The sequence below is a fragment of the Cavia porcellus genome, unplaced genomic scaffold (assembly GCF_034190915.1).
Source record: "Cavia porcellus strain 051 isolate PalLab524CR breed Dunkin Hartley unplaced genomic scaffold, mCavPor4.1 scaffold_28, whole genome shotgun sequence".
Taxonomy (NCBI): domain Eukaryota; kingdom Metazoa; phylum Chordata; class Mammalia; order Rodentia; family Caviidae; genus Cavia; species Cavia porcellus.
Genome location: NW_026947511.1, coordinates 28,259,895 through 28,402,439, shown reverse-complemented (window position 1 = coordinate 28,402,439; position 142,545 = coordinate 28,259,895). Strand labels below are relative to the sequence as shown.

The 142,545-nt window shown below is 49.1% G+C and overlaps 1 protein-coding gene across 1 annotated transcript; it reads right to left on the bottom strand.

Moving 5' to 3' along the window:
* Positions 1-43,607: 43,607 nt before the first annotated feature.
* On the bottom strand, positions 43,608-118,102 carry LOC100720893 (collagen alpha-1(XIII) chain). The gene is made up of 38 exons (XM_063239620.1): positions 118,082-118,102; positions 115,241-115,276; positions 112,041-112,067; positions 110,036-110,086; positions 103,581-103,616; positions 102,595-102,621; positions 101,498-101,524; positions 98,213-98,239; positions 98,091-98,117; positions 97,463-97,489; positions 94,379-94,444; positions 90,909-91,025; positions 88,800-88,826; positions 88,009-88,044; positions 79,041-79,085; positions 78,187-78,219; positions 77,460-77,486; positions 73,889-73,942; positions 73,142-73,228; positions 71,691-71,744; positions 70,539-70,583; positions 70,134-70,202; positions 69,056-69,079; positions 67,855-67,917; positions 66,869-66,913; positions 66,448-66,591; positions 65,829-65,927; positions 64,615-64,659; positions 62,301-62,342; positions 61,472-61,498; positions 60,613-60,693; positions 57,769-57,804; positions 55,730-55,783; positions 54,702-54,755; positions 53,640-53,675; positions 47,891-47,968; positions 45,556-45,594; positions 43,608-43,926 (listed from the first exon to the last, which is right to left on the bottom strand). The coding sequence occupies exons 2-38, from the start codon at positions 115,253-115,255 to the stop codon at positions 43,924-43,926; spliced, it is 1,794 nt and encodes a 597-aa protein (XP_063095690.1). The 5' UTR covers positions 115,256-115,276; positions 118,082-118,102; the 3' UTR covers positions 43,608-43,923.
* Positions 118,103-142,545: the final 24,443 nt, after the last annotated feature.

The following is a 142,545-nucleotide window of genomic DNA, read 5'->3' as shown; positions in this document are numbered from 1 at the left end:
AGGAATTTTAAATCTAATGTAGTACAATGTAGCTATATTTAGTTGCATGTGATTTTAATGTCATATCCAAGAAATCATTTGCAAACCTATCCATTCTTTTAATTTACATGTGTCTTTGCATTAAAGTAGATTTCTTACACATAACGTGTAGTTTAATCAGTCTTGTTTTTCAGCCACTCTCACAATCTCTGTTGTTAATTGGTATATTTAAACCATTGATATTTAATGTGGTTATTGATGTGCAGTGGTCCTCCCTTTACTCATGAAAGACATATTCCAAGACCTTCACTGAGCATCTGACAATAAGATAGCACCAAACCCTATGTGTATGTTTTTCCTAACATACATAACTATGATAAAATTTTATATATATTTTATTTTTAAAAAATTTATTTTAAAGGGCATGGAACAAAACAATAAAATGGAACCAAACAAACAATCAAATGAAATCAAACAAAACAGTAAGAACAATATTGGGTTTCAAAAGCAAGACAGAAGGAAATCTCCCATAGTTGCTACATTGCATCCTCTAAATAGAGGGTAACAAAGTCAATCAAACAATACAAGCTTTAAGTTTTTGTTTTTACTTTAGTTGCTATCATCTCAGCTTGTGTTCCTCTGAATCAGCTGGTTCCTTATGGTGGCTGGTGGTGGTGGTGGTTCTTCTTGTCTCCCAGCCTGTGTGCTGGCTGTCTCATGGGCGAGGATTGGCTTCTCGGTTCTTCTCCCAGTCCATGACTTGATAACATTATATTTATAAATTAAGCACAATAAGAGATTAACAATAATTATAAAATACAGCATTATAATGTGCTTTAATAAAAGTTATGTGAATGTACTCTCTTTTCCTTCTCTGCTGTCCTGTCTCAAACTTCTTGTGGTAATGAGAGATGATGGAGTGCCTGTGTGATTAGGTGACGTGAGGTAAGTGATGTGAGCATTGTGACATAGTGTTGGACTAGTACCCATGTTCATTCCTGAATACAGGCACTACACTATTGTCATAGTCAATCAGACAATCAAGACAAGTGCCTAGTAGGCAGGTAGTATAAATAATAGCAAAGATACAGAAAACAAAGTGATGATTCATGTCCTAGACAGAATGGAGAGAGAGTTCAAAATTTCATCATACTTCTCAGAGCAATGCACAATTTAAAACTTGGAAATTCTTTTATTTCACTAATATTTTGGGATCATTGTTGACCCTGGGTGACTGAATCCATAGAAAGTGAAATGTTTCTAAGGGAAGATGCTGTTTGGACTAATGCCCACTTTGTTTGTTAATGTGTGCACTATTTGTTGTCTTTGTTCTTTGTTCCTATTTTTTGTTTATTTACTTATTTATTTTTTGGTACTGGGTGCTGAACTCAGGACCTTGTACTTGCCAACAGATGCTTATGCTACTGAGCTATATCCCTGGCCCCCTTCCCCTTTTTTTTTTATTTTAAAAAGAAGAAAAACAAAGAAAATAAAACAGAATAAAACCAATTAAAACAATGAGGGCAGGGTGTTGGCTCAGTGGCATAAGCGCCTGCCTGGAAGGTGCGAGGTCTTGAGTTTGATTCTCAGGACCAAAAAAACAAACCAAAACAAAACAGTGAAAGTGATACAGGACTTCAAAACAAGATAATAGGAAATCAACAATGCCTATCATAATGCCTCTTGCTACCTTCAAAATAGCTGCCCATACCATAAGACATAATAAAACTAAATAACACAGAACAGAATAAAATCAAACAAAACAAAATAATGAAAGTAATACAGGACTTTAAGACAAGAAAATAGGAAAGCAGCAATGGCTACTATAATTTATTCTTATTTTTGTTATTTACTCCTGTTATAAATAGGGTTTGCAAGGGAATAGATTTAATACAGGACACAAACTGTATAGGATTATTTTTATAATATTCACCCAAAAAAATTAAATTCAGAGGAGTGCAAAAGATCTGTCCATGCACTAGAGACCCAAAGAATGCAGCACCTCATTCCCATGACAGTGTCCTGTTCAAGTCCAGCTGAAGACCTAGAGCCCGTGGCAATGTCTTCCAGAGTCCAGCTGGAGACCTAGAAACCATGACGATGTCTCATCTAAGTGTGTATCATGGACCTTCACTGGGAAGGCCCAAAGGTCAGCGGTGGAAACTAGGAAGTCTGTGCTTGCAGAGCGAAGGCTCTGTGCCAGCAGGCTGAGGGATCTGCACTAGCGCCAGGAAACATGCTCAAAGGAAGGACCAGAGCTCCCCCAAAGAGAACCTCGGCCATCCTCAGTGACAATGAGGACCCAAGGTCCTCTAACAGTGAGAACAGCTGAATGCTTCTCCAGGAGAATCAACAGCACACCATCTTCCCCTTCAGTTCTCCTCTTATGTTGTTGGCAACAATCCTCAGATTGGCTTTTCACACCCAGAATCACGCTGCTTCAGTTGAGTGTTACAAGTTGACCCTTAGTTAATCCACCACAACACTTTTCTTCCCTGTGTAGTTTGAATTGAAATTTTATATGATTCCGTTTTCTATGCTTTCTTAGCACTTTTGGATATTTATCTATTTTTCAGTAGTTGGGGTTGAGTCCAGATCTTTTTCACTGAGCTACATTCCAATCTCCTTTTTATTTATCTTGATTCAGAGTCTCACTAAGTTGCTAAATTGCCTAACCTGGGTTCGAACTTTTGATTCTCCCTACAGTTTGTAATATATATTTAGACCCAAATCATGTTCACTTACAAATAAGTCTATAATACTTCATGGATACTGCAAGTGTTTCATAGCTACTGCATATTCCTATTTTTCGTTCTTTTGTATCATTGCTGTCATTCACTTACAGAGATGCTATAATTATCAAATACATTGTTAATATTATACTAAATAAATACTATGTGCTATCAAATACATTGTTACTATTATTATATTAAACAAATAGTATCTGTTGTGTCAATTAAGAATAAAAAAGTTTTTATTTTATATTTACCTATTTATTCCCTGATGTTCTTTTTATTTTTTTCATATAGATTGTTAAAGGTTCGGAGGGCAGAGAGACCACCTGAGAAAGCTCTGTATAAGTGACCATGGCTGTTTATTCACTCTTGTGGAAGTCGGTGGAATTAGAGAACAGAATCAGCAGGAAGAGCTGGTAGAACCAAGGATTTAAAGGGGCAGAAGAGGGGTTTGTTGTCCTGAGGAATCTGGGGTGGAGACAGGATGTTGTGCTTCTCTGACTGGGCAGGCGGGGAGATGTGAGTGTGTTCATGTCCCTCAGGCTGGGTGGTGCAGATACATGGCTTTGTTCTTCTGTGGTTTCCCACCATGTTTGCTGGCAATGGCCTCACCTTTTGGGTGTGACATTTCTGTCTCTGTTGTAAAAGAGTAGGGGAGGTAGGCACTGTTTCTCATGGCTTCTTGGTGTAGGACATGTCAGTGGCATAGACACCCTAATCAGGAGAGTTCTTGGGCAGGAGGGTATGTGAGGTTCATCAGGACACAGACCTGGGGAGCGACTGGAATGGCTGTGTAAGTGGCTGAAGATATGGAGATATAAAGCCAGTAATTTTGGCTAAGGATGAATTGGACCAGTGTATCAGGGAGTGAGTTAACTGCAGGGTCCCTGTAGAGATGGTCAGAGACCATCAGGAGGAGTGCTGGGGACATAATCATGGGGCGTGGCAAAAGGCGCTGGAGGGATAGCGGGGCAAGAGGTGCAGAGAGGCGGATAATTTAACCCCATCTGGGGAGACATCACAGTGTCCTGAACAAGGAGATCTTTAATCTACTAAGGAAGGTGGGGGCCTGAGCGTGAAACCAGGGAAGATCAAGGTGGACTGAATGAAAGTGAGCCAAGTGGCAGGATAGGCAGGGGCAGGGCATTCATGTATCTCCTGGAATTTGGGTCAGCCTGGGGGAAGCAGGAGAGATTACTTGTGAGTTTCATAATGAGGAGTCAGGTGAGCTATCAGCAGGACACAGCTTCCCGTGGGAGTGATGTACCCTCTGGGGAGAGTCTCACAGGTGGACTATCCAGGGTGCTGTAGATGACCAGAAGGGTCCTGTCTAATTGGGCTGTAGCAACAAGGTGTATAATTTTTTTAGTAAAACTCATCTGTTAGTCAGACTGTCTTTATAAGGCAGGTGTCAGGAGAGGGTTAGCAGTGTTTTTGTTTTTTGTACCAGAGATCAACTCGTGGCCTTGTGCTTGCCCAGCAGGTACTTACACCCCTGAGCTAAATCTCCAGCCCCTATATCTCTTGCTGGGCCTTTGCAGAACTGTGAGATACTCTATGATAGGGCTGGCCTCTGAGCTAAGGTTTGGCCTGAGCAGAAAGGCGTGGCCAATATAAAAGCTAAAATGAAGTGCATCTCAAAGGTTCCTGAGGGGTGGCTTGGATACAAAGAAGAGCGAGTGGGAGCAGGGAAACCCAGTCTTTATGTAGCTGAAGCATGAGCTTAGTGAGGTGGGCCTTGCAGAGGGTTTATCTCTCTCTACCTTTTTGGATGATTGAGGTCAATAGGGGTGGAGAGGAGAGGAAGGGAGAACTGAAGAAGTAAGGTTTCCCATGGACAGCAGAGAGAGCTTATCATCACATCGTGTGTGTTAAAATGAGAGTGGTGTCTTAGTTACTTTTTACTCGTTGCTGAGACAAAACACCTGAAGCCCAAAGTTGGGAAAGGAAAGGTTTATTTCTTACAGTTTTTGGAGGTTTCAGTCCACACTCAGTTGGCTCCAAGGCAGGCGGGCATGGCTGGGCCGCAGTTCATGGTGGCTGCAAACAGCAGGCAGGAACCAGCAAAGAGCAAGACACACCTTTTTCCTGCCATTACATCACATCCTGGCTCCACCCCTTTGTGGGTGGAGCACTGACACCATCAATCCAAGCACTAGACAATGAACCAATCACAAATACACAATGCAAAAAAAAAAAAAAAATACACAATGCAAACTCATGAGGCCTGGGGGCCACAGACATAAACCATGACAAGTGGCAATGATGTCCACTTCGAGATACTCTTCATTTGGGCTTTTATATGGCCACACTTTTCCGCTCAGGCCAAACCTTAGCTCAGAGGCCAGCCCCATCATAGACTTCATCACAGTTCTGCAAAGGCCCAGACTGACCTGTCCAACAGACCTCTCCAGTTGGGACTCGGGACCGTAATGGAGTGTGGGTGAGTGGCCAAGGCAGGCATCCCTGCAAATACCAAGGGAAGACAGTTCTACCCAGAGGGTGTTTCTGTGACCAGCGCTGGGTTTAAATGGCATGGAAAGTAAGGCAACCCTGTCTCTGTCCTAGTGGGCAGACGGGTGGGCAGGCGGGAGAGGGGAGGGAGAATGTACGCGAGGTGGGCGGAAGACATGAGATCCTGAGGACGATGGAGTAGGTAGAGAGTGAGTGGGGGCATTTCTAGAGTTTGCACATTTCTGTGGGTAACAAGGCCTCTTTTAAGGTCTGAAAAGACAAGTAAGGAAAGGTCTTTTGATCTAAGGGCTCTAGGGTCTCCCTTTATGAGTCTGTAGAAGGGTTTAGTGAGGGTCCAAAGGTGGAAATATCCTATTCTACAGAGAAAGGAGAGAAGTTATTATTTGGTGGTGGGGTTGGAATCTGGGAGAAAGGTGCGTGTGGTCTGGAGGTGAGGTGAGGCTATGTATGTGGAGAATTATATTCAGATAGGTGATGGATGGGGAAGAAATTGAGCTTTAGAGGGAGCTGTACGGTATCTCTTTGAGTCTAGATGTTGTAATAAGTTCTCTTTATGGGATGATTTGTATGAAGGGCTGCAGAGGAGGACGTATCTACATACAGTATGAATTGAAAGAAAGAGGGGTGAAAGGAAAGCAAATCAAGGGCAAGAACCTGACCAAAGTAGTTGGGACCGCCCCAGAAATCCTGTAGTGAAACAGTCCAGGTCAGCCATTGGGACTGCTGAGGGTCAGGGTCTGTCCAGGTCAAGGCAGAAGAGGCTGTGAGGCGGGGTGCAGAGGAACAGGGGAAAAGGAATCTTTTGCATCTAAGACAAAGTAATGAGCTACAGATGGAGGGATGGAAGATAAAAGTGCGTAGGGTTAGGCCTCACGGTGTGCATAGGAAGGGCGATCTGGTTGAGTGTGGAGATCTTGTACCAGCCTGTAAGAACCATCTGCTCTTGTACCATGAGAATGGGAGTGTTCTAAGGAGAGTTGACAGAAATTAAGAGGCTGGGTTGTAATCCCCATGAGGCCAGGTCAGAGATGGAGAACTGTCATTGGGCAGGTTAGAGATGGTTAAGCTTGAAAGGGATTTTAAGTAGTTGTTTGAATGAAGCCAAGGATGGGGAGGAGGTGTCCCAGCCTCTGGGGTTGAGATGAGGGAAAGAGGACACGAGGGGAGGCGGGGAAGGAGTCGTCATGGAGGCTCTAAGTGTTGGTTATCTTCCGGGGATGGTACAAATTGCTAACAACTTGGTTAAGATGTCTCCTCCAAGAAACTGGAAGAGTACAGGTGGAGATGACAAAAAAGGAGTGTACAATAAGGTATTAACCCAATTAGCATCAGATTGGAGGAGGTAAGGGACTGGAGATTTTACCATCAATTGCCACAACAGTAATAGGGATCAAGGAACTTGGTCCTTGGAAGGAAGGCACAGTTGAGTGGCAAGCACTTGGATTGATTAAAAAATAGGATGGACTTACCCTCTGCTGTAAGAGTTCTCCAGAGTTCAGTGTCTGAGATGTTCCAGGGGCCTCCGAAGCCTTTGGGCAGCTTCAGTCTTCAGTAACTAAGCTGAGAAGATCTGGGAAGGAGCTGGTTGAAGGCCCCTGGGGACGTCTAGCATAAATTATAATTGATTTGAGATGTAATAGTCATGTTTAATAAAGGAAGCATTGGTGACAAGCTAATAAACAAGAGACATAAGCCATTGTTTTTAATTTTTTGGAGGATGGAAAAACATCAAAGAGCAAGTTGGAAGTGGGCCACTCTTCACCTTGTAAAAGAAATCATGTCTGGAGACAGACAGACGCAAACAATGGCTTAGAGGAGGTTGGTCCTGGGTCCTAGTGCAAAGAAGCCCAGACATCTGTGTTATCTATCTAATCATCTAGGCAACCCCCTCTAGCAGCCAGACAGGCTACATTTTGTTTAAAGTCCAATCTGAGATTTCTGAGTTTCCAAGCATGGTGACGAATACCTGTAATTCTAGCACTCAGGAGGCTGAGGCAGGCGGATCTTTGTGAGGTTGGGGTCATCGTGGGCTATGTAGTGAGACCTTATCTAAAGAAAAAAACTAAATAAAGTTTTCTTGTCTTTGAAGCTCACAGGTTGAATTTATACTCTTTGCCTAGCGACCACGATTTATAAGTCAATAAAGGCACACCCATCAGTTTTTACATGCTCATATAAAGGCTGAAATGATGGAAGAAGCCCCATGATTTATTAATAGGTATGTATAATTTAAAATATAAATTAGTTTTAATAAGAGGACCAATTTTACACCATTTTTCTAAATTTATCCTGTAGTTAGTATCAAAGTCCACCAGATGATTTTTTTTTTTGTACTGGGAATCGAACTCAGGACCTTGCTCTTGCCAGGCTGGTGCTTATGTCACTGAGTTATATCCCTGGCCTTCAGATGATGTTTATTGTTATTATTTTTGGTACTGGGAATCAAACTCAGGACCTTGTACTTGCCAGGCAGGCGCTTATACCACTGAGCTTTATCCCTTCAGATATTTTTTGAGTCGAAATGCAGCACATATACAACAGGAATATATGACCTTCCTGCAAAACTGAAATGTTTAGGTCACCCTTTAGGGTGTATATAGGCCTTGTCCTTTTGTTGTTATCTTGAGGCCTGGCCTCTCAGTGATGTGTCTTTGGCCATACTTGTGGTATGTTTTTACCTTTTGTTTTGATTTTCTGGAGGGCTCAGTCCTACCTGACTGCCTATAATGTTTTTACCTAACCTAGCTGTAATATCCCCCCTTCTGAAGAAGTACCTCAAACTTCCATGACGGGTGGGGTGGGGTGACGTTCCAGTACTTCAGAGTGAAGGGGGTCGTCACTGTGATTGGTCTCTGGAGGCTCTATCTAAAGGCCCTCAGTAGATGTCAAGTGCTCTTGTCTTGAGTAGGCATAGAGCTTTACATCTGGAGGATAGGGCCAAAGAAACAGTTAAGTAAGCATAGGCCAGACAATAAAATCAGCAAGGCTATTACAAATATAACCAAAAGTATTTTTATCAGCAGGAACCAGTATAGTTGCCCACAAAGAGGGTAAGGAGAATGTCCAGGGAGTTTTAGAATCCGACATGGTATTTACCTGTCATTTAATATCTTGAGTAGTCAGTAAGATATTAACAAAAGTATCGGGAATGTACTCACAACATTTAGCCTTTATAATCGTACAAGTATCTCCTTGTACTACTGTCGGAATATCTAAGGGCATCTGGTTTTAGAGGATGACTTGTCTCATTAATTTTATGCATTTTTTATTGAGAGACCAGTTGAGATGTCGCACTCTGCAATGAATAACTGTTATTTTGGAGGGCACACAGACAGATGGCAAAAGTTTATTTCTCTCTCTGTCTCTGTCTCTCTCTCTCTTTTTCTCTTTTTGAGACAGAGTCTTACTATGTAGTTCAGGCCCGCCTTGAACTCATAGCCCAGGCTGGCTTCAAACTCATAGTGATCCTCCTGCCTCAGCCTCCAGAGAGCTGGGATTACAGGTGTGCACTAGCACACATGGCTATTTATCTCTTTTGATCATAATTTTCTACTCAGTGTTTAAGATCACGTTACAACGAGTCTTGCTGGACTATGTTGCTTTCCGTGAAAGCATGGTAAATTTTTCTCTCATGCCAACCCTCTGTTGGCACTCTGTACGTTTGTTGATCTCTGTCTTCTGGGATCTAGCAATCTCCTGGCTCAGGAGATGGGGTGACCTCCCAGAACTGCAGGATCCTACGGAAAAAGTTTTTCTCATGACTTGGGTTTATGCTGACCTTGGAGGGCTGGGGCTAAAATATTGGCTGTTTTTAGCCCAGTTATTTCAGTAGCTCTGGTCTCTAAAGTTTAATTGTTGAACTCCCAGAAGAGGAGATTAGTTATATTAGTGTTAGTTAGAATATGTAAAGTGTGAGGTTTGTTTTGATAGCTGTTGTCCCCTATTAAAGGCAACCGGTTGTTGTAATCTTTGTTATTTTAACCTCCTGGAAGGAAGGGTGGTTTCTAACCAAGAGGTTTAAAGTTAACTTTTGGTAAATTGAAGAGTAACTGGAGTTTTAAGAGAAAGCACTCAGATCCTGCTGACCTGGGAGAGGAACACGGACTTGTGCTTTTGTTACTTTGTGCAGACAGTGGAGAGGGTTAGAGGTCAAAGCAGTAAGACAACGCTGTAATCTGGACAGAGGGTGTGGCAGAGTGGTGTTGTGGAGGTTGGGAGTGTATATGGTGGAGGAGAGAGAAGCATGTAGCCCTGGCAGCCCTGGCACTATGGGCTCCTGTGCTCCTTCAGAAGGCAGCCCCGGGTGCGCTTGGGTAGGGTGCAGACCAGCGTGCTCACTGAGCCAGGCAGCTGAAGTGCGGTAGCATGGCATGGGCCAGCTGGGAGGACCACAGCAGAGGTGGTGGGGGCGTGGCAATGGGCGTGGCCTGTCATACCGTGGTCTGGCCGCACAGGGTGAGGTGAGGAGGGCTCAGGCCCGTATTTTCTTTACCTGGGCTGAGCTCTGGTGTGCTTGTGCAGATGGCGGGCATTCAGGCATAGTGGGCAGCTTCCAGACGGGCTCTGGGTTCAGGTGCTATGGTCCCATTGTGTGCATTGAGTGTTTGATGGATCTTGGCATCTACCGTGGCGCCATGTGTTCTGCTGTACCTCCGGGGATGTCAGGGCAGCAAGCAGGCTCAGGCAGGGTGGGCCAGGCATGCCTGGTGTAGGTGCTTGGCACTGGGGCTGTGCAGCCTGAGCCCCCAGGACTGGCACATGGGTGGGGGAACTGGCTCTCAGTGGCCCACAGCTGGTCCCAGGGATGTGCCTCGAGACAAATGGCATGGCAAGGAGGAGGATGTTGGAGACAGAGGGAAGAGTCTACCAGCATGGTGAGGGAAGAGGAGAAGTCTTACCTGATCTGAAGCTGTTGGGGAGTGTCTGGGGTGCAGTCTGAGAAGTCAAAGTCACACCGTGGCCTTATTAAGACACTAGGGGCTTGAGAGAGGCTCTAAAACCCTCTAATGAACGGTAACTTATCCTGGGTTTCAGGGCCATATACGTTAAACTGTGGAGAAGAAAGAAACCACCTGAGAATGCTCTGTATAAACAACTGCGGCTGTTTATTCGCTCCTGGGGGGCAGTGGGCTGAGTCTGGAGAGCAGGGTCAGCAGGAAGTGCAGAACAAAGCACTTAAAGGGGAAGCGGGGAGTTGGCTGCTAGGAATAGGGAGGTTGTGCTTCTCCAAACAGGTGGGGCAGATGCCAGTGTGGTCCCATCTCTGGGGGTGGGTGATGCAGATGGACGTGGTTTTATTTTTCTGTGGTTTCCTCCCATGCCTGCTGGCAATGGCCTCATTTGTTGGGCATGCCATAGACCCCAAATTTAAACCTATATAACTTCCTTCTCTCAGAAGGACTTCTCTTAACGTTTCTTGCAAGGCAGATTTGCTGACAACACGTCCCTTTAAGTTTTGTTTGTCTGAGAAAATATTTTTACTTCATTTTAGAAGATACTTCAAGCTAATTCAAGGTCATTGTTTTTCTTTCAATTATACTTTAAGTATTTTATTGTATTCTTTTTCTCTTTGTACTTTTTTTTGAGAAGCAGGACATATAGTAATTCTTATGTTTTATAAGTAGGGTGCTTTTGCTTGTCTTGATTCTTTCTGTAATTTGAATATGATGCGTTGTTTTGGGGGTGTAGCTTTTGGAGAGGAGGGTCATTTATTCTATTTGATATTCTCTGAACTCCCTTGAGCTGTGGGGTGGTGTCAGACATAAATTAGGAGGAAACCTTCAGTTATTATTGCTTCAAATGTTTCTTCTGTGTCATGGTTTTCTCTCCTCTGGTGTCCTATTCCACATGAATATTGTACCTTTTGTAGTTGCCTCATAGTTCTGGTACATTCTGTTCCATTTCTCCAGTCTTTTATCTCTTCATTTTTCAGACTTGAACATTTTTGTTGATTTACCAATAAGCTCAGGGATTGTTTCTTATTGGCCGCGTGCAGTTTACTAATAATCTCACCTGGGAAGGGAGTCTTCACTTCTCTTATGTTGTTTTTGATCCCTGGCAAGTTTGTTATATTGTAACAGAAAATGCCCCCTCCCGGCCCCCTCCCTACTTCAGGTTTTAGGTTGCCCATGTAACAGTTTCTGTTCTAGTTCTGGTTGATTCTGTCTCCTAGAAATGGCTGCTCACCATGATGCATATTGTAAGAACCAATCCCCAACTGACAAACCATTCTGCCTCTGCCTCTCCTGCTTGTTTATCTCATATAAGCCTAGACCACCAGCGATCAGGGCCTGATATTCTGGGAATGAGCCTGATCAGTGTCCATTGATATAAATTAAATCTGCCTCCAAATCCTGAGTGTTGTTTCAGAGTTTCTGCTTGCTGATACATTATATTGCCCATCTGCTCTTTTTTTTATTTTAAAGAGGAAAAATTTAAAAATAACAATGAAACAGAGTTTTAAAACAGGTTAGTAGGACAGTTACAATAATTAATACAAGTGGTGGTGTAGGTCTCGGAAGGCTGAGGCAGAAGGCTTGTTGCAAGTTCAAGACCAACCTGGGCTACAAAGTGAGCTCAAAGTTAGTCTAAACTGCATAGTGAGACCCTGTCTCAAAAAGACAAAAAAAAAAAAAATACATTGCATATTGTTGTCTTCATAGTAGTTATTCAGATTGCAAGATATAGGTATGCTATCTTACCCAAAGCATATTAGCACAAGCCTTTCTTTTCAATGAATAAGAGAAATTAGCTGTATAACTGTTAACTACCCTGTGTACACATATATTTTTTCTTTTCCCCTTTCTTCCTTTACCCATCTGTTCCTGCATGTTGCCCATTTTTGCTGTTAGTGCCTTTAGCAGATGAAGGTACAGTTATTTTAAATTTATGGCTTGAAAAGTCAAACGTTTCCAACATGTAACTTTATTTCTGATTTTTACTCTGAGTCCTCAAACTGTTTTTCCCTCCTCCACATAGTATGCCTTGCAGTGTTTCTGTTGGAAGCCAATCCTGAGGTACTTACTGGGTGAAACGGGCTGTGGCAGGCAGGTCTTTACTGATGGATTTTAAGGGGCTGGGGGAGACCTGTAATCAGGTCTCTGTGTTTTGGTGATTCTGGGCCCTTTTTCTTTTCCTTTCTTTCTTTCTTTTTTTAAAGAGAATAAAACCAAACAAAAATAAAGCAGAATAAAGCTGATCAAAACAAAATGGTGAAAGTGATACAGGACTTCAAAATAAGATAATAAGAAATCAACCATTGCTACCACAATGCCTCTTGTTATCTTCAAAATTAGTGCTCATACCATCAGACATAATAAAATCAAACAAAACAGAACAGAACAAAACTAAAACAAAACATCGAATAAAACTAAACACTCAAATGGAGTAAAACAGTGAGAACAATATTGGATTTCAAAAGCAAGACAGAAGAAATTTCCCCATATTGCATATTGTTATCCTCTAAATGGATGCTCAGATGATTGACTTTAGGACTGCAAAGTCAGTCAAACAATATGAGCATTAAGTTGTTTTTGTACCTCAGCTGCTGTCAGCTCAGTCTGTGTTCTTCTGAATCAGCTGGTTGTTTAAGGCCTTGGGGGTGTGGGCTTGGCTCTTTTGTCTCCCAGCCCACAGTTGCCTCATGGGAAGGGCGCATCCTGTTTCTCCTCTTTCTGGGCTTTTGGACTGTATGTTACCCCTGTGCTTTTTAGCTTTACCTCTGTAGGTGGGACATGATGGTTAGAAGGGGCTAGATTTGTTAGGCTCCACTTAAACCTCAGTCTATTAGGCTCTGGTAAGGTAGTGTTATTTGAGGGCAGACCTTATTATGATCAGAATGTTCTGGAATATTTCAAATTTATAGCATTGTTTTCCTTTTCCTTTATCATTAATGTTTTTTTCCTTCCTCTACTGAAAGGCTGAGGGGAGTTTTTTCCTTGTCTTTATTTCGATGACTGGAGGTAAACATTACAAAAGTGTGGGCACCCTTCCTAAAAGCCGGCCCTCCTGGAACTGTAACTCTCAGATCTGACCATGCTGGGCCTCCAGTAACACGTCCATGACAGCACACCTTTTCCCACTGTGGTGCGGGGTCCCGTAGATCCTGTCCATTGGTTTGTGTTCTGGTGAGCTGTGATTCCTTGCATGCTCTTTTTGGTGGTTTTATTCTGTGACTTTAACTATCTGACAAATCTTCAAAAAGTCTTGATTTTCTGTTTGTTTAGTTTCTTACTTGTTGGGACAAAATGATGACTTCCAGTCTCATTATGAACCAGGCGGGACAGTTTTCTATTTCAAAATCTTTCGTTTTTCTCTGCATCGTGATTACTTGCTCACGTGTACCTTTTAGTTTGATGTTTATTCCTGAACTGATTTTCCTTTTTCTCTTATTGATTTTTTACAAAATTATCGCCTCATCTTTCTTCTTTTTAAAGCTTTTTTTGTTTATATCTTTTCTTAAACAGGAAATACCGTGATCCTGAGGGCAGGTTCACTGGAAGGGTACATCTTGAGTTTTTAATGGCAGGCATCTCTGTTCTGTGAAATTCTGAAAGGAGGGAAAGAAGTTTTTCTTTTCACAGCAGTGGATGCCTGTATTAAGTGCGAGGAGGTTGTTTCTAAAGCAATGGAGAGCAGTCTGCATGGCTTAGCATATCCAGGTTCTCCAGGGATGGTGACAAGGACAGAGAGCCTGAGATGGGGGCAGGCTGGGGACCACAGAGCATTCACCAGAGGGATGGTGACAAAACACCTTCCCAGAAAAAGAAAAAGCAGCTGAGGGACAATTGGCAGATGCAACCTGGTGAGCTCTGTCAAGAGTCCCACTCTTCAAGAGGGGCTGAAAAATAAAAACTGAAGAAGAAAAAAGTGTCAAACTTGTAAGACAAGCTCTGGAGGTGGAAGCAAGAATTGCTCAAAGCAAGAGATTCAGCGCTAACCATCTTTCAACCCAACCACATCTTGTTGGATGGCACAGGGAACGGCACAGCACAATGACAGTGTTTGTTAGGATGCTATGGCCCCACATCCTTGAAATAATTCATGCCACAGCAAGAAGCCACTGCAGAGGTCCTTCTTCCCCATGCTCTACCCTAGACACAGAGCTCAGAGCCCTCAGTGTAGGAGGCTGTCACACACCAGTAGTGACACAGAGGGTACAGTCTGTGCAGGGTGGTCCTGCCCCTGCTTGATGCACATTCTCTGAGCTAGCAGCTCCTCCAGCTGGGGGCTAGTTAATGACCTTCAAGATCACTGGGTCTAGGGGAACTGCCCCCTTCCCTTTCCTTGGAGGACAGAGTCTGCGGTGATTTCCTTCTGCCACTTGTTTAAAAACAAGTGGTTTGGGGCTGGGGATTTAGCTCAGCGGCAATAAGCGCCTGCCTTGCAAGCAGGCAGTCATGAGTTTGATCCCTGGTACCGATAAAAATGAAAAAGACAAAAAAAAAAGTGGTTTTAGTGCTATGTTGGGTGAGTTTTGACAGTGTATGTACACTCACTGGGTTTGAGGTAATTATTGTCTGTAGTTTAAAACAATTAGAAGCTAGACAAGGTGGCATATACCTGTAACCCAGTCCCTGGGAGTTTGAGGCAGGAATATCAAGGCTATATAATAAGACTGTCTCACACACATAAAAATTTTATAACTGGGAAAATCCACTAATCAAAGTCACCATTTTAACCATTTGAAATTGTATGATTCATTGTTTTTCGTATATCAACACATTAGTGGAATTATCACAACTATTGAATATCAGAGCATTTCTATCATCGCTAACAGAAAGCCTGAATTCCAGAAGTCGCTTTCTACTGTTGCCCCACTAATCTGCGTTCTGTCTCTGTGGTTTGTCTGTCCTGGATATTTCAAATAGAACCACAAGATATGTGGCCTTCTGTGACTGGCTTCTTTCAGGCTTTTCAAAGCTTGTCTGTGTAACAGTATGAATCAGCATTTCATTCCTTTATTTGGCTAAGTCACATTCCATGGCATGAATGTGCCACTTTTCATGGACCCATTCCTTAGCTGATGGATGTGTTTTCTCCCATACTTTTTGGCTATTACAAATAATGCTACTATGAATACGTGTGTACAAAATTTTGCATGAATATATGATTTGTGATTAAAAAATAATGTTTAAATATATAGTAAAATATGTTTTGCCATTAAATACTTCCCCAAAGTCCTCCCTTCTCTTTGAGTACACTTTTCCCATTGTTCTTCACACTTTCTGAAGCAATTTGGGAAATTCTTCATCATGCCTTTAGTTGCGTGTTATGGCTGCTTTGATATCCCGATTTGATTAATTCTTCCTGGTCATTTTGACTTTGGGGAAGAGTCAGAAGTTTCATGGCACCAAACCTGTGATGTTTCTACGAGCCGGCCTTATTTACTATATTTTTGACCATGTCTTGTAAAGACCCTCACAAAGGGGCATTCCTGAACTGCCTCACCAAGTGGCAAGAATGGTGGGACAAGTGAGTTAGGAGGGAGGGAATTAATGGCAATGTGCCTTTTACTGTAATAATTTTTAAAAATTTAAACATTTACTGAATCTTTTGATCACCCATTGTAGGTTCTCATTTTTCTTGGATATATGTCAAGACTGGAACAGAAAGGTGTATGATAATTTCATATTTCTCCTTTGGAGAAACTGTCAGACTCTTTCCTAAAGTAGTTGTGATTCCACTTAGCCATGGATGAGTTTCAACTTCTCATCTGTCCAGATTTATAATTAGCCACCTGTTTGATTGTAGTTGTCTAGAAATAGGAAGTAGAATCTTGTGGTTTTCTTTTGTCTTTCTCCCTGATAGCTAATGTTGTAGAGCATCTTTTCATTTGTTTATTGGCATTTTAATATTTGATTTTGAATAATGTCTATTAAGATCCTTTGCCTACTTTTTAGCTGGATTATTTTCTTTTTCTTTATTGAGTTGTAAGAGTTCTTTGCATATTCTAGATGACAACTCTTCATTAGATGCAGAATTTGTAAATATTGTCTCCTCTCTGCCTTGTTTTTCACTTTCTTGATGATCTCCTTTGAAGTATACACTGTAGTATTCTTTGAAATACAAAAGTTTTATATTTTGATAAAATCAAATTTGCCTTTCTTTTCTTGCCTGTGTTTTGATGTTATATCTAAGAATCTACGAGCCTTTTTCCTAGATGAAGGTCATGCATACTCTTTTCTATATTTTCTCCTAAGATTTTATAATTTTATCTCTACATTTACTTTTAAAGTCCACTCAACAGTAACCGGAGTGTATTGTGATGGTGAGAGAGAAATCCAAATTTATTATTTGCATGTGGGTATCCAGTTTTTATAACACCATTTTTCAGAGACAATTCTTTTCCAACTATCTTGATACCTTTGTCTAAAATCAATTGTGAGAGGTTTTATTTATGGCTATTCAATTCTTTTTCATTGATTTTCTTTCCCATTCATTTATAAGCCTATTAATATGTCAGTACCACACTGTCTTGGTTACTGTAATGAGTTTTGAAATTGCTCTTCTGTTAAAAAGATTCTTGTGGCTATCCTGGCTCCCTGAATTTACATGTGAATTGTTAGCATGAGCTGTCGATTTCTGCAAAAAAAAAAAAAAAAAAAAGAAAAAAGAAAACCATTGAAATTTTGATAGGAAGTGCATTGAATAATAGGAGTATTGTGTTGGTCAGGTTTCTATTACTGTAACAAAGTACTCAAGTTGATCAACTCATGATCATGATCAAGAGAAAAGGTATACTTTGGCTCAAGGTTTTAGAGGTTCCTGTCCATAATGAGTCGGCCTGTTGCTTTGGGTTTGTGGTATGGGAGCACATAAGGGCAGCACATATGGCAAAGCAAAGTCTATTTGCTTTATGGCCAGAACATAAATGACAGAGGAAAGACAGAAGACTGATGTCCTACGGTCCTCTGAGAAAGCATGTCTCCAATGACCTAACACCTAGCACACCCCACTTCTTAAAGCTTTCTACCACCACTGAAAATTGTTTATAAAGGCTGAGTGTTATCTTGAGAATATTTCTGCATAGAAATAACACTCACACTCTGAGAGAATGATAAACAAATGAAGGGAACTGGCAAATGACCAGTCAGATCACAAAACTGTGACTTTTAAGCAGTGAGGGTTTATTTATTTTTTTTTAAAAAGATATATCAGGCAACATGGTGCTGCTTATTTTGGTAGCTTTTAAATTGGAGGAGACGCAGTAGATGTTATATGCATAAATGTTAGCAAAACATTTCAAACAATGTTTGAAAATTTTCCGGGTGAAATTTAAAGATGGCTTGGAATTAAAAGCAGTCACATGGCTTGCAATCTGCTTTAAAGACTGTATGTAAACTGCAAATGGCATTGTTTAGGAGTTGGCAGAGAAGTGGAAGAGAGGTTGTGGAGTTGGAAAATTATTGCTGGGATCTATAATTCTTAAAAAATATTTAGAAAGTGCAAGAGTTTATGCGCAATATACTTGTGGGGGGAAGAAGTAATTTCTGTCCCTTGGAGACCAGGAAGTGCTGAGAAAGCCAGCACCTCCACAAAGTGGCAGGGAGGGCAGTGCTGGGTGGAAAGGAACACTTCATCTTCAGCTGTGGCAACCAGCGGGGTCCCGAGAGGTTCCGTGGGAATTACCACTCTGTGGTGGTGGACAGTTTTCTGCCCTGAGTGTTGTAGGGATTCAGAAAGGTATCCTATGAAAGAAGATTTTCTGTGTTCCAAATCCTCATGGTTTACTTTATGTAAGTTATTTCATTCATTTCCTTGAATAACTTTTGGTATTGTCTGGCTGTTGTATTGATGCTATTTTCAATGATTAAAAACAACACAATTTTGCTGTTCGGGAATGGACTGCATTACGATTGTCAATTCCCTTCAGACATGGGAATGTTTGACAGACTTCCTCTGGGAATGCAATTATCTGGTTAATTTGAGTATATAAAAGGAAAGAGATTACAAAGCATTTTCAGATCTCATGCCTCTAAATTTGATTCCAAGAAAATGCCCACCTAATTCCACATTTCTAATAGAAAAGAGATGTTGTGAGATTATACATATGCATTTGTATTATATATACAATTGAAAAATATTTCAAAGTTGTACAAAGACAATTTCCAGAACCACTGATCAGAACTTTGCTGTCTTTGTGGTAACAGACAATACCTCTCCACTCCTGGAACTCTGTTTCCCATTTATTTTCTGCCTGTTCCTTCCCACGGCCCTTTGATGTTTCATATCTATCCTGAGAACAAATATTCAAGGAAATATTAACAAACAAAACAAAACAAAATAAAAGCCCATCCATAACCCTATCATTCTGCCTCAGAAACATTTGTGAGTTACACTTTCTTTGAGTTACATGTTAATTTTGTTCATGCATAAATAGAGCCTACAATTTTGTTTCCTGGTTTTTAATTTCAGGATTAATTAATACTGTCAATAATATTTCTTCACACAGCTACAAAGTCTTTTATCATTCCAATCTGAAAAGGGGAAATAGCAACTTTCCTTAATTATCTCGTGGAGACCATTTTAAAACATGGTCAAAGAGTCCTTATCCCTTTCCCAGAAGATGCTTAGGACCTTGGGCTTCTGTTCAGAAGAGCTCAGCTATTTTTCAGGATGTAACTTAGGAATATACTAAGTGCTCAGTTTGCATACTGTTCAGCCCAGAGACAAGTAGAAAAAAGTTTTCATTCCAGAAGTGAATCGACCCTGTTACAGAAAATTTAAAGGAGAAAGGAGAAGGAGGAGGAAGAGGAGGAGGGGGGAAGGGGGAGGAGGGGGAGGAGGAGGAGGGGGAGGAGGGGGAGGAGGGGGAAGAGGAGGGGGAGGAGAGAAAGAGGGAGAAAAAGCAGGGAGAAGGGGGGAAAATTAGCTTTAATTCCACCATTGAATTATTTTCCTCCACTTTTTAAAATCAGGACGTCACCTTACCCCAACTGCCAATTCTCTGCTTTTTTTCTTTTGTGTAAAAACCCTGAAGAATAATGACTACATTCTTACAGTAAATTATTAAAATAATTGTTAAGCAGTCAGAGGAAACAGTAAAGTTCTCCTTCCTACTAGCACGTTCATCCCCCTCCTTTAGAAGTAAATTACTGTTAACTATTTTATGAATATAATTATAATTTCATCCCTAGGTGTCTGCATACATATAAGTACACATAAAATTATTTCCTGACATTCTATGAACTAGAGAATGTGTATGTCATTTTATAGTGCATCTTCTCAGTTTAAAATATATCTTAGAGCTAGTTTCATTTGTAGCTAGTTAGTATGATACAGAAGAGATTATGTCCGAATTTGAAAATGTTTTCATGATGAAATTTAAGATCATTCCTCCATAACAAATATGCTTCTGTGAATACTATTTTTTTTTTTTTTTTTTTTGGTTCTGGGCATTGAACTCACGACTTTGTTCTTGCCAGACAGGCACTTATGCCACTGAGCTAAACCCCCGGCCCTCCTGTGAATACTATTGTGTATTTTGTTTTAGAACAAGTGAAAGAATTCCTGTATGTAAGTCTCTTTGAGTAGAATTCCAAAGTCACATAGTAGATATATAAAGTTTGAGAGATGTCACACTGGTTGAATTTATACCTTTTTTGATGGTATATTAGGTGTCTGTTTCCTTTATGTTTATTGATTTTTATATGATAAAGGTATTGATATTATGATAGCTAGTTTTAAAAAATAATTTTAATTTTATTTATATTTGCACTATGGAGATACCTCTAACTGTCCTCTAGTAACCCTCTTCTTCCTTTTAGTAGTTGAAGACTACATTTCCCAGCTGCCTTCATAATTTGGTTTGGTCATGTGACTTAGCTCAGGTCAATAAGATGCAAGCAAAAGCAGTATGTGGATTTGCTTTCTCTTCCTTTTCTTCTCTTTCCAACATTTGGAAACACTTAGTCCGAACGTTTTTAAAGATAATGTTGTAAGAATGTCAGAGCTGCCTTCTCCCAGCCCAAATGGCTACCACACTTCATAGAGCAGAATCCATTCTTAACATGAGAAAGAGATATATTTTTACTGAATCTGTGACTTTTGAGATCTTTCTTATAACATCATGATCGCCTAAGTAATACCCTGCATTGTTTCAAATGTATTAGGCATTCCCAGCACTTCAGAGATTGAGGCGGGGGTCACTCCATGTTTGAGGCCAGCCTGAGCTATATAGTGAGTTCAGGGCCAGCCTGATTTACATAATGAAACCCTGTCTCAAAAAAAAAAAAACATCTGAATTTGAATTTTTAAATTTCTTCCTTCACAGGTATGAATTCATCCTTGGGTATAAAAGGCTTATGATTATTATTATAAAAGGCTTTTGATTTATTCTCAGTTTTCCCATGTTCTTTTATTTTATGAATTTTTATTGTGAACAGTATTTAGCTGGAGGTATTTAGTACACTCACTGTTTTTTAGTGATTACCTAGATATTTGAGCCTATTTTTACCTTTTAATTTTGCATTGTAAAATTTTTATGCGTTTTTCCTTTTTTTCATGATTTTTATTAGATAAAGTTTTCCTTTGCCCTTCTAATTCTATGGAAATTTTAAATTTTATTCCTTGTTTTTCAGGAGAATACTATTAAATTATTTATTCATTTGTTGTTGAGATATAATTCACATACCATAAAATACATCCTTTTAAAAATCTAAACTCAGTGAATACTTGTGTATCAAGAAATTTGTGCAACTATTACTACTGAATAATTCCAGAATATTTTCATCTACTCTCAAAGAAATCCATGCTACATGCCCTACACCGAAGATACGTTGCTTCTAAGACCCCCTCATCTGTCTTGTAGGTGCTTGACTTTTCCTCTTCTGGATAGTTCACATAAATGAGGCCATACAATATGTGACCTTTTGCATCTCACTTCTTTCCTTTGGTATAATGTTTCCAAGATTCATCCTCATTGCATCATGGGTCAGGACTTTATTCCTTTTTTTTTTTTTGCTAATATTTCATGTTATGGATATCCTGCATTGTGTGTATCCATTCATTGCTTGGTAGTCATTTGGGGCTGTTTAAACATTTTGACTTGTGAATAGTGATGCTGTACATGTTTTTATGTGAACATGTGTTTTCAATTCTGTTGAGTTTGTACCTAGGAGTGGAATTTCTGGGTAATATGGTAACTGTATACTCAACTTTTTGCAGAATTGCCAAGCTGTTTCCCAAAGTGGCCATATGACTGTACATCCCTATCAGCTGTGTGTCAGGCTCTAGATTTTCCATATTCTTGTTTTTCTATCTTTTTAGAAATCTTGTTTTCCCATATTTTTTACTACAGCCATCCTAGTGAGTGTGGAGACATATTTTATAGTAGTTTTGATTTTCATTTCCATAATGACTAATGACGTTGAGCATTTATGAGTTTTTATGTGCTTTTTTGTCCATTTGTATATCATCTCTGGAGAAATGTGGATTAAAATTCTTTACCAATTTTAAATTCAATTATTTGTCTTTTTAGATATAGATACAAGTTCCTATTAGATGCACGATTTTCAGATATTTCTTCTATTTTGTTGGTTGCCTCTTGCCCTTCTTGATAATGTCCTTTGAAACACAAAAGTTTTAAAATTTTGGTGGAGTCCAGTATATCTATTTTTCTTTTGTTTCTTGTGCTTATGGTGTCATATTGAAAAAGTCCTTATCTAACCAGAGACCGTAAAGATATATATTTGTATTTTCTTCTAGGAGATTTATAGTTTTACTTTTTATATTTGAGTCTATTTTGAGTTTTTTGATATATTGTCAGAAGTAAGAGTTTGAATGCATTCTTTTTTTTGGTACTGGGAATCGAATTCACAACTGTGTGCTTGCAAGGCAGGTGCTTATGCTGCTGAGCTAAGTCCCCAGCCCCTTGAGTGTATTCTTTTCAGATGGATATCTACCATTACAATATTATGTTTTGAAAAGCTTATTCTTTCCTCATTGAATTGTGTTGTTATCCTTCTTAAAAATCACTTGTTAAATGAAGTCTTGCTTGGATACTTAATTCTATTACACTGACCCACATATTTACCTGTCTGCCAGTACAGTTTTGGAGTAAAGTTGAAACTGGGGAGCTGAGTCTTCAGCTGTGTTCTTCTTTTCCAAGATTGTTTTGGCTATTCTGTGCTTTTTCCCATTTTCATATGAATTTTAAGATCAACTTATTAATTTCTCTATTAAAAAACCAGTTGGAATTTTGATAAGGATCTTACTGAATATGTAAATTAGATTGAGAGATATTGCCATCATAAAAAATTAAATCTTCTATTCTATGGACATGGGATGTTTTCTATTTATTTAGTTCTTTCATTTCTTTCAATGCTTTATAGTTTTCAGTATACAAGTCTTGTTTTTTTTTATCAAATTTATTCCTAATTATCTTATTCTTTTAATATTGATATAACTATTTGCATATATTGAATCATAATTTTATTGGCAATTTAGCATAAAAATATTTTATTTTTAAATTTCTAAACTTTGAAAACAAGGTGGCTGAGGTTAAATAATGTATTTCTGTGATAATATCATATCTGGTCATTGTATAATCTTTTTTTGGTATATTGCTGGATGCAAATATGTCAATTTTGTATGTATATTCATAAGTGATGTTGCTCTGCTTTCTTTTGCAGTGATATCTTTGGTTTTAGTATCATACTTGTATTGAACTCATAGAATGAGCTAAGAAGTTTTTATTATTCTATTTTTTGGAATAATTTTTAAAGTGTTGGTATTGCGAATTCTTTAAATGTTTGGCAAAGTTTTCAGTGAAGTTATCAGATTCTGAAATTTCTTGTGAGAAGTTTTAAAAATTACCTGTGTAATCGCTAATAATAGGTCTATTCAAATTTTCTGTTTTCTCTTGGGTCAGCTTTTACAGCCACATCTCTAGATTTGCATTTAACTCAGGTTGTCTAATTTGTGGGCATATAGTAATTCACAACATTTCCTTATAACCTTTTTTATTTATATACAGTTGGTGACAATGTCTCTTTCACGCTGTTTTTTTAGGAATTTGTATCTACCTGTTCTCCTATTAGTCTAGCTAAAGAGGTATGAATTTTGTAGATTTGAGAATAACTCACTTTAGTTTTCAATGTGTTTTCTTTATTGTTTTTCTGTCCTCTATTTCATTAATTTCTTTTTCCTCTTTTGGGCTATATGTTGTGATACATAACAATTGTATTCATCCTGTGGAATTGGTACATATACATATTGCATTTTAATCATTTTTACTTCCCCTGCCCCTCCTGGCCTACCCTTTCCTTCCATTCCTCGATTTCCTTTCTTTCTCCACAAGGTCTGTGACCCTGTTTCCCATCACCTCTCTTTCATTTTGCTCTGTGCATTATTTATTGTTACGGTTTGTATCTGGATAACTCCCAAAGCCTCATGTGGTCATGGTGGGGGGAGGATTTTGGAAGACAGCTTGTTAAACATGGACCTTTTGTTTTCATGCCCTCACACTAGGAAACAGTTTAGCATTTTCATCTGAACTCAGCAGGGGCCAGAGTTCTCATTATAAATATCCTCAGCCTGTGTAAGGAGAGGGCTCAGAGCTAGAGTCAGTGCTACACCCATCCCAGGGCAGGTAGCCTGCATACAATATAAGAGAGGAGAAGAGACTTGCTCCCCACCTTTTTTGGTCTTGCTGCTTTTTCTGTCTTTTGCTCCCATGAGTGGTTGCCCCTCAGCCATGCCGCCCTGCCTTACAGCCAACTGGTTACAGACTGGAGCCTCTACAACTGTGAGCTAAGTAAACCGTTCCTCCTTTAACTTTGGGTTTTGTCTTTAATTTTGTGAGAAATTAACTAAATGAGAAAATTAACTAAAATATTTGTATTTTGGGTTTCTCATATAAGAGAAACTATATGATGTTTAACTTTCTGTGTCTATTTATTTTAGTATTTTCTCAAGGTACATCTATTTTTCTAAAAATGACTCAAATTTATATATTTATTGTTGAGTAGTGAATATATACCTATACCTGTGTCTATATCTATACCTACATCTTTATCCATTTATCTGTTGCTAGACATATAAGATGCTTCCAAGATTTAACTATTATTTATGTTGCTATAAACATGGGTATGCATGTATCACTGTAATATAATGTCTTTAATTCTTTTGGGGAGACATCCAGAAGAGATATAGCTGAGTCAAATGGAATTTTTAGTTTTAGTGTGTTCAAAAAACTGATTTCCATAGTGCTTACACTAGATTACATTGTCACCAATAATATAGAAGAGTTCCTTTCCTCAACAACCTTTGTTGTTTTTGAGTCCTTAATGATAGCCAATTTTATTGAGTAAGATAGCATCTCTGTTTTGTTTGGTTTGCATTTCTCTAATGGTCAAAGATGCCAAATATTTTTTTCATGTATTTATTGGCTATTTATATTTCTTTGTGAAGTGTCTATTCAATTCAATTGTCCATTTTTTGATTGGGTCTTTTATTTGGGGAAGTCTAATCTTGAATTCTTTGTATATTCTAGATAGTAGTTCTCTGTCCAAGGAGCAGCTGGCAGAATTTTCCCTCCCGTTCTGTAGGTTGTTTCTTTACTCTGTTGTTTGTTTCTTTTGCTGTGCAGAGGCTTTTAACTTTGATATGATCTCATTTTCTGATTCTTGGTATTATTTCTAGTGCAATTAAGGTTCTGTTCAGAAAGTCTTTATGACTGTGTCTTATAGAATTTCAGCTATTTATCTTCCAGCAGATTTGGTGTTTCAGTTTTTGTATCTAGGTCTTTGATCTATGTTGACTTAATATTAATACAAGATAAGAGATATAGGTCTATAATCACTCTACATGTGAAATACCAGTTTTGTCAGCACCGTTTGTTAATGAGGTTATCTTTTCTCAGACCAGTGGATATTCCTGGTCTCTTTGTCAAAAATCAGATGATCAGAGGCCAGGGATATAGATCAGCTACACAGCATCTGCTGGGCAAGCACAAAGTCCTGGGTTTGATTCCTGGTTAAAAAAATCAGGTGACTGAAAGTGCCTGGGATTATTTCTATATCATTTTTATTCTGTTGATCAACATGTGTGTATTTCTGTGTATGTTACTTTTCATATATTTGTGAAATTTCCAGTTTCCTTCTGTTACTGCTTTCTAATTTAATTTCACTGTATTCAGGGAACATAATTGTGTGTCTTCTGTTGTTGTTTTGAGACAGTGCCTCACAATGTAGTTCAGACTGGCTCAGAAGTCGCGGTGATCCTCCTGCTTTAGCCTCCCAGTTGCTGGGATAACAGGTGTGTGCCACTATGCCTGGCCTGTATAATTTTTATCTTTTAAAATTTATTGATACTTGTTTTGTGGCCTAGGATAAGTTCTACTCTTAAGATGTTTCATACCTATGAAAAGAATGTGCATTTTGTTGCTGTTGTATAGAGCATCCCCTGCATCCTTCAAGTCAGGTTAGTTAACAGTGTTGCTCAGGTCTTCTATTTTGTTTTTGCCCTCCTACTTTGTTGTTTTATGCATTATTTAAAGTTGAGTATTGAAGCCTCCAACTATTATTTTTTAGTCCGTTTCATCCTCCTCTTCTGTCATGTTTTACTTTGTGTATTTAGGGACTTGTTGTTAGGGGCTTATATGTTTATAATTGTTATATCTTCTTGATGGGTTCTTTTATCATTATGAAGTATTTTTTTTTGCCTCTGAGGATGATTTTTGTCAGTCAATCTCATTACTCAGCTTCTATCATTTTATTTTAGTTCCTTAAGATCATAGGTACAATGGGATGGTATATGCAAGCAATAAATATGCTGATTTTCCAAAATCTTAGTATTTAATTGCTTTTAATTTTATTTCCAGGGAAACAACTTAATGCACTCTTTTATAGATAACATTTGTAGCAGATTTTGTATGCTTAGGGCCATGACCAGTGTGGTAGATTAACTAATGATCAACTTATAACACTCAGTTGAAATGAATCAGCTTGGTTCTGAGTATGGAAGGCTGACCTGAGGATTGTAGCCGACAGCATAAAGGCAGAATAGCAGGTGAAGATGGTGAGCTGTTCATTGTCCTGGAGAAGCTTGTCACATTGGTTTTCCTGATATGAACTCAATTGTTCTCATCATTGGAGGAGCTTGAGTCCTCACTGTCACTGAGGATGACTTAGGTTCTTTTGGGGAAGCTCTGGTCCATGCCTTGAGCATTGTTTTCTGGCTCCCATGCAGATCCCTCAGCCTGTTGGTACAGATCCTTCATCCCACTGGTGCAGACTTTCTAGATTCTGCCACTTACCTTTGGGCTTACTCAGTGCAGATCCTTGATACAGACTTACATGAGACCACTGACTGGACTCATGGAGGGCATTTTCACGGGCTCTGTGTCTTTAGCTAGACTCATGCAGGACATTGCTGTGGGATCTATGCTCTCCACTGAATTGTATCAGTCTCACATGCATGGACAGATTACTTGTGCTCATCTGTATTTAACTTTTTGGGTGAATATCATAAAATAATCCTGTAAATTATGTGTCTTGTAGTAAATCTATTCCCTTGTAAACTCTGACTACAATAACGAGCAAAACAACCTGAGTTGAAGTAAAGCACAAGAGGAAATGATACTGTGAAGAGCAGAGTAAATGTGAGCTAGGGGTTAGAACTGAAATAGGGGTGCATAGCTGAAGATGAGACAAGAGGGAAGGCAACTCCAGGAGAAGAAGAAAGAGGATGAGGAGGAGGAGGAGGAAGAGGAACGGGGTGGGGGAGGAGGAGGAAGACTAGGGAGGAGAAAGAGGAGGAGGAGGAGTTTCCAAATTCAAGGTGAAAGGTGACCAGACACCTTCTTTCTATAATGACAGGTTTTTGGAAGCTTGACCTGGAGTGAGCTCCACCTGGATTCTGCTTTCCTCATTGCCACCACCACTCTACCCTCCAGGGGCTGCCAGGCTGAGCTCAGGAGCAGCATGGAAATAGGGCAGGTTAAAATACAGACCACTCTGTTCTTAACGAGTTCCAGCCAGTTTTCCCAACTACTTCCTGGATTGCCATACGTTTTTCATTAATTTCTAGAGTTCTGCAAAACTTGATTCTGACAGCTTGTTATTGTTCTGGTTAATTTCATGGAGGAGAAGATGTTCAGAACGCCCTGCTGCACTGTCCTGGGTGATGTCACCCTGATACCTTTGTTTTTATCTATAAAAAAGTGCATTAAGTTGTTTCCCTGGAAATAAAATTAAAAGCAATTAAATACTAAGATTTTGGAAAATCAGCATATTTATTGCTTGCATGTACCATCCCATTGTACCTATGATCTTGAGGAACTAAAATAAAATGATAGAAATCATATCCACAGTCAATTGGTATTTTATCTTTCCCCTTATTCAGATTAAGGAATAATGTGGACACAATTTTGCTTTCTCCTTTTCCAAGCCTCTGCCACTCAGTCTGTGAGGCTATTGGATGTTTTGTTTGTTCCAGATTCTATCAATAAAAATAACATACTTGTTTAAGCTTAACTTTACAGTTTATTCATATATATATATATATATATATATATATATTCCTTGTGTCAGTGTCTTCCTGTTTGGCAAAGTACATTTTCTGGTACTAATTTCAGAGACAATTTATGGTCTAAGACAGTGACGGCAAACCTTTTAGAAATGAATATACAAACTGCAATCCAAAATCTACTTATTTATTGCAAAATGCCAACACTGCAATTAAACCTGAAAACTGACATTTTAGTTTAGAAAAAACAACCCATACATTGACATTTTTTGTTTTAGAAGAAAAACAAGTAACACATGTGTCATAAGTTTGTTCTCACTGGTCTAAGAAATATTCTGAGCCCTATGATGTGAACATATATTTGTTTTGCTTTGATAACAGCTTGATAGGATATAGAATTTAGATTCAAAATTATTTTACTTCAGAAGTTTGAAATTATTTTTGCATTGTCTTTTAAATATATTTCTTGAAATAATGTCAAACACAGGAAAGAGCTACAACAGTACAAAGAACTTATATCCCTCACCCAGGCTTACACTGTTTATTTCCCAATTTTAAATAATTATTTTATTTTTTCTTTATATTGGTTTTTGAATCACTTGAAAGCAAGTGGTAGGCATCCTGCCCCTTTAATTCTAAATGCTTAAGTGTGTATTTGCTAAGGGCAAAACTATAATAATCTCTGGCCATATTCAAATCCTGACAATTGCTGTACAATGATCTTTATAGCATTTTATTTTTCTGCTCAGGATCCAATTAGTTTTCATGTTTCTTTGATCTTTTTGTAAATTTGGATCATTTCTCAGTCTTTCTTTGTCTTTTATGACATGGATGTTTTTGAGGAGTACAGGCCAGTTTTTTTTGTCAAGCGTCTGAACTGTTGTGGTTTTAACTCAGCATCATCCATCCTCACTCTTCAAAAGCCAGAAAGGTAAAACAATCTACTTTGGAAATCTCCAGCCCCTGAATTCTTCAAGTCCTGCTTAAGCTCAGAATCCCTGGAGATGCCCTTTAACAACTCCTTTTAGGAGTGTATGGCTGTCTGCGGTGAGAAACCAGCCAAGAAAGAGAACTCAGCATGGTAGGAGCTATCCAAGCCAACCTCTCCTTTATTCCCACACTACAAATCTTACGTTTGGAACATCGTACGCTGCCTTTTTTCAGCCACACTTACAGCTGTCAACAGCAACTATAGTCACTTAATATTGAAAATGCCAACAACCACAATATATCTGCAACCATCAGTACGGAACATGATGGCATCAGAAGAGATTTAAGAGTCCATTGTCTTTACCTTTATGAAGAAGTGGAGGCCTTGGGAGACGAGGGGCTGATGAAGGCCACATAACTTGTTAGTGTCACAGCCACATCTTGAATTAATATTCTGATTTATTATTTAAACTTGCAATGATCCATCACTGTTAGGGAAACTGTTGGTTAGCTACGGCAAGAGTACAATGGCCACCTTAATTAATACTGGAAAGGGAGCGGAGACAGTTCATCTCCAGTACCAAGATGCTGTGATTCTTCCAGCCCAATTAAAAACCCCAGGTGGATGATGATATGCATGAAGTAGCATTGGATGGGGATCTGTGAGGTCACCAAAGAGACTGCCATCCATTATTCTAAGAGCAACTTAACTGTCAGCACATTGAATTAGGGGCCAGTAGCAAAGAGGCTGTTCCTAGTTAACAGCCACCAATGTGAAGGGTTAGGGGTCTTTAACTCAGGGGAAAGACTCCAGCCATATAAACTTAGAGATTTATTGCTCAGCCAGAGATGAGTGCTACGGGATGGAGGGTCACATCCTTCCCGACATCTGCTCCTGATCAGCTCTGCAGAGCTGGTTATTTATGTCAAGAGTTCTTAACCCCCTCAGCTATGTGGGAATGGGGAGTAGGGGAGACAGGGAACAGAGGGAGGGCAGAGGCTGGAAGAATTAGAGGTTAGAAGGTTAACACTCATTCAGGCTTCATCAATATCTGCCCAAGTTCTTCTCCCCCTCCCCCCGATTGTGCATTTACCAGCAGGGATAATGAGTGGAAGATGATGATGTTTTAATGTCTGTTTGGGTCTGGACATTAAATAGAGCAGAGTTGTGCTTTACAATTGTAGAAAAAAACCCTTTGTGTTTCTACAGCAAACTTCATGTAGTATATTCCCTCATTATAGACCTGTTCTTTGTCTCGGAGCTTTGCAGAATTTTGTAATTTGTAGATAACTGATAGATAAGCAAATTCCGGCTTGTCTGATAGTGATAATTGACTTTGTTCCCATTCATCTCAACATCCTTTCACTCCACAGAGATTTCTGATTATTTGACTTCTGGACCAGTGAAAACATCTATCTGCTTTCCTCATTATGCGAGTCAGATAAAATCTTTAACATGTGTCCATTTTGATGCCTGTAAGAGAGAATGGTTTCACCTCTTTGTGAATGCTATCAATTTAACACTAAATTCTTCCATAGTGCAATTGCTTGTGGAAAGCTTCAGCCCCTCGTTTTCCCCTTCTTTCCAGGATTTGGTAGTCTGGATTGGTTCTCTGGAGACTTTTAAACTAGAACTTTTAAATGTCAGTCATTTAAATCAAAACACAGCTGGATTTTTTGTTTTGTTTTGTACTGGGAATTGAACCTAGGGCCTTTGCACTGAGCTGTATCCAGGCTGTTTCTCTCCATCTGTCTGTCTGTCTGTTTCACTAAGTTGCCCAGAGAGGACTTGCTAGTGATCCTCTTGCCTCAGCCTCCCACAGTTCTGGGATTATAGGCATGCACCATCATGGCTGGCGAGCTAGAACCTTCTTGTTTTGAATGCTCTTTTCTGAATTAATGGTTTAACTAATTGAAAATAACAGAATTGTGTCCTAAGGTACCTACTTGCTTTACCAATTTGCATCAAGGATCTGATGGAAGCTTACAACTGGCAGAGGGAGTAGAAAAGTCTGGAAAGAGAAACCGAGGAAGGCACTTTTCCGTACTTCACTGGATTTTCAGAGCAAGAGTGTCTCCAGGTCACATTTAATGCCACAACTTGGCCTTGACCTCACCTCTGCTGGGTCCAGTTTGCAGTTTCATCCTGCTTCTTAAAGGAGGAAGAGAGGAAATGATTTTTCTTTTAAAAGTCCCTTTCCCAACTCAGACCCTCAGCCTATAATGCACTGACTCTGTCTCTGATGGCCTAAGAAGATGGTAGCCCATTGGTAATCGAAAGTGGGATGGAGCAAGTTCTCTTCCACCTGACTTCCACATTGCTCTGCCTGAGCTGCTCCGGGATGGGGCAGGATCTCCACACCAGTGAAGGGCCTAGACAGTCGCTTTGTCTTTAGCTCAGGAGCTGGAGGCAACATAATGTTGTGTGACCTTGGGTGAGTCCTATACATTCCCAATCTCTCCTCGCAAGACAAGGGGGGCACACATGATCTAGAAGGCTTCTCTATTCCAGCCCGGTAGGCATCTGATGTCAAGAATCTTGGTCCTTTGAAGTGGAAGGCCACTTACAATCATCGTGGCTCTCTTTTGAATTGTGTTGGTCTTTCACAAAGGACAGGAAGACCGTCTCAGTTTGTTACAGTTAAGAATGGGATTTCTTCGGATCTGAACTGTAGTTTGCCTGGGATATTCCTCAAGAGCCCTGTTTCCTGTGGGTAAGCTGTCAATTCCGGGTTATTCGGTTCTAATTCTGCTTGTTAAAAGCCTTCTTCATGGAATGTTAGACACTGATGAAGACATTTTGGTCAAACCAAGAACACATTCAAATCTTAAATATTTTGTTACAAATTTTAAAACTTAATTCTTTTAAAAGATTTTAAAGCTCATAAAATACTAGTGATTACTAATCATGGGAAATGGGAGAAATTAACTTTGCACTGAACTTCTTGTTGGTTTTGTTCCGAAATAGATTAAAGCAAAATGAAATATTAAAAACATCTCAAATCTGAAATCCCCCTCCATGGACACCCTGACAGTTCAGACATAGAGCTTTAAGTTAGTACAACGTACTGCTTTCAAAGTACTTTGCATCTGTTACTGCGCTGAGTTTTGAAACAACCACGGCAGCTGTTTTCACTTTTGGTTGATGGTCTAAGAGGTTAAGTGGCTCCATCAGGGTGGCACACCTGTTAATGAAAGAGTCAGAGCTAAAATGGGCTCCCCTGACCCCTAATCCTCGCCTCCTCGGATGGCGCATCTTACTTCCGTTAGCTCGGAATGAAGGTTCCCTTTAATCATGAAACTCCTTCCTCTCTCAAGGATGTTAAAGGAAAAAGCACATAATTTCTAAAAAAATAAAAACAGACCAAGATGGAAATGATTTGTGATTTATTATGTGATCAACTTCCATTTTTAGAAAAGACAAGAGCAAAATATATATTTAATATTTACACTTTTTACACCAGAAAATATTTACATCATAGAGAATAAGTACAAAATAGTGATATAAAACTCCAAGACAACAGGACAGCCAGGGCAACAATCTCAGCAAGGAAGTTCTTGGCTTGTTTTCCCTTCTCAGTTGAAGCTCTTAGAGACTGTAGTCTAACTCTTTGGCTAATTCAATCACTTACTGTTTTATCTTTTTAGCTGCATGGCTTCTCCATAAGAGCCTTGGTTTAGTGTAGTGAGTAACTGATCTTTTCATGTCCCTCTCTTGGGTTCACCTTTGATCTCTAGGATATTGATAATATTGAAGTTCAAGTCCTTTTTTTTTTGTACAAGGGAATTGAACTCACGACCTAGTACTTGCCAGGCAGGCGCTTATGCCACTGAGCTAAATCCCCAGCCCCTGGCCCTTCTTAAAGAACAGAGCAATTGTTTAGATTGCTTTGCTAAAATCCTCCCCACGTGGACGGGAGCACGGTTACACTTCACGAAATAGGCTGATTTGTCCAGCTAAGTCTTTCTATTCAGAATATTCTCACTGCAATGAGTGTCCAGTCCTGCACTTTACAGAACTGAAGCCCAGAAAGGCTGCCACTCAATGAACTAGTGAAGAAGTAGGGTGAAAACCCAAATCTTTTGTTTTCCCACGCAGGGTCTTGTTCTGGGCTCACGCTGCATGGACTGGTGGTGTTCAGGTCAGAGAGAAGGTGTCGTCCGAACTGAGGCCACAATGCTAGCCACTGTGTCCACTGCTTCACTGGTGAGCAGGGCCAGTTAATTTCACAGTTCTCTGTTGAAGCCTGCCCAGATATGGGGGAGCAGAAGCAGGAAGTTTCAAACAGCTGAGGTGGCTGCTGCCTGGGGAAGGTGTCCCCCACTCCTCAGTCAACAGGTCACTCCACAGTGGAGCCATTAGTTCAGGAGGGCCTTTGCCTAGCCCTGGCTGCTTGGGGTGCATGTGCCTGCCACTCACTTTTAGCCTGGAAGTTACTGAAAGGAGAGAGAAATGCTACAGTTAAGGGAACTTTCTATCTTCGACATGGTATATTGTGGTGTTGGTAAACTGAATCCCAGGCAATTGAAAATCAAAGATAGAAATGTAAAGGACAGAAAGCAACCCAGCAAAGAGACAATTTTTGTTGAAATAGCACCTGATAATGGGAAGAAAACCTTATAGGTAGCACTTAAAAGATCAATCTTTTAAGGTCAGTGTCTATCAGGGAGCTCAGTGCTCACCAAAGCACTTTCCTATGTTCACTTACATGAATAAATAACACTTAAAATAACCACAGTGATTTTAAAAATAAATTGAGTGCACCAGAGAAAAATACCCAAAATTAAGAATGAAAATAGAAGCATAGTGATAAGATCACAATCAAAAATAGAAGCAGAACTTAAAACACCCAGAGATATGTCAGAAGGTATTTACATATATGACATTAGCAATAGCACCACATATTTAAAACAGAGGTGAAGATACAAACATTTCTGAAATTATCCGAAGGCTCTAAGAAACAAAAGAAACTAATATTGTATATTCAAGCTTAATGTGGAAATAAAATACTGGATGTTTAAATATTAACACCAGATGCACCAAAATAATAAGAAAAAGTCTAAATGAAAGAGTCAATATGTAAATATATATTGTATATAAAAATATATAAAACTTGCTTACTTCACTGAGCAGGCTGGTAAGATCAAACTGGTATGTTTGGGGGTTTGGGGGTTCCTTTGGGAAGAAAGGAAGTTTTAGGGCTAAGAGAAACAACGCTTTTCTCTCAGCACTGCTTTCCTGGTGAAACGGCATTTTCACTAAACGACTGAAATATGATCTGAGGCGCCATAGTCTTTCTCACAAAGAAAGCTCTCAAAACAGATGGAATAACTGAAATTCTTTTTAGATCAGTAACCAAAGAGATGGCTCTGTGCTTGGTGAACTCTAGAGACTCAGATGAGCGCTGTAGGTTGTTGGAGAACAGCCACAGCCCGAAACACAGGAATTCTGTCCCTTGTCAGTCCTGAGGGGATGAGTCTGAGGCCAAGGCCATGGGGGCCTGTGAAGGCCATCACCTCTGGGCACCGCTGCCTGGTGGGATGGCTCTAGGGGGTCATGGGAACCCCTGGATGACTCTGCTCCCCTCAATCTGCAGCCTGCTGTGGACAGGCTGAGCCATGAGTGCTGGCCTTTAACCCCACATGCATTTCGAAGTGCCCTAAGCGAGGCCTTAGCCTGTGGTGTGGGGCTGCCATGTCAGTGGTCCATCCAGGATAGACACGGTTGGAGAAAACAGCCTTCCCTAGGGCCCTCTGGAATTACAATTCATGTTTGGATGGGGGCTGGAGCCTGTGCCTCAACACAGACCCAGCAGTCTCTCTGAGCCCGGGTGGCAGGTGACAACAGCTTCTCAGCCAGTTAGTGCGGTCAAGCATGGCTCCTGTGACCTGTGCTTTGACATGGGCCATACTCAGTCACGCTCCCAGAGGCATCACTCCATCCACAGGGACCTGGGACGTTTTCCATTGCTATGTAAAACCCAGATGCTAACAACCTCCTAAGCAGCTGTGGGTGACAGAACCACTTGTAGGCTTCCATGTTGCTTAGCATCCTACAACACACACAGATCTCTAGCAGCAGTGGTGATAGGGATCCCACAGACCCTTGGTTATTCATGGAAGACACTGGGGGCCTTTCAGGAAGTCTGGATGGCCATGGGACTGACTTTCTTCTTTTAGGCTTAGCCTTGAACTAAAATGTTAGGTTTTAAAATGATTAGTTCTTCATTTTAGTGAAGAGGAACTAGGTCTAGGAACTGTGTCTCTCTGGATGTCTCCTCACTTGTTAGGGTCCTAATCCCATGTTCCCCCAGAGGAAAGGGAAAGGGCACACACTGAAGCACTGTGCTAAGCTTTTCCAGCCCAGGGAATTCTGGCCTTTCTGTGTCCACTGCAACCTTCCATGCAGGTGTCGTGGAGGAAGGGGTAAGTCTCAACACAGGCCAGAGCCAAAGCACCTCTTTAAATTAAAAAAATTGGACATGTAAGTGATTAAAAACAATAAAATCCCAACTGAAAAAGTATGTTTGATTTTCTAAAATCAGAAAAGTTAATAAATGAATCACAATATATTACATACAGTCCTACCCTTTTAAATCTTTTTTGGTTTGTTTTTCATTTTCTGTCTCTTGTGTAGTTCAGGATGGCCTTGAACTCACTGTGTAGCCCAGGATAGCTTCAGACTCACAGTGATCTTCCTGCCTCAGCCTCCCAAGTGCTGGGATCACACATATATGTACCAGCACGTCCAGCTGTCCTTTTAATAAACCCTTCGCACTAAACCTGCAGTCATCCTTTACCTTCATGTGAGGTGTCATAGACCTAGGCGAAGAATTTTGCTGCGACATAGAACTTTGAACCAGTAGGAACCTCTGGAAACTTTGCTCATGACCATGAAGCAAAAACCAAAGATAGCAAAGAGCAGGACCTAGTGACAGATGCTTTATCAGCCTTGTAATAGAAATGAAGCATCGAGTGAAGTGGTTTCTCCTCTTTCGGGGAACATAATAAGACGTATCTGTCAAAGATTCTGTTTACACGAAAGGCACCAGGAGTGTTTGGCAGGAAAACGAAGCTGTCAGACAAGTTGTCAAGACTGCAATTTTTTCTCTGTAGGGGAATCACACAGAGGTGATGAGACTCTGGACCAAAATGAAAGCGGTGGACTGGAGCTCTTGGCAGTGAGCGTGAGGGTGGAGATGGGGACAGGGATGGGGTGGGCTTGAGAAAGACAGTAAAGACAGTAAGAGAACAAGGTATAGGGGAAGGAGGTGAGAACATCAGGAGGTGCCAGCCGTAAGTAAGAACAGGGCCGGAAGAAACAACGGCAGGGAAGAGCATCTGAACTAGAGGGCTGGGCTCATCTTATTTAAGAGGTCCAAAATTGCCAAGGGACCTCTGAAACCATTTGGTGATGTGCTTAGAGGCAGCAAGAGGGCAGAAGCCTTCCCAGCTGCCTCACCCTCTGCATAATGCAGGGAGAAGCCAAAGGGTCCTAGTGGATGAAAAATGGCGCACCATGGGGCCTGTGGACAGACTGTGGACCATGGCGGCTGGCTGTTAACTGGGGAGAGGTCCAGGTGTTGACGGAGGAGTTGCGTTCTCTTTGGTGCAGGCTCCAGGGTATGAAGGGCTTCTGCAGGGGACACCCACGCAGCTGGTTGAGAAGCCATTGGGGAGGATGAGTGGGGAGCCCTACACTGGGGATTTAGCACCAAGTAGCCTCCTAGGAGGCCCTTCTGACCCAAAGGCAACTTCAGGGGAAACAACTTTGTAATGGTTGTAAGAAAACAAAATTAGTAAAAAGAAGACATTTTGCTTTAACATCAAAATAGAATGCAAGTTCATATTTTCTTCTTCCATATAAAGGACCTCACTGCCTGCAGTATGGATAGGTCCTTACCCAAAATCATTACCACAGAAAAAAAAAAAAAGAAAGCAATCAGTACTTCAACACTCAGGGGTTCCTCTGGAAAGAGTTCTTGCCCATTACTTAACTATTGAGCCAGCCACGTAAGCTGTTAACCTGCATTATATAATTCTGAAAATTGAGTTCTGATTATAAGAAACTACATTAAACCTTCAATTAACTGGACTGAACTTTATTGCAAGACGCAATGAAGTGGCCTCTTTCTAATGAAATACAGAGGTTGTGATTCTTAAGCTTAAGACCTCAGGTTGGCCACACGAGGAGTCTGTCCACATTGTCTAAGAGGGGACAAGGGCAGGAGAAAGGAGGAGGAAAGCTGCTCAGGAGATGAAAGCTCACGAATGTAAAGAAGCAGAATCGAAAAACACCAAATGCAAGAGAAAAGCCTCATCTAACCTGGCATTTTAAAGCATGAAATTTTTTTTTTTAAGTTGCTGATTTTTCTCTTTTAGAAAAAAAGAAAATAAAAACCCAATAAACATTTATGGAATTTAATTTTAAAAAGCAACTTCTTAGAGGCCAGTCCTTCCTCCTGTCCCACTCCATGTGGTCATGTGTCATCTCCATGACAACAGCCATCAATCAGTCCCTCCGCCCAGGTATGAGGAGGGTCTCTTCCTAATTTTGCCAGCAATTTTAATGAACCTTTCCTCAGATGACTCCAGTTAATTGAAGTTTGTCTATAAAAAGTAAGATTTTCCCCCTTAACCTCAACACTGAAGCTGTACTGTTTAGCCTTTTATACTTCTTTCCGAGTGCTTTCCTAGAGACAGCCCTGTAGCACCCAGGAGGTGGATGGCACCATGTCCGGCACAGGTGAGGAAGAGGAGGCACTTGGTGGAGGTCACCTGGCCAGGAGTCATGGCAAGGCAGGCACACAGATGTCCTGCACCTTGTTTGGAGCACCTGGCCACTGGCAGGCCGAGGAGTCTCAGGCACATTTATTTTAGCAGATTTTTCAATCAAACATTTCATCTTTGGAATGGGTGGAGTGTAAGAAAATGTCTCTTTGCTTGTGGTTTCACTGCATTGCTTACAGTGAACCCTGGGGCCAGCCGTTTCCTCTGTACAATGCTGGCCGCAAAGCTTTGTCCTTCTTGGCTGTTATTGACTGGGGACAGCGGTCTGCGGTCTGGGAGCAGGTGAGGGAGATCCTCTGACTATACAAATGGTCAGAACCCTGTGAATCATCCAAAGTCCTCAGCCTCCTTCACTTGGGGGTCATTTTACACAGGAATACCTTTGATTTCTCCCATGCCCTGGGGATGGTAGAAGGGATGGGTGGCAGATTAGCTGATGGGGAGAAATCCCATGATCATGAGCTGCATGTCATGTCTGGATCCATTAGGTCTGACTTTCGCCTGTCCAGTTACAGACGTGTGCCCCTGGCCCCAGAGGGGTCCCCTTACCTGCAATTTGCCTGCAGCCCTGGATGTGCTACTCCTAAGTGAATAAAAAGGCTGTGGGTCCTGTTGCACAGTGAGCCACAAAGATGCGAAAGAGTTGCCAAATGCAGACCGGGGTGGCGCTTGGCCAAGCTCTGGGATCAGATGCTATGAATGGGGAAAACACTAAACTTATTCTAGGGCGTTTTCTTTAACCTTCCAGGGCTGAGAGAAGATGTCAGTGTGGGTTTAAAGCCAAAATCCCAGAACTTAAGTCAATTCACAGAATGCCCTGGTGACTCTGTCTCTTCATTTTGGAACGGTCCCAGGAGAGATTCCTTTGAGATGCTGGTTTATGCAAGGAAAGCTCAACTTCTTCTATATCCAAGATCGTGTGGTGGTCTCTGGCCTGCTCTCTCTGCTGAGGTGAAGTTCCCTGTGCTGCAGTCTCACCTCTCTGCCAGAGGGGAGGGGAGGCGAGACCAGGATGGGTCACCTTCTTCCACCACACAATGTCTTCCTGCCTGGTCAGCATCCATCCCTGCGTTTCCAGTGGTGGGCAGTGGCTGGGGCTTCCCGGGGTGCCAGACTAGAAGCGTTTGCACAGCCTTGTTATACTAGCTTCTCTCCTGTCTTACAGCATCGCCATTTTTCATGCTTTTACCCTTTCCAAGGCAAATGCTTTCTGCTTAGCAGGCTGGAACTTGCTTCTGATGTTTCAATGAACCCAGAAAGTCGAATGGTTAATGGTGGCAGCATCAAGAGATAGAAGAATTCTGTTGAGAAGGGGCTGGGAAAGGTGACAGTCTCTAGTCACTGCTTCCTGGGGAGGCTTGCCAAGGTCAGGGCCTGATGCCGTGGGTAGTCCCTGCTGCACGGATGTTGCTCCAAAAAAACCATGGTTTCCACCAGAAAGCGGAGTCCAAGAGCCCTTGAAATCATAGCCACAGCAGAAACCCTCAGACAGGCCCCAAGGCCCAAGTGGGAGGGTCTGGACTAGTCTGCCTGACTGCCGGGACAGCGGTCCTGGGCCACGCTCTGACCAGCTCCTAAAAGCAGGCCCTTAGGAAGGTTCAGCCGGCGACCCTCTGTCCAGGGGCAGCTCTGCCATCTTCTTCTTCTTCTTGTGGGCAAGGCACTTTCCCCAAGGCTGTGGGGCTGGCTAGCTTCACTTCTTGGCCACCAACCAAGGACTCTGGCCCTTGAGGAGGTACAGAGAGGGAGTGTTTGAGAAGGAGGCTTGCTAGAGACTGGTCCATTATGGGAGCCTTCCGGATGCCAAAGGCTCCCTTCCCCACTCCCCCCAATTGGGACCTGCCCTCCCTACCCAGTTGTCCTCCCCAGATTTGAGAAGATAACATGGCCGAGGGTGGTCCCACTGCAAGATTCTAACAGAGAGGAGCATAAGTCAAGGAGGTGACTGTGCACCCCCAGCTGACTTGATCCTCTCTGCTCCTGACTGTGTGGCCCATCACAGTGTCCTCTGTTTCAGGGCCCTGTCTGTGGTCCCCACTGAGCGCTTAGCACACAGCTCCCTGCATTATTCAGTCCTGGAGGGCAGACTGACACCCCCATCACCTTGCTTGTCCTGCGGGAAGCACACACCCTGCATGTAGTAATTGCTTCATAAAGCTGGTTAATAACTTGGCCGTTGTAGGTGTGAATGAGCCCAGACATCAAGCCCCTTGATAAAGGAGCCCCTGACCTCTTGGGTTCCACCTAATCAGGAGGTCCCTTCCCCTTCTAATGTAAGGCAGAGGACTAAGAAGAAGCCTGAGTTTCAGGGAGATTCATCCAACTTGGGAACCAGAAGTGTCTTCCCTGCGCTTAGGCTGGGTCTTGAAGGAGGGGAAGAAGGCGATCCAGAGAGGCAGGGGTGTGGCGGGGAGAGCAGAGGGTGTGTGTGTGTGGGCAGGCGGGGGTGGTGGTGAGGGTGGGGGTGGGTGCAGGCCATAGAATGGGGATGCCCTGGGGCCCAGCCTAGCCTGACTCCATCTGTGTCTTCCTTTTGCAGGCTCACGCAGTGGCTCTGGCCCAGGCTTCCTTAGAAGCCGAGGGTGCTCTGCACATGGTACTGTTCCTGAGTGCCTGGGGCAGTGTCCTCCCCGCCACTGTGCTAAGGTGCAGCTTTGGTCCAGAAAACTCTGCTCTCTGGAGAAGTGAAATATGACTCCTCTCTTGCCTCCATCTGCTCCCCAAATTCTCTATGCCAGTTACTCAGACTCTGCCCTTCTCTTCTGCTTGTATGCTGTGGGGTCTCAGGGGCTCTGGGTCTCAGGCAGCATGACACTGTGTCCAAATCCCGGATCACAGAGGCCTGGGCTGTTCCTGATAGGAGTGAGGGAAGGTGGCAGATCCCGCCAAGCCAGCCAGTGTCCCCGAATGCTTGCGGGGCCAGAGGGATCAAAGCTGCCTCACTCAGCCTCCACGGCCATCCTTGCCCTCAGGGAAGCAGACCCTGTTCCCTGCCTCCTGGGTGGCACAGGCCCACAGGGTTTGGTTTCCCAGGGTTATATGCACACACATGCTGCACACAGTGCTGCAAACTCATGCCATGCTCCGTTTGATCAAAGGCATGTGGCCCAGGTGGAGGGGACAGGATGCTCCAACATCCATGGCCCTCCAGCAGCTGACCTGTTGGGGATGCCAGAGTGGGTGGCCCGCATGGAGGTCAGCAGAGTCTACCTGCTACATCTGACTCTGGGGGACACAGACCTGGCGTGAGATACTTCAGGCCTGGTGGCTGGTTAGTGGGAGACAAGGACCCAGAAGCAAGTCTCTAGGCTGGCTGGACAGCACCTTCTCCTGAAGGCTAAGGTGGAGACAATGGTACCCTTGCCAAGGTGGGAGGTCAGGGTTAGCCCTGGCATGAGGAATGGTGCCCAGTTACTCTGTATACTTCTGAACTGCTTCCTATGTAGTTCAGACCAGCTTTGAACTCACTATGTACCCCAAGCCAGCTTTGAATTTTTCCTGGCTCAGTCTCCTGAGTGCAGGAAGGTTGTACCATCAGGCCCCGTTCCCCTTCTTCTAACTTCTCTGTACCCCATGTGGCACAGAGTTAAAATCCAAGATGATCTGGGGGTGGTGAGTCATGCCTGTAATTCCAGCACTCAGGAGGCTGAGGCTGGAGGATCACAGTGAGTTCCAGGCTAGCCTGGGCTATATAAAGGAAATCAAGGCTAGATGTACTACCTAGGGATACCCTACCTCCAGAAAACCCAAACCAAAACAACAAAACAGAACAAAAACCCAAAATAAAGATCCAAGAAAAGTCTGCGTATGGGAGGAGGCTGAAGTAGGAGTCCGGGATATCTCTCACGGCCCTGATGGATAGGGAGGGTCCCGGCTGAGGGAGATGGGGGCAGCCGCCACGTGGGGACCATGTCTTATGAACGCCGGGCCAGATCTCAGGGGACTGCAAGCCACAGGCCAATGGTGGCCTGCAGTGATGTGTGTGGCCCATCTCAGTAAAGATGAGGACCTCTCCTCTCGCTGCAGGCTCCTCGCTGCTGTCTTCTCATGCTTCTATTTTCTTTTTCTTTCTTTCTTTCTTTCTTTCTTTCTTTCTTTCTTTCTTTCTTTCTCTTTCCTTTTCTCCCCCCCCCCTCTTTATTTATCTATTTTTTTCTCGAAGTACTGGGAATGAATCAGGTGCCTGTGCCTTGAGTTACAACCCCAGCCTGTTTTTTATTTTTAATTTTGAGACAGGACCTAAGTTGCTAAATTCCTCAGGCTCCTTGGCCTGGTGACCCCTCCTGCCTCAGCTTCCCTCAGCTGGGATTACACGGCCTGTACCACTACTGGTTTGCAGCTCTTCGAGCAGGTGACCTTGAGTCCTTTGTGGTGGTGGCCAGGGTGTAATGAGTGAAAGAATGACCCTAGGACCAAATCAAGGAGGAGAGGTCTGTGGTGGCTCATGGTCGCTTGGAGGATTCAGTTGATCCAGATTCTCAGTTTTGGGGGTTCCTGTCATTGTTCTGCTTGCTTCTGAGGTGATCAGTGAGCTGTGATGGCTCTATTCAGAGCCTGAAAGGGCACGAGGCAGCGGGTTCTGAAGAACCTGGTCAGATGGGCTCTTGGGCTCTGTCCTGGGGTGAGGAGGCAGGCTCTGGAGATGGGTGACCGGCAGAGCAGACTGGATTCTAGGGAGCAGGGCACACAAGCAGGCTGTATTGTGACTTTTGGGGGGCCTAGGCACTTGGGCTTTGTGGGTCCCTTCCCCGCAAGATACTTTAAAATTGTATTTGATAGCCATAGAAATGCAAATATGTTCCTTGCTGGATTCATTGTTAGTCTCTTTTTCCATTCTGAATCTAAAAAGCAGTGAAAGTTAAAATGTTTTGGGGCCCCTTAGGGTATAATGGATCCAGTCTCTGGGCCACCATGCTTATGGAGAAGCTGCCCAGGGCAGGTGCCGGGAGTCTGGGCTCAGGTGATCTGGAAAGCACCACATCCCAGAGCTCTCCCGGGGCAGCGAAGCGCCTGGTGCCAGCTGGGGACCGAAGCCTAGGTGGCTGCAGTTTCTGTGTTGTGGGGAGGGGACAGACAAGCACCATTCGTGTGCACAGAGATAACTGTAATTCAGTGGCTTCACTCTTCAAATCAGGAAGCCGAGCCCTGGAAGAGGAATTTCCAAAATAACCAAGTAGACACCAAGAGAATCAGAATTTGGGGCCAGCCCCTTGGGTCTCGGGAGCAAGAGGCCGGGAGTGTGGGCTCACCCATGCCGGGCAGGCCATTGTGAACATGTTGGTGCTATTTTAGCCCTGTGTCCCTCTGTGTGAGCCGAGCTCAAGTCTCTCTTTGTGCAGATTACGAAGAAAGCATGAATAAAGAAGACGTAGCCTGTAAACGGGATGGGAGGACTTGTACTTCTGAGTTAGTTGTATTCGAGCCCTTTAGAAGCACCAATTCATGTTGGAAAACAGCTAACAATAAATAAACTTCACGCTACACAATAATATGATCTAGTCACTGAAATAGGCTTCTTGATATCTTTACAGAGCATGCTGTAAGTGGTGTGCTATTTACGGAAAGCAACACAATTCGTTTTCTTAAGAAATAAAAATGGGCTGGGGACTTAGCCACACAAAGGCCTGCCTGGCAAGTGCAAGGTCCTGAGTTTGATTCCTGATACCATAAATAAATAAATACAAAGAACTCCAGGTTGGCCCGGGTGGCCCAGATCTGTTTCCTGACTGTCTTTTGCTGGAGTCAAATGGCAGGGTAGCCCCTTCACCAGCTAGGTGTGTGGACCTGCAAATTCCTATCAAGGAAACAGCATTAATAACTATAGCTCAAAAGGGAAAAATAAAACAAGCATACACAGAAGATCCCCACGAAAACCTAAACGTAACAATAAACAGACCCTTTTTATCTTTGGGAGTTCCAGCCTGAACCCCAACTGCTTAGCTGCTGTGATGAACTAGGGATAAGTTACAACAGACGTTGTCTAATAGAGTCCCTCCCTTCTCTATGTGGAGTTTAACACTTTAAAACATTAGAAATGTCCGCTTCCAGGACTTCCTGCTTGCACAAGAAAGAATCTGTTTAGTGACACATCAGGATCATGAACTGTCACATTTCATTTTTGAATAATGAAAATCCAGAATTGTTTAAAACTATTCTTAGATACATCTAATCTGGTAACCACCACCGACCTCTGTGTTTATGGGAATTCACATACCAGCTAGCAGTACCTTGGTGCTGGTTGCCCTCTTTGGCACCGGAACACAATAATTTATTAAGCTTTTATATGAAATAAGTGTGCACAAATATCATGCAAACATTAGGACTGTACTCACAAACAGTGTATTAGAGACATAGACTTACACAAAAATCTTGTAAACAAAAGGGGAGAAGTATTATTTTCTGTACAAAATATGCAAGTTTTTCTTTTTCTTTTGATAATCTGTAAGATGCATCATAGTTCTGGCATTTTCAAAAAGTGAAAACTGTATAAAAATAAATATTCTATGTATAAACACACACACAGGCCAATCCAAGGTTAGAGGCATCACTGCAAAACAAAAACAAAACAAGGTACAGTTAGTTTCAAGGGGTCTGTGGACGCTTACTTCCCTGTAGGCAAGGAGGAGGATCTTGTCCTGGGTTGGATGGGAACTCTAGGGAAGAACACTTGGGGAATCATAAGCCCCTCTGGCAGGAAAAAACTCCTGTGGATGTTAAGCACCCTGAGGGTGGGGAAATTCCTTTTCCCTTGCAGTGACTCCCCTTTATGGTCACTAGAGGGCACTCTCTGTATTCTATCTTGGAGGCCTGGCAGCTTCCTTCCTGGTCCCAGATGGAACTCAATGGGTGTAGAACAACCAACAGGAAGCTCGCTAGTTCTCCAAAACTCTTTCTCTCAATAGTGGATGCTGTTCCCTTGCTAAGATAAGAAATATCTTTATCTTTTGACCATCAGCCATAGCCTTGAAGAAGAAATTCTTCCTTGGGGGCAAAGGGCTGTGTCCCTGGATAATAATCTTTATCCAGGTCTCACAGGGACAGACACAGGTGAGGCAGCTCTCTTGAGTGTTGAGCTTCCTCTTTCTTTATTTACCCAGACACATAGGTGTTCAACCTAGGGCCTGGTGTCCTGGTCACTCCTCCCGCCCAGTCCTGCAGGGTAATGACACTGAGCACTGCAGCACAGTGGGCTTGTTCCTCTCACTGCACGAGTGGCTGTGCTGTCACTGGCACAGGACTGGACTAGATGAATCTGGAGCAGGTTAGGAGGACACAGCCATAAGCTGAGACAGTGCTGGTGGAGAGCTGGAGAGAGGATGCTGAGCAGGAGGCAAGAGAGGCAGCCGTGGCCACAGACTGGGGAGCCCTGCACTAGGGATACCAGGGCTAAGAGGGGTGATTTTGTGGAAGCGTTGGCCTTGTGTCCTCAGATTGCTTTAATGGTGGCAAATGCCAAAGTGGATGTGAGTCAGCAAAGTCTCATTGCTGGCCAGAATGCTGGGAGCCCAGGAAAGACTGGGCTGCAGGTGGCATGTGTGCAGACACAGAGCTCCCATGGCTGAGGTCCAAGGGGGAAGGGTGTGATGGGGAGCTGGACAATCCTTAGAAGCAGGGGTAGGAGCCATGTGAGAGCCAGATGTGGTGGTGCACACCTGTGACCCCAACGCTCTAGGTAGCCGAGGCAAGATTGAGCCCTGTTTGGGCAATTTAGCAACTCAGCAAGAATCTGTCTCAAAAGGAAAAGGAAAGAGGGCCGGGGATGTAGCTTAGTGCAAAGGCCCTGAATTCAATCCCTGGTACTAAAAAAAAAAAAAAAAAAAAAAAAAGCCTCATGAGTTTAGTGAGTAAAAGGGGTGGGTATGCTCCACGTGGATTAACATCATGTGACTTAAATGACTTCATCTGAATGTTATGAGAGTGGCTAATTGATAACCTATTTTATAACATGGTCTCAGACTCCTTGGAGGACAGGCACTACCTAAATTTTGAAGTGTCTTCCAAGTGTGTACTGAGCCTGGGCATTCACTGGGCACCCGCCTTTGAAGGAGCACCTTTTCCTACCCATGTTGCACTGCTTCATGGGCAGGCAAGCAGAACGGATGCTGCGTGAGCCATGTGACACTGGTTGGGGAGGGTGTCCACCTCCCCCTGAGAAGTGCGGCTCGGAGGAGCTTACCTTGTTCCAGCATCCCTGGACTGGCAGGCCATCTTGACCCTGCGGGAAGGAAGGAGAGCAGAGCACTAAGACTCTTGGCTTGGTCTCTAAAGGGGGTGGGGCAGGGGTGACAAGGGCCACAAACATTTTGGCAGATCCTCGGGATTGACCCACCCACCCCTGTTCCAGGTGAAAACCCTTGGAAAGGGTGGGCGATAGACGCTGCTGCTGTTTCCCCTCAGCTAAGGTCCAGGGGCTGCAGTGTCAGGCCAAGAGGGGGCTGTCCTAGCCGCAGGATCGGCAAGCACAGAGGTCTTGGAGGGCCAGGAGAGGATGGCTGCTGCTCTGTGGAGTGCTGGGTGCTTGTCACTCAGCACTTGGGACTCTGTTTCTCCCATTGCAAAATCCAGGCAGAGGGAGAGGGGCAGTGACACTCCCAGCTGGCCTGACCCCTCATTTGTTTCTTTCTAAGCCTGGGAGGACACCTAGATAGTCTTGGTAATGGTCAGTCCTGGGTCGGGGTTGGGAGCAAAAAAAAATGACAGGCGTTCAGGGGTGCTGAAACATGACCCAGAGGTGCCTTCAGCAAGAGGGCAAGGGTCTGGCCAGGCCTCAGACATTGCTGGGGACTTGGGGGCAAAAGAGTAGGGCGGGGTAGCAAATATACATGGTTTGTGGCAACTATAGAGCACCCTGTAGCCTCAGAATGTAGCCTCAGGGGAGCCTAGCAATGGCCTAGCAGGCAAGGCTGAACCAAGGCTGGAGCTCAGGTTCTGAGTCCCATCTCCTAGCAAGGCAGCCGGATCCCAGCACTGTAGGCCTCGGGGCAGGGCCAGAGCAGACCTGGGGGCTCAGGGGAGGAGAAAGTGCTCAGTCCTGCAGGGAGGCAGGGAGGTCGGCCAAGTATCTTCTGTGGCACCAGGCACCTGATTCCCTTGTCACCCTGCCTTCAGCAGGTGCTGTCGGACATGAGGAAGGAAGACACTGAGTTCTCTTGTACTAAAAGTCATGATCTCCTGCTCCCTAACTCATAAGAATGCAATGCAGGACAGAATGAGATGCAAGAAAGGTAAGCTATGGTTCCTTCTGTGGAATTAATAGACAAATGATACATTGCCGTGGGATGCTGCTGGAGAAAAACATCACTTTGCATGAAGGGATGACATTTATTTCCCCCCCCCCCCCGAGCCAGGGAAGGGACTGCACAGGTAGCTGGTGCATCCCACAGGGTCCTGGGAGCCCTCTGCCATCTTTCCAGCCTGCTGTGCTATGACACAGTCTACATAGTCTCTGGAGGGAGAGGAGCCTCCGTGGGCCATAGGGCATTCCCATTGGCGGCAGGGGCAGTGAGCGGGGCAGGCAGAGAAGGGAAAGTCACATGCAGTGAGAAGCAGGAGGCTGTGGTGGTGGCACAGAACTGAAAGTACTCATAGATGGGAGAGGATGGTGGCCCAGGGAGGCCCATGGGGACTCACGGAGACAGGTGACACCTGCAGCTGAGAAGCATGCTTGGCAGGCTGCATGTGGGTAGATGCGGGTAGCCAGTGGGTAGGAGGCGTGCTCCTCCATGTGCTCGCCCTGTGCTGGGCCTACACAGGCCATGTGCCCTATAAGGTCACCCCATGCTGGGCATACAAAGGTCCTGGTTCCATCTATTAGCAAGGCAGCCAGATGCCAGAATTGCAGGCCCCAGGGCAGAGACAGAGCAGACCTAATGTCTTCTGGGATTTAAGCAAGGAGAACAAGCCTTTTAGGATCTGAACACCTGATCTTGGACTGTCCCTTAGTTTTCCTGGTGTCCTCCTGGCTGTGACCCAGAACCCAGCCCGGAAGAACAGGCCCAGTACTTCCCTTCTCACCTTAGCCGAACTCCTCAGTTTACCCTGTCTGTAACATGCCCATCTGCCCCTGGCCAAACTGTGAGATAAGGGAGGGCGAGGAGGTGGGGTGACCCAGGTATTCATTGCCAAGGCTTAAGTGTTTGACAGGTGCATTCTGCCCTAAATGCACAGCACAGAGGACAAGAACCTGACGAGAGAATGCACTTCCCTAGTTTATCTCTGGTGGCAGAAGTATCTGGAAGGAGCAGAACAGTCAAAGCTTGCTTGCGGGATGGGAGACCAAGGTGAGGTGCATCAGAAACAGTTACAGGAAGAAGCCAAGAAAACACCCAGCAAACTTCGCATGCAAGAGAGCGGCGTGCGGGAGCCCTCTGAGCATTAGGCAGGTGACCCTCGGTATCTATGGAGTGAAGTGGACACGATTCCTGGGCAGATGGAGCAGAAAGCACACGGGCCTAAACCACACACATGGGAAGCCCAAATCGACCATGCAGGCAGGCAGGGTGATGCCATACCAATGGGCATGGGGCATCCAGTCCGTCCAGCCCCGGTAACCCCGGTTCCCCTTTCTCTCCTTTAAAACCTCGATGTCCCTGTTTACAAAATCAACCACGATGATTATTCAGGTCAAGGGTGGCCAGCTCCAACTGCGGAGTGGAGAGGCCCAGTCCTAACCTGGCCAGGATGCAGGACCCTCGATATCCCACACTTCACACCTAAACTAAGTCCCAGTTGGTCCCTCATGTCCCACGTTCAGCCTCTGTGGCAGCAGAGCTCAGCCAGGAGTCGCATACAGCCAGCTCCCTGCACTGACCCCCTCTCTGGTTACAGAGTCACACGGGGCAATCACAGGTAACCTTCACACATCTTAGTTTTCAGAACCTTTGGGTGGACTGAAAGGGGACAGGAGAAACCCGCCAGATGCGCAATACATCGTTAGATGCTGGCTCTTTTGGGAAGGCTTCTGTGGGTGTCACCCTACTGATTTTGGTCTGTAGCTTTCAGGTTTTTGCTGGCTGGTGGGCATTGTGAGGCTGTGTCTGAAAAGCCCCTTGTGTGGCCTTGTTCTGCCCAGTACCGAGCATCAGGGGCCCTCAGGAGATTCTAACTCGGGTGTCCTGCATCCTGACCAAGTGAGGATTCAGATAACTAGAACGTCTGGCCACAGAAGTGACCACAAAACAAAGAAGGCAAATCATGGCTCACAAATGCTCCTCTGGTTTCCAAAGCCAGAATGGAGCCAAGCGCCGAGGCCTTCTCCAAAACCCCCTTTCCTGGTGGTTTCTTCACTTCCATGCTTCAATTGTTCTGCATCTTCAAAGAAAAAGGATTCAAAGGAAAAGGATTGAGCCATAATTGTTTGCAGCTGGGGTTGAAAGGCAACACCCACAGCTGGCAGAATTTCAGTGAGCAGACAGACTTTGGTCGCATCAGTGCAGTCATTTGGTTCTCATCTTGGTTGATTTGCCTTCTTTGTTTTAAACTTGCAAACCTCAAGGAGAAAACCAGAGCAATACAAGTGAGAGATGAAAACATACCAACGGACAGGGGGCATCTAATCCAGGCGCTCCTTGGTCTCCCTTATCCCCTTTAGGCCCTCTAGAGCCTTTCTTCCCCCTCTCCCCCTGTAAATAATAGTTTAGTCCAAGGGAGGAGAAAACAAACATCAAAACTTTAGGATCATTCACATGTTAAGGTTAGAGACAGAAAACAAAAATCAAGTTAAAGAGGAAAAAATAGAATGGTTCTTAATTAGGACATTCTGCCCAGCAGCAGGCTTTGGGAGCAATGCCCACCTCTCCCCTTTAGGTTTCTCAGAATTTGGCTAAGCGGGGCTGGGAGGTGACTGAAGACTCTGAAGCCCACTTTTGCTAATACTAAGCCCAGGGAGGGTCTGAGGTGAACTGCGTGACGAAAGGGCAACCTTCCCTTTGAGAACCTAGTTTTGAAGGGCTTTGGGCGCACGACATTTTGTATCAATTAATTTTCATCTCTCTGATATTCTAGTAGGGATCAAGATGATTTTGTTCAGAGTTTTGGGTGTATGTCTGCCTGCACGTGTGTGCAAGCATGGCCCAGGTGAGCGTATACACCTGCAGCCTGTTAGCACGTGCGGGTGTGGGCTATTCTGTGTATATGTAGTGTGCCTGTGTGCACGTGTCCTGATGTGTGCACATGTGCACGTGGGTGTGTGTGGCTCTCACCTGGGTTCTCCCATTGCATGTGCATTTCTGGTTCATCCTGGCCTGAAGTCACAGACAGCTGTTTCATTTTATTTCATCATAGAGAACTATCTGTATGTGGATATGGAGGTTCATGGAATTCATTTGTTTCTGAAAATGTCATCTAAATTGGCCCTATTTTCTAAATGTGCTGGGGTTCAGTTAAAGAAGAGCTGCAGGGAATTCCTAAAAGGGAAGAATCACTTTGTAATGAATTGGAATCTGGATCTCCACATGTTATGTTTCCTCAAAAAGGGAGCAAGCGCACCCCTAGGGGATTTCCCAGGACTCTTTTCTCTCATCTCATGTTTGGAGATTTCCACAGTGTCATTTTAGATGACAAGACCTGAAGGCTTGGGAGCATTTTGGTCAAAACAAAGGCTTGGAGTCCGAGCTGGTCCTGCCAATTATAAGTGGCATAGACTTTGGGAAGTGAGTTAACCTCTCTGAACCTCAGTTTCTTCACCTATAGAGTGGGTACAATAACATCCATGTCAGCAGTTTGTAGTGAGGTCTGTGTGTTCCTGAGTGCATGCTTAGTAAGGTATAGAGCACATGCTCAGCAGATAGCTGCTTCCTGATGATAATAATGATTGTTATTTTTTGTCAACTAGTAAAGGAGTTAAAGCTACAGCTAGAGGGCCCAATGTCTTGCCACATCTGAGGGCTCTGCAGGGAAAGGCTTTGGGGATCAGATTTGTTAGAAGGAGGTAGACATTAGGAATACTTGGTAACACCAGATTTCCCTGATGATTGAAATGCTAGAAAATTTCCTTGGATGTTTGGAAATTACCAAATTTCTTGATGCCAGAGACCCTCTGCAATCACCAGTGTGTTATTCTGAGTGAATTTTCTAAAGCACACATCCTTACTTAGAATGTGATGTGCTTAAGAGGAAACATGCATCTACATCCTAAGTGTGATCCCATCAGCAAGAAGGCTTGCCCCCGAGGAGGGCTGCATGGCATCAGGAAGGCCTAAATGGATGGAGCCATTTGGATGGAGAAGCCCATGGGAAATGTCCCTGGGAGGGGGCCCTTCACTCTTGGGTGTGAGTACAGTTTCCTAACTAAGGTGGTCCAAACTGCCAGAGAATGGGAGAGTCCGGGTCTTAGATGACTTTCAGGGGGCTTAGGGTGGGCTGAATGTTGACTTCCCTACTGTGCTCATGGTCACTAAGTGTGGCGCACCTCATTCTGAGGGCCTGTGCACCTTCCCAAGTCAGGTACCCTTGGAGGATGTGAGACCAGTGGCTCTCCCTACCTCCTCCCAGCCTCCTGCCCCAGAGATGGGCACAGGAGAGGCCCTGCAGGGGGATTCTAGCTGGTAAGGGGAAAGGGGGCAGAAAAGTCAAGTGTAGAGTTTCTTAACCAACAAAGGAAGCTGGTTTCTGAGGAAATACCTGGGAAGGTTGGGAGGGACGGGGGCGGGGGGGGGGAAGATGAGGGATGTGGGATTATAATAGGGGAACGATAAAAGTACGGGAAGGAAGAAGAAGGCCCAGGCCAAAAGAGAGTGCTGAGGGGAGAGGAGGAGGCAAGGAGGGTGAGAGAAGCGAGGCATGCACATGCGTGTGCACACACACACACACACACACACACTCACATCCTGGCAGGCTTCTCAGTGGCCTCAGACCTTTCCAGTTGGCTGGCTGCCCGGCCGCTCGGTGGCAGCACCCAATCTTTCTGATGACCAAAGTGCTAGCTAGACCCACCTTGTCCTTTATGTTCTGATTTGTCCCACTTGTGGCTCTGGGACGGTTTCACAGAGCTACTTAGAGACCAGAACAGAGCAACCTTTCTGTTGTCACATGTGTTCTTAGTAAGCTCCTGTTTGAGGCCTGGGTCTTTGGGCCCTACCATGAGGAGCTCCTTCCTTCCCTGACTTGAAAGAAGCTTCCAGATTATCCTGGGTGGGGACACAGAGCAGCAGGATCTTTAAGCTGTGTCATGGTTCACCGAAAGGTAAAACAGATCTCTAATAGGGTCCCCTAGGCATCATGGGGACAGAATTAGGGAGCTGCCTATGGGGAGTCACCCTCTAAAACTGGGGGGGGGGTGTTCAACAAGCTTGGCTTCATCTTTTAGGGGAACAACAGGGCTTCTAACCAGAATATGGGCTTAGTCTGGTAGCATTTTACTGATGAAAGCATCAAAATCCTGAGCTTTCAGTAGAAAAACAAACAATACAAAACATCTTTCCCTGAGTATACTCAGACTTTTGGAAGGCTTGTTAACGAGTTCTCAATCTCCCCCCAAAATCTTGATAGGGCTGGTGGCAAAAAAAAAGGTGTGAATTAGGAGTGATAAATCTCTTGGATGATGAGGAGAGCCATTTCTTGATTCGGAAAACTGCTCAGTGGCATAAATGAAGTGGCTTTTTATGGCATACTTTGGGCAACTGTACTATTTTCTGAACTTGACTTTGACTAAGTGACTTATTCTGATTTATATAGGGGTGGGAAAATTGTCAACTCCAGGAAAGAGAAGCTGACAAGAACGATTTTCCCACTAATTCCCAGGACCTCAGCTGATTATTCAACAACTTAAATTCCTTTGGCACCAGAGTCATCAGCCTGAGCCATCTCTTCCTCTTGCCTTCATCTGTGACAAGCGCACCTTCTCTGCCCTCCTCCAGTTCCACAGCAAAGTCATCCCTGTCACTAGAAGGACTGATTCTGCAGCCTTCAAACAGCTCAGTGCCTTAAGCCAACTGGAAATGTCTCAAGAAATAGGTTTTGAAAATATAAATCAAATATAATAAAACCAGAACACTTTAGCAGTAAGTCAGAAAGGAGGTTAGCATGCTCCTAAAGAGGTGGAATGATCACATTTGTCCAGACCTAAATTCCTCAATGCTGCTCCAAGTGACTTCCCAGCCTTGAAAATTGGCCACAGATCCAGAATTAGATCTGTTTATTCCAGTAGCTGCTAGACTTGGTTTTGCCATGGGTCATCTGGTAGGGACAGTTCTGCCTGCTCTCATTGGTTTATACAATTTATGGGACAAATTGAGTTGTTTTTGACAAGCTTCCAGTGAGGAGTATTTGGCGATATAGAGGCACTCAATACTTCTTACACTGAAGAGAATGGAATGAAATTGGTGCTACATGTGAACATACGGATTATGGCACTTTCTATCCATGAGCAGGGTACCAACTTTAGAAGATTTGGTCATAAGAACGGGGTTCTGGAACTCATGTGTTCTGCCTTTAGTGCTCTGGAGAGATCAGTTCATCTTGCCCTTATTCTGGGCTATGTTTCTCCATCTGCTACTCCCATTCTTTCTGAGATTTTTTGGACCCACCAGAAGATGGCTCGGGGTCTCTGGGGGCATGTGCCCTGCACCAAGGGCCACTGTGAGGATGTCACAGAGGAGAGAGACCCAAGACATTTCTTGGTCACAGGAAAATTATCCACACTGTGCCCACTTGCCCAGGGCCATGGCCTGTGTCACACACTATCGTGTGGCTGTGGGTGCCGTGGCCGCTCAGTGCATCCTGTGAAGACGGAAGGAACCAGAGAAGAGACAAGCAGCCTGGGAGGCTGGCAGACCCTTTTTGAGAGAAATAGTTATAATATTTTTTTTAAAGGCTTGGTTGCTTATAACAGCTTTCTGCCTTCTAGGAACTGGACTTTATTTTCTCATTCACCAGTGGCCTGGGGTGCCTGGCAAATCTAACTTTCAGAAGGCCAAGACAATGTAATGATGGATCTAAAAATATCACTTAGGGGCCTATTATCAGGGCAACATGGAGAGGGCTGGACACGTAGCTCCTGTTACTGGATGGCAATGCTAATCTGATGGCCACTGTGGGATTTAGGCTCCCCTGAAATGTGGAACCGTACACACTTCAATTTCAGGATTAGCCAGGCTCCCTGCGAGCCATGGATTAAGCACCTTGCTATAAACCCTTTCAGTTTAGGGTGATTTATCAGGAAATACTGCATTTCCATGTTAGGTCAGGACACCCCAGTCGATCATTCCACCTCATCATGAAAACATTAGTAACCAGGGTCAAAGTATGAGGGCTCCGATTTACCCGGTTTCCTTTATCCCCGGGTGGTCCGTGTAAACCCTGAAATAAATCAGAGAAACGAGGGCATGTTAATGAGCAGATACAGAATAGCCAGTTGCACAGTCTTCGCTCAGGCTTAGAAAGCTCCCTGCTGACGCCTAATTCAGGGGAGACGGGCTTAATCATCCCCATTTTACAGAAGGACAGATGAGCCAGTCCTCCAAGGAACCTGACCCAGAGGTGAATGTTGAGTTATGGGCAAAGCCAACATGATTCTGGCTTTCTTGCACTTGAGTCTGTGTCCCCGCTGTGTTCTTCCGAGGTCACGACTGCAGATGAATGGTCGGTTCTGAGGGCCTGGCAGACAGGCACAGGGTGCTCCTGGCAGAGGAGTGCTCCTATGGCTCTCCTGCTGGGCTCTTGCAGGCAAAATGACTAGCATTTCAGGCCTTCTTGCAAGGTGACAAATGCTCTTGGGGAATAAGCGGGAGCAGAGACTGGCCTGGACTTGCCTCCTTAGATAACACGTTACTACAACCTTTCAGTTCAGTGAGGCATCCTGGTTCTTTTGCGTGGATGCTCAGCTTTTACAATGAAGCACAGCAGGCTGCAGGCAGAGCTCAGTCTGCTCCTCAAGCTTCGGTGCCCTTGGGAAAGCTGCCTGGGTTTGCAGCATCTCCTTTCTGTGTCATGGAGAGCTGGATTTGATGCTGCCCTTCTTTGAGGGCAGAGGTGGTGGCTCAACCACCTGGGAGGCTCCATGCACCTGACACAGGGGCACTGGATGTGCTGTTATATCCTGTGATTCGGTCCCCTAGGTTTAGCACCTGGCCCCCCTGAGTGTGCCTTTGTGAGTTCCAGCTCCCCATCAGTAGCGTCTTGGTGGCATCCTCTGTCACAGAATGCTCCAGGCTCTGGATGTTCGATTTTGTCCTGGTTTCCAGTGAGTACAGGGGTGGGAGGGATAGGGGGAGAAATATAGAGACAGGGAGGCCCAGATGGGGAGGGAGATAGAGATAGAGAGAGAGAGAGAGAGAGAGAGAGAGAGAGAGAGAGAGAGAGACCCTCTGGTCCCATGGGACTCACAGGAAGCCCAGCTGCCCCCATTGGTCCTGTCATCCCTGGATCTCCTTTGCTGCCCTGAAACGAGAGAAAGAAGCCTATGAATCCTTGCTAATGTAGCAACAACAACATCCTGTTACCAACCTCCTGAAAGGCCTCAGGAAAGAGGGTTGTGTGTGGGGATGGGGGAGGGGGATTGAGGGTGGGACGCCAGTGTTGACTCTGTCCCAGAGGGGCTGGGGACCCCTTCAGTCTCTCTACCTAATACAGCCTATCCCCCAATCCCCTCCACGAGGACTAGTATATGGGCCGGCACAGAAGAAAGGAAAGGACAAAATGGATTTGAAGTCTTCTCTGAAGCCTCAGAGCCAACCAACCCTTGGAGCAACCATTAGCCCTCTGCAGACGCTGCACCCCTCCATCAGTTCTAGACAATCAGCAAGGTGGGTGGACAGAGGGGGCGCTTCCAGCAGGTGGACAACCCAATGAATGCCCCAGGGTTTAGCTGCGAGGAGAGGATGAGAGAGAATCATGCTCTCCAGTCTCTACCAGGCTGCCTCCCACCACCCTCAACCCCACTTATGCCTGCTCTACACAGAATGGGCTGACATCAGGGTTTCAAGTGACATGGCCAGGGCCACTTGACAAGGACCACAGGGACCAAGGTTAATGCTCTCCCCTCCACACTTCTCAGTGTCCTCCGGGAACTTTCTGATTACCACTGGACACTGTTCTGTGCTGGTCACTAAGTCATCACAAGTGTAAGCCCAGGCAGTGAGAACAGTATGGGAAGCCTTGTCAGGCTGTCCTGTGACAGAGGCCAGGAGAGCAGAGGCTGAGGTGGAGGCTGTGTTTCATCTTTCCAAATTGCTGCCCACCTGTGGGCATAGGTCTGCCAGCTCCCAAGGGCTGCTGTGACAGTGACAGATGAAGGGAAGGATGAGGGCTGAGACTGGTGTGGTAACCAGTGTGGTCCCAGGTCCCGGGCTGGGGGCTGAGGAAGAATGGCCTGATCCTTCCCACCTGGCTACCTGGGCTCCCGGAGTGCTCACCCTCTCGCCCTTTGGTCCTGCGGGGCCTGGAATGCCAATTGGTCCTGGAGTGCCCTGGGAGGGAAAGAGAGCAGAGGTAAGACACCAGGTTTTGGGAGCCCTGGGAATCCTGCCCGACACCTGGAGATGAGCGAGGTCCAAGGCCCAGTTTTCAGGGTTGGCGAGGCCAGGCATGTTCAGGGCATTCATGTGACTGGGTTGTTATCTTTTTTTTGGGTTTGGGGGTCTCTGCGTAGAAAGCACCTCCCCGCTGCTTCAGAGCCAGATTCATGGAATGAAACCCTTTCACGTCATAACCAGGCTCACCAAGGCTGAAAACAACAGGAGAATGGCTGCTTAGTTTGCTCCCAGAAGCACTTGGGAGGGAGGTGACCACATTCCAGGACAGGGGCTGGAGCTGGCACCCTGTGCTGTCACAGCTCCACATGCAGCGGGAGGGTTTTCATGCCACAGAGACCAATGCGGACACACACAGAGGCAGGCGAGAGGGTCATTCAGCAGCACCCACCCTGTCACCCCCCCTCCATGGACCTGTCTCTGCCTCCAACTGCTGGCCTGGCCTTTTATCCCCACCTGCAGGCCTGCAGAACAGGCTGGAAGGGAGTGCACATCCTGGTGTCTGCACTGCACGGGCCTGCAGGGAGGTGGGGCAGGGACTCTCCCAGCCAGGGCAGCAGGGAGCTGGAGGAGGAAGCCGCGGGAGCAGCGTTGCTTAGAGACAGAGCAGGGGCTCCGGCATCATCAGACATCTTCCCTGGGTCCCCCGCTGCAGCTGGACTGGGCCAGGTATGTATTTCACAGCTCTTTTCTGCCTCAGTGTTTATGTACCTAACTCGGATGAAGACGTGGGGTGCAAGGTGTTCTGAGAGTAGCTGTGAAAACAGGGCATGAGCAAGTGGGAAAAAGCTGATTTTTTCCACATGAGAAAAAAGAGCTATGAGCCAATCTCCTCGGCCCTTTGCAGCTATGAGGAAGAAGGGAGGCCATGGGCATCCACAACGACAGCACAGCTAAAAGCCAGAACCGGATACAGCTCAGAACCGGGCTCTCGAGTCCTGGACCCTGGAGGAGTGCCCTAGTCTATCTGAGTGTCAGGTCTTCCCCCTATAAAACGAGGGGCAAAGTGAGTGTTTTCTGCCAAGACTCAATGCAAGGATGTTGACACTGTTCCTGCAGGTCCCACGTCAGCTGCAGGAGTCTCGTCCCCCTCTCTCCGTCACCTGCTCATCAAAACCTCATTGCTAGGTGGGCCTTGGGCCAACATGGCCTCGAAAGCAGCCTCTAGGGATACAGGGGATCCACTGGCTGGGAGAGGCTGGGCATACACACAGCTTGTGTGGCGCCTTAGCAGGGAAGCTGGCCTCCTGACCCTAGAGAGGGTGTGATCTCCACACCATAAGTGACAGTCTGATGTCCTCATGGATGCTCAGGGTGGAGACTGAAGGTGGAAAGGAGGCCACTGTCTCTGGTGCCTCAGCTGTTTGGCCCTTCTATGAAGAATGGAGAAAGGGGATCCCAGGGCCCCATCCCTGCTCTGTAATACACCCCCTTGCTGGGCTGCAGGGCGGCAGTGGGCCCTGGCAGTGAAAGGTCTATGGTTGAAACATGTGCACAGGACACAGAGCTGGAACTGGCCTGTCTACTATGCCCACACCCACCAGGCTGGCCAAGCCCCATAGGCAGACAGGAGAAGGACAGGGTTCACAGCATGAAGACAACACAGCAGGACCGGCACATACAGACACTGGTGTGATTGCTGGGGACTCAGCTGTCCTTCGGGGTCTGGGATGGTGCCTGCAGGCCCAGGGCCCCTGGGTGCACAGAGGGGATGGAGCTCTTGGGTGCAGGCCAGCCCTGCCCTCTTAGGCCAGGAGGCCTGCAAAAGCACTCTGAACTGAGTGTGGACCTTTCTGGTGTCCATGGTGGGGATAAGGAATGACTCACTAAGGAAACGAGGTCACAGTGGGACAGACAGGAGGGATCACAGGCTGGGAGTGGGGCAGAATGGGGGGGGGGAACTGGGGTGAAGTGACACTCACCGGTGGCCCCGGCCTGCCGTCCAAACCTGAAGCTCCCTGGACGAAGGGCACAGTTTGACCAAAAGAAGGGGAAGGGAGGATTGGGAGGGAGAGAAAGGGACAATGGGAAGGGAAGAGGTGAGTAAGCATGACTCTGGACAGACACAAACGCTGGCATCAAACACGACGGGAGGAATGAGCCTGGAGGACAGGGAGTGTATTTACATGGAGACCAGGACGACACAGAGACACCAAACGCTGTGGCCACTGCTGAGCAGGCTGGGCAGAGACCAACACAGAGGCTGCTCTGGTCCTCCACACCCCCCCCTCCCCTTGTGCCCCATCTCAGGAACCCCTTGCCTAGGGGACCTCAGGGCTCCAGGGAAAGGGGTAAGAAAGGGAATCCTGGTAGACGTTTGGATTCAGGGCTGTGCACTCTACCCAGTAGTGGATTCCTGGTAAGGATGAAGCCTCACTGAGGACCCAGACAAGGGGGCCCTTGTCAGCCTCCTGCACGCTGGTTGAGATCAGGCCGAGCCCCTCCCCCTGCACTCCCCTTATCTGGTCAGCCCTGAGCTCCTGCATCTGCTTTGGAAACTTGGGTGGAAGCTGGCTGGAAGAGTCAACCCCTGAGTGAGAACACTGATAGTGCTTGACATTTCTCTGGTATTTTATCATCTGCAGAATCTAACACAAACCCAATCTGTGCATAACGCTGCAAACAAGCCCCTTTATAAAAGAGGCCTTGAAGGCAGCTGACTGGACCATAGGTCCAAGGCCACGTATCTCCCATGGAAAACAGGCAGGCGGGACATTATTCAGACTCACACCTACTCTTACCCAATGCCAGGCTAAGAAGCTGCTCCTGCAGCCCACCTAGGAAAGCTAGGGGGACATTTTCTAAAGGGACCAATGTGATTAGCCAAGGAGAAGGCAGCCAGAGTTCCCTAGCTAATAAGAACTGAATTCCTGGAAGCTGCTTCCAACTGAGTTCAGAGATGAGCCTCAGCCTCAGGATTTTAGGGTGGAGGAAGAGCCCTGGAAAGGAGGCCAGGGAGCTGATTCCTCCCAGAAAAAAAGCATCAGGTAGAAGACTCACCAAGGCCTTAGTTCTCAGTGTTAGGCCCGTGTGGTTCCGGAACTGGCCTTGGTCTTTCAGCCTACAGCTGAGGTTCTCAACCCCAGCGCATGTCAGCGACTTCTGATATCACACACTGCAGATTCCCAGACCCCATCCCTCCCCAGTTCCATCAGAGTCTCCAACACAGGGGCACGCCTCTGTCCAAAAGCTGCAGAATTCAAGAGACTGGGCACTGGGGTTGCACGCTAATGCACACTGGGGTTGAGAACCTCAGCTGCAGCCTGAAGGGCCAAGAGCAGTCCCAGAGCCATGTGGGCCCAACACTGAGAACCTAAAGACTCGGCCTTTCACATGCATCGTGTCACCTGTCAGCCCTTGACTTCATTCTCCAATGTCCGCTGGAGTTGTTGGGGCCATGAAGGTGGGTGAAGAGAGATTTGTGTGTGTGAGCAGACAGGAAGGAGTCTCCGTAGGAAGGAGGACTTACACATTGCAGGCACAGCTACAGTAAGGAAAATGTCTGTTCAAGTCACTGATTTTTTTTGTAGCCTGTCATGGAAATCAGTTTCTTAAATATTCCTACATTTGTGCATTCAGGAGGGTATAATTATATCTTTTGCATTGGCTATGATTGCATTAACCAGATCTGCAGAGCTGGGGTAACTGGTTTCCCACTGTTGCTCTGACTTTTATGGCTACTGGGGTGGGGACAACCCTTGAGTGGGGGGACGGAGGAAGACAGAATAGCTGAAAGGAGCTCTTTTGCAAAGATGTGTACTCCGTAGAGGAGCAACATCTGGCCCAGTCTGTCCACCAAGTTCCTGTGTGACCTCAGTGGCCATTGATGAAATAATGAGATAGTTCACTAATACCCCTTCCAGTTCTTGAAAACCCAGCTCACTGGGTGCCAACATTGGTAGGGTGTGTGATGTGCTCACCTGGGCACAGGGGGGCAGTGACAAGACCACCAAGATATGGGGCCATGGACAAAGGGATGAGCCCCCCCAGCCCAGCCCTACTTCTGGACAAGTAGATGCCTTCTGAGCAGCCTAAGCCACTGACCAGGGGCCTCTAACTCTGAGCAGGCAGAACTCTCTGGGATCTTGAGTAAGAATGGGCTTAGTCTGCTGGGACCACAGAGTCAGACTGTTACATTCGTCAGTGCTGAGGCTAGTGCTTAAGAGGACAGAGCAAGGTTTTCTTGGAGGTCCTTCTGGGATGTAGGGGTGAGATGGAGGACACCTCACTGCTCCACTGCTCCCTAACCCCTCCATGCTGAGCTCCCACATAGCAGACCTGCTCCCTAACCCCTCCATGCTGAGCTCCCACATAGCAGACCTGCTCCCTAACCCCTCCATGCTGAGCTCCCACATAGCAGACCTGCTCCCTAACCCCTCCATGCTGAGCTCCCACATAGCAGACCTGCTCCCTAACCCCTCCATGCTGAGCTCCCTTGATTGCCCTTGATAGCAGACTTGACTGCCCTGAATCAGGCACAAGCAGGTCCCGAGGTGGTTCTGGGTCCTCTGCCTTTCCGCCTGACCTCCTTAGGGTGGGAACGTTGTCCTACTTAGCTTCATTCTCCCAGCACCAAGGCAAGGCTTGATCCGGGGAAGATGCTCAGAAAATTAAAGCCTGCCCAGGTGGGAGGGAAGGCCACACAGAGCCTTGGAACACTCAGAACTTCAGAACCTGGACTTTTCAAGCAGCTTTCACCCCAGTTCCTGGTCAGGGCCACACCAGTGGGCTCCTCACAGTGGTCTTGCCGGGGCCCAGATACTTACGGGTAATCCCAGAGGCCCTCGGTCTCCTTTTTCTCCCTGGACACCCTTCTCTCCTTTTGCTCCATCTAGTCCTGCTTCCCCCTGGAGGAGAGGGAGATAGAGGAGATCACAGAAGGGAACGTCACAGACACCCTTTCCCATCTTGTTCTGTTTGTACGGGAGGGAGGAGGTGAAGGTGGTCGGGCCAGCGGTGGCGGGCTGGGCATGCCAAGCATCCCCGAGTCACCAGCCTGTCTTTGTCACAGTTAGCACTTATAGCAAAAGGGATGCACAGAGTGGGGACAGTACCCAGGGAAGTTCTGGGTCAGGCGTCAGGACAGGATGGAAAAACTAGGACCCTACAGGATTTGCTGGTAGCTGCCCCAAACACCACCTTTGGACCTCAGAGCTTCACCCACTTGTTGGGAGAAGAAACTCCCCTAAGTCCCCTGAACAATATCAGGACAGAAGGTAGGGGCCACTGTCCTGCCACTAGCTGCCGGCCCGTTTTGTTCATTTGCAGTGCTTTGCAGGAGACCAGTGAGATTGGCCCTGGGCTAAACCTGTTTTCCTCCTGTACTTCAGGGTGAGTGAGGAGTCTAGGGCAGGTGAGATGGGAAAGGGGTTTTCTAAGAATCCAGCCTGCCGCCCTGTGGAACCAACAGATGGATGGGAAAATCCTGTGTCCCAAGAAAGCCAGGTGCAGTGCTGGATGTTAATGGGAGTGTGGGAGCTCGTTCTGCCCAGTGGCACCCCACGACTGGAGCATCACATGGGGTCATTTAGAGAGATGGGTCATCTGGGTTCTGAGCCTTTCCCTCTTTTCTGCCCTCGCTGGCCCAGCCCCTCCCCCTGCCTTCCGCCAGCTCCTTCTTCTTACCTTTGGTCCAGGTAGACCTTGGAGCCCCTGCATTTGGAATCAAAACAAGGTGCATTAGAGCCGTGTTTCTAGTTCGCTTCCCTACCCTCGGGCTGGCTGGGCTTTGAGTGCAGAATGTGGTCCAGGGGTGAGAAGGAAATGTGAGGAGGTGGACTGTGTGGGGCTTTCGGGGGTACAGTTGGAGCCAGTCTTCTTCAGCCAAGGGCTGACAGAAAATTTCTCTGTGGCTCCCATAGCTGACCCAGAATCTCATGAAAGGGAGACCGAGGAAATACAGCAAAAATGAAATAAATTAGTGCATACGAAGTGTGTAGTGTTTGGCTATGCTCACTATTGCTGTTACTATTTCTACCTGTGACGACAGGTGACACACAGTGCCACGGGGACTGTGGGCCATGCAGAGGTGCAGATGCGCATCTGTTGGACGAGGGTGCATGGGGCCCTCTGGGTACAGTGGGAAGGGGTCCCAGGTTACATTTCTATAATCACAGGGAGGCCAACCCTCCAGACTAGAGTTAATGGGTTACTTCCTTCCTCCTCTTTCTTTTTTTTTAATGGGCCATTTTCTATATTAATCCTGCTTTCTTGCCAGCTGGGTAGCAGGGAGGAGGATGGGGAGGAGCAGATGTCTGACAGCAAAGGATTAAGTAAAGGGTGGGCAGAGCTTAGAGAAGAAGTGAGGGCTGCCATGTGGGCCAACTGTTTCCAGAGAAGGAGGCAATGCCACAGGCTCCGCAGTGTCCCTGAGATGGAGTGTTTAACATGGGAGGGACATTGGGGAACTGACCACAGTGGACTGAACTGTTGCCAACAAAGCCTTCAAACTCACCGGAGGTCCAGGAGGCCCCTCTGGCCCTGGTGGTCCAGGAACCTAGAAGCCGAAAGGAAGCCCTGTTATATTCCACATGGCCCTCCCTCCTGACATGGCCCAGGGTCCTCTTAGGCCGCAGGAGGGCAGGATCCCCATTGGAGGCCAGCTCCATACACAGTCTTATGCAAGATGGCTCAGGCCAGATCAGAAGCTCATAGTTCTGCCTGCAGAACACTGAAAACAAAAACTGCCTAAGACTGTCCCCTGAGCATCTGTTCTTCCAGATTTCTTAAAAGGCCAAAAGTTTAGTAGCTGTAGATCCAGGCCACATCCACACATGGCAACAACTGGCTGGAGAGGAATAAGAGCTTTCCCCACCGGGAGGGGGCCTGAGGTCCTTGGTCCACCCAGCCTCCGCCACTCCCAGCCATCTTTGCTCAGACCTCTGGTCCTCGTGTGCTGTATGCCTGGGCCCTGCATGTGTTTGAGTTTGAGGCCCTTGGCTTAGAGGAGCAGACCTGGTGACTTGGAGCGGGGGAAGGACATTCCTCAAGTCCCCCTGGTGTGTCACAGGGTGGGGACCATTTCCCTTGAGGGCTGCTTGCAACAGAAGAGATTCAGACTGGACAGTGGAAGGGGAGGAACCATTCCTCTACACGATCTGCCACCGATGAAGGTGACATCCACTTGTCCATGGTCTGCCACTGCCTGTTCCTTTCTCAGCGGGGACCCTCACCACATTTCAGGGTTCTCAGGTGCCTCTGATTCCTCAGGATAGAGCTGCCTGGAGTGTGGGCTGGCCGAGGACCTGTCTGTCAGGCCATCCCGCAAGGGCGGCAGTCAGGCCCCTGCATCCCTTGGGCCTCCGGGCTTCTCAGCCCCCTTACAGTGTCCTTGCAGGAAAAATAATCTGTAGCACCTCTCCCCTTCCTTAAAAGAAAAGCCTACTTTTTTTCTTATCATAAATAAGAAATGAATTACCGTAGTGGTTACACAAGTCTATAGATATATGAAAGTTCACAGAATTGTATACACCTCTCCCAGAAGTCAAGTATTCCAATTTAATAGTTTTAGAACTAAAAATAAAAATAAAAAAGCTACACTCATTAAAATATTTTATGAAAAGAGAACTGAAGTAAAGAAAAATAAATCTCTGATTTACCTAACTGAAAAGGCCTGTTAATATTTTTCTTTTTCTTTCCACATTTTTATGCATAAAATATGTTGAATATATATGTATATATGAAGATATGTAAATATAATTTGGGTTTTGTTCTTCTTCATTTAACATTTTCTGAGTTTTGGTATGATGTTTCCTGCAAGCCTCCTTCCCTGGTGACGCGCTGGTCACTGAGGAGACGGACAATGAGTCACCTCCTGGCCAAGGATTACAGCAGCGCTTGGCATAAGGGAGACTGTTAAATCGCTATTATCACAAGCCGCATTGTTAGCAAGAGTTGTTTAATCCTTTCCTTCTCATTGGGAATATGAGCCGTTCCTGGTTTTTCCATTGGATCTTCCGGGAGGAACATCTTCATATCCAATGCCTCTCCCGCATCTGGCGCTATCTCGTAGGGGGCCCTAACAGGTAACTTACATAGGTCAGGACCAGGTCTGTGTCACTGCATCGGATGGGTAGATGGGGCTGGTGACACAAAAGGATGACGGGGGCCAGGGAGCAGGGGATGGCGGAGGTTAGGTGGCCTCTCCCTTAGTGCTGAGGTGTTCTGGATGGTCAATCCTTCCTCCCACTTGTGCTCTCTGTGGCACCCCTGGCCTTCTTCCCTGAGCCTATGAATATACCTGCATCTCTCCATCTTCTAAAAGCCTCACCTCTGTCTGACACCTAACACTCAGCCTGCTGTTCTCTCCTCTTCCCTGCACTGCCAGAAGCACTCAAAGAATTGTGCTTCTCCCCAGAAAGCTTTCCTTTGATGCTTAATGGCAAACTCCTACAAAGCCCTGCCCAAATGGCACATCTCCTGGGATGCCTGCCTGTCCCCACAGGGGCTCATCACTGAGGACTGTAGGCCTCTGGCGATGGTTCTGTTCATTTTACTACGTCTAGACACTAGCAGCGGGACAGAAACACTGCGCATGCTCTGTAATCCTGCAGGCTCTTGCCCGTGGGAAATCCTAGGCGGCAGCCTTGAGGCTCAGCGCCAGCCACGCAGTGCTCAGCAAGCTCCACAGAATTTCAGCTTCTGGCCATTCCCAGGGATCAGACAGCTGCAGCACAGAGATGCCGGGCATCCCAGAGAAACTGTCCCTGCTGATGAGGCCCTAGTCAAATGTCCATCTAAGGCACAAAAGAAGAGCAGGCAGGACCTACCTCTGCTCCTGGTTCACCCTTCTCCCCAGCTTCTCCTTTTTCTCCCTGCAGGCAAAATAGCAGGGTGTGAGTCCTGGGGGCCCGGCACAGCCCCACCCCACACATCTGTGTCAAGCTGGACTGGCCTCTCCCCTCAGCACGGAGGTTGTAGGCCGGTGTTCTGGCAGACAGGTGCTGTGGCCCTGACTCCAAGGACCCGAGGTCTGGCCTTGGGAGGGGCTGGTTCTCTGTATGGTCCCTGTGGTGACAGAGCCTGGGGTGGAGCTGTGACTTGTTTCTAAACCATGGAACAGGGCATGCAGCAAAGCTGATGGCTGTGACTCCTGAGAGAATGTAACAAATCATCACATCCTCCTTATGCGAGCAAAAACACATAACGTGTGCTAAGATTATGCTGCAAATATGTTATACATGGCTCCATCTTGCTAGTACTGTGTACTAGATAGACCATCCTTCTGCCCTTGGCCTTGAAGAAAAATGCTGAACTGTGTACATGGGGAGGCCCAGTGGCTGGGCACTGTAGGTGACTTCTAGGAGCTGACGGACTCTCCTACAATGGCAAGGAACTGAATTCTGCCGACAGCCAGGGAGCTGAGAGAACTCCCAGCTCCAGCTAAGGACGCAGCTGGCCAGCACCTTGCCTGCAGCCTTATGAGAGCTGGGGCAGGGTGCCCAAGCAGGACGTGTCAGGACCCCTGATCTCTAATACATGTGCTGTTTGAAGCCGCTAAATTTGTGGAGACCTTTTGTGCAGCAGTAGGAAATGAATATGGCTCCAGAGCCCAGTTTCGGGGATCATGGGGGAGGCTGATGGGGAATCATCCACATCACACCCGTGAGTATCCCCTCCATCTCAGAGCTGCCCACCGTGGAATGGGAGTCACTTGCCTATCCTGATACTGGGCTGGATGAGGGACTGGATGATCATAAGGCTTTTCCCACTTCCAAGACAGGGAACTCTGAGTCTAAGAGCACAGCATTCTGGGACTAGGTAGGCACTGCAGACAGGTCATGCAGTCAAGGAAGCTGGAACACTGTTTGCATTCAAATGGAGCAGCTGCCTATCCAGAGGCCCCCAGCTGGATGGCAGGCTGGGGTTAGTGCAGCCTTGTCATGGCACACTAGGCTGGTAGCCTTGTGCGAAGCACTGTGCCCCTGCACCTTCATCTGCAGCTGCCTGCCAACACCCCTGCTGCCCGGCCCTCTCGCCTTACTGTAAATCCTGGGAGCCCGATGGGGCCAGGCAATCCTGTTGCTCCAGGCCTCCCTTGGTCACCTGGTTCTCCTTTCTCCCCAGTTGGGCCGTCTAGACCCTACAGATCAACAAAGACCTCTGTTAGAGAAGCTCAAGGTCACGTGCTGAGTATGTGACACTACGGTCCGCATGCACGGCTGCCTTCCTTGAAACATGCATGGTGCCTGTTTCATAGATGGAAACCATGAAAGGCTCCCAGGTCAAGATAGCAGCCTGGCTGGACTCAGCTAAGGCCCCTTTTACATACGTGAGACCTCTCCTGGGACAGGGTTTCCACACTCTGGCCATCTCTTTCCCAGTGAGGTATGCTTATCTTGATAATGAGGAAGCTGAGGCTCTGTAAGACTCAGTGACCTCCCCAAGGGTACAGCAAATGAGGACGGAGCAGGACTCTGTTCTCCCGAGTCAGGAAACTGTCCTTCATAAAGTGAGTGGCTTGAGGGGAACCATGTGAACATCCTCCACTTTCCTAAGTCCTGGCCCTCGGTTTCCACCCCAGGCAGCAACTGGTATCATGCGGAGCCAATGTTGGGCATGAAGGTGGCATGTGGACATGCACCAGCAGCCCTGCCACTCACCGGTGATCCTGCTTGTCCCGTCTCCCCTTTTTCTCCGGGGTTCCCTGGGTATCCGATCTCTCCCTTCATTCCTGGAGGCCCATTCTTTCCTGGGGGTCCTTGGGGACCTGGGGGGCCTATGTCTCCTGGTTTGCCACGAGGTCCCTTTACAAAATATCAATAGCACTTCTTAGGCATATTCATGGAGAAAAGAGGAGAGAGAGGGAAAGACCAGACATGACAGGGACATCTAGACCTTAGGCCCTGTGAGCTCTGAGTACCCCTGGGCTCTCAGGTGCTTTGGTTGCAGGGGGCAAACAAGGCCCATTTCTGGCTGGCCCACTTTTCCCGGTCCCCACAGGTCTCGTAGCCAGCCTGTTCCAGAGACTGCTGGGCCCTTCAGTTCCCACAGCGAGCCTTGTCTGGAGATGGCTCTTCTTACCTTTTCCCCATCGAGTCCTGGAGGGCCTGGTAGTCCAATCTCCCCCTGTAGCCAGAACAACTAAGGGTGACTCTCAGAGTAGGGGCAGTGATAGCTGTCACCTACGCGGCACTTCCTGGGTATGAACAGCCTTCTCTCCACAGAGTGTGAGTATTTTACTCCTCCCTGTGGTCCTGAGGGGTAGGTGCCTTCACTGTCTCTGCTTTATAGACCAGAGCCCAAAGCACTGCTGTGCAGGCCCTCCACTAGCAACCGGAAACCAGAATCCGAGAGTGGCATCCTGGCTCTGTGGTCCATATTTCAACCCCCACCGTGAGCGTACTCTCCATGAGCCCTGAGCACCCCAGAGTTTTTTCCTCTTCCCCTGCTCCTCCTGTCTCAGTTGCCCACTGGGCCCCTCCTTCCTCTTTCCACTGCCCAAGCCCCTTCCTTAGGTCAGCGAGGCGGAGGCAGGAGGCCTGGCAAAGCATGTCAGTCATTTTCAGGGAGCAGAGAGGAAGGACAGTGGTTCTGCTTGGTGTCTCAGGGGAGGCCTTGAGTTGGGCTTGAAAGAGGAGAAGTCTGGAAGGCGGGGGAGGGGGGAGGGACTTGAAGGGCAGGGGACCTCCCAAGCAGAGGGACAAATGTGGGGACAGAGCCTTTCTGTGAACAATCACCAGCGTAGGTGGCAGAAGGGAAAGCTATGGTTGGGGACTTAAATGCCACCCTGCATAGGATGGCTTGGTGTTCCAGTGGGTCTGGGGGTTCATCTCCAGGTTCCAGCACCCCAGAAGGTGAATTAAAAGACCCCAGATGGATGGCAAGGGAGGAAGAGTGCAGCCTGGTGGCATGGGGTGCAGCCCTGGTGGCGTGGGGTGAGGGGCCATGCCACGTGCTCTGTAGCAGGGCAGGGCTTGGGAAGATGGGTGGCCCTAGGGGGCCAGCCATCATACGCTCGGGGATGCTGTATCCTGACATCTTTCCGCCCCAGTCAAGGCAAGTGTTACCTTCTGGCCTGGACTCCCTGGTGCTCCAGGTGGGCCAATTTGCCCGGGAAGACCAGGAGGCCCCTAGGAAAGAAAAGAGAGACACATGGAAAAATTTTTCAACCAGGAGAGTGGCTGTCGCCAGAGGGCTGTGTGTGGCTGGGAGGGAGGCTGGCTGACAGTTGTTTTCAATTATTTCTTCAGTAGTAGGAACACTTAACTTTTTTCAAATAAAATAACAAGGGGATCCTAGAGAGGCACTGAGTACGTTTGGGTTGAAGAGGGCAGGCTACAGCCATGACCAACAGCCTCCCTTAACATCCGTCCAAAAGCGTGACTCTGTTTCATAAAGGTCCAGAAAAGACACATGAAATCTGCAGAGACAGAAAGCAGGTCTGTGGTGGCCTGCGGCCAGTGTAGTATGGGATCCACTCCCTGGGGTTTTTGAAAGAACTTTCTGCAGATACATGGCATGTATGTTTGTGAAACTCATCAAATTCTATACTTAGAGAAGGCACATTTTACTGGGAGCTGTACCCAAGATTGGTTTTAAAAGACAAAAAAAGTTTCCAGGAAAATTTTATTTCCAATAGTTATTTCAAATGAGATATTTTAATGTCCCCCAACTGTGGCTCATTGCTTTCAAAACTATCTAGTTAATACCAATCAAGATTTGGGATGGGCTATAAGTGGCCTTTGATTTTTTGTGTCTGTGCACATAGCCACACAAAAAAAAAATACCAGGCAACATGAAATTCCTATAGTCTGAGGACTTTATGAGCTCACCTCCCCTCTCCATCTTGGAAGTTAAACTAGGAGTGGTTGCTTTAACTGTGAATATTTCCTAAGAACCAGTATTTGCTGGCCATGTGTGCAGATCCCAGCATGGAATTCATTGGTTTTCCTCACACACATAATGAGACTGATTTCTAGGAAAGGGGAATGTGTGGAAAGTTGTTATTGGTTTTATAGAAAACAGAAGCATCAGAACATCCTCCTGGATGCTGCTGTTTCCTTCACACCACTGTGAGCAGAGCAGAGCTGTCACTAGGCGACAGCTGCGTGGATGAACAGCTACGGCCCGGGTGCTCCACAGGCCCAGCTTCTGCCCTGTCCTCGGCCAGCTGACCCTTGGCCCAGCACTGCCCAGATGTTTTCTGGAGACGAGAACTCCTGTACTCAGCCCAGTGTCCCAGGAAAGCCAGGGAGGAGGAAGACTTACCATCAAGGCCAGGGTCCGGATCTCCTAAAAACAACACCATGCAATTAGCTGAACGGCAGGTCCAGAGCCATTTGGAAGGCCCCTTCTGCCCAGTCACAGCCCCCTGAGGAGCACAGGTGGAGGCAGACTCTTTTGCGTGGGCTCCATGGCTCCCAGCCCTGTGCCATCCACCTTCTCAGAGGTTTGTAACCAAGGGGCAGGGAACTCCCAACATCTTATGAGCCCAGTGCTGCTTCTGGCAGTTCTGCGAGGTGCACACATGCTCTATTCTTCTTACCAAAGGAGAGAAGGAGGCAAATTCTTCTCCCACCAATCCCCTACTGCCCCGTACCCTGTTCTTTTTTCCTAGAACCCAGATTTCCCATGCCTACCTCTAAACAGACACAGTATAGCAAATTACAGAACCACTCACAAAGTAGGTTAGCAGAATGATTGTTGGCACCTTGTAAATGAACCCACACACACAAAGAGCTCTCAGTCTGGGGTGACCTCATCTCCTAGGGGATGTTTGGTCATGCTTGACTTTTGGTGGCCACAACTGCAGGTGGAGTGTCCCTGCTAGATAGTTGGGAGAGCTGTTGCTAAATGTCCTACAATACCCAAGGCAGTTTCTCCCTCCCACCACCATAATCACAAACTCTGAGTGTCAACAGGGCTAAAGCTGGGATAATTTGCTTTGTGGGGTGCACATATATTTGTGGGGTGCACATGAATTTGAAATAGGATAAAATTGACACGCAAGAGAGATGGACTCCAGGAGGACAGATTCCACCAGGGACAGACAGGCAGGTGTCTCCGGTGTTGGAACACAGCTCTGGGTGGTGGCTCTTTACAGGGTGCCAGGATGCTTCCCTTAGGGCCCCAAATTACCCTAAGTCAGCTGAGCCTGCACATGCAGGCCACTCGATGCCCAATAAGGGGAGGGGGTATTTGCCCGGATGCTGCACAGCAGGAGGCCAAAAGAGGGAAGGTAGGGGGCCACTTCCTCCTGGAAGTTCTACTCAGTGGCCTGTTGAGGGTCAGGGCCAAGGTCCTCTAGAACCTTCAGATCTCAGCCTCTGGGCTGCAGCCCACTCACCTGGAGAGCCTCGTTGATGTTGCCGTTGTAATCCACTATTTCTCCTTTCCCAGGTTCTCCCTTGGAGCCCTGAAAGGCAGATAGATGAGCTCTCAACCAGGGGCTGACCCGGAGGAATCAGAGGGTCTGCGACCCTCAAGGGCTGTTTGAGCCTGCACACAGGGCGATCTGGGGTGGCCACAGTGGGCTTGTCAGGCAGTCCAGACACTCAGAGGGTACGCGGGGATCACAGAGCAGATGAGCAGCCTCTGTTTCAACAGTCAGGACAGGCAGGCCTCGAGAAGCCCAAGTCCTATCATGGTGGTCATGCAGACCTCCCGCCTGGGGCCAGCATACTCTTCTCCTCCCTGCCCTCAATACTTTAGGGTCCAGCTGCTTTGCACTGTGACAGAGAGATGCATTTACCTTGGGGCCAGCTGGCCCTTGTTCTCCAGCTGCTCCTGGCTGCCCCTGTTGCATGACAAAATGAAAATGTTCAGAAAGCTGAGTGCAAGGGAATCTGATAGCCTAAGTGGCATACAGGAGAGGCATCCAGGAGGCTCGGTTTAGCACAGACCACCAGGACACAGGTGCCTCTCAGCATTAAAGTGCAAGTCCTACCCTTTCGGGAGCCATCCCTGAACCCTGTCCTTACCCTTCTCTTCCTCTGAGTTCCTCCCTCTTGGCACTTGATGATATTCTTCCCGTCCATATTAGTTATTAGTAACTCCCCTTTGTCCCTCTGATCACTGCTCCCCAGGCCCCTCAGTCAGCTACTCCCTCGGGAGCAGAAGCCCTGCCTTTGTTTCTCTGGATTTCCATTCTACACAAGTAACAAAGGCTCAGCCACTTTTTTTGTCCATTGCCTGGGCGCAAAATGATGGCGCCCTGAGAGCCCATCTGGTCTTTTAGGGGTCGCTTTGCTTGTGAAAGAGCTGAACTGCAGGATGAATTGCAGGGGTCAAGTAAGTTAGCAGGACATAGGTTGTAGGGACACCGATCTCCCAGAGGGGGCTGGGAGGTTGTTCATGTTGGAAGGAGCAGGGCACAGTGGTGGGGAATAGATGTCAGCTGTGAAAAAAAAACACAGGCCTAATTTTCCTGAGATAATGTTAATACTAAGGGAAAAAAATCAAGCTAGAAAGTGAAGATACAGGAACAGGAGTCTTCAGTATATCTCAGGTCCGAGGACTCGCTCTATAGGCAGCCAGTTGGTGGGGTATGGAGCCACTGCCACTTACCTACCCATGACTACTCCGGGGGACACAAGCCTTTCACAGGGAGAAGCTGGAGAGTGGGGGCAGCCCTGACTAGACCTGTGACTCGGGGAACTGCCCGAAGCTTGGGCTTGGTGTTACTCGCCAACCTAAGTGTCTCAACCCCAGACTGCCTTTTGCACAACTGTCATTCTCCTGGATGGTGCCGGGCCTCAAGCCAACCAGGGGAAGGAAGCCAGGGTCACGGTCCGTCGGCTTGGTGTCCTGGAGCCCAGCCCTAGGGTTTAGGGACAGCCTGTTTCTCTCAGGGGTTCCTCATCCTGCAGCTCGTGCATATGGTGGGCGAGAGGGAGCTCCTTACCTTGTCTCCTTGCCGTCCTGGGGGGCCAACCTGGCCACCAACACCTGGTTCTCCCTGGGGAGGAAGACAGATGGCATCGGGGTTAAAGATGGGCTTGCTGCTCCTGTTCTGGGTTCAGTCTTTGGCCTCTCTTTCTCCACTGGCTTCCAGCTGCCTTCCACTCTCACTCAGCTGCCTTGAAGCCCCTGATGGGCCCAGCCTGGTCACACCTCCTTTGGAGGCCTTCCCGCCCACTCCCTTCCTCCTGTGAATTCTGTGCAGCTCACTGGGGTCTAGACGCCCTGGCAAGGCCCCCTCGGTTCTTGGTTAGTACACATGAGACCAGAGGCAGCCCCTGACTGGACCTGGAACACTTGGGAAGGCACAACTCATTGGGTCCTGACTGGATGACAGAGGGGTACATGGGACTCTGAGTATCAGGGCGGGGGGGGGGCGGGGGCGGCGGGGTGCTCCAGGAACTCCAGGACAGAAAGTTAGAGAGGTGGGAGGGAGGAGGCTTTGTCCAAGTATTTCGGTTACTAGACATTATGTCTGGATCTGGAAAGTGGACTGGAGTTTGGGGACACAGCATACTAGTCTCCCTTTCCCTTTGTCCCAGGACAATGGTTGTAAGCTCCCCAACTCCCAGCTGAGATCCAAGCCATGACAGGTCCTACACCCTGGCTCAGTGGGACAGTGCCAGGGCCAGGAGGCAGGGCTGTGTTTGGCGAACATGCTGCTCAGGCTGGGAGATCTGCTCCTGGCACAGACAGGTGGCAGGTAGACTTGCCCAGCTGTCCTTCCTGCCCCTTCACTCTGCCTGCCTGCCTCTGGGGGCCCCTGTGGCCCCTTATCCTCCATACTGTGAGTTGTGGGTTTGCTTCTCCTGATAGACTGTAAAGGAAGCGAGGGCAGGTTCTCTGCAGCCCACTGGCCATACAGGGCTCTGGACACATGCTGGTGGGGTGAATGAGGACACTGCCTCAGATCACACAGAGTAATTCATATCCTCCTCCATCTCCCTGTGCTGCTGAAACAAACCAGCCACACAGGAGGCACAAGGCTTGGGAAAACCAAACTGCACCACTGCAGTTTCCAAGCAGTGAGAGAAAAGCGCCATTAGCAGCTGTGCCTACTGCTTTATGCCAGCACTAGGTGGGCTAAGATGATCATCACTCTGCAACTTATCCTGAGCCATGGTGGGGGGCTTCCTGGTTATGCCAAGGCCCCTGTGGCCAGTAGTCCCTGACTTCTGTGTTTGCCATCTGAACCCCAGGGAATGCATGGCTCATGGAGGGTTGGTAACCTGCTTAGAAGCAGGAACTTGGTCCCATGACCTTTCCTGAATCCACTAGGAAAAATTACACACCTGGGGTGTAAGAAGGACAGAGAAGACAAGGTGTCCAGGACACAGAGATGCTGAAAATGGGCTGAAGACATCCCCTTTGACACTGGTTTAGGGGAAGACTCACCTTTGGCCCAGGGGGCCCAGGCAGCCCTGGGGGGCCTGGCTCCCCCCTGCCTCCTCCAATGGAGTTGCCAGCGTCACCCTTCTCCCCCTGAGGTGGGAAGGCAGAGTCAGTCACGGAGTGGTTGACACCTCGCCTGCTGCCTCCCCTAGTTCACAGCAGCAGAGAGGCTGGGGGCCCCGGGACACGGGACACAGAAGGCCTGGGGGCTCCCAGCAGAGGTCTTCATATCCCACCCAGCCCGAGGGCTGTGGGATTGAGAGGAGCTGACTCCGAGAGGGTGCATCAGCACTGAGCTCAAGTGTTTCCCAAAGCGCGCTCCGTGGGATTCGCCCCAGAGGCTTGGGACATTTGAGGTCTGAAGAAAGCATGTGGCAGCTAAGCAATGTTGAGAAGAACTGCAGAGGGTCACGGAGCTGGGTGAGCCCTTCAGGAAGCTGGGGAGCAAGGGGCCTGTCTCATGTAAATTTCCCTGGACTTATTTGACCTTAAGTCTTTTAAAGATGACTTCATTTTAAAAGTGCCTTTAAATGAAGTATCTTTCATTGTGACTCTGGTCAAGTTTTCAGAGCATTCATAAAGAAATCCAGACAGGTCATAGCTCCCAGGCCAGAATCTGGCTGTGGTCCACCACCCCTTCCCTCATTCTGGAAGATGGACACTGCCAGTGCTGGACCCGAGGGAATGTGTGGGGCTGGGAAGGACTCGGAGGACTTAGGGAGCCGGCATCCCAAATTCGCTCATTCCTACCTTCTGTCCCAGGAGGCCGGGCACCCCGGGGAAGCCGGCAGCCCCCTTCTCACCCTGTGGGGAGATGCAGAGAGCAGAGGTTAGGAGCTGTTTCTCCAGGATGTCTTGCTTTCCTCCTTCCTGTCTATCTGCCTCTCCATAGGCCATCCACTTCTTCCCAGACCCCATCCCAGACTGGCCTCTGCCCTGGGCCACTGCACTACCCCGGGCCTGGATCACTGCTCCTCATAGGACCTTGTCTCTTCAGTCAGGACTGAGGAGTAACGCTGACCACAGATCTCCACCAAGGCCAGCAGCAGTTAGAGCTTTCTGGGGTCCCCAGGGGAGACGAGGATTCACAAACCAGTAGTTGGGGGAGTTCTTCCTTCCTTGGAAACTTTTCCACGCCCTCCCTGGCCAGCTCAGAAGTGTCTTTTTTGCTCACCTCTTCCTATCTCTGGGGGAAGATCATCTCACGGAATCTTGCATTTGAAGGAATGTTTTGGGAAGTTTATTTCCTGTTATGGATTGAAGCGTGTTCCCCCAAATTCAAATGCTGAAATCCTACTTCCATGTTCCTCAGAATGGAGCCTTATTTGGAAAGTGGGTCACTGCAGGGTAGTTAGTTAAGGCGAGTCCTACTGGACCAGATAGGGAAGCCCTCTGCAGTGTGCTGGTTTCCTTATAAAGGGGGTGTTGGACACACACAGGGTGAGTGCCATGTGAGGGCAGAGGAGAGGTATGGGTGCTTGTGCAAGCCAAGGACACCAGAGATCACCCAGCCACCCCTGGAGAGAGGAGAGGCAGGACGAGATGCTCCTGCATAGGCCTCCGAAGTGGCCTGCCCTGCCCACAGCTAGGTTTGGACTTCCGCGCTCTAGAACGGTGAGCAAACACTTCTGCGGTCCTTTGATTTAGCTGTTCCCTCACCGGGTTTGTCCTCTGCTGAAGACTGCTTTGATTTCCCCCAGACATGACTCACAGAGTGCTTTTGAGATAACATGAATCCAAGTTTCATTTCACAGAAGAAGCCAGCCAGGCCCCAGGAGTTTGTGGCAGAGCCCTTCCAGCCCCAGGTCTCCTGAGGTTCTTTGTCCTTGCAGAGGGCCTGCATGAGCTGGTTCAGGTGTGACAAAACACCACAGCCTGGGGTGCCTGCGTGGCACAGATCTCTCTTCCCACCATTCTGGAGGTTGGAAGTCTGAGATCAGGTGCCAACAAAGCCACGTTCTGGCGATGCCTTCCTTCTGGCTTACAGATGGCTGTCTTCTCGCTGTGTCTTCACACAAGAAAGATCTCTCTTCCCCCTTTGATCAGGCCCCCATCCCATTGGATTAGGGGCTTGCCCTTGTGACTTCACATCACCTTCATTACCTCTTAAAACCATTTCCTGTAAGACAGTTAGTTTGACGCTTAGGGCTTTAGCAAATCCAGTGGTGGAACACAACGCAGTCCATATCTGTGTCCACTGGCAGGTGTCCCCCAGTGGGGGCTTAGTCTCAGATCAGCGTGGGAAGAGACTGTCTCCCTGGCAAGGGGAATGATGGTTCCCAGAGTCAATAACCTGAAGTGGAGGCCCTGGGGCCATCATGCAGTCTGATGTCCCAAATGATGACATGGGCAGTCTCCAAGTATCTCCCTTGTGGTGGAATATAACTAGTGGTCAACGTGTAACACCAGCTGAACTGAATCAGCATGGTGCTGGGTGTAGATGGCCCATCTGAGGATTGTTGCCAAGATAAATAGGAGACCCGGAGAGGAAGAAGAAATGTTGGTTCTCCATGGAGTTGTTGGTTCTTCTGTTGCCTTGAGTTCTCCCAGAGGAGGCTGTCAAGCTTCTTTCCTGATATGAGCTTGGGTGTTCTCATTATCAGAGGAGCTGGGGATCTTGTTAGCACTAAGACTAGCTGTGCACTTTGAGGGGGAGCTCTGGTCCTTACTTTTTGTGGGGGGGGGGCACTGGGGATCCAACTCAACAACCTTCTCTTTCCAGGCAGTTACTTGTGCCACTGAGCTAAATCCCTGGTCTGGTCCTTATTTTGAGCATCACTTCCTGGCTCTGGAGAGAAGATGGTGTGCTGTTCAGTCTCCAGGAGGAGCTTGTCACACTGGCTTCCTGATATGAACTGGCTGTTCTCATGGAGGAGCTTTGGGACCTCGCTGTCGCTGAGGATGGCTGTGGTACTTTTCGGTGGGGCCCTGGTTCTTATTTTAGCATCGCTTCTTGGCTCCAGTGCAGATCCTCAGCCTGCTGGCACAGACTTTCTAGCTTCCACCACTGACCTTTGAGCCTCCTCAGTGCAGATCCAAGAAACAGATTTACACGAGTCATTGTTGTGGGCTCTAGGCCTCCAGTTGGACTCATGGAAGGCATTGTCATGGGCTCTAGGTCTTCAGCTGGACTCCCTGCTGGACACTGCCATGCAGTGCAGGCCCTCAGCTGGATTCTTTGGGTATTAGTGTGTGGAGAGATTTCCTGTACTTTTCCTTTTGTATTTGACTTTTTGGGGACCATTATAAAATAATACTATAAATTATGTGTCCCATATGTAACTGTTTTCCTTGCAATCCCTGACTACAGTAATCCCCTTGCTCCATCCCCATAGCTACAAGATGGGAAAATGGCCTGAGAGCAGCCAAGAGGGCTTGAGGAGTGTGGGCCAGGGCCTGAGAGATGGGAGGGGAGAGAGTCCTGAGTAGATCTCAGCTGCCTGGCTCTGTGTGGGATGCTCCTGGGCTGTACCCCAGCCTCAGTGTTCCCTCAAAACATGCCAGTCTACAGGGAAAGGCTGCAGGTCCTGGCCTGCAGTGACTCATCATGAGCAGGACATGAGATGTAGGTTCCCCCGCCTGCTGGACTTTTGCTGGGTAGCCAATGCTTCCAAAAGGGGTGGCATGCTCTGAGCACAGATTCAGCTTTGCCAGCCTATGTCAGCATCCTTTGTTGCTGGCATGCATGCTCCCATAGCACGCTGCAGCCAACACATCCACCGTGGAGGTGGGGAAGGGGACACTCAAATACATGCTATCCTACCCTCTGCCTCCTCTTTCACAGCAAACCTGGGGGCCCGGGCTTCCCTGCTATAAGGGAAATTCACTGATAAAGAGGATAGAGTAGTGGTGAAGTGGGTGGACAGTGTAGACCCGAATCCCAGAGTGTCACACCTCTTAAATGAAGGGTGCACTGGGCAGCAAAGCTTTGCTGATGTTGTGTGAGATGCTGACTTCTTAGGGCTTCCCAATGGATGGTCAGCATCTTAAAGGCTCTGAGAGGCCTCCCGCCAAGGAGCTTGTTAACCCAGTGTTCCTCAAACTTAATTGGCCACGGAAATATTTTTTGCATATTACTTCTCTTATTATTAGGTACACGGGACAAGGGGCCAACGGTCACTACCTGCTGCAGCTGGTGGGCTGCAGGCCAGGATTTAGGAAAGAGGAGGGCACCAACAATGTGCTCCTGACAGGTGAGTGGTTCAGCCAGGCCCAGGACGGGTTGGGCGACCAAGAACAAAGGACAGCAGTCCCTCTCCCCGGACCCCTTCTCCTCTATGGACGCACCACGTAGTCCAAAGCATTCCCTCTGCATCCATACCTTGGCTCCTGGGATCCCTGGCTCACCCTGCGTGGACAAAAGGAAGATTCAGGGAAAGAAATGTGCAACAGAAAAAGCAGGAACAAATGAGCAAAGGAGCCCTTTCATGGGCAGCGGGTGTTGCAAAACATCTGGCCAGCCTGGCTTTCCCCTGCTGGCAAGGGCCTCCTGGGCTGCTGCCCTTGGAGGGCCCTCGTCTTCCTTCATTTAGGTGAGGGTTGTGGCAGGTGGAACCCACGTGGGGCAACCCAGAAGGGAGAAAGAAGGAGCCTCTGGTGTGGACAGGATCCCCCTGCCTAAGTAGATCTAGACAGAGATCAATGCTGAGCATTTGGTTTTCTAGGGTGCCTCCCTCCTGCTTGCCATGTGAATGAGTGTTGGGGTGGGGGTTCAGGGGAAAGACCCCCCCCCTGCTGTCCCCTCTTGCAGCTTTGGAAGCAAGTGGTTGCTGAGTTCTAGAGAATGCAGGGGAAAGCTAGCTTCTGGGTGCCTGTTCCCAGGCTAGGGAAGTCTTTAGCCCAGGCTGCTAAGTCTTTGCCCCTTGTTTGCAAGGTTTAATTAAACATCTGTCTCTAGGTCGTGCGTCTGGCATGCAAAATGCTATCTAACCCTGTGTGTCTTCTTCTTGGTCTAGTGACCATGCCACTCTGCCCGGGCTGCCCCTGCTCTGTCCTGGGCACCAGTTCACCAAACCTGCCATGATGGGTGGAGTACAACTTCTACTGACCTTCATCCCGGCCACGGCGATCCCTGGCGCTCCCTGGCAGAGAAAGAAAAAGGCATGAAAGCTTTTTGCAGTCATGGGCAGCATGGAGAAGGTGGCCAGTCTCCTCCTGGTGGGACAGGAGGAGAACTGTCACTTCTGGCTCCTGGGGATGAGGAGAGCGCAGTGCTGAGCTTGGTACCCTAGGAGAGCATCTGGGGATGAGACATGGGGCAGGCCAGCTGTGGGGGCTCCCAGGTTGCACTGGGAGGCACCCTGGGGTAGTACTACCACTGGGTGGTAGTTGGACTAGAGAGGCTGTCCCTGGGTGGAGGTGGACAGTTGAATGGGGAAGGGGAGAATAGAAAATACACTAAATGAAGGAGCTGGTGTTCCCAAGTGCAGCCAGCCCCGAGTGCATATGGCAGGTGACCTCACCACGTTTCTCTGGACCTCTGCCCTCATGGCCTGGAGTTGGCTGACACTGAACTCTGTTTTCACACTGGCCCAAGACCACCTACTTTCAAGTGAGTTGCTTCCCAAAGCGCTACTCAGCAAATTCAAAGTGGAGATGACTTTTTTGATTCTCTACTTCCCATCTGGGTCTCAGGACTGCAGCCAGAAGCTGAGTTACCTGAGGAGGAGTTTATGACTCCGAGCTCCCAGGAGGAGGCCGAGCCCAGTCAGGAAGGTGCTGGGGAGGGATTGAGGCCAGGCAAAAGAGGGCAGGGTAGTGGAAGTGTGTACCCTTTCTTTCTGGCAAGGCACAAGCAAGATGGGGCCCAAGGAGGAGCTGGGACTCCAGGGGTTCCCCATAACATGAGAGAGGGGGTGGTCATGGAGGATGTGACCTGGGGTGCAGGAGGGGCAGCAGGTACCTTGGCTCCATTCTTGCCTGGCATCCCTGGCATCCCCCGCTCTCCCTGCAGGAAGGAACGAGGTAAACTGTGAGAACAGGGCCGGACTCGGCCTGCAGCCTGTGAGGAGATCAGCAAGGATGCCTGCCTGGATGCTGCATGGCTGCCCAGCTCCCTGTCAGCCCTGGGGTCCTTGCTGTGGCCACAGCCATGAGGGTCACAACCCTCAGTTCCACGACACCAAATCATAGATTCAGAGCAGAAAAGGTCCTCAGAAACAGAAGTCACTGATGGAACCCAAGTCTAGCAAAGAAGGTGACATGCTACTACATGGGTGGCCAGTGGGGCCTAGATTTCAGTGCTATGGGGCCAGGCCTTGGGCAGGTACAGCCCACATGGCTCCTGAGCTACTGCATCCCTTCCCTGTCCCTGCCTGGTACTTTGTGTCCCTTTTTCCCTGCATCAGGTGTGCTGACAGTGACAGGGGCTCCCCTTTCTCTTCATCCTGGGCCTAACTCCTGTGGCCCCCGGCCTGCATGTGTCCACTTCTCTACTCTCCTCCCTGACCCTCCCCAGGCCAGCTGTGGCTTCCCTGGTATGTCATGGGCTTTGCTCTGCCATCTCAGGCCTGCTCCTCTTTACCTTTGACCTCTTTATCTCCTGGTGACAACATTGTATTGAGAGGAGGGAGTGAGTCTAGAAAGGTGGACACACTACAGGGGGATGGAGATGACAGGCAGTGACCAACGGGCCAAGGGTAGGTGTGTTGAGACTTCAACTGGCCACATCAGGGGAGGAAGGAAGGCAGTGCCCGTCTCCAGGACTTGAAACCCACAGGAAGCCCCAGTGAGAAGCCCACAGTGCTGTCCAGCAAAGGTGACAGCAGCCAGCCTGCTGCAGCTTCTCCACCTGAAGGTCGGGGCTGGGAACTGACCACACAGAGCCTGATCGGGCCTGCTCCCAGGAAGCTGCCCTGTGAGGCCTGAGTGCTGGACCAGTGGACCAGGCTGGCATTCTCCCAAGGACCTGTTCTGCTGTCTACCCCCACTTCTCCGCCATCTTACAGGAAGTCCTGGTCCTCTTTCCTCCTGGTATGACTACAATGATGTCTGTCCTCTTCCTTGGTGATAGGTCCTGGGCTGGCATCCAGGCAAGCTTCCAGCACACGGGCTGGGTGAAGCACCTCCCTGCCCACAGTCTCCTGCTGGGCACTGTTCCTGGGCATGGTGTTTTGCCACCCACTCTCTTCCTCATCTTTTCACCTCTCATTCTGGGACACATCAACTATTATGCGAGTCCCTGCTAGCAAGCACTGTCATGCTTCCATGCCTTTCTGCCATTTCCTCAACACAAGCCCCTAAGTATTATTTGGGGCTCTGGTCAAATGTCACCCCTCTGTGTCATCCCCCAGGACTCACTGCTGGCTACTCAATGCCCCTGGTGACCAGTTTGCACTGGTCACCGGCACACAGAGATGGACATCTGCCTGTCAACTTTAGCTTCATTCTCTTTTGAATTCTGCAGAAGCCCAGAATCTTTAGCTCCAAACGCCAAACCCCTTCTTTATCCCTAATGGTGGCCCCTCAGCCACAGGTAGGTACGGCGGAGCTGGCCTCGGTAAATGACCACAGCACTCAAACCGGTGCCCTAGGCCTGTCCCACCCATTAAGTTCCCCTTGTGGAAAGAGCAGAGAAAGGCCCAGCCCCGACTGCACACTCCCTGCCTGTAGTGCTGGCCTTCCGAGCCTCCTGTTCAGCTCCAAGGGTCCTTCTAATGTGGAACAGATGCTCCTGTCTCTCTGCTAAGAGGCCAGGGATGACTGCCAGGGTGGCGCATAGCAAAGCTTTGAACACAGCTTTGCTCTCTTCCCAGGTCAAGGTGCTCCTGCCCTGTGACTGCCCTGACATCAGGTGATCTGATGTTCCATCCACTTCCATCAGATAGTCGCTGCGGGCTGCTGTCTCTCTGCTGGGTCCCCAGGTCTGTGTCTGTAGCAGCTCAGCCTCCAGCATTGGGAACACCAGGAGGTGGGGCTCCTGCATGTGCAGGGCTGCTCTGTGGCCAGAAGAGGGCGCAACAGGATCTCATCTGAAATTCGCCGCAACTCCATCAGGCTAACTCAGCCAGAAGGCCTCAGAGAGAGGCCCCGGTTCGGAGGTGCGGTGGAAGTTCAACTCGGAAGTCCCCCACTGTTTGGAGCCTCTCGATGGTCCTTCTTCCCCTTCCCCTGTCTCTTCCTCAGTTTCCCCCCAAGAGTCCTCCTTGTCCCACAGCCTTGGGCATCTCTGTGCCATTTCCCCTTTCTGGGTCCAGGCTCCTGGCTTGCAGAATGAGATTTGACCAGATGCCTCTCCCCACCTCCACTCAGCCAGCCCTTCTGCCTCTGCGGCCTGTAGGAGGCAGGGAACCGTAGCAGGAGGGCAATACTTGGTCTGTTGGCAGCTTCTTGGGGGAGGGACTCTGAGCTCTGCCTGAAAGACAAGTCCAGGAGGGGCAGCGGGGACCTCCTCTCCTCTCCTCCCACCCACAGCGGGATGCGTCTACATTACACACATCTCAGAGAAACTGAGCCTCCTGGGGGGGTGGCCCTGCTCATTAGGGCGGTGACCCCTGCCCCTGCCCTCCCCTCGAGGTCAAGTCCCTTCATTGTGCACGTGACCCAGGCTCCCTTGATCCCCATGTCAGGGCAGGAAGCAGAGGTGCCCCGCTGACCCCCACAGCTCACCCTGCTCTCATTAGTCTCACTGCTCAGGACTCCCTGGCCTCAGAGCTGGGGGTCTGGGCTTCCCTTAGACCAGGAAACATTGCTTCCTGGATTGTGGGTGGGGACAGACAGGGCCAGCTATCCTCCAGGAGCCAGGGTGCTGTACAAGGGCACATCTGCAGGGGAACAGAGGGTGGGCTGTTGCTGAGGACTGCAACTGTGCTGTCCATGGAGCTGTTCCCTTGTGGCATGTGTGTGACATCTACCTAGCACCTCCTGTTTCAACTCTGTTAAGGTTTCCTGCTTCAAGGATGTAGGTTGGGAAGTACTCAGTTCAGATCTGCTCACTCAGATCTGTGCTTCTCTTTAGGGGTCCGGCTCTGCCAGTCTACCCAAGTCCATGGGTCCCCATTCTCTCTACCTCTGCCTCCCTCTGTCTTCCCAGTGGGGAAGCTCTGCAACCAATCTGGGGGAAGTGGGTGCCCTGAGCATACAAAGGGCCTTGGCCCGTTTGCTCTCATACATTGGCAGAGGCAGCTGCCACACCTCTGGGAGGCTGGTTCTTTAGCTTTGGTGCCAAGAGCTGATGACTGGAAGGAAGGGTTGTAGTCGCTGAAGATAAGGAGGTCGGGGAAGCATGGTGGTTGCCCAGAATGACCTGAAAGGCCTGTCGCGGTCCCTGCTTAGGAGCTGCAGCTCAGACTCCCCAGGGCCCAGCATCAGTGGGTTCTCTGTTTTGCACAGTCTCCAGGTGGGAGGACCTGACCTTTATGGAGAGGACAGGATGCAGGGGGCTGCATTGTCTCGTATGCAAATGGTCTCTTAATTGGTGATTTACTTTTTGTTGAACAAGCGGGAAAGGAACTTGGAAAGAAGAGAGTATAGAGGGATGTTGGGGGTGGGAGGAGGCTTCAAGGTCAGCTTGCCAGCCAACAAAGGTCAGGTGGAGGCTCAGGAGATGAATGGATCTGCCTGACACGAGGCAGTGGGAGGGGTGTTTTGGGCAGAAGGCAGGGCGCACAGAACCTTTGTTCTCTGCAGGGGAGGAGGAAGGCCATCTGACAGTGGGGAGTGCTTGAGGGCCCCATACTGGGCTGGAGAAGCTGGGAAGGGGGGGGGGTCTTGCTTTTCTCCCCTCTAAGAGTTCCCAGGCCATCCTTCCGGGAAAAGGCAGTGTGGTTCCTGCTTCCCTGTGCCAGTGGGTCTCCAGGCCAGTGAGGACCGGAACTATGGAAATCCTAGGTTCCCTGTACTCCGGTAATTAGGGCCGGCAGGAAGTGATCTGGGGAATTACCGGGGTCGGGTCCCCTATTGAAGGGCAGGCCTTTGGAAGGGCGGCTGGCCTCTAATCTCAATTTGAGATCGGTTGATTTTGTATTTAGCTCCAGAAAGAAAAAGTCAGCTCTAATTAATCCGTGGACCGGAGTACGGGAGAATCAGGGCCTGGAGAGCACAGGGTGGGGGCTCCAGCCCCCAAGTGGCCTCAGATCTGTGTTCTCCGTTTTCTGATCTGCTTTCATTTAACCAGTCTGGATGTCCCCACTGACATTTCATGACTTTGAAAGAAATTTCTGTCCCTACACCCCCAGGGGCCCCTCTGATGTACAGGAAGAGGTCTGGGGTCACTAGGGCCCTCTGCAAGCATGGAGTGCCGAAAGCTTTCTGGAACAAATGTCATCAAGGCCAAGACACTGTGCTCTGGCTGTATCAGGAGTCAGGGGCCACCCCGACTCTCCAGGATGATTCAGCCAAGTCAGCCGCTGGGCCAAGCACCGCACTGCCTCTGCCTTTCACCTACACGGGGCACCAGGTCCTCTGCCACCAACCCTCCAGCTACTTACACTTGCTGAGAGCCACGAGGCTCCAGGCAGGACCTGAATCCAGCTACCACTTTTTTTTTTTTTCTCTCATAAGAAGGAAAACAGCTTAGTTTCCATCTCCCTGCCTTTCCGGGAAAGGTTAAGGCATAAGGTCCCTGGGCACTCCTAGAATAAACCATTCCGAGCAAGGCTGTAAACCAGAGAGACCCAGCTCCACGACTTCCTAGCTTCAGATGGCGGAGAGCTTCTGTGAGCCTCACTGTGCTGATTTATGAACTGGAATGAGGGTAAGACCCATCTCTGAGGCTGTCACAGGGAGGCAGTCAAATGGTGGAGTGCTGGGTGTCCAGCCTGGCATATGGAAGAGACCAGAGAGGTAGTTATAAGAATGCTGGTCATCATTCTACAGACTCACATGCACTGCATGAGCTTTTACTGTCTGGCAGAATCATGACACCCTTTGGCAGGAGTGAGCAAGCATCCAGTGGATCTCTTCTCATGGGTGTCCTTGTCTCTGGGGAGTGTGGCCAAGGCCTCTGGGAGGAGTAATTATAGTTGGGCTTGGCTGTGGCATGAGGTCTGGGTGCTGCTCCTCCTCTGGTCTAAAATTGCCTGGCTCGTGGCCTGGAGGAAGGAATGTGAGCCTTAGCCAGGGTCCTTTGTGCAAACTCTGGGCATAACACCCAGACCACAGGGGTGACAGGAGTGCCCCCATGGTGAGACAAGTACTGTACCAGCTCCAGTGCACTTAGAGATAAGCTCCTGGGGGGCTTGGGACCCACATCTGTCTGACAATACTCATCAATCTTCTTGACAGACAGCCAAGGTTGTAAATACACTTTGCATCTTGTATTTAAAGTAGATCCATGTCATAAATTTGGATCAAATAGGTACCATATGGGTGCACATAATGCTAGCAGTGTCTAGAAGCAGGAGGGCTGGCCCAGGGCGGGTGTAGGGGCCGTATGAGGGCTGCAGGCCATGCTGGGTTGATCTTAAGGAGCCAATGGAGAAGCTGGCCTTGCTGGCTTTAAAATGACACCAGGCTCAGACTATTGGACAGAACTAATCATTAGCAAACTTAACAGGCCGAGAAGCTAAACTCTACCTTGTGTTGCAGGAAAGGCCTCCTGGTGTGTAGCAAGTCTTTGGGACAGAACAGGTAAAGCTTGCAGAGGGCCCGTCTGTCCCCTCCATGAGTCCTCTCCTACTCTGATCACAGGGTGGGGGCCACCCTGCTCAGTTCCTTGTTCCCAACTGCTAGTGTCACTTCTCCCCAAGGCTGGCAGGGGTGACGGGGGTAGGAGCAGACTAACCCTTCCAGTGTTCTCCCCGATGACTCCTCCCCACACCCTCGTCTAGAGAGCAGAAAGGGGAGCCCAGGGAGGGGAGTGCTGGGCAGAGGAAGGGAGCTGGGATCAGCCTTTTCAGCCTAGAGAAACCGCAGGAAGGGTAGACTAAGCCAGTCTGCTGCTGGGCTTGGGTTTATGAGACCTGATCGCTAATTCTAGCATGGCCATTCCCTAGCTGGGCAGCCACGGGCAAAGGAATGACAAAGTAATAATTTGGGCTTCTCATCTGTGTCACGGGGTGGATGAGCTTCGACCACTGGGCGTGGCAGGGACTAAATGAGAGAGGGAGTGACTGAATTGAGGCAAATAATGAGAGCCAAGTGTTGCCACACAAGACTCTGTGCATCAAAGACAAAAGTTCCTTTATCCCAGGATGCTAAGGGAATGCAAATATCTGCCTCCGCTTGGTGATCACTGAGGCCAGTGTGTCCACTCCAGTGGGGTTGGGGCAGTAGAACAGGCACTTGGAGTGTCCTGAGGAATGGCCCTGTGCTATTGGTCATCAGGTCCCAGAGCCCTCTGGCTGCTGTAGACCAGAAAGCACGGGAACATTGATCACAGGACGAGGGTCTCAGCAGAGGGAGGGCTGGCACAGATTTGAAGGTACTGAGCGGCTGATGGTTGGGAGGAGTGGAGGCTGCTGGAGCCCTCTAAAGCCCCAGAGAGGCAGAAAGGAGCCAGGGCCACGGCCCATCAGGTGACCATGAGAAAAGGCCACTATGGATACTGTGGCAGAAAAAGAAGGTATAGGGCACGAAGAGAAAGGGCCCTAAGACGGGATCCTTCTGACAGTCCTGCATGAGGGTTAAAAGACTGGCCAAAAGGTTGAGGATATCAGGTTTCCCCCCACAGCCAGGGTCTGCTCCTCTAAAGGGTGTCACCTTCCCTTCTCTGAGCTGGAAGGGATTGTAAGCAGCCTCCCACCTAATACAGAAGCTTCTCCTCACAGAGCCCAGACTGCTAGTCCCTCCCCCTGGGAAGCTCCCCAGTGGACCTGGATTGCTCTGCCTGCAGAGTTACTGGCTGGCACCTGCTTCACCTCCTAGCCATGAAAAAGAAGCATGGCCCTCCCTGCCTTTCACTCCAGAGCATGTGGCACCCTCAGCAGCCTCCTTGTCCTCCCAGAGCAAAAGTAGCTCGGGGAGGTTTGGCTTGGGGCTTGGCTTCCTGGGGCCAGGAGCTGCCTCTCTGCCAGCAGCACCACTGTTTTCTCGGCTCACCTGACACAGCCCGAAAGAACAATTCTTGCTACAATCTGCACCTAAGATTGTGGCCCAGAACCACTAGCATCATGATGCTGGAGCCTTCAGCAGAAGCTGCTCCATCCTCAGGACAACGTTTTAGAAGAACCAGACTCCTGCTTTGCAGCAATGCAGAAGCCGCCATGGTACAGTGCCAGCCAAGAGCACTGCCATGACTTCTGAGGCCCCTCTCCTGGCTCCAGCCTTGTCATAGCTTGAAAGAGCTGGTCCAGCTGCTAATGGGAAAACCGACCCTGCACTGCACCAGGAGGCAGTAAATTTTGTGAGTCTGCATGAATGGATAGAGGCAACCACAGGGGCTATAATTTCTACTTCCTGACGCAATACAAACTTCTCAGTTTATGCAGAACTAATTAAAGATCTCTCAGGTCTAAGCCATTTCACCCTCCAAGCACTCATAAAACAAATTGGCGACAGCAGTCGCCCAACTGCAGCCTGCAAAGACCGCATCTGAGTGTATGGGCGGGGGTCTCTCCATCCTAGCCTCCCTTCCCCTCTCTGTGCCTCTCCTTCCTGCCGATTTCCTCCCACTGGAAGGGTCTGGAGGCTCCTTAGCCCGGCTGGAGGCTGGGATGGGACTTCCAGCAGGTGGGACCACAGGAAGGACCCAGAGGCACCTCGAATTCCTGTACTGCTCTTCCAAGCAGAGATTTGACTAAGCCTCTGTTTCCTCCTTTACTAAACAGGAAGATAGTCACACCTGCCTTGGTGGTTAGAAAGGATGAAGGTCATGTTGAAGGATGGTGATCAGCACAGCAGCAGATTCCCAGGAAACAGTGACTATTACGGAAAAGTATTACTTTGTGATTCTAGTTATTGCAATGACTGCTTCTGGGCCTTTGCTCAAATTGTTTCCCTGTCTAAAATACCATCGCCCTTTAAATTTATCAGCTGAAGGACCACAGCAGCGGGTAAAAAAGGGACACAAGTGCTTTGCTGTTCCTCTGATGGAGCAGCACAGACCAATCCTGTGCCAGGCCGATGCTTGGGATTTGGTCACGTGACTTGCTCAGACCATTAGGACAACCTAAAGCAAACAGATGCCAGGGAAGTGCCTACGTGCTGGCGCTGGCCTAATGTGCACACTGCCCTGGATGGCCATGCTGTGAGGAATCCTCTGTAGTCACCGGAGGGCGAGCGGCACAGGGAGAACAGTGGCCTCCAGTCCCAAGCCTACACTGACTGCTAGACACATGCATGTGTGACAGTGCAGGGAATCAGGGTGAGACTGCAGGAGCTCTCGGCTCATCAGTCCACAGGATCAGAAGCAACGGAGCTTGTGAGCCAGCAAGAGCTAACTGACACCCACTCATCAGAGTTGGGCGCTTGGCTGTCTTCTCCTGAAAGACTTCCCAAATTTCCCAACCCGGAACCCATTTCTTCACTCCTGAACTCACAGAGCAACTTCAGGTGGTGACATTTAGCACAGTCAGCTTCCATGAGGGTCCCTTGTGTAGAAACGCTTCTGTCTGTCTGGCCTGGGAGCTGGCAGAGAGCATGGGTAGCCTCCCACCAGCCCCTCACCCAAATTCAGCACGGACTGGGGAGGTGGACAGGGTCATCCTGTTCCCACTTATCAGACCTAAATCGGGCCAATGAGGACCTGACTCCTTCGGGCCAGACGTAGTCACCCAGGTTGCCCAGAAAGAGCATGAGGGCTCGAGGTCTTGCTGGGACACCTACACGCCCTGCTCCTTCTGTGCCTCCTCCTTCCCCAAGTTGACATACTGAGCTCTCCAATCTATACCCAGGAGTTGTGTGCCTCTGTGTCCTGGCCCTGTGTGTGCTATGCTGAGGCCTACTGGGCACCCACGAGAGAACCAGGGTTTTCCTCATCCCCTCCTTCTTACCTTCCGGCCATGGAAGCCCTGGATCCCTGGGTCTCCCTGGGGGAACAAAGAGATCATTCAAGTGGGTGTCAGTGCCAAACTGGTTGGTGCTGTTCCCTGCACAATAACACTCTTCTTCCTCCCAAGGACCCCAAATCCTCCTGCACCTTCACCACCTACTTCCCTCCATTCTCAAAGCCTTTGAGGCCAACAGAGATTCCTCAGGACTGAGGAATTGTGGGAAGGGTCAGCTTGGAAGGATTCCAGGATACCTGTTAGTTTTGGTTCCACCAACAACCCTCTGGGAACCTGGACAAGCCACTTTCTCAGGTCTCTTGGCACCCACAGTAACAATATAGGAGGATCAGAGGATCAACACTTTGCACCTATTTATTCCCTGAGCCCTGGGTCCCCAGCTTCAAGGTGAGAATGTTTTTGACACTGTGAGCTTCTGGGTAAGGTTTCACAAGAGACCAGAGGACCCTGGGGGCCTCCTCTGGGTCTGGCCCCTTGGAGAGCACTGTTAAACTGAGCTAGTGTGACCATGTCACAGGCAACCGCCTTCGGTTTCTGAATGGAACTTAAGCTCTCTCTCTGGTGGGCAGCACTGCTTCCTCTATGGTGGCTGGAGAGCTGCTGGTCACCCTGAGTGCACAGGAAGGGCTGAACGTGTTGGAGCCAAAGCGATGATTCGGAAGTGAGCCAAGCCTGACCCATCTTGCTGTGCTTAGCTCAGTCCTCAGCAGTCAGCTTCCCTGCTTCCCACAGGCAGCTGTCCCCTCAGTGCAGGGTTCCGGGAGATGAGTTCTTACCTTTGCTCCTGGAGGCCCAGGTAAGCCCTGCGGAAGCAAGACAAGGGAAGTGGCTGAGTTCAGTCGCATTTATAACTGGAACTGGGGCCCAGTGACCCCAGATAGCTCTAAGGAGAGAACGAGAATGCTAGAGCATGGCTTTAGAGGACCCCAGAAGGATAACTGAAACCTGGGGGCATGTGGGGACAGTAGGCTCATGTCCCTCTTTGGAGCCATGTGGGCGCTGAGGGCGATAGTTCTGTGCTGGCCCACTGGAAAGTAGGCCAGTGGCATGGTGCTAAATCGCATTGTGGTTTGGTCCAGAGCCTCGCTCGCTCACCCCTTAGCTCGGACTTCTCCCTGGAAAGCCAGTCTTGCCCAGCAAGGCCTTGATTTTGTCCTTGGCCCCGTCTGCTGTCTCCCGCTGCCCAGGGTATGAGCCCAGGGGCCTGCAGGAGCCTAAGAGAGAGACCAGGAGGCCCAAGCAGAGCACATAACGCTTAGGTCTGCTCTGTTTCAACTGGTTTGAAAACACGTTTTTCTGGGGTTTGTCTTTATAAACAATCTAACAAAGACTTACTGCCTTGGACTCAGTAAGCAGGAGATTGACGTGCTGGGCAGGAGGGCAGTGGTGAGCAAAGAAATAAATTTTGAACACTTTTTGGTTTTCTTGGCTTGGTTTGGTTCAATGTTCTAAATTCACTTCATTTTACGTTTTTCATTTTCCCTTTTAAAGACTGGTAGAAGTGAGAGTGATTTCCCTTTCTGGGATGCTGGGGGAAATTATGGAAATATTTAAAATCCAGTTGGAGGGCCAACCGAGCTAGGAGCCAGCTCCCAGGAACATGGGCCCTCACACTATGGCACTGACCTTTCTGGTCAAGCCGGAGCCCAGCATGGAAGGACCCTACATTAAGCCTCAAGATGGCCAGCTCGGGTAACCGAGGGGCCCAGAGTGAAGTTGACTGATCTAGAAAGTGCCTGTGGCCACTGAGGGCTATTAATCAGGGATACCCCTGACCCAGTGGCTCTACCTCTGGGTGGATCCCAGAGAGGAACATAGACATTATGTTCCAGGACATGGGTCGCAGCAGGGAACTCACTCAATGTGGTCTAAACAAGCCTAGCAGCTCTGCAATCCTCACTGGGGGCGGGGGGACCCCTCCTGACCTGCAAAGGGTTCGCTTTAACACATTAAGGGGGAAACTTCCTGTGCAGACTGTTAGGTCACTCAGAACCCTGTCAATCTGGGGAGTGTTTATGGGCAGGTCTGCAGGGGAGAAAAAGGGAAGGGCTCTCCAGAACGCTAACGAGGTGGACTCTGAATGTGGGGCATAGGGCATGTGTGCATTTTTCCTTGTTAAGTTTCCAAGTTTCTCACAATGAATGTATGTTTTTATCATCAGAGGGGGGGAAAAAAACTCATATTTTTAGCCCAAGGGAAAAGCATTATTAAAAGGCAAGGTGACTTTGCTGTGACCTCTGTTCCCTGGATCACAGAGTCCGTGTTCTGGTGATCTCTGTAGGGGACCACTCACTTCTCTGAAGATGCCCAGATCCTGCTGTTCTGTTCTGGGCTCTCTTGTACCAAAGGGCTGAGGCCAAAGTCTTGGTCAGGGTTTGAAAATGGGTGATTGTGGCCACTGAGCTTGAATTATGGCCTGAAAAGGTTGCAGTTGGCTTTCTGGATCCCTTACTAGCCCGTGGGCTTGGTGCAGGGTCCCAGGGAAGAGGTGTCCCATCTGGAAGGTGGTCCATACACATCCCAGAAGGCGGCACGGGTACATCTGGGTCTGCAGGTGGTGGTGGTGTACCTGCTTTGAATTTTTCCAGAATGCACTGCCTCTGACTTGGGTTTTCCTAAGCCAGGGCCCAGGGACAGTAGTTTTCCCTCTAAACTTGTCTATGGAGGCCTGTAAGGAGTCACTCTGTTAGTGGCTGGCTGTGGCCTTGCCAGGGGAGTTTTCAGGGCAACAGGTCAGCGTGTCAGGGATGGCTAATCTTGCCTGGGCACCTCAGACCCAGTGTTTCTGCCATTTGGTGGGAACTTGGCTTCTATTTGGTAATTCAAGGCTGGAAGGTTTACAGAGAATTTTGGGGGCAAATCTTGAAGGTTGGGAGGATACTTACTGGTGTCCCCATGAGTCCTGGCAGTCCTGGGTGCCCCAGAGGTCCACTTGGTCCAGGAGGGCCTGGTGGCCCCGGTGGTCCTGGGGGGCCTTGGATGCCAGCCTGACCCTGCTCACCCTGTGGTTCATGGAGACAAGTGTTAGAGAGGAGACTGCAGAGCTGCAGAGCCCCAGCCCATGCCATGCAGCCTGTGAGGCCCCGCTGTGGGCTGTGTGGGGAAGGCAGCAGTGACGATGGGTGAGATGGTGGCGTTATGGCGATGAGTCTGTGGTGGCGGTGACTACATGCAGGGGCTGGTGGCAGTGAGAAGAGCTCCAAGACTTTAGGTCCCCAAGCGGCAGGGCTGCCAGAGAAGACTTGCTGCCCGGAGTAGCTGTTCCCCAGGGCTCAGGGCCAGCAGGGAGTAAAGGTAAGTGACACCTGGCCTGAGCAGAGGCTGAGCCCGGGCCAGATGGCCAGAGCCCAGGATGGAGGGTCTCTGTCACCCTCTCACAGTATGGCAAGTCACGTCATGTCTGTAGGCTCAGTCTCTTAGCCACAGCATGGGAATGATGCTCTCTCTCTGTTTTCCACCTTAGCTTTTTGACTTTTGGCTACCTCAACTAGAGGATCAAACGAGAGCCATGGGCCAGAGCTCACTGTGGAATGGGGCAGGGGACTTCATGTACCAAATTTGGATTGGTGGCTCCGTGAACCATGGGGAGGCCCAGCAATATGGGGCCCACATTCCTGGGGGAGAGGAGTGGCTGCCTTCTTTAGGTTGGACGTGAGTTTTCTGGTTGCCTTGGTCCTCATCTTCCCTGCCCTCTCTCTGTCGTCCCTGTGATTTGCCTGAGCTCAGAGAATAGCTGTGTTTGTCACCCTGGCTGTGGGGAAGGAGCTCTGGAGGGGCCTTGGAGAACTTCACGTCTGTGCAGGTGCTGGTGCACGTCCCTGGCCCTACTCTCCCTCCTCAGCCAGCTGCTGGGCCCAGCCTTTGTCACCCACCAGGGGTGTCCCCAGAATGTGTCAATAACCCAGGAAGCAGGTGTGTTCCTTCAGCAGCAGGAGACATGACCTGGATCTTGCAGGAGGATGAACCAGCCATCTTGCATCTAGACCCATGCTTGCTCCCTTTCACTTTGTTTGTTTGTTTGTTTGTTTCTCTCTCTCTCTCTCTCTGTCTCTCTGTCTCTCTCTCTCTGTCCCTCCCCCTCTGTCCTTTTGCTTTCTTTCCTGCCTTTTTTTTTTTTTTTTGGACAGGGCCAGGCTGGCCTGGAATTCTCTGTGATCCTCCTGCCTCTGCTTCCTGAATGCTGAGATTACAGGCATGTGCTACCATGCCTGGCCAACACACTGTTTTCTAAATGATCTCTCCAGGGACAATCTGGGCTCAGCTCCTGTAAGGAGAGGAACATCCCTATAGCCTGGCAGGTGTGAGAGACAGCTACAGCCCCAGGCCAGTCCACTTGCTCAGTGAGATGGCAAGCCCTGTGACACTGGGTGTCCTGCTCCCTCGTGTGAATAAGGGAGCGGATAGGCCTGCTACAAGCCCCTCAGAGGCAAGAGCAACTGTAAACAGGAGTGTGTGACCTGGGAAAGGGAAACTTGTAACTTTGGTGACACTGCTTACATCTCATGGCTCAGCCTCCTGGGCAGATGACACCCACAGTGTCACTCTATGGCCTGGCTGAGCCTCCTGTCCTCTGACACTCTCAGAATACTGCTTTGTGTTCTCTAGTGTTCTGACATCTCAGAAAAGGATAACCCACAATACACCACCACAAATCCTATTTCACAGAGAAGAAAACGGAAACTCAGAGTCCAGCTCGCTGACCACAGGTACTGGGAGCATTTCACATGGACCAGGACCCAGACTCAGCTCTGAAGTCCAGACTATTTTTTCACATTCAAATAAGCCCCAGTAGGATGGGCTTCCAGTGACCTCCAACACCATCTGCTAAGCATATTGTGGTTTATATAAATTCTCCTCTTTCAACTAATCTTGGGCCATCTTGAGGAGCCTGTGAAACTAATATTTGGTTTATGGATAGGAAATGGACAAGCCTTTTTATGTCCTATGATGGCCAACTGCATGCAAACCTTATTCCTCATGCAGAGTTTGTAGCAGGTAGCAGAGGGGCCCCTCTTCTCTTTGCTTTGAAAGCCAGGTCAGGGAAACCCAGATTTCTGGCTGAACCCCTCTTTGCTCTTGCAAAAGAAGGCAGCAACCTGCGTGGCTTGGCTCCAATCCTGGGACCTTTGGGCATCTTCCCCCACAAATGAGGTGGTGGATGTGGGGATTACAGGGGAAGCCATGCAGAATTCTCACAACAAAGAGCAGCTGATACAGCCACAGCCACTGCCATGAGGTGGCTGTATGTGTGGGTGCCCAGGAGGATGGCTGCTTGAAGAGTTAGGCCTCAGCTCTCCTGCACTGGGGTTCAGTCTGGGCCTTAGGGGCTGGCAGTGGGGTGGGCCTGGTGCTGCTCTGAGCTATCCTGTTTGGGGTAAGCACTGGCTATACACAGAGGCTCTCCAGGATTTAGCCAGAGAAAGGTGAGCTGCAGGCTGCAGGTGTGGGTAGCATCATACATCTTACTCCCTATGTCTGGCTATTCACTGGGCCATTTTTTTCAGTCTTGTTCCATCAGGTGCCTGAACATCCAGGCTCCTGGATTTCCACTCCCCAAAAAACGTGGCTTAAGGCCTTGTTGAGGGACTAACAGAGAGCAGCTAAGTGTCCTGCTACTCCCAGTGTCCCTGTGCCTTGGAGACATCTCCTGCACAGGGCAAGGAAGACAAGACACAAAGCAGGCAACCCTGTGACCTCCTGGACACGGGGCCAGGCCTGCTTCATCCTTTGTGATCAGCTGCTGTGTCCGCCTCCTGTGGTTAGCAACAGGAAGATGGAAGCAGTTGCTTTTGACAATTGCAGCCTTTGGTTGTGGACCACATTCCCTCTGCGAATGTCCGTGCTCCTCAAACTGAGGCTGCCCAGGGTCAGCTGCAAAGCAGTCTGCATTTCTAAGCAGAAAGGGTGAGAGTGGTGGATATGGGGGCCAGAGACCTGCAGCCAGTTCTGTCTTTCTCTTGCTGTTGGTATGATGTTGGGCCAATCAGTTCACTTTGCTGAGTCTCAATTTCTTTGTCTCCAAAACATAGCAGTAACAACACTAGCTAACATTACATCACTTACACCATATCGTACTAGTGATATATATATCACTGTTATCATCCTTATATTATAGATAAAAAGAGGTCAAGTAACTTGCCTAAAACCACACAGCTAGCAACAGGCGGAGGATCTGCTCTGTATGCTGGGTGTTCGGCTAACATTGTATTAATGGGCTCATGCGTGTGTCATTTAATTGAACTGTATTAGAGAAGGTTCTGGCTTTGACTACAGCCCGAGCTGGCCTGTTAGGGCGCACAGACTAGCAGGGCCCCAGGGGGAAGCCACACAGGTCTGGCACAGGAAAGATGTCTACCTGGAAAGTCCGCCTTTTTATGACTGGGGGTGGCGCCAGCCGCACTGAATTGAGGAGAGGCAGCAGCTGAAGAGAAAGGTGAGTTGGAAGGCCAGAGGGCAGAGGCCAAAGGTCGCGGGTGTTCAGAACGATGTTGAAAGTCACCGGGAAGGCAGAGCGGCCCAGAGGGTTGGGAGGAGAAGGAGAGAGAAGAGAGATTAGCGTGAGCATGGGGGCAGGTGGGAAGGCGTGAGTGGGCTCTCTCGATGCTGTGGGACGCCTGCTTGAGGTGGCATGGCTGGCCCTGGGAAAGAGGAGCGACCTTTCATCTGCACCCTGCCTCAGCCTCCAGGTTGGAGCTTGGGATACCAGCAGGCAACCCCCAGTCTGGGAGAGGGGTCTTCCTTGGCTTGACCTGCCTCCTAGACATGCTGGGCTGCACAGGCCTCCAAACAGGGCCTGACCGTGCACTGCCATCGCTGCCCAGCCTTGCTTAGGGGACAGGGGCTGATGGCCTGACCATCACAGACTCAGAGGCTCTGGTTCCGGAGCCGCAGGACAGCTAAATTGGTAGTTGAAGCCAGGCTGATGTGAAGCCCTCTGGCTTCTTTTTCTGGTAGGATGAGAAAGGCTGATGTCAGCGAATCTGAGGATGGTTGGGGTCTGGGCAGGGCCAAAGCAGCTGCCTGGGCTGAGCCAGGCCAGGGTAAGGCCAGTGTGGGCACAGGCTAAGTGCTACTGAGGTCTCACTGTGGGGTTGGCACGCTTGGAAAATAGATGCTGGATAAAGATGTTTGGAATGTTCAACCACTTTTTTTTTTTTCTTTTTTAGGGAGAGGCAACTTGCAATCTCATTATCCAATGGGATTTTCATTTCTGGAACTTTTTACAGAGTTCCTCTACCAGACTGATCCATGGTTTTAAGAGGCAGGGAGCACACGGGAGAACAAAGATGGCACAGAACCAACTACTTGTTTTTAAAAGCACTTGAACTCTCTGGATCCCTCTGGGATGAACTTTAAGAACCAGGAGCCACCGGGGCTGAGAATTGGCCCAGCTGGGGATTGGGAGGTCAGCTGGGCCCTTCCAGGTCAGCTTGGTGCCTTCACGGGCAGCTGCCACCCTTGCAGCCCCACCCATCCTGAGTCGGGGAGGGAGGAGGAGCAGTGCAGGAAGTGTCTCAGCAGACAGGTGCCCGAGACCTTCGGAACCCACAAACCTTCAGGGTGATTATCTGGTTGGAGCGCAGAGCTGCTAGCGGGCTGCTCAGATGCTCCTGATGTGCGGGGGGGGGGGGGGGGACGACGAAGATGGCAGAGGCTGGGTAACAGGAGTAGGGTGGGAGCCCACAGATGCCAGCCCCTCTGCCCCAGTCCTGGGGACTCCATCTTTCCCACCCAGCACCCCTGTCCTCTCCCTTCTTTCCTGGAGAGGTCTCAGGCTGGAAAAGGCAGGGACCAGCTTGGCTTTCAGAGACCTGTCACGCCCACTGGGCCTAAAGACCCTTGTGAAACCAGCAGGCCCTTCAAAGCTCCCTGCTTTCCTACCTCTTCTAATAAACTTGCCCTGCCCATCTGCTGGGTCCCCACATCCACTTCCCCCTCTCCTGATTCCTTCCCAGACTGCTGCAGACCTAAGGCTGGGCTTCACTGCATCTGTGACCAGGGTGCTTCTAGAACCTTCTATCACTGCCTCCTTCCCTGTTTCTGTGCTGGGTTGAGAGGCAGAGAGCCTATCCTTGCCCACAACTAGTGTCCCTTCAGGAATGGGGACAGAAGGATAGAGCATTTGCAGTTGGGCTGTCTTTTGTGCTGGGGGCTGCTGTCTTTCTTTCGGATAACATAACAATCCTGTGAGCCCATCGTTTCAAATAAACACAGCTGGCCTTCTATTATTGTATCAGGATCAGGCTGGCCGGAACACTAGGGCCCCCGAGTCCCCAGAGCACATGCCACCAACAGGCCAGCTCTGTCTGCGTGGCTGGCGGCCTGTGTCCCCCAGCCCAGGGCCAGCCCAGCCTCAATCTCAAACCTATCTCAGCCTCTCATGTGCCAGGCCCATCACAGTCTCTGTCTAGTCCAGGAGCCCAGAATTCAGAGACCGACATGCTCTTCTGCCCGTTCAGTGACTGGGCAGAGGCCAGGCTCTGTTATCCAGGCCTTCCCAGAACCCGACAGAGTCAGGCCCACTCTGAGCCTGGTTTGTTCCTGTCTCTGCCCACTAAACCAACCCCAGCAAGGGTGTGGGACCAGGGGAGCCACCCATGAGGCCCATGAGGGAAGGGATGGTCTCCTAAGATGCCCGTCCTGTCTACTCCTGCCCCCCAGGCCTGAGTGCAGCCCATCTGGGGACAGGTTCCTATGAGCAGGGCATGTTTCCCGTGTTAGCTCTCTGGGCTCTTGTTTGAGGGGGGCAGGGCTCAGCTCTGCTCTCCCCGGCCCCAAGCAGGACCCCTGGGTAGGAGCACAGGTGAAGATTCCTAATAGGCTGACAAGGTCCTGTATTTTGGAATGGAACAAAGAAAAGGAGCCAGGTAGGGCTTGAGGGAGAAAGCGTCTCAGCCCCCGGTAAACTCCCACACTGCTGGGAGAAGGACTTCCTGTGCTTGTCACAAGGAGAAACTTCATCCCTTGAATTCACAAAGTCCCTCAATGATCTCCCTACCCAAAGCTTGGTCATCAGAAGCAATGAGGAATTTAAAAGTCCCTCCTCTTCTGGTAGGCTGCCAGCACACAGAGTTGCACGCATGTTCCCAACACAGACAAGGAATCACTCAACCCACACGAGCCACACAGTCATTGGAGAGGATGAGGTGCAGGCAGCCAGGGTTGCAGACACACCTCGGAGAGATTCCAGGCACCCGGGGCAGCAGACGGGGGGGGGGGGGGGGGGGGGAAGAGGGACAGGGACTGTAGGTGACTGGCTCTGCTGAGCTCACACACATGGATCCATCCATACTTTCTGTGCCTGCCAGGCACCCTGCCACCTCTCCTGCTGCCAAGCAGGGCCTGAGGCTTCTGTCCCCAACTCTGTAAGGTGCAGAGACTCCAGGAAGAAGAGGCTGAGAAGGATCAAAGGGCCCATTTGGTCTGGGGGTTCACTTACCCGGTGTGGGTACTCGCCACACTGGCCCTGGGAGGGGAGGAAAGGAGAGGGGAGGGGGTGTTAGTCACTTGCTGGGGTGATCTGCCTCTCAGGAGGGTTTCTGAGACTTATCAGATACACCTTGAATCTCAGTGACCACTGCCCCTGCTGCTCTGGTGGGCCTGAGCCCGCAGACTCAGGATAGGAGATGAGGTGGGAGAACGAGGTCCTTCCTGGAGGGCAGTCTGGGGCCTGCCTTGAAGTGGCCCCATGAGTAAGGCAGGGGCAGGAATCACAGCCCAGGCCTGGCCAGAGCTGGACCCTCTGGGTAGGAACACCTGACAGCCTTGGATGGGAGCTCTGGGAGAGCCCTGGGCAAAATTTGACAGACAGAATAGTAGAAGGCCCAGAAGGTGCTAGGACACCTCACAGTCCTAGAGGCTCTCCAGGGAGTGGCAGACCCCTCCCCTAAGAAAAAATGTCACCCAGGGCAGCTCCATGGTGTCTGTCTTTTGTTCTGGGGCACCTTGGGATCTTTCCTGCTTCTGTCAATAAACCTCAAACTTCAAAATAACCCCTCTAACCCTGTTCTGCCTGTTGGGAATTTGTGTCCAGGCTGGAGATTTTAGGAAGCTCCTGTTACACCCACCTTTTCTCCTTTTTGTCCTTGAGGTCCCTACAAAGAGACAGAAATGAGAGTTAGGGATTGAAGCTCAGCACACAATGGCCCCAAACCTCTCTGCTAGAGAATACTGAACAAGAGGTACCAACCGGCTGTCCTCGGGGACCCATCAGACCCTGGGGGAGGAAACACACACAGATCAGTGAGAAGACAGAAGATAGCAGGTCAGAGACAGTGCCTGGGGGCAGGGCCGGGGGCAGATGCTGGACTTCCAGGAGCTTCTCAGATTGTCCCACTGTCCTGGAGGCAGGGATCTATCTGCCCCGGCCTTCTGTGCCAGCACATGCAAAATGGTGTGGCCTTATACACCAAGCTGTTGCCTCCTCTCCATCCACAGGTACAGCCAGGTGACCCAGAGAAGGGGCCTTGGGATGATCTGTGCAGCATTCCCAACCCACCTGGATGGCCAGCTGCTTGGTGTCAAGTTCAGTGGCATAGGATCCATTTGGCAAGAACCAGAAGCCAGACTCCAGGTGACCAGGCCACCCTGGGTTGGGACTGGGAGAGGAATGTGATAGGAACCTCCCTGGGTTCAGGACTGCAGAGACATGGAGGGTTGAGCCTAGACACCCAAGTCATGGCCCATGGAACACTGTTGGTCTCCATGGGTATCTCGTCTCTCATGGATTTATTTCAATTCGTTTCCAACACTGAAGAACCAGGAGAGGGTAAATTAAAGCTTGAAATTCCCTGATATATACCAAAGCCCCACACCACAGGGGACCACTTGGCTCTTGGCAGGTGGCCACAGACATGGCCCTGGGTCACCAGCCCTCTACTGGCATCCACCACTGGACAGGGCAGAGGCACTTGTGCTTCCTGGGTATAGGCGCCATGTGACAATGCTCTTGCCCTGTGATGGCCCTGTGATATGGACGCAGAGTCCAGGCTCTGCTTACGGCCTTGCGCCCCAGAGTCTGGGACCCTGCACCCACATTGTACAACTGTATATTTATGTCAGATTCTTGGGTTTTTGTGAGGTGACAGGCAGAGGTAGCCCTGTTCTGACTGGTGAGGCTACAGGCTAAGCACATGGGCCCGGTGTCCAGGTTGGGGCACCCAGGAGAAAGAACAGATGACAAACAGGCAGAGATGATCACACCAGACAGCCCTGGGTCCCTGCACAAGCCAGGCAGGCGTGGCCATGGGACTGGATGGACAGAGCTGAAGCAGAGAGGGGATCTGCCACACTGTCCCCGGAAGGCTCATGGGGGTCAGGGAAGGTGGGCAGGGGCAGTGACAGAGAGCAGGGTCCCAGAGAAGGGGATTCCTGGCCTTCAGGACAAAGAGTGTGCACAGCAGAGAGGAGCTGAGGGATGAGATCCCATCATGTGGTTTAAATGTCAGCCCTGGTATTTAGGAGCCATGAAGCTTTGGGCAATGTGCTTAGCCACTCTGTGCCTCAACCTCCCCTCTTCTCAAGTGGGGATATACATACTATGAGGATCAGAGAGCAGTGCCTGGGGGTGACCTTTCTTTTTTCTCTGAGGTGTCATGGCTGTCATATGGTGGTGCCAGCTGAAGTTGTAAAAGGGGCTGAAGGAATAAAACCCCAAACTCCCAGCCACCAAAGTCTTGATGCCTCTGTAACAAAGGTAGCATAGAAGTTCATCACTGCCTCAGCCTCCATTAATGCCTGAGCACAGTATGGTAAGGGGCAGGGGGCCATGACAGAAGAAAGCTACCAGGAGACCTGTGTTTCAGTGTCTGCTCTTCTGACCACTGCCTGGGCCTTACTGCCCTTCCTCCCATTCTGTGGACATTCCAAGGACTCTCTAACCTCCGGGCCTTTGCATATGCAGTTCTCCCACATCTCCTTGTCTATTTCCTTACAGCTGAATCTTTACCCTTCAGAACCTGGTTCAAAGTCTCTTTCTTAGGAAACCCTTCTCTGACCTTGATGTTACTGTTACACTGAGGTCTCCCAGGGTCCCAGGGTCTACCTCTATATGGCACCCATTGCGGGGTAGTTTGTTAATTCTGTAACAGGTTATGTAAATGTTTGACTAGCCTGTGAACTCTAGAATGGCAAAGTCGTGTCTCCTGTTCCTGCCTACGTCCCCAGCACCTGCGGCAGTGCCCAGAATGCTTTAGATAGACAACAAAAATGTGTTAGAGGAAGGAAGGAAGCAGGAAGGCAGGGAGGGAGGGAAGCGAAAAGAGAGGACAGAGGAAAAGAAGGAGAGGAATTTACAACTGAGTTCAGATCCTGTTTTGGGTACTTCCCAGCTGTGTGGCTTTGGCAAGTTGCTTAAGTCTTTGAGCCCTGTTTCCACAATTGTCAGAGGAGGTCCTACTAGGGCGAGGAATTCCAGGTCCCACTGAGAAGTGAATGAGGTGACAGCCACTTGCTGTGTTAACGATGATTTGGTCACAGATGGGCCATGTGTATGGTGGTGGTCACCTAGTAACACAAGTACGCACTGTGATGTCCACACGGTGAAAAATCATCCCATGTCATATTTCTCAGGGTGCATCCCCGTCACTAAGTAACATGGAACCACACACATGAAGTCCTTGGGCTGCGAATGAATGCTGGATCTGGGTGCAGAGGCTGGGTAGAGGCCCCGAGGGGCTGGTTGCTGGGAGCTAAAGCCCTGGTGTCTGGACAATGTTTTTCCAGGACCTCCTTTTCCAGTCACAGCAGTGCCTGCCTCCCTCGTCCCCTGGAAGGGTGCTGGTCAAGGAGTCCTCACACCAGCACAGGAGGCAGGACACAGGCCAAATCCCTGCTGGCCAGGCAGAGGGCAGCTGGTCACGTTGCTCTCACCACCTGTGGCACAAATGCCAGCCTTGTGCCAGCCCATGTTGCAGGAGACAGAGCTTGGGAGGCGGGCATGTGTCCCAGCCCAGGTGGCCTGTTTGCTTTCAGTGGCCATCAGGCCCTGCGGAGACCATCCCCTCACTGAATGGGAGCCCTAACTGCCTTCCAGAATGAGTGGCCTGTGGGGAGCACCTTGCTTTCAGCCACTTTGTGCAGGTGGAGGGGCCAGGAAGAGGGAACGCTGAGACCTGATTCTTCTCCTGCTCAGTGTGGGCCAAAGGCCAGGCGTCGTGGGGCAGCTTGGGCCAGAGCTGGCTCAGGGAAAGGGTGAGCTCACACAGCCAGCCGTCTGGCAGAGGCAGCGCGCTCCTCAAGAGCACTGATGCGGGTGCGTCCACCAAGGCAGAGCAGAGCTGGGGAGCACTCAGCTGCCACCTGCTGCCGCTGGCCCTCCTCCCTGTGGTTCCGGTGGGGGACCCCAGCCGGCCTCTCCCACTGCACAATGAGAGGACCAGGCGCTGTGCACATGCACAGCTGGGAGTGACCAGGAAGGGCAGCTGCTTGCTCCACCCCCCAGCCACCTCGGGAACCAGCAAAGTTGGGGTCTTACCATCTCCCCTTTCGGTCCGGGATGGCCCTGGTCGGAGAAAAAGGCGACTGTCAGGTGCACAGTCAGCAACACAGAAGCCACACCCTGCCTGTCACCTGCTCGTCTGATCACTACACTGCCCATGTCTGTCCTTTCTCACATAGTCTCTCCATCTCTCGCTTGTCCCCCGAGATCCTAGCCCGCAGCTGGCAGAGGCAAGGCCATTTGCCCCCTGCCTACCTGGACCTTAGGACTGCTGTCTGCCCTTCAGAGGGAGATGTGGGAGGTAATGTCCCTGGACCTTGGCCTCACCATATCCCCACACCAGCGTGGCAGTGGACATGCCCACAGTGGGGCCCTGTAGGGCAGACAGCTAGGTCCCCTATCCAAGAGGGCATTGGCTGCCCTGGGAAAGGCTGAATGGCGGCTCCACAATGTACCTCCTGCCCTATGCCTTTGCCTGTGGGGTTCTAGAAAGTGTCGAGGGTCAACCTGCCTGTACCTCTTCCCTTCCTAGAAGGTGGGGCCACTTTTCCTTAGGAACATCAGTGTCAGGGGCCAAGGCTGAAGGCTAGAAATGCACTTGGGAGGAGCAGGAGGGGAAGTGGTCTTGCATGGCCTTGGTGTGTTTGGGGCTTACCTGGCACCAGCTCACAGTCATGGAAAAGACAGAGCAAAGGGTGGCCCTTCAGCTGCCACCCAAGGGAACTTTGACCCAGAGGAGGGCAGGAGACCTTGGGGGATAGGGGCTGAGGACAGTGTGTGACGAGCAGCTGGGCTCTCTGTGGGATCGGTGTGTTGAGTTCTGCCTCCTGTGCCCTCCAGGAACCCCCAGCCTTCCTCTACCCAGACCCTTCCAACAGCGGCCGGAGTCACTAGACTTAGGGATGGCTCTTGTGCAGATGCTGAGTGGCTGGCTTGGCCACTGGTGATTTGTGCCCTGGGAAGCTGCTGGATCAGGGGGAACTTGTTCAATAGCCCCTCCTCCCTCCTCCTTCTAGTGACCCCTTTTTAGCCAGGAACTTTCTATTAAGGGCATCTTCCCAGGACTCAGGGTCTCACAGGAGGACCAGGGGAGTCACAGTTAGGAGCCGGGCGGAGCCCAGGGATCCACTTACCGGTTTGCCATCCAGCCCAATGGGACCCTGCAAGCAGAATGACCAGATGTAAAGCCCCAGCATGACAGGCTCCTGCATGGGCCTGGGGCTGGGGTGAGAAGTACAGTATGTTGTCCAGTTAGGAGTTGAGTCCCTGATTGGCCACCGTCTTGCTGTGTGACCACAGGTAAGCCTAAGCCTCCATTTCCCATCCTACAATGGGGTCAAGAATAGCAAAGCCTTCCCTGATGGGTCCTAGTGAGGAGCAGTGAATGCCAACTTCCACGTGCCTGGCACAGGGCAGAACCCACCGGGTGGCACTGTCTTTGGTATCAAAGACCTCCTCCTCCTCCCTTCTCAACCCACGAGAGCAGACAGCACATCCCTAGAAAGCTGGGCTTGTCCAGCAGCGAGGCCCAGGGGAAGGAACGCAGCTGCTCTCGCCACGGGCAGGGGTAGAAGGACGCTCAGTGGCCGGCTGCCTCCACCCTCCTGAGCCTTCTCTTGGAGCCTGGCTGAAGGCTGCCCTGTTGTGCCTTGAGGCATTTCACATCCACGTTCCAGTGTCCTGCCGGGTGCATCAGCCTATCCTGCTGCCTCCTCACCTGTGGGTGCCTTTTCCTGGTCCCTTCCTGTACCTGGAGCCCAGAGCTGAACTACTCTCCTGGGAAGGATTGCAGAGTGGGCTCTTAATGACCAGATTAGGAGCCAGGAGTGGGGCACCCATCTGTAATCCCTGGCTAAGCCAGGAGGATCACACGTTTGAGCCTGGCCAGAGTAACTTAGTGACCCTATGTCAACATAAAAAATATAAAAGGCTAGGGATATAGATCCGTGTGAAGGTCCTGGGTTATTCCAAAATAACTCCCACCCCGAAAAGAAAGAAAGATCACAGTTTGAAAGGGAAGGAAAAGGGTGGTCTCGGGATTGTCCTCAGTGGACGCCGTCTAACCCAGGCAGACCCAGAGCCCACCAGGACACGGCTAACCTCAATCCTCCCCACTTACCGGAAATCCAGGAAAGCCCCTAGTGCCGGGCTGACCCTGAAAAGAACAGGAGAATAGTGAGGATGAGCTAGGAGGGATGGAGCAGCCTTCTCCCTTGGCCGGTCCCTCACTCCTCTGTGACCTCCATGGGACACACTCAGCTTGTGTGTGTGTGTGGGGTGGAGGAGTGGGCCAACATCTTGGGTCCAGTTTCTAGGAAACGGTCCCTTAGTGCGGTGTGTGTTCTGAGCCTCAGTGTGTAAACAGACCAAGAGACAGCAGGCCAGCGGGGACTCTGCCTGCAGTGCACTGAACCCTGGATCGGGCTGCTCCACGTCCTCCTTATTTATTGGGCTTGCTCATGGCCACTCATCCAAGGGTAGTTTGGATACCCGCAGAGAGCAGAACTTAACTTTCAGAACACGTGCTTTAAGCTAGAATAGATCAAGTTGCTTACGCTCCTCTCTTCCAGGCCAGCAGTCTCCTCCCTGCATCTGCCTGGTTTCTGGGTCCCCTAGGCTTTGTGGGAAGAGATCATCTGTACCCATTTCCCTGGCAGTGTAGAATACAATGCCGACAGATTTTCAGGCTGCAGACTAGAAGCAGGTTCGCTGGCCAGAGCCCAGGGGTTTATGGTCAACATTCAGGACCAGAGAGAGGTGCTAAAGTTAGAAGCAGTTATCCCATCTCTTCCCAGGGAACCATGATAGCTGTCCTTCCTGCGTCCTCCTCCCTCCTGCTCCAGGCTCCAGCCTCCTGCTGCATCCTCACCTGCCTTTCCTACACACGCAAGGCCAGCTCTCAGCTTGGGATCACCCTTGGGGTCACTGAGATGACCACAGTCCTTTCTTAGGGATGGGCTTTTGTGTTTGGCAGAATGAGTTCTAACCCTGCCTCTACCAGCAGCAGTGTGACTTTGAGCATGTTACCCAACCTCCCTGAGCCTCAGTTTCTTCATCTGTAGAACGGACTAATAACTGCATAGGCTCAAGGTTTGTCAGGTCTGTTGAAATGGCAGCCATCATCATGGGCTGTTTGTTGAACTGAGCTGCCTAGAGAGACATCAGAATAAACTGAGGTTGTGTTTGAGCTCAATATGCCTTGGGATCCATGGAGATTTATCTTAGCCAGCAATACTCCCAGAGCCAGACTGCATCTGGATCCATCTGCTGTGACTCAGACATCTCCAGGCTGCCTGGCTGCTCCTCAAAGCTGAGGACGCAAGCATCCTGAGACCTCCGCTCAGGGAACACGCGGGCCCCTTGGCCTGGGTGGGATCGGGATCCAGCGGCAGTACTGGTCTGGCAGGGAGCTGGCCGAAGGCTGCTACCGGCTGGAGATGGCTTGTGGCAAGAGTCCAAGGGACAAGAGGGAGGAGATGCCACTCAAGTGTCAGAAGGGCCCCAGGAGGATAAGTGCTGCTAAGAATAGCTCTAAGGAGAAACCCGGAAACCCTGCAATGCAATCTCCAAAACCCCCAGGGCAAGCTTTCTGTAAACTCTCTGAACGAGCTGAGGCCTAACGGAAAGGTCAGAAGGAGGGAATTCCAAGAAACATCTTCAAGGCCCGCTCTGGATAGTGTTTACGTGGTAGGGGTAATCACAGGGTTGGCTAATTACAGAGCCTGCTCTGGTAGCGGGATGCATCTCTCCAACGCAGGGCCAAGTCCAGGGCTAACCAGGGCTTTTTCAAGAATCTCGGGATAAATGTTGTCATTGACCAAATGGAAATTGAGACTCTGCTTCCTTGGAGAGGTAGGACATGGGGAAAGCACTTGGGGAGACTTGGAACTGGATTTTAATTCATATATTCTCAGTTACATGCTGAGCTGAGGTGTCTTCCTATATTTATTGATCAGTGCTAGGCTCGTATTGCGATCTGTCTATCATCTGTCTGTCTGTGTCTGTATACCTATTTATCTAGTCTGAGATGGGATCTAATTATTTCAAACAGGCTAGCCTTGAACTTTTGGGCCCAAGCAGACTTCCTATCTTGCCTCCTGAGTACTGAGACTACACCTGGCTCTTACTAATATTTTCTACTTGGTTATCTTTTTTTCTTATTGACGTGAGTAAGGTTATTTTTCAAGAACAATAGCTCTTTGGTAGTCACATGTGCTGGGAATATTTTCTGACTTGGCCATTGTCCTTGCCTTTGTCTATATTTTCCATCACACAGCAGCCTTACATGTATGTGGACAAACTTGTTAACGTTTTCCTAAGACTTTAGGGGAGGTTTTATATCATGTTTCAGAAGGGCCTTCCCCAACTCAGCGTTATGAAACATTTGCTCATGTTTCCTGTTCATATTTTATTTTTTCATAATTTTACAACTGAAAGGGTTTTGGCCCAGACAGGACTCTGTAGCCAGGAAAATCTCAACCAGAAGCAGGAAGCCCCTATCTCCCCAGCCCCTAGGAATTTACCCGTGATGCCATCTTCCCGCCCCTGGAAATTTACATATGGCGCCAAACCTAGGACCAATGGGCTACCTGTGCATCCCTAATGCCTGCCTTAGGTTCCACCCCAAACCGAGACTACCTACATACCCCCAGGTCATGTGTCTGCTGGAGAGACCGCTGTAAGCCAGCGGTGGGGGGTGCTGGTCATTTCTCTCCGTGTTGTCAGAATAAAGGCCGCTTTTTGTTTTATACTTATCAATCTTTTGGAAATATTTTTCATCTTTTGGAAATAATCCTATCAACAACTAAGCATTTTACTTGTTGGGAATTGGTCCTGATAGGAGGAGTGGGGTAAAGATTCAGCTATTTTTTATTTTTTAAACAGCTGTCTTTCAGTTTACCTTTTGCTAAATGTCCTGCCAATTGCCCCAACATCTGAACAGTCTCTTCCGATTACGAAATGAAGTTGTCATTACATACCCAGTCCCCACGTGCATTTGGCTTTATTTCTGGTCTCACCCTTCTGTTCTATCCATTTGTTTGTTTCGATTGCTCTGTGTTTATATTTTGCTATCTAGTAGAACAACTAGTACCCTCCCTCATAACCCCTTTTCTGTATTTTCGCAATTTTCCTGGCATTTTCAAAAGCTTATTTTTTCTGAATAAAAATATTTGAAGTTTTCTGGGATTAGGAGCACACTAAAGGTATAGATAATAACTATTTATGGACTAGCACTATGTCCTTCTCACAAAAACAAGAGAAATAAGCTTTACCTTGATCTCTGAAACCACTTTCCTTGATCAAGGCCAGGGTGGAAGGTAGCCCAGGGGCTCCTCACTTCCTCAGAGTAGAAGCCTGTGTTATAGCGCCCCATATTTCTCCTATCGGCATCTTGTGTGGGGTACAGCAATAGTCTCCTTTTGCTCTTCTTTGACGCACAAAAAGAGGCCCAGTTAGGTCTGTGCCTCTTTTCCCACAATGTACAGCGCACTTGTGAATGCTGGGAAATGTTTAGCACTCTGCTGTGCTTCAGGCTATGATCTCTGAGGCCGCTTATCACAGTGGAGAGGAGGCTCACGTAGCTCACTGTTGTGAGTCAGCACACCGTGCATGCAAGCCCCCAGCAGCAAACACAGTGCTCCCCTTAGACCTCTGAAGCACTGCGCCTCCATTCTGCAGTAAGGAAACCCTCTCCCCTGGCCAGCTGCTCTGCTAGCAATTGGCACCACCATGCCCTGAGAGTCAGACGTGTGGACATCCTGAGCTCCTGCTTCTCCTCCAAGCTTGCTTTTATCATCATAAGCTCACTGATTCCACCTTCCGGTAGTCTCTGGTCCACCCCTCTCCCAGGCCTTGGGGGTCCTGGGTACCTTCCAAGGCGTCTAACCTGCAGTTACTCTAGACACACTCTAGCCAGAGCAGGGAGCAGCTGGCTACCTGCAGATCTTGATCCTCAACAACTTTCATACAACCGAGGGCTCCCCAGTACCCTGGGATGAAGCCCCAGCTCCTGAGCACTGTGTCGGCTCCTTTGCAGTGTAGCCCTGCTCACCTCTCCAGGCCCACCTCTTGCCAGCTCTGCCCTGGCCCTCCTTGAACAGGAAAGGCTTCTCTGTTCACTAGTTTCTGGGAGCCCCTCTGGGTTCAGGGGCTCTGCACTTCTCTCTAGGCTGGGTCACCACTGCAGGTCCTTAAGCGTGGTTTAGCTATCTCTTCCTCCCAGAAGCTATCCCTGCCTGCATCTCCCTTCCCCCTCCCCCAAATTCCCAGCTCCCTGACATTCCCATCTTAGCCTCACTGTGACCCCTGATGGGATCCTGGGCCTTGGGTAGGGCTTGTGTTGTCTCCTTAACACCTAGCGCACACTAGATTCCTAGCCAAAGCACAAGCAGGTGTGGCTGCCTGGCATGGGGTAGTTCCTTGTGGGTGATAGCTGGAAGCTTGATTGCTCCACTAGGCCTGAGGGATAGCTGGGAGCTAAGGGAGGGAGCAACCTCTTTTGAATAGGGGCCCCCGTGCATGCTGGGCCAGCTAGCATTTTGGGGACCAGCCTTCCGTTTTGTTTGATGGGCCAACACACCTAACTCTGCTGTATTCTGTGACCTGTCCTTCAAGATGTCTGGCTGACTTTTCTTTGCTTGGACCATTTATCAAATTCCACAAGAGCGGGCAGGTGGTCCTGGAGAGCGGCAAGGCTGGTTTTGATTAGCAGCCCTTTTTTTCTGGGCTCTTCCTGGCTGAGTGGAAAGCCACATGTCCCCATTATCTCTGGTCCCCCAAGGCCTTGCCCACTTGACCTCTTCTCCTAATGACAAGCAGACTCTGTCTTCCCTGTCCCCTGCTCTCACAGCCCAGGGCAGCAACAGGAGCTGAGGCGGTGGCCAGAGCTGTCTGGTGAGGACTTGGCTGGGGCGATTGAACCATCTGGGTGAGGTCACTCGAACAGCCCAACATCAAAATACCCTGGGCTTGGTCAGTTCTCCTGGGGCCATGAAAGCTTTCCATCACCAACAGAGGCACCCATAAGGACAACCATCTTTTGAAGAAAAAGATAGCGTACAAACTGGGAGGCTTTGCAGTGCCTTTGGGTCATGGACAGTTCTTGTGGGAAGGGTACCAGAGGGCCAGTGTGAGCCAACAGGACATTCGTAGTCAGACCAGGAAGCAGGCCGCCATGGTGGCTGAAGGGTGGCTTGTGTTCTGTTTCTTTTCCTCCTAATAGGCCTGCCCTAGGCTCCACTGTTGGTGTCAGAACCTGGGGGCTCTGTTCTCTGTGACCTTCCTGTAAGGTTTGCTACATTGTGTTTAGAAGTTTAACTAAGTGACTCAGCAGGGGGCCAGGGTCCTCACTCTGTAAACATCCTCATCCTGTGCAAGAGGAGGGCATGGAGATGGTATAAGAGCGACATCCAGCCAAGGCACGTAGCCTGCTTACAATATAAGGGATGAAGAGAGGTTTATTCTCCCCCACCCCATTTTGCTCTGGTTGCTTTTGCTGTCTTCTGCAGCCTTGAAGTGCCGCCCTGTACCTGCCACCTTGCTTTGGAACCAGCTGATTACAGAATGAAACCTCCACAAACTGTGAGCTAAATAAATTTTTCCTTTTATAGCTTTGGGTGTTGCATTTTTTGTCCTGCAATGAAAGAAAAGTAACTAAGACACTTCCTATCATCTCTTTCTTCATAACATGTGGGATCAGGTATCCCCCTGTACACAGGGAAGCAAAGTCCATCAGGGAAGCAGCCATGTGAGCAGAGGGGCACGTATGACAGTGGCATTGCAGCCTGGCTGGGATATTACAGCAGAGACTTACAGGACCTTAGACCTATAAGAGCTAGGCTGAGTGATCCCTCCTAGTGTGGCTAAGCTGCAGCCGTGACTTTGGGCAAGTCATTCATTCAATCTCTGTGCCTTGGCCTTCTCTTCTGTAAACCGGGATTGAATACAGTCCCTACTTTCCAGGATCCCAAACCCTGACCCCTATCAGGGTCTCAATTTCCTTTTCTGAGAGGGCTATGTTATGACTATGGCTGGGGTCTCCTCCTCCTCCAATGTGATTTTACTGAAACCCCTTCTTGGGCATCCTGAGGAAAACCCTCTACCTTCCTCCCCAGAGCTGCATTATCTTGCTGGCTGTGCCACCATATCCCCCTCTGGTCTCTAAGGCAGCAAGTCAGAGAGGAAGCCCCTGGGTTTCCCAATGTATATACAGGACACAGTGCTAACAAGAAAGGGGCCTTGAGTCAGCTCCAGCAAGCCCAGCAGTACATGGATGGCTAGCTGAAAAACTGGATTCCCGGCATCTGCTCCCCAGCTTCCGAAAAAAAGCTTGTTTCTCAGAGGGCTGAGCACTTACCCAGGGGAGCAAGAACAAACTCCCAGCTATAAACAGAGGGTTCCCCCAGCTGCTGCAGGGATGTGGCTGCAAGCTGGCCAAGCGTCTCCTACGCTGTGGTCTTGGGTCACTTTTCATATGGGTGCCACACCAGAGCCACAGCTAGGACTCACTCTCCCTTCATCCCCTAAAGCCTTTTTCATGAATCTCCCATCTTTCCAAAAAGAGCAACAACTTACCGGGGGTCCTCGGGGACCGATGATGGACATCCCGGCATCTCCAGGGGCACCCTGTGGGGAGAGAGGAGAAAATGTGGGGACAGGAGACAACAGGCAGGTGCTGACAGGTGGGACAGGGACAGGGTGCCCACTATGTGGACTAGAGGGAGGCTAGAGACAGAGAGGACTGAAGGAATGGAGGGCAGTGGGGTGACTAGGATATCCAGGAAGGGTCGTGAAGGGCAGGCACAGAAAGAGAGGAGAAGCCAGTGACAGCATGAGACGTGGGATAAACCAGAAACGGGGTGACAGACTGGGGAAGAGAGCAGGAGCCACGCTAGTGATGGGCAGGAGAAGGCACAAGGTGGTGGGTCATCTTCCCATCCCCACCCCCAGATGCCCTTCCAGCCACACACCCTGCAGCTCGTGAAAGGTGACCAACTCTGAGCCTGGGGCCAGGGAGATAGAAAGGACAAGAGTACAATGGCCAAATGTGTCTGACGGCCTGAGCTGTGGTCAGTGTGCTGGTTTGTGCATGCCATGCAGGAGTCACAAGGCTGGCCACAACGTCCAGTCTGACAGGTGGCTGGTGCTACTGGGCTGGAAGCTCCAAGTGCAGGCGTGTGCATACATGTGTGTGCGGGTGTATGGCAGCAGACGTGGAAGGTGTATGGATATGGATGGGGGCAAGGGAGGCCACTGTGGCTCCTAGAGAACGCCCAAACTGTGCCCTGCCATCCACCCCTCCCAGCAGAGGGGAACAGAGTATGGTAAGAGAGCTTTGGGGCTGGGGATTTAGCTCAGTGGCATAAGCGCCTGCTTTGCAAGCACGCAGTCATGAGTTCGATCCCTGGTACCGATAAAAAGGAAAAAGACAAAAAAAAAAGAGAGAGAGCTTTGAGCCCACACACTGCACTGTGTTCTGGGATGCTGGCGCCGCCCTAGTGGTGAAAGGATGGATGTGCCTTTGTATGTTACTCCTTGCACACAAGTACCAATGATTTCAAATTAAGAAGTGTTTGGGCTATTGCAGTGACAATATAATTTTTACACCAGGCAGTGTAGCATAGAGGTAAGAGATGGGTTGCCAGCTCTGTTCCCTACCAGTTGTGTGTCCTCCTGTAAGTGACTTAACTTCTCCGTTCCTGTTTCCTTATCTAGCAGGGATAGTAGTACCTGTCTCAACTGGTGAATGTGATTATGTTCATATTCTGGTCACAAGATCATGTTGTAAAGTGCTCAGAACAATGGCTGGCCCTTAGAAGGATCATGTGTCTTTCTCCAGGGCAGTGCCACACCCTGCCAGGGCAAGACCTGAGAGAGGACAGCATAGCATGGTGATCAGGGGCCTCAGCCTCAGAGCCAGCTGATCGGCTCTTCTCTAGCTCTGACCTTTTCTAGCCGTGTCACCCTGGGGATGTGACTTACTTAGCCTTCTCTGCGTGTCATGGCAATATTAATGCTGCCCTGGAAGGGGGTGTGTCAGTATCAGCTGATGTAACAACACCGAGCCAAAAATACTTAAAACTGAGCCTGGCAGAATTCATGCTTGATAGGTGGTCATTATTACTGATGTCATTGTGGTTATCTTGGAGACAGGAGACACTTTTGCAGACAGTCTGCCGCGTGCAGACAAGGAAGTTCTGAGCAAGGAGTTCTGGCTTCCAGTCCCTGCTCATCACTACTGCTGTGGACCTTGGGAAAGCCCTGGTCCTCAGGGCCTCAGGGCTCAGCCAAATGAGCAAGTCTGAATTTCAGGGTGGATCTCCTGCCCAGGCCAGCCACTGGAGCCCGAGGCCTGTGTAGTCCAGGCAGGGCAGGGCAGACCCACTCAGCCAGGACAGCGGGCCCACAGCTAGGAATCTCGCCATCCCGCTCCATGGTGTGGAAAATGTTAGTCTAGGCGGCCAGAGGCTTTGAGGGCAGTACAGCCACATGCAAGGCTGGCTCTGGGTGGCAGGGAGGGTAACTCAGCCTGCCTGCCAAAGAGGGGCTGGGAGAAAGAGGCGGGGAAGAGGGGACTCACCTTCTCGCCGGGTGGACCCTTCACTCCCTAGGGCAGCCACAGGCACCGCAGGGCACAGGGAGAAGAGGGTGGGAGGGAGAGAAGAGGAGGAGGATGAGAGAGAGGCATCAACACAGGAGTCCATGTTAATGGCACAGCAACCAAACAGAGGAAATGACCGTAAATTAAGAAACACAGCAAAACACAGAGGCTGACACATGACAGCTCCAATGTCCAACCCGTGCTGTGTGTGGAAGCACTTGTCTCGCCCTGGTCTGCCCCAATTGGGTTGATCAGTGAGAGACAGGCCAGGAGGCAGCAGGGTGTGTGTGTGTGTGTGTGTGACCGGCAGGCAGACAAGACAGATGGGCAGACAGAGACAAGTATAGAGAAAGATGTAGAAAGAAAACAAGATTGAAGCAAAGCCAGAAGAAAACCTGCCTGAGAAGCCATGGCCCAGTGGGAGAGTCAGGAGGAACGGTCCTTGGGGCTGGGAGAAGTCCCCAAGGACTGTGCTGGATAGTGGACTCCAGGAGCTTTGAAGGCCCTGCTGGGTGCCAAGTACAAAGCTGTGCCAAGCTCGACAAGCTTGGAGGTGTTAGGGATGGCCAGGCCAGAAGGAGGGAGGGGCAGAGGGACATGGGTGGACAGAAGGACACACATGCATCTACAAGGGCAGGGGATGGGTCAGGATGCAGAAGAATCTGGGGTGTCACCAAGGAACGCATGTTAGGATATAACCACAGTGACCAGCAAAAGATGGACAGCTCCCTCCACCCTGCTTTCAACTGGCCAGTGGTGCCACCTCTGGCAAAGTATGAAAATTACCCAGGAATTTCACACCCATAGGTGCCCAGTCCTTATTGGATGACCCAGGCCAGGACCCCCAGTGGGCAGCCAAATGGGCCATCATCACATTTAAAATAGCACCAACAGCACGGAAGCCCCAAAGTGGCTTGAAAAGAAGGCCTTGTCCTGAGAAGTGGGAAACTTCCTGTGGGTCCTCTACCTCTCCCCCACTGCTGGGGGTCACAAAAAGCTGGGTGGACACTTCCTGGGGAAAGATATCCACAGGACCCAAGAAGGAGGGCAGGAAGGAGGAGGAGATGCCATTTTGCATTTTGCATCCTTCTCTGAAGCCCAGTGTTGCTTGGGGGGGGGGGGGGCTGGGGAGGGAAGCTCCCCAAGGAAGTTTATCCCATTCAGAGCAGGGACTACAGAACTATTGGCGTGCATACAAAACCCAACTCCAGCTCCATCTTGGGCAAACTGAGAATCAACATCCTTTACCCACAAAATAGGGTTTCAGTGGGCAGCAGTGGATAAGGTGCCTGGCTAAGGCCCATACAAAGTAAAACCTTGAGAAAGGGTGGCAGGAGACACTGATTCCTGGCTGTGGGCCCTTCTCTGAAAGGGAACCAGTGCCGCTTGGGTAGACTCAGAGAAGTAAGCTGAAGCAGAGTGACAGGGCAGGCTGAGGTCCCCCAGTGCTCCGGTCTGGACGAGGTGGAGAGCTTCATGTGAGGTGGCTGAGGGCTCCCAGCCCCCATGCATTGATGGACAAGCCTGGGGTGGGCCCTGGGGAGCTTAAAGCTTTGTGACAAGGAATAATTCTGGAATGTCCTAGTTTTGGAGCTTCTACCTAGGCATCAGACCCCCTTGACATCTGATACTGTGGGTACATTGCCAGGGTCAAGAGTATTCGTCTGGAATCTAGCTGGTGTGGCTAAAGTTCCTGCTTAGCCCTTTCTGGCTGTGACCTTGAGTAAGAGATTTAACTATGGAGACTCTGTTTTTTCATCTGAAAATGGGGGTGTAAATTGTGCTCCCCTTGTGCAGTTCAATGAGCCACTGTGCGTGAGGCCCTTAGCAAAATGCCCAGTGTACCGTCAGCCCTTGGAAGGATTAGTTACAGTTTGGATGCCTGGTCTCCATGCTCAGCCCAGGCGTGCAAAGTCACACAAGATGCCACAGCCATGCCAAGGCCAAGCCAGCCAGGAATTACATGGGGTGGGGCTAGAGGGACCTGGAGGTCCAGACCGATGCTGGTAGGGGATTAGGAATCAGGTGGAAGCAGCCCTAGCCACATCCTCAGCCAGGCTGCCTGGTGGGAAATGGTGCCTGGCTGTTACTCCACCCGGCTGTCACCCTTCTGGTCATCTGGAGACCATCATTCTGAAGCTGCTAGGAAAAACCCTGGAGCCAGGACCAGGGCCTGTGCCAGCCCTTCCATTGCTGGGATGCACTCGCCCGAACAAGCATCCTCATCTCCCTCTCTCCATTCTCACTTTTCATCAGGAGTCATGAAATGCTTTCATGCTGAGCCTCCAGGTGAGGATCTGGAGGCACCATCTGGAGCCAAGCCCTGTCTTCCCCATCTCTGAGCAAAACTCCTACAGGAGTCATGCCAGGAACACTGATTCCCCCGGGATGGCTGCAGGCGGGGCGGTAAAGCTGGGGGTGAACTGCCTGTTTTAGGGTGATGGGTAGAACCTCTTGATGAAGAGGCTAAGAATTCACCCCATTATCAGCTAGGAGGCAAAAGAGCTCTCTATTCAGCCAGGGTGGGGGTGCACAACTGTAATCCCAGCATTCAGGAGGCTGAAGCAGGAGAATCACTGCAAGTTTGAGACCAGCCCAGGTTGCAAAGTGAGCTCAAGACCAGCCTGAACTGCATAATGAGACTCTGTCTCAAGAAGACCCCCCCACCAAAAAAGCTATGTTCATCCAGTTTCCTTGCACTTCCCGTGTGCTATGACAGACGGGAAGTCTTCATTCATGTGCAGGGACTCACTCCAAGACTCCCTTGGGGATGCTGGAAACCACAGACTGTACACAATCCTATATTTACTGTTTTCTCTTTTATATACATATCTGTGATAAAGCGTAAATTAGGCGTAGTAAGAGATTAACAACTATACTAAAACATCAGAACAATTGTAAGAGTATTTTTTAAAAGCTGTGTGAATGTGGTCTTTTATCCAGCATATCTCATTGTATTGTAAATATTTTTGGACCACAGTGAGACCATAAGGACAAACTACTAGAAAGCCTTATGGTAAGATCTGAAGACTGGGATCAAATTCCTCCCCTTCTTTTTTCCTGTCCCTCCCTGACACTGCTTGGGGTTGGGATGGGTAGCACTTTGCCAAGTTTTAGAGGACAAACCAGCATGTAAAAGCAAGCAGTGGCCACCCAAGCAGGTCCAAACACCAACTCACCACATGTCCAGGCATCCCAATGGCACCTTTGTCCCCCTGATGAAGGAGGCAGAAACAATCAGATGTGGCTGGAATCAGCCAGTGTGTCCCCTGGGTTAGCTGTGCACCTAGTTGGGGACACAGCTGACTCATTTTGCATGGGAAGCTGGGACACCCTGCCTGATGCCCCAGCCGCTGTGGATGAACTCCCAGGTGCCTCCTCCAGGCTGTTCAGTAAGTGGGTACCTGTGCTCAGGCCTGCATTGTAGAATGAACACTAGAATCAAGGTCTTATCTCCAGCCTGGTCCTCAGTTTCCTTGTTTGCAAGCCCTTTCTCGCTCAGACCTCTGCAGCTGTTGGGGCTAAACAGCAGCCCACTCTAGCAATGGCAGAGTGCATCTTGCTCTCGTCATCCTCAAATTCAAGGAATAGATCAAGGTGACTGGTGGCTGAGTCACTTTCCTAGGGCTGTCTGTCAGAGTGGGGAGCAGTGCCCATGCTCCGGGCCCCTCAGTCTGCAGAGGCTGCGACAGAGTCCTTCTGCCCTCCCACCTCTTGGCCACTTCTGGTCCGAGCAGGAAGGACCTCAGGCCATATGGACTGAGCCGCATCATGAGTTTCAGATGCTGAGAGAGCTGCTCTGTTTTGTTGCCAGGGGTTACATCTTCTCACTCTGGAAATCTGCTTACTAAGTTTTGTTTCTCCTCTAGAAAATATTTTTTTGCAATCATTCGCATGCAGACATCATAAAATTTAGGGTGGAGCCTGGAAGGACGGAAAGCACTGGGGTACAGGAAGTAAGATCATGTTTGTCTTGCCTGCTGGGCAAGAGAGTTCATTTTTTAATTCCCTTGAAATGCATAGGTATTTCTGGGGTGGCTGTATCTGTTGACCTCACTGAGGCAAGAGGCCTCATGGGACAAGTGGCATCCCAGGATGTATATTGGACATATCAGAGAACAGTGGTCAGTTCTGAAATTAGGCTTTTGTTACACACACACACACACACACACACACACACACACACACACACACACGCAGTATCTTTGAGTATAGCACTCCACCATTGCTCGACGAGTGTCAAGGTGGGAGTGTGGGGAGTCAGCACCAACTATTTCCTTAGCATCCCTGAGCATCAGCTTCCTTGAACAGGGGAGAGATGGTCATTTTCAGCCCAGTGCTTGGCACTTGAGAATTTTAAGTAAACCACATCTTCTAGTGTTAAGCTTCGCATGGCCATGGCCACGGCCAGGACAAGCACACATCTAAGCACGTTCATGCTTCACACCTCATTTCACAGCAGAGGGCCCGAGCGGCAGCTTTCCTGCAGGCCACTCCCGGGTCCTGCTACAAGGCAGCGTCCACAGTTCCATGACCCACGGATCTGAAATCTGTTCTTCCTGCCAGGAATACCAGGCCAACCCTGGTTGTCGGCTGTTGGCTGTGACATCTCCATGATCCACTCACTCTTGGGCTTTTGAATGATATTTCAGGATGTGTGTTTTGGATTCTTTTTCATTTTTTTTTTTTTAACTAATGTTCTTTGCAGTCTTGGCCATAAAATGCTCGGGTTAGGGGCAGGCATGGAATGGCCAACACCTGGAAACTGCAGCAGCCCCTGCACTGTGAATTGCCCCCTAAATGCTTTTTAAAGGTGGATGCTGTAAGAGAAAAACAAAAATCTGCCCACGTTTCCTGCAGTCATCTGACTTCTCCCCTCCTTGAGTTTCATGGGACTGATTTGCCCCTCTGTCCTCCTGGGCTCACTCTTACTGGGAGAGTTTCCACTGTTGAGGTTGAACATTCTCCACATGCATTTCATTAAGAAAGTCACTGCTAGGCCTGAGCTGAGAAGCTCTGGCTTAGCCCTAAGGGCCGTAGTGTAATTTGTGTCTAAAAGGAGGAAATAAAGAATGCTCTGGCCTCCAGTGGCTGTGGCCTGAGCAAAGACACAGAGGGCACACAGATGCCACCTTGGTCCCTTCCATGCCCCACCTTGGTGCTCTAAATGGCTATAGCATCTCTCCTGAGTCACCTCTTATCCCAGGGCCTACGGTGTTTATACCTGGTCATTTATCCAGACTGGATTCCACAATGCCCTAGAAGACTTTAAAGATGGTTCTCAAGTGTCAAATGTGGGCCTCCCATAGGGAAGCTCCAAGAGTTGGAGAACAGTTTTCACCTCTCGGAGTTTCAGTTTCTGTATCTTAAAAATGGGTATAATAGTACCCATTTCACTGAGTTGTTGACCAAATTACATATGAAGAACAATTAGCGTGTGCCTGGCACTTATTAAAGTCTTAGTAAGATATGGATATTGGTGTTATTTCTACTTGGTACAGCCTCTTTAGAATTTAGGAGTGGAAACCGGGGAAAAACGAAAGTTTAGAATCTACCTGTGAGGGTACAGAGGAAAACAGTGCAGGGGTTGGGGTACTAGCTGGAAGACAGGAGGATCTCAGTAAGCCACTGCATTGCCACCCCCTTCCCCTGGCTCTTCCATTAAGGGACCATTGGTATTGAAGGCAGGTCCAGTGCTGGGAGGGTCTCCTGCTCTGCTCGCTGCCTGGCAGCCAGGAAGGGCATGTAGAGCTGGGTAAGGAGCTTGGGGAAAGCGTCACCCTCAATTACAGACCGGAGACCCAGGAGAGGCCCCTCACCCAGAGCACTTGGGGAGAATCAGTCACTCACCCCCGACTGGGAAGACATGAGGGGCTGGGGAGGAGCTCAGTGGTGGAGCACTTGCCTAGCACGCACGAGATCCTGAGTTCCATCCCCAGAACCCCCTCAAAATAAAAAATAAAAATTAAAAAAGGACAGGTAAGAGAGTGGAGGGAAGAAGAAATGAAACTGTTACTTACAGGGAGCCCAGGTCTTCCAGTGGGGCCCTGGATAAAAGAGGGAAGAGAAGTTTACACAGTCATGTGCTGGGCAGCCAACCACGCCATACCACCCCAGCCAGCTGTGTGCCCCGCCGTGAACCGCCGTGCTCTGTGGGCTGCTGGGAGGAGGTGAACGTTAAGGAGAATTATCACAGTAAAAGACATTGCCGTGAATCCCTCTCAATCCTCCCCCTCGCTTTGAACACATCCCATTGTTCTTGTCAGTTTCTGAAGCAGTTCTGCAAGATCTCTTTGGTGTCTTTAGGTGTGCTGCGGTGGCTGCTTCAGTGTCCTGAAGTGATTCAAAATGGTGCCACTTTGACTTTGGGGAAGAGACAGAAGTTGCGCTGTGACAGATTTGGTGAACACGGATGCACTACGATGTTTCTACAAGTCTACCCTTGAGTTGGATGGCAAGTGGCAGCACCATCACCTCGTAAGGACTTCCAGAATTTCCCCTGTCTCACTACATGGGAAAAGTCGGGAAGAGCCTGTCATCCACTGAGATGTTCCTGTTCAACCCGCCAAAGCTGAGTCCGCGATTTGTGATCATCGTATACAGGGCAGGGCTAGAGCTTTCCTACAACAGCGTGACAGAGGTAGGGGGACTTCCTTTCATGTCTCTGACCAGAGGCACACTGTTCATTCCACAGTGGGTCAGGGTTGGGCTGCAGAGGGGGCAGGAGGTTGGTACATGGAGGCCCCCAAGTCTCCAGGAACCTGCTCTCTCTGACCACAGCTCTGCCTCCTGCCCTTTATTCATGACCCTGGCACAATTCTGGGCACAAACTAAAGAGTCCAGAAAATGGATCTGAAATCTCAGTGAAAAGAGGAAAGCATTTAACAAAAGATACTTGTAAGAGATTAGAATAATTATCATTGTTGCAATATGAACAGGAGGAAGCTCAGGGGCCAAGCAAATCCTGAAGATACGGATACGTCTTTTTAGCGCTGACTTCTGACTTCTGGATGGATGGTAATACAAGAGGGATGTTGAGAAACTGCCTAGAACTGCCTCATGGGGCACCAAGGGAGCCTTGAAGAGGGGAGAAGCCCTGGGGAGGCCTTCAGGAACCGAATGCCTGCCCTAGCAGGGCCTGGGTCTGGGACAGGGGAGGGCGTCTCCATCAGAGGGATTACAGTTTCTGGGTTAGGAGCTCAGGCTCTGGAATCCACCTGACTCAAGTCTTGGCTCTGCCACTGCCTACTTGGGGCTCCATTTCCTTGTGCCTGTATTTCATCATTTTGAACACATAAGAACAATCCTTACTCATTTTTTAGGATTAAGCAAGAAGTGTATATAAAGCACTGAGTTCTCGGGCCACACCATAGGAAGCCTAGGCGGATGCTGGCTGCTGTTACTGTTGTAGGGGGAAAGAACATGTCGTGGAGGGTCATGGAGTTGGCCCTGCTGGCTCTGTTAAGGCAGCATCTCTCTGTCCAGCCATCTGCTCTTCCTGCGCACCAAGGGCAGAGCCAGGAGTGGTTCACAATGCCCCTGGAAGATAAGTTCATCCCTGCAGGATGCTGAGGCCAACTCAGGCAGCACCAGGAGTAAGCGCCCCAAACTCCACCCTTGTCCTGAGGACAGCTGCTCAGGAGTGGTTTAGGGGTTCTGGCTGGCTGGGAGTCTTTGGGGGGAAAGCTGAACAATGGCCCTCAGGGGGTCAGGACTCACCCCAGCCTTCTGAATGATTCTGCCCCATAGCACTGAAATGTGAGCTGGAGTGCCTGAGAAGGGAGGAGCTCCTAGTCCTCCTGGACACCTCCCCGGAAATTAATGAACTGACAGTTCCACTCCACACTTTCCCAGGTCCCAGAAGGACACCCGGAGCTACAGATTCAAGGCCATACCAGCTTTCACTTCCTGCCTGCCCATGGATACTGCACCACAGCCCGATGGGGGTGGACAGAGCCAGGGCAAGATTATTGCCTCCCATAGGGGTTGTGCCTGGGGTTGGAACAGAGGGCCTTTTACTTACTGCTCCTGTGCACTTACAGACCACTCCGCCCAGGTTGTGCAAGCCTTACGAGGACACAGGAGATGAACTATCGCAGGCCTCAGCACCAGGGAAAGCCAGGTGCACTCCTACCCCAAGGCAACCTGAGTCTTGCAAATCTCTGCTTTCTTTTTTGTTCCACTGACCAGGGAACTCACAGCCAAGATTCCTGCCTCTGTTCTATGTCCTCCTCCTGCCCCATGTTTCCTTTTCTGGTCTGTAAATTATCCTCCTCCTTTGAATGAAGGGGGTTAAAAAAATCAAATATAAAAAAGTCCACAGAATAACAATTTCCTTCTTAAAATTAGAAACTTATAAAAACCTCTGGGAAAGATTGAGTGTATATATTCTAAGTGAAAAAAACCTAAGTGTATAATAGTTATATATACATATATTCCTCATAGTACCCCTAAGGAGGAGAAGTACTATTATTATTCCCATTTCACAGATGAGTAAACTGAGGCACAGAGAGGGTAAATGATTGCTGAGTCACACAACTGGAACATATGACAGTGCAAGGCTTTGGAAAGTCATCCTCCTGGAAACTTGCCAGCGTCCCATGCATGGCAAGGGTCAGGTTGCAGTCAGCAAGGATCAGGTGCAGCCACCCCAGCAGCGCATGTGAAATATTTCCTGATTTTCCTTCAGAGAAGGAGATGCCCCTGTTTCCCTTGGTCATCTGTTTCAGGGTCACAGCTCCCAGTATTAAGAAAATGCCCACAAATCTGACCCAGGAATGGGTCAGATGTGTCAACTGAATGTGAATGTGTCAGCTGAATGGGTCAGCTGACAGATGTCAGCTAGAGCATTAGCTCCAAAGGATTGGGAGTAACTGACCAAGAGGTTGTGTTAAAAAACCTCCTGGGAAAAAAAAAAAACCTGGTTGATTAGCAATGCTTGCCCAGCATGTGAGGGATGGGGTGGCAGGGGCCCCAAACCTTCAGTGGTCCCCACAGCAATATCAACCCATCTTCCATGCCGTGTGCTGACCCTGTGCTCACGGGAACTTCTGCGGGGAGGACAGGATCCACCCGTTAGGCAGCTGACAGGCCCCTGCCTCAGACACCGGCACCCTTCTTTAGCAGGGAGAGGAGAGAGCAGGGCTGTGGCTGTGACTCCACCCTGGCCAGGTCCCTGCTCCTGCCTCTTCCTGCCTTTCAGTCTCCTCCTGCCAGTGCTTGGCAGAGATTTGGGGCTCTTCTGCTGTATCAGGTTCAAATGTGGGGAAGCCACCTGGGCCCCTGCCCCTTGCTCCATGGCTCAGCTGGTGGCCAGGTGGACAGAGACTAGAAGCAGTGACTCCTGTCCCCCACTTATTTCTATATTTGCTCGTGTTCTACAGAGGAACAGCTTTTGGGTCAGGCACACACACTTTCAGGATGCTGAGCTCCTGTTGAGGGAGGACCCTGAGATCAGGCAGGTGCTCTGAGCTGATACTGCCAAGCTGGCCTTGGGGGGTGGAGGGGGATTCATAGTCCAGTTTCAGTAGGTGCCCTGTCCTTGTGGCAATTTACTGTGGAAGATGGATGACAAGAATTGGTATCTGGGGGCTGGGGATTTAGCTCAGCGGCATAAGCGCCTGCCTTGCAAGCAGGCAGTCGTGAGTTCGATCCCTGGTACCGATAAAAACGAAAAAGACGAAAAAAAACCAATTGGTATCTGACAACCCCAAAATATCATGACAAATGACTTCTCCTCTTCTCAGGGAGTAACAGACTTTTCTTTGCTTGCCTGCTGTAACCTAGTAGACGGGGGCTTGCCAGGGTCCTGAGTGGGTTTGAGGGTATTCTGGGGCACCGACGGAATACAAATAATGGCCTCATTAGAAATCAGGTGGGTGGCTCTCACAGATGGAAATGACTTCTCAGAGAGAGAGATGGTGACGGGGTGGATTTCAGTAACCTTGAGAACGATCTGATCAAGGGCTCCCCCAGCGCCCTCTGGGTCTTTTGTTGGGGTATCAAATGCTGTCCCTCGGAGCACACGTGCCCTGCTCTCTGGATCCATTACCTCGAGAGGGAGGCGTCTCCTTGGGCTTGTCCCAGGTTCTTTGGAAAGGCTCGGCTCCCTGCCCACCCTGGAGTGAGGCCCAGGAAGGAGGGTGACACGCTGCCTAATTTATGTGTCATCCCCAGCCTGACCAGCTGACACTGCTCTTGCACACAACTGGCACTGCCAGCTCCACCTGCTCCAAGTGACTTGGCCAGGATGGAGCTGCCTGCTCACAGGAGTGGAAGACAGGGACCCCTGGGCTGTCCACACTGCAGGCCACTCCCTGACCTGCTTTCTGAATGGGGAGGGTTGTTTTAAGGAGCAGGAGGAGGGAGAAATAACTTTTCAGCAGAATTTTTCCCCTTTTTAGTACTCTCTGCTTTCTCAACTCTGGGTGCCTCTCTGGGGGACAGAGGAGCTGGTCTAACAGGGGCAAATCACTTTCAGAATGAAATCAGGGCCTGCTCTGCCTTGGGACAGTCATTGCCTGCTTTGCAGAGGTGTAGGTAGACAGAACAGTGGTCTCTCTCCCTATGTGGGCAAAAAAGCAGTCTACACAGGGGCCCTGGAAGCAGCCCTCCCAGCACCCCGTTACCGGTAGATGACACAGGCGACTGCTCCGGGTGAGTACTTACAGGAGGTCCTGCAAGAGAGAAAACATCTCGTCAGTGTCACTGCTGTCAGCAGGGGGCAGTAGGGAGGCCACCATAAAAACAGCATCCAAGAACTCCTGGGAAGGAGAGGTTTCTATCTGGACTACCAAGTGGGTGTTTTGTTTTTAACTTTTTATCGGTACCAGGGATCGAACTCACGACCGCCTGCTTGCTAGGCAGGTGCATATGCCACTGAGCTAAATCCCCAGCCCCCAAGTGGGTGTTTCGCTAGCTCACTTTCACCAATCGAATCTCTTCTCCCTTTTTTTTTTTTTAATTGGTACTTGGGATCGAACTCACGACTGCATGCTTGCAAAGCAGGCGCTTATGCCGCTGAGCTAAACCCCCAGTCCCTCTCCTCCCTTTCTTCACCTCTGTATTTCCATTATTGGATGAGAAACCCACTTGGTCTGGGCCCTGTGGTACACCCGATTGTGGTCCCCGGGCCTTGGCTTTTCACCCCACAAAATGGGCTCTTGGGGACTTGCCTGAATTCTACACAGTGCACAGGGCACTAAAGCACACCAGAAAGGTCCAAATCGCAACCCGAGGAGATCAGGATCATCAGCCTGAATGCTGTCTGAACGAGTTTCCCAGGACACGCAATGGAAAGCAAGCAGGAAGGAGCAGGGCGGGGGAGGCTTCTCCTGCGGGTCTCCATCTGATGTCTGCTGCCTGCCCTGGTTTCTGTTAAGCGGTGACTCAGGCGTCCTGCCCTCCTGGGTCTGCCGCCCACTGCTGCTTTCTGGTCGCCCACCACTCGGCCTCAGGCCAGCCCTCCCTGCACGCCTCTCTCCCCCTGGGCTCACTTTCCCTGGAGGCAGCCCTATCTCATTACTGGCAAGGTCCAAGAAAGACAAATGTAAGCTTTCCAGGGAGGAGCAAGGGAGTGGGCTGGGGGTGTTGGACAAAGCAGCAGCAGGAAGACAGGGAACTAGACATGCTGTGCAGGACAGGAGCCACAGACTCGCGGGAACCCTGGGCTTTCCAGCTGGGCTTGTGTGCCGTCCGTCCAGCCCCTGGTGACCTGGCCATGTTGCTCCGGGAGCCACTCCTGAGCTCAGCCAATAGAGAAATTTTTGTGTTTCTCTGTTCCTCACATTCCCAAAGCTGGCTTCCTCCTCTCCTTCATCTGCCCTTGTCCCTGTCTTTGTGGCCGTCCTTTAGGAAACAGCCTATCTCACTCTGGCCTCTTGCAAGCTGTCATGTGAGAGAAGAACAAAGCGTTTGGAATTAAGAACAAGAGAAGGCCAATAGGTGTGGTGCAGGCTGGGAAATCCCAGGTTGGTGGGCAGATTGGTACCCAGGGTTCCAGAACAAGCCGGGGATAGGGAGGGAAGCATCTGGGGCCAATTAGGCTGAGGGGCAGGAAAATGTCACCTGGAATTCGCAACCATGCCCCAAGGTCAGTCTGCCAGTGGAGCCCACCCCATGGGAAAGCCGTGCCTCATGGCTCACCACGCAAAGGAGGCTGTGACAAAGTTCAGCCTGTGGCGATTGAGACAATTCAGCCACCTGGTGGGCAGATGCTCTGGGACTGTCCCATGCCACAGTCAGAGCCCTATGAGGGGTTCTCCTTGCAGTTAGTTAGCAGCCTGAGCTGTAACAGACACCGGCCTGAGAGCAGTTTTCTGGGTCCAGGATGCACATTCTCCTGAAGACTTCGATGAGTTTTGCATCACTGCACTCTCCACTGTTTACTAGGTGCCATGCCTAGTTCTAAGGGTTATTCATGGTGACGATATTTCTAATGCCTGCATCATGTGGATGAGGAAAGTGAGACAGAGAAAGCTTGAGTGACTCTGCCAGGACCGAGCAGTTAGTAACTGACAGAACTCCTGACCCCTCCATGCAGTGCGTCCCTATGCCTGTCACTCAAAGGGCAACTCAGCCCAGCCCAAAACTACTTTCAGATGGCATCCTCCAGAACCTGTCTGGACGCCTGTCATCTGAGGCTGGTGTGCTTCAGTCTGTCCTCAAGCCTCTCATCTGAGCCTGCTGTGGCCTCAGGAGCAACCTTTTCCCAAAGTAGAGAGAGTTAGGAAGATGATTCCAGCCACCAAAGAGGGCTGGAGGCCAGGGAAGGGTGTGTAGCAGCCACCCAGTGTGGGGACCTTCCTGATCATACCTATCACCCACCAGCTTCCTGCCTCTACCCCTGTGTGACCCATCTCCTCTGAGTAAGAGGTCACACAGGAAAGAGCTCAATAAAGAATCCTGGGCAATCAGTGTTCTGGGGGGTACCTTTTTAAAATGATGTTCTTATGTGTTCATTCATTCAAAAAACAGTTAAGGAATGCCTGCTGTGTGTCTGTTGCTGTGCTGGGCTATGGGTTATAGAAAGATTAATGATGCATAGTCATTGCCCTTAGAGGAAAGAAAACTTAATTTTGGGAGCACCTTTTATCTACCAGGTGAGAAAGGTGGAGAATTTCCAGAGAAGAGAACTTAACCGAACATGAGGATTTGGGGAGAAACATTTGTTGTAAAAACACTTGGTTCATCCATCCATTCATTCAACATTTACTGAGTGCTGATTATGTGCTAACTAAGGCAACTTTAACACTACATTAACCCTTACACAACCTTGCAAAGTTGGCCCCTCTCATGAATAGGGAGTCTGAGCTTTAGAAGTTAAGCAACCAGCCCACAGCAGCAATGTGTTAATTTATGCTGTTTTATTTTTGCGGTACTGGGAATTGGACCCAGGGTCTTCACACTGAGCTGTATCCCTGGGCCTTTTAAAAAACTTTTAATTTTGAGACAGAACCTTGCTAAGTCACTAAGTTTTTCAGGCTGGGCTCAAACTTGTGATCTTCTTGCCCTAGTCTCCCACAGTGCTGAGATTGCAGGCATATGCTACCATGCTGGTTCTCACTTTGAGAAATTTTTCCCACAGGGTAGAGCCTAGATCTGAACCTGGCCTCTCCCTCCAAAGCCTCTGCTCTCCAGGCTGGGATTGTGAAGCTCCTTGAGGTGGAAGGTGCTGCCTGCCTGGTCCTACCCAGTCCCTGGATCCAGTCCTGGTCCTAGGCAGGGTAGTCCCGGTCACAACATGCTCCCAGGCTTAATGTCACATGAGCTGCATTCTGGTCCAGCTCAACTGCTGGGCTCCTAGCAGCTGGGGTCCAAGCCTTGACCTACAGGCCTCCCAGGGCTGCTGCCAGGATGCTCACTGCTGACCACCTGCCACTTGGCTGTCATATGTCTGACCCTCTCATCTCTGCAAGGCACATGTTTTTCTGCTCATGGACCAAGGGTTCTCATCTAGGGACTAGTGACAATGTCCAGAGACATTTTTGGAAGTCACAATTGGAAGGCTACTACAGGTCTTTATTGGCTATAGGCCAGGGATGTTGCTAAATAGAGAATGCACAGAGCCTCCAACAACAGAGACATGTCTGGCACCAAAGGTCACAATTCTGAGGTGAGAAACCTTATGTGGACCAAGGGGACACAGGTCCTGCAACTCCTGCTCTGCTACACCCCTCTGTTGAGGCCTGGCCCCTACTTATGCTATCATTGGTCACCATTTGGGATCCCATTCTGTTATGATTTTGCCTGTTCTGCCTCCACTCCAGAATTTGTTAGGGCAAATCATAATTTATGCTTTGAGTCTGTTCTGTGCCTGACACTGTGCAAGGAACTTTAAGCACTTACTCCATTCAGATTGTCCAAGAACCCAGCGAAGAAGCTACTGTGATTATGGTTCCCATTCTAAGATGAGGACCAGTTGAGTACAAGTTGAGGCCCAGAGAGTGCAAGGTCATGGAGCTCATGGTCATGAGATGCCCAGATGTAGGCCTTGGGCTGCTACAGCATGGACATAGATTGGACCCCTCCAGGACCATGACCCCAAAGCCAGAAGGAGGTACCATGGTGGAAATCTGAGGAGCAGCCTCGACCTCACACAGCAGCAGAGAAAGAGCCTGAGTAGCTTCACAAAGGTGGTCATCGGCAGGGAAGCTGCATGAGCTTTGAAACAAAGTCTGGCCTTTGAGGTCAACATCAAAAGAGACAACCAAGCCTTCTCTCTTGAAGCCTTAGGTACCAAACCCTGGCTATCCGGGAGAGCAGAGGCCAGTTGCTGCGGCAGAGCAGTGATTTGGACTTGATGTGTTGGGAGCAAATGTGACCACTCACGCTTTGTGAATGGTAGACACTTCCTCACATCATGGCACATGCATCACAGCTGTGGGTGAGCAGACCAGGCAAGGGGAGGATGTAATTTGCCAGTGGTTCATGGCTAGAAAGTGACCCTGAATTCCCCGACCAGTACTCTTCCCAGAGCAGCCCCCCAATAGCAGAGCGTGGAGAAGTAACGAATGGCTACCATCTTGGGTGAGCTGATTGTGCTCATCTTTTCCTAACTTGGTGCTCAGTGGCAGCTGAAATTTGGCCATGGTGGGTATTCTCACCACAGAAGTTAGCAAAAGCTAGAGAGCATTTCTACCCCATCCCAAGAGAGAGCTAACTGTTAAAAATGTGCTGGCACATCAAAACTCAGAACTGGGTTATGATGACATCTCTCAGCCCTAAGACAGCCCCAGATCTTTGCAGCCCAGGCTGATGGAGAGTAGCAGGTGCTGGGACTTGTGGGCAGTAGTTTAAAATCGCACCCACCCACACTCGCCATTGCTGCGCTCATCACAGACATTGCTAACCCATCACGATTACTTTTCTTCAATGAATCTCCTAAGACTTTACAATTCTTTCCATTTCACCCACCAACAGAGGGACAGGCTTTTACAGAACTAAGGCTAGAGCCTTAAGGCAGGTAGGAAAAGCATGAGAACCTTTCTCCGACTTATCTGGCAAGGCAGAGCCCAGGTTTGATGGGTAGCAGAGACAGAGTAGACAAACTATTATAGAAACCACTATGAATTGTCACCCTCCCCTCCCCATGCCCACTCAGCTGCTGAGATCAGCAGAGACACTGGGGGGGTGGGTTGTAGGCCAGGTCCCCTCCAGGACAGTCACCCCCACCCTAGAAGTCCCTGGCTAACCTTTGTTACATCTGAGACCATGCTGTGAGTGCCACACCTGAAGCCACTGGTGGGCAGTGCCAGAGACCACTTTGCTGCAGACTCCATGGTAGTGGGTGCCAGGACTCCTTGACCATCCTTCTCTTGGCAAAACCTGCCCCTCAGTCTAGAGGTACACACTTCCTGCCCTTGTTCCCATCTTGTTTGGCAAGAGCCTGGGACTGAGTCAGTGGGAGGATGAAGGCTCAGATACCTGGCCAGCCCAGCTCTTCACTGCGACAGGACAGAGGGTATGTCTGGGTGGTAGGCGCCCTACGTTGCTTCCTTGGCAGCCACTGTAACCTGCCTTTTCTTGGGAGAACCCTGCATTTATTTCAGCCACTTCCCATTTCCACACAGCCTGTGAGAGCAGCAGATAGCTTTGGTTGGGTCAGTTAGAGTGGGTAGATGAGGAGAGCTCCCCAAAAGGACACGGAAGCATAGAAGACCCCATCCTCCTGCTGTAGTTCTGTCTAGGCACCCTGCAACCAAGAAGAGCAGCCTCAAAGCTCCAGAAAGTATTAGCAGGCGGCTGCAGGTTATGCAAAAGGGAACCTCTGTGTGGGAGACCCAGTCCAGGCCCTGGCAGGATGGCACTCAGATCCAAGGCTGCCAGAGGAGACCTCCACGAGCCACCCAATGCTGTGACGTCAGTAAGCCTCCCCAGTCAGCTGTAACCCTGGGAGGATGAAAGAAAGAAGGGACGAGTGTCTTGATAGAGAGCCCAAAATCCAAGGATTAAACAGGAAGTTGTGCGTTTCTCAGAATTATATTTTTACTCTTCAGCAGAAGGTAGAGACTTTCAAGCAAAACTAAGCACAGCACAGGGGGATAAAGAAAACTGCCTCCTTTGTACCCTGAGCTCTCTGTTCTCTGATGCTCACTTTGGGAATGTTTGTATAGTAGTGTCCCTGACCTGTGGTTTTGCTTCAGAGGTATCTGTTATCTGCAGTCATTACAGTTCAACATTAAGTGGAAACTTTCAGAAATTAAAACTCCACAGATTTTTAATTTCATTTTGAATGGCATGATGAAATCTCATGTTGTCTTGCTCTATCCTGCCAGAACTGGAAATCATCACTTTGTCCAGTGTATCCACCCTGTATAAGCTACCTGCCCATTGGTCACTTAGTAGCCATCTGGGTCACTGGATCAAATGTTGCAAGGTATCATGGTGCTGTGTGTAAGTAACATTTGTTACTTAACAAGTAACCTGGTTACTTGTTTTACTTTATAATGGCCCCAGGGAACAAGAGTAGTGATATTAGATTTTAATATAGTATATTGTTATAATTGACTTGTTTCATTATTAGTTATTATAGGTAATCTTTTACTCTACCTATATTTATAAATTAAACTTTATACCATGGTGTAATAACATAATGCCAGCATTCTGAGAGACTGAGGCAGCAAGATAACACGTTTGAGCCCAGTCAGAGCCACTTGGCAAGACCATGTCTCAGTGTAGATAGATAGATAGACAGACAGATGATAATATATGGCCTGGGGATGTAGTTCAGTGTGAACACTCTGGGTTCAATCTCCAGTACCACAAATAAATTTAATTTAATTTAAAAATACAAAGGTTAAACTTTAGCATAGGCATGTAAGCAGAGAAAAACAGTACTGTATATAGGGGTTCAATAAAATCTGCAGTACATGCATCCATTGGAGATCTTGGAATGTGTCCCCCATGGGTAAGGGAGGACCATTGCATTCTGATTCACATCTGCTCAGTGTCAGCTACAGGAGCACTGCTGTGTGGATGCTATGGAAGTCAGACACTGTCTCTGTCATTAGCTGGCTTCTTCTCTAACTCCCTGGAGGCCCCTGACACTGGTTTCTCAGACTTGAGGCTCTGGTGACTTCTCGCCCAAGCAGGCTCACCTGCTTGTCCCCCACTCCTCAAGACAGAGGTCAGGAATCTTGGAGTCTCTGCAGACTTAGGTACCTCCCTTGGGTCAGGGCCCTCTCTGGCTGACTTCTATCCAGGTCACATCTCGCTTTGCTGCTGGTCCCAGGGGGACAATAATCTCTCCCTTCCAATAGTGTGGGTCCTACTCTATGGAGTGTGGGTGCCATATGGCTGGACTGGGTCTGTCCCTTCATGTCCAGCTCCTCTGTCTTCTCATTTGAACTTTTCCCACCTGGACCACAAAGCCAGGCTGCAGGGCTGGAGCAGGAATCAGCATCCCCCTTTTAGAAACAGGGACCAAGGGTGCAGAAATGGGGTGAGTTATCCAGAACCCCCAGGAAAATTTCACTGTGAACTCTGAGTCTCCTGCTGGCTTCGGTCTCCCTCAGCTCCTCATCTGTGGTCCTGGGGCTGATGGGCAGTGGCAGGACTGTGAACAGCTGGTTGGCTTAGCAAGACCCCTGGCTGCCAGCCCCTGACCTTAGGCCCTGAGCCAGGGTTAGCTGCGTTCCATGAGGTCCCGGCAGGAGGCCTGCCCTGAGACACCATGGCTCTGACTCCGGAACTGTATCCCAGTATGCTGTGTGAGGCCCTAGCGACAGCTCAGCCACCTCCTCTGGGTTCTGCTGGAGGCTTGGGGATGGGAGGCAGGGGCAGGGAAAAGGTGCAGGCTGATCAGACCAACTGGGTGCCCCCTGATGAGATGTGATAGAGGCTGTGGTTTCCTTTGGTCTTGTCTGGACAGCCAGGCCTGTGTCTTTCCCTTAAGGATGGGACTTTTAGTTTAAAGTCATATTTATTAAGAACCTACTAGGGGCTGGCACCATGCTTCCGAGTCTTATCACATTGCTGGCAAACTCACTAGCATTTCCTGAGCACTCTGGTCATTGTCCCCTCTGCTCTTCCCAGTAGTGCTCCAGGGGACATCACTATTATCCCTACCTGGTAGACAGAAACATCAGGGCCCCTGAGATCAAATCCCAGCCCCAAACCATGCAGCTGGAACCAGATGTGCCCCCAAAGCACCCAAAAGCAACTTCAATTCTCATAATGTCCTATTTTTGCTGCAGAGAGAAGTTAAGTAGTTTGTCCAAGCTCACACAGCTGGTAGGTGGTGAAGCCAGCATCTGGAATCAGCTATTCTGTCCCAAAGCTTTCCCTGATGACCTCTGCATTTATTGCTTCAGCTGTGAAAGCAAATTAAGAGTCACTAAGACTTAAGTGGGTGGTGGGAGATGTTTAGATGACTGAGAAGAAAAATCTGCAGTAATTCCTTTCAAGTCCCTTTGAGGACCACATGGCCTCATCCATGGGCCAGTTTCCAATCACTCTCATCTACTTCTTAAATCTGGCTCCTGGAGCCCTCCACGGAGGACTGAATGCTAACTCCATCCAGACAGGGTGTGTCCAAAGTAGAGCTATACCCAGTCGTGACACACGTAGTCTCACTACTGAGAGGCAATGAAATTAGGCTCTTGTCTGGAGTCCTGAGCAAGAGCCTGGGTTTTGGAACCACACAATCACAGGTGAGAATCTTGACATTGTTGTACACTAGCTGTGTGACTTTGGCAAGTTGCTTAGCCTGAGTTTTCTGCAAAACAGGAGTAATAATAGTATCTATTTTCCTGGATCTGGAGAAGCAAATGAGAGAACACAACTAAGTGTTTCACACCATTCCTGGCTTAGAGTCAGTATGTAATAAATGAGAGCTATTATTATAGTTACAAGGTGGGAAGTAATGATGTCCAATCTCAGAAGCCAGTGACACTCTGATGCTCCAAGAGCTCTTCCCACGTGTTCCACACAGTTTTTAAGGCTTTACAGATGTCGTCATATTTAGCCTTTGTAAGCCTTATCACATGGACACCATCATCACCTTAATTCTACACAGGGGGAAACTGAGGCTCACAGGGGTGGTGTCTCCTGCCTGGGGATTCAAGCTAGATAGGGATTCAAGCCAGGGCCCAGGCCACCAACCGGCCCCTGCCCTCTGAGCCCCCAGAAAGTGAGAGGAAAATGCAGGCAGGCTCAGGATGCACAGCAGGATGCAGGGGACTGGGCGGCTGCTGGAACAAAACAGTCCAGATCAGCGTCACCAGCTGGGGACTGGTGGGACATGCTGTGCATTTTCTTGTTTCCTTGGGCCTCTCACACTTCCAGGCTGAGGTCAGAACCCAGAGTCCTGAGTGAGGGAATCCTGGGGTGGGTCTCACTGGTGGAGATTACAGGCCAGTTTTGCAGACTCAGGCCAAGGGCAGGCATTGTTCTCAGGCTCAGCAGTTTCCTGGCTCAGTCTTTAGCCCAGGGTTGAGGGCTGGGGGAGGGGTCGTGCACAGATGGGAGTAGTGGAACCCAAGTAGGGTTCTCTGTCAAGTCACCCCTTGCTTGGTCAAGGTGGAAATCAACTAAGGATGGACTCTCCCATCCGACTCTGCTAGCTCTGGCCCCACAACTGTTTTGATAAGAATCTGGAGTCTCAGGGTCTCTGCACATGAACTTGTCACCCCTGACTAAATCTCCCTGAAGCAGTGAGATCCTCCTGCTTGACCTGGAGAGATCGTCCCAAAGCAGGGACTTCCTGCCCCACCCCCGTCCCCTCACCTCGGGCTCTTCCCAGGAAGTCAGCAGTTGTGCAAGTCCTGGTGCCTTTTCACATTAATAAGGCACATACAGTTCTTCGGCAAAGGTTACAGGATGCACTTCACAGGCTCACACCACCTCCTTCAGGAAGTGGACTTTGATTTATCGTTCAGTTCATCATTGTTCTCGTTTTCTATGAGCAGACATCAATTCTGTGCTTTCCTGCCTTGTCTTTTCTGTTATGTGATAAGATTTGTAAGGAGCACAATCATGAATTTCTCAGTCAGTACTCCAAGAGGACCTGAGAGAAATTGGTTGCTGCACATTCTGGTGCCTGTAAGGAACCAGCCTCCCAACGTCAAGGAATGAAGCAGACCAGGTGTGGTACAATTGGAGTGGCAGGGACAGTGACGCTGGGCCACAGGATTGCCTGTGTGTCTAAGGCAGACCGACTACTGCTCACTGCTACACAGTTCTGCAGGGGTGAAAATCTACTAGAGTCAGATCCGCAACACGTTCAAGGAAAGTAAACCTTCAGATATTTTATGCAAAATCTTCTGATTTATAAATGTTGACATTAATTTAACAATATTTTAAAACCACTCTGAGCCAGGTGAGGTGGCACATGCCTATAATCCCAGAACTTGGGAGGCAGAGACCAGAGGATCACAAGCTCAAGTCCTGCCAGAGCGATTCAGCAAGCAAGACTGTCTCAAAAATAATAATGATAAAAAGGACTAAGGATGTGGCTCAGTGGCAGAGTGCCCAGGGTTTGATCCCTAGGACCACAAAACAACAACAATGAACCACTCACCAAGGCAAACAAGGCAAGAAGGGAGATGCTTTTGTTTCTCAAGCTGCTAATTCACAACACACAATCTCCAGAGACTTCCAGGCCTGAGCTGTAACAATTCTACAGCCAAGAGAACATGCACAGAAAATCTTTGCAAAGCACACAGATGAGTAATCAAGGTGATGGATGGGTAGGTTGGAACGGAGTCCTAGGAGGGATTGAAACCCTAGCTTAGGTTTGAGAATTCACTTTTGCCAAGAGTAGAGTGGCCAGTTATGCCTTCTTTGGTGTGTGTAAGAGAAGACAGACACTGAAGAGATGCTCCAGATGCCAGATAACTTAGAAGACTGAGTATCCCTCAGGTCTGGAGGTAAATTAGGGCTAAATGAAGCAATGATAGGGAATAATTAATAATTAGTAAGGAATGTAATTGCCCCTGGATAAGTTTTTCTTAAATCTTACTTTCACTTGTATGTAATTAAAAATATATAGCATGATTAGTATTAAAGGCTGGTACCTGGTTATAATTTAATTTATAATAAAGTATAATCAAGCGAAACATTATTTTTGTCTTTATCACTCAGTTAATCAAGTCTCAAGCAGCTGTGTAATTTGTCCTTGCAGCTAAAATCAAGGTGTCCATACATATCTGTGGTCAGGGAGGCATAAAGAACACAGCTTGGGGGGCAGCAGCCCAGCACTCCTTTATGGACTTTCTGTCATTACACCTGCCTGATTTTCACCAGCAAATACTTCAAGGCTCACAGGTGGCCAACGTGATAGCTACTTTGTGTTTCACACCTAGTTGTACCAACAGGAGATGAGATCCTTTCTATTCACTACTTCTAATCTGTGTAACTCAATCTATGTGCAAAGATTCAGAGGAAAATACCAAGGATCCATAGGCTAAATGGATTGTTCAAGGCCAAATTAAGTGATAGAGATGGAATTCTCACCTGAGCCCAGTGGTGTGCAAAGGCCATCATCACTGTCACTCTACACCAGCTAACTGTCCAGGGAAACCAGAAGCCTCTTCTTTACATACAGGAGAAAGCTATACAGATCTCATTCTCCAGAAAGTGTTGGCCTTTGTTACCAGATTACCCCCAGAATAGCAAATATCTGCGGTACATACAAGTACCACTCCACTCTTCTATCCAGGTTCCATGCAGACATGACTAATCAATTGTAGTACCGTTTCTTGTACATTTGGCAGCCATAACCAATCCATCAGAGCTGGCTCCTGTGAGAAACATCCTGGGCATTCCTGACCAGAGTTTAGCACAACTACACGTGAAAGAACTTTCCTAACTTGGAATGCAGAAGCTCTAACTAGAGCTGGTTGGCAAATAGAGTGGATGGAAACCACTGTTTCTGGAACTGTCGGTGGCTTAAGCTCACAAGAAAAGAAGGAAAATAAAAGGGTGGTGTTTGTTCTGTAGAAAGGTGCGGGGTGGACCCAGGTGAATAGCTAGCTGGGTGCCTTCTCAGCTGTGTGTGGGGTAGAGTGTATGCAGTGCAGGGATGACCAAGGACCCATGGAATTGGGTCAATCTGACCCGAGAAGAGCCAAAACTCTTTAGAGCCTACACTTGGATTTGCCATTTTTTTTTTCCAAATTGGTTTGCTTTTCTGATATTTGTGTCTTGTTAAAATGGATCTTTAAGAACATTTTGTGAAAGAAAAGCACCACCCCCAACACCCAGCTCTGCTCACACACAACAGTTTCCATTTCCTCTGGTCCTTAGGCCTACATTCCCAAAGCAGAAAGCAGCACCCACAGCTCCCTTCATTAACATAACAAGGCAAAAAGCTTCTCTACATTTACGCAGCCCTCATAATTATATTTGCTTTGGTTTGTTTTTTGTGGTGCTGGAGATTGAGCACTTCACGGAGGCTAGACAAAACCACTCTACCACTGAGCTATACCTTCAACCCTTTATAAATTTTATTTTGAGATAGGATCTCCCTAAATTGCTCAGGTTGGCCTCAAATTTGCTGTTCTCCTGCCTCAGCTTCCTAAGTAGCTGGCATTACATGTATGCACCACTGTGCTTGGTTTCATTTTTAAAATAACTGCACAATATAGTGTGATTGACCTATTGATGGGTTACTACATCTTGAAGGTTTCTATGCTTTTTAAATTCTGTGGTGTGATGAATAGTACTCTTCTTTTGATTGTTTTCTTAGGCTATGGAAGTGGGGCTAGGTCAACACAAAGCCTCTGTAGGAGCATTGTTAGGGCTCTTTGCACTTGATTTTGGCCTCATGTGCATGGACTCTTGAGAGTTTTCAGAGCCCTGTACTTCCTTAGACACACACATTCCTTCACACTGACCAGCACCAGAGGCTGGAAAGCTGGGAGCTCGAGGTCACCCGGCCGAAAAGATGTCTTATTGGAACTGGCAGTTCAATCAGTTGGTGATTCAACTCCTTGTCCAAAGTCCTTTCAGGTCTAGAGGCCCTGGGTGCAGCACAGGGGCCGGGGGGTGGGGGGTGAGGCGATGCCAGTGAGTAGGAAAGAGGGACAGCAGCATCCCAAGGAGGCCGGTCCTGCTGGTGGCCTCCTCGCCTCAGGAATGCCCCTTCCTGTGGAGGCCCCCTGATGGACTTTTTAATTAAGAGAAGATGCTGTGTGGAGGGGGTGGGGCACCCTGGGGCGCCAGGCTGTGTTATCAGGAGCTGATTTCCAGGAAGGAGCCCCCAGCAGCATGGCTGCCTCTGCTTCTCCCAGGCCTCTCCTTTCCCTGCCCCAGGCACGTGGTAGAGGGAGGGAAGGTGGGCGTGAGAGCTGCAGCGCCTAGCAGAGGAAAATGCTGGGTGGTCTCTGAGCCCTGCTCTCTCTCTCTGCCTGAGGTCCTCAGACAACACAATAAACAGGCTGAGCAGCCTCAGCTGGGCCCCAGCAGTGATGGTGGTGGTGGCTGTGACTGGAGAGGGTCACCCTGGCTAACAGTGTCCCTTGTTGCCTGGAGAGGCTCACTTCTCTGCCCTCCCAGCTCACCAGGGTCTCCTATGATGGGTGAATGGGACTGCCAGCCCCATCTCTGCCCTCAGTCCACCCTTCCAGCTGGGCTGCTCATGCTCTGGACTAGAGTCTTGGAGCCAACCTCTTCACCAGCCCAGAAGTCATTGGTGACCTGTGGAGTCCTGGGTGTGCCACACGTGTGTTGGTGCTGAGCCTACTGAAGGAAAAAGGCAGAGTCCCAGCTTGTGACCCTGGGCGACTCTGCTTCTGAGCTACAGCCGGCCATTGGTGTAAAACAGGGTTAAGCAGTATTTATCCCATAGAGCTATGGAGGAATTGAGAGAATACACACGAAGTGCTCAAACCAGCACCTGGCCCACTGTGCCATGGAAATTCTAGCTTTTAAATCATCAGTATTACTATTCATAGTTGTGAGTGATAAACCACAAACAGACATAAATAAGTGGAAAAACTTCAGGCACTAAGAACAGCTATAAACAAACTGAAATACAGTAATAGAGTCTGGGGGGGATCAGACTTGAGAAATTGTTTTAATTTAGGCTGTTAAGGAATGAGGTGATGCAAAGCTGAAACTTAAATAATGGGAGAGAGCTACCAGGAGAACATCTAAGGGACAATCATGCCATGCCAGCAACAGCAAGTACAAAGGCCCTGAGGTGGGAACAAGTATGGGTGTCTGGGAAACAGAAAAAAAGGCCTATGTGGCTGGAGCTGTGATGTTTAGTAGGGCAGCTGCTAGCCACCTGTGGCCATTACATTAATTAAAATAAACTAGAAGATTCAGTTCAATCCTTCAGTCTCGCTAAGCATCTCTCAATTGTTCACTGGTCATGTGTGGCAAAAGGCCGCTGGACTAGGTGGCTCAGGTATAATTTTCTATGTGTATGAGCGTGTGTGCCTGTTGCTCCCATAAGCTAGACAGGTGCTCTCCCGTGAGCTCTATCTCCAGCCGGGTATAAAACATTTTCATCACCGTGGAAAGGTTTTTTAAGCAGATCAACCCTGGTGTTTCAGGAGACAAAAAGAGACCAACAGGAGCAGAAGCAGTAAGGCAAATTGGACCACATTTTGAGGCTACAGCAGCAGTGGAGTCTGGTCTCAAGATCATCAGCCACGACCTGACACCTGGAGCGGACCCCATGCTGTGTCATCCAGAGTTCTCATTGGGGATGAAGGACTTGTGTCCTCAGGCACTGAGATTACTGAGCAGATGCCTCTCAGACATCAGTGCCCTTCAGGAACTGCTTGGCTGAAGGCAGTCACCTTGTCTAATGGTCTCCTTTGTGGCACAGCCTCCACACCTGACTTTGGACATATCTGGAGGCTGGTCCCACTTCTGAAGTCCCAGGGCAGACTGCAGTTATCACAAAGATGGCATCACAGCTCAGAGTCTCCCATTGCTCAGGCCTTCTCTTTGCTTCCAATGTTATCATCCTGGACAGCAGTAGCTACTCTCCTGTTCAATGTCAGCGTCTCAGGAACCCCAGGCTGCTTGGTTCCACCAGCCCCCAGCATCACGAGGAGCACACTTATTACCATATGGAGTATTGTCCTGACTGGATTGGCAGGGACCTCTAAGGAGGCAGCCTCCTCCGAAAGGGGGTGTCTGCTGAAAAGATCCCAAAGATCCTGCCCTGTGGGGTGGCAAATGTGGCCCATGGAGTTCCCCCAGTGCTAGGAAGTGTGGACATGTAATTCCAGGTCCTCACAAAGCCTCCTAGGACAGCCATGGTTACCCAGATCCTGTTGGAGACAAAGCCAGGGCTTTGACTGAGTGCAGTTTCCCCTGGGGCTCTCAATTCAGTGCCCAACTGCACTGCTGGACAGAAACCTGCACAGATCCAGGCACGAGGAGGTCCTGAGTTAGCATATAGGCTCTTTAAAAGAAGGTGGACCTACGGACCTCATCTGCCGATGCAATAGTCAGGGACCAAAGTGACCTATCCCTCCCTTCGCCCCACCTCACCCAGTAGGAGTTCTATGACCCAGCTATGCCGCCAGCTAAGGTTACTACTTTTCCAGGACAACAGTCTCTAATGGGGACAGAGGCTAATAAATCAGAGCTGACCTATTCTGACCTCTGCCCTCACCCAGGTGCTGGCTATGGGATCACTGCTATCCTGTGGGGCAGTGGACAGGGCAATTTAGGGAAGCTTAAGTCACCTAGGCAGGTCACAGGGGGAGGAGCCTGGAAGCAGGCCAAGGATGTATAACTTTGGCAGATGGGGAACCCTCTTAAAGGAGATGGCATGGGGCAGTCTGCCCCGGGGACAGGCTGAGGCTCCTGGGAAGATGGCAGAGACACTGGACTTTTCTGAAGCCCCTGAATGCATCATAAGACCCACAGCAGGATTCTGAAGAAATAGGCCCCATACACTGCCAGGTCAGAATGTCCTGCTGATCTGGGGACATGGGGAGAGTTGAGGTCAAGATCAAAAGAAGTGGAGAGAGAAAGAGACAGAGACAAAAACAATATCCTTCTTGTAATAAAACTGAATAAAAATGAAATCCTGCCTTTATGAGGCAATGAGTAAAACCCCACAACCCTCCCCAAAGGCAGGGCAAGGGGTTACAGTGTTGGGTCCCCACTGCAGACTGCCATGATGGATGGTTGGGAATGACACAGATGGCATCACAACCCAGCACCAGGCCAGGTGACCACAGCATCCTTAAAGAAGGAGACAGGGATTTGAGGCAAGGCAGCTCCATCCATCTCTGATGGGATGAGAGACCTGGATGTGATTTTCCATCGCTTAGGATCAGGAATCTGTTTCCTGCGAGCACTGTAAGGTAAGAATCTTTGACATCTAAGACATCTAAATGGAAGAACCCAAAACATTTAAAAATGGGTTTAATAGTTCCCTAAAGGGTTAGGAAAATCATTGCAAAAACTCTCGTCCATCTGAGCTGGAGGGGAATGTAGAGTTGAGTTAGAGGAGAGGGGGCCAGTGTACCCCAGGTCTCTGTGTACAGAGTTGGCCCCAGGAAATCCCAAGGGGCAGTGACACAGGAGCACATGTGGGCTGCAGGTGGCAGCCTGTGGCTGTACAGATGTCAACTATGCACAGTGTATGGGCCCAAGGAGGAGGTGAGCAATCAGAGGGGAATACCAGGGGGTGATGGTGGGGTCCCCACTTGTCCCCAACTTCCCCCCCCCCCCCGTGGTGCTGGCTCTATTGATGACACCTCCCCTTGCTGTTATAAACACACAGCAGAATTTGGATGCCAGTTAAAGTGACACAGACTCAGCCCATGCCTATTGGGTGGCTGGAGCGCTCAGTCTGAGAGGTTTTCCATTTGGGTAATTTCTTCTTTTCCTTTTTTGGTACTAGGGATTGAACTCAGGGCCTGTTTTTCTTTCTTTTTTTTTTTTTTTTTTTTATGCTGAGACAGGGTCTTGCTAATTTGCTAAACTGCCTGGATTTGAATTTGCAAGCCTCCTACCTCAGCCTCCCGAGTTGCTAGGATAATAGCCGCACACCACAACACCATCTCTGTTTGGGTTCTGAGTATCCTTCTATTGCTGTGTTGTTGGAGGCACCTTGCATGTGAGATTTGGAGCCAAACAGACCTGGGCTTAGAGCCCAGTGACTCTGAGCAGTTTAAGCCCCTGGCAAGTTTCTTTTCACTTCACAAAGTCTCAGCCTCTCTCCTGATAATGATGAACTAGTGGAACCAGCCCGCAAGCCTGTGGTGAGCAGGAGATTCCTGCATGCAAAGAGGGCCTTGCCCATGATAGACACCCAGGGAAAGACAGCTGGGCACCTCAGTACTAAGCCTCTATCTTGTCGGTTTAGGGTGTGCTGCAGCGTGACTATAATTCATTTTGAACCCACACTTCATAAGCAACCTCAGCTAGGTTGCCTTGTAACACTGGCAGGCATCTGATCCTGCTTCCTGAAAACTTTTGCACTTGCTTGCTGCCTCCCAGGGTCCCTTGGTCTCAGCAGGCCCAGTGGCGTCTCCACCCCGGTGACTAAGAGGACTCTACCGGGCCAGACAACCACACTAGGCAGGTGAGCTGGGAGAGGAAGGAGGGTGGAAGCGGGGGTGGAGGGGTGAGAGGGTTGCTTCCTGCTTGCATCCCAAGCACACTGGGTCTCAGAAGTTTCTCTTATCCCTTTGGGCCAGGGGCCACCCATCAGGAGAGTAAGGGACCTTCCCACCCTCCCTGCCTCCCAGTGGTCCAGTCCCACCCCCATCCCTGGAAGCCCTTGATGTGAACCTATTGATCTTTCTTTGGGTTTCCTGGCTGATTTTGCAGGATTGCCATGCTTTTATGGGTCACAGATGGACTGGAGAAAGGGAGACTGATTAAGGTCCCCTCCCCTGCTGCTTTGGCCGAGGCCCCATCCTTGCCTTCCAGGACTCCTAATCCCTTCGCCAGCAAGCGTCTGTCCTCCAGCTGAGCTGCTGCAGAGCTGGAGGCTCAGATACTGACTCCATTATTTATTGGGAGGCTTAGGGCCAGGAGGCCCAGAGGCCACAGTGCATTCCCTGCTGTCCTGGCTCTTCTCACCTGAGCTGTGAGCAGGGAGGGAAGGACAAAGGTCAAGAGAGCAGAGGGAGAGATGAAGGATGCACTCACATGCTGAGGGTCTACCATGTTCCTGTACAGGATGTTTCCGGGTGTGACCTCATTTAAAGATCACAGTTAGTGACTGACGGAATGCCTGCTCCTGTGTGTGAGCAGTGCAGAAATGGGTTTTGAAGACAGGATGGATGGTACAGTGGTCAACAGTAAGCCCAGCCCTGACTCTTAGGGGAGGACCCTCAATAACACAGATGCGTTATTTCACTTCTCTGAGCCTCACTTTTTCCTCCATAAAGTGGGGCTAAGAATTCCTGTCTCTTAGGGTTTTGAAGGAGCATGGTGCCTGAGCACGGTGATGGCTCTCTGTGAGCCATGGATTAGATGGTGGTTTTAAGGAAGAGAAGAGGACCGAGAGGCTGGAAAGAAGAGGAAAAAATAGCAGCGGGTTAGAAAGAGCGTGTGGGCTGCAGAATTCCCCTACTTGTCTCCACCTAGATCTGGCCAGCTTCAGTTTCTGGCAGCACCCTGGGGTGAGGCACTAAGAAGGCGCAGGCCTCCTGCTGGAGGGCCCCAGCGAAGAACAATGGGGTGAATCCGGGTTCCTGGCAGACAAACAGCCTTTGCTGTCCCCACCCCCAAGTCCTGCCTGTTCCATGCTTCACCAGCAGTCGCTGCACAGAGAGGGCACCTCCAGAGGGACACTGCTGTCCCCTGTGGAGGTCTAGTCCCCCCTGGGGCTCCCTCTGGAATCAATAAAGCACCCCATGTCCTTAAGGAGGGGCCTGTGGAGAATGCAGGAGGGAGGAAGGTTAAGACAATTAGCCGGTGCTAACAAATTTAGAATGTGGAAGAAGTCTTTTCTTGGCTGTCCATCAAAGGAAAGATTCAATGTCCCTGAGCCTGAAGACAGCAGGAGGGGTGGGAAGGGTGGGACAGGGACCAGGAGGGCTCTTCATGCTTCCCAAGCTGGCTTGCTTCGCTGGGCCTTGCCCATGCACTGGCACTAGGGGCATGTGGGAGCCCAGGCAAGTTGGGCCGGCTGGCCATCTGTGTGTGTCCATGCTGGCTTCTCCATCAGCCTGTCTGTCTGTCACCGCCCCTCCCCCACTGCCCCAACTCCAGCTCAGGTTCTGTCCAAGCAGCTGGGCTGAAACGTGATCCTGGAGGAAGAAGGCCCTTCCTGTTGACTAGGAACCAAGACACTCTCCCCCAACCCCCTCCAGTTCTACCAGACCCCTCCTCATCCAGGCTCCCTGTCCTGGGGCCACCTCCAGCCCCTGGTCACCAGGGCTGGACCACTCTTCAGCTAGTTTCCTCTGTATCCAAGGGGGAACTTCACAAGCTCCCAGAGACCAATTGTCAATCACAAAAGCCTTCTTAGAAGGTTATTTCCGGCACTACGGGCTGGAAGGAAGGAGGGTGAGGCAAACATATCATGTCCAGGAATGGTTCATTCAGAGTTGCCTGGGCACCTGCTTCATTCCAGGCCCTGCACCAGGCCCTGGGGAAGTAGATGGCAAACATGGTTTGCCCCTGCCCAGTTGCTGCCCCCAGGAGATGCTGGGTAGTGGGGAAAGAGATGGAACAGAAATGAGCTCCCATGAAACACATACAACCATGGCTTTCCAAACTGAGTGGACGAAAGGATAACCTGGACTAAGGCAGATTTCGAGGCCATGGGCTGAGAGGGTGCAAAGCTATAAGTCTGATGGGGGCCTGTACCTCTGCATTTTTAAAGGGAGTTGGTGACTCTGTAGCAGGTGAATGCTGGGGTTGATTTGGAAAAAAGACTGAAATGTAGAGAGCAGAGGCAATACCAAGATGGGGTGCTGGGGTGATGTGGAGACAGTAAACGCTCCCTAGAGGTGGGCACCGAAGCTAGTTCCTGATGCTGTGAAGAATGAGGAGGAGGGGAAGGAGCGGGGGAGGTGGTGGGTTGGGTGATGCCCTCTCTTTTGGTGTG

Bases quoted from the DNA above. Each gene is read 5' to 3' on its own strand.
- LOC100720893 (XM_063239620.1), bottom strand. The intron at 103,617-110,035 runs GTAAGTTGTTGC...TGTTCTTTTCAG, and splicing joins TCGGTCCCCGAGGACCCCCG to GGTCAGCCCGGCACTAGGGG. The intron at 66,592-66,868 runs GTAAGAAGAGCC...TATTTTGTAAAG, and splicing joins CAGGACTCGATGGGGAAAAG to GGACCTCGTGGCAAACCAGG.